The 144,179-nt window shown below is 41.4% G+C and overlaps 2 protein-coding genes across 4 annotated transcripts; one reads left to right on the top strand and one right to left on the bottom strand.

The window, feature by feature from the left end:
* Positions 1-45,612: 45,612 nt before the first annotated feature.
* Positions 45,613-109,076, bottom strand: Pdhx (pyruvate dehydrogenase complex component X). The gene is made up of 11 exons (XM_038331622.1): positions 108,869-109,076; positions 89,478-89,558; positions 75,623-75,723; positions 68,171-68,373; positions 66,179-66,277; positions 60,479-60,653; positions 58,860-59,007; positions 55,438-55,496; positions 53,356-53,514; positions 49,249-49,313; positions 45,613-46,818 (listed from the first exon to the last, which is right to left on the bottom strand). Exons 1-11 carry the CDS (start codon positions 109,026-109,028, stop codon positions 46,560-46,562), a joined length of 1,509 nt encoding a protein of 502 aa, XP_038187550.1. The 5' UTR covers positions 109,029-109,076; the 3' UTR covers positions 45,613-46,559.
* Positions 109,077-109,281: 205 nt separating this feature from the next.
* Positions 109,282-129,280, top strand: LOC119815755 (APAF1 interacting protein). 3 transcript variants are annotated; one of them, XM_038332039.1, is made up of 7 exons: positions 109,282-109,422; positions 119,310-119,410; positions 123,319-123,367; positions 124,790-124,907; positions 125,602-125,737; positions 128,408-128,575; positions 129,104-129,280. In XM_038332039.1, exons 1-7 carry the CDS (start codon positions 109,369-109,371, stop codon positions 129,201-129,203), a joined length of 726 nt encoding a protein of 241 aa, XP_038187967.1. In that variant the 5' UTR covers positions 109,282-109,368; the 3' UTR covers positions 129,204-129,280. The 3 variants fall into 3 exon arrangements, with proteins under 3 accessions (XP_038187967.1, XP_038187969.1, XP_038187970.1); XM_038332042.2 differs by lacking the exon at positions 119,310-119,410 and having other exon boundaries at positions 109,287-109,422; XM_038332041.2 differs by lacking the exons at positions 119,310-119,410; positions 123,319-123,367.
* The last annotated feature ends 14,899 nt before the right edge of the window (positions 129,281-144,179 follow it).

Raw genomic sequence — 144,179 nt, 5'->3', positions numbered from 1 at the left:
CCTCCCTCTCGTACCTGAAGAGCAGTAAGGGTTCCATGCCCTGTGGGAAATCCAATTTCCTCCCCTCTCCATCCAGGTCTAGGAAGGTGAGCATCCAAACAGGCTAGGCCCCCCCCCCCCCAAGCCAGTATGTGTAGTAGGATCAAAATCCAGTGCCATTGTCCTTGGCTTCTCAGCAGCCCTCATTGTCCTGCCATGTTCAGGGAGTCCGGTTTTATTTCCGTGTTTTTCAGTCCCAGTCCAGCTGGCATTGGTGAGGTCCTATTAGATCAGCCCCACCATCTCGGTGGGTGGGAGCACCCCTCCGCGGTCCTGACTTTCCTTGCTCATGTTCTGCCTCCTTCTGCTCCTCATTTGGACCTTGGGAGCTCAGTCCGGTGCTCCAATGTGGGGCTCTGTCTCTATCTCCATCCATCGCCAGGTGAAGGTTCTATGGTGATATGTAAGATATTCATCAGTATGGCTATAGGATCTGGCCTTTTCCAGCTCTCTCTCCTCAGCTGCCCAAGGAACTAGCTGGGGGGCATCTCCCTGGATACCTGGGAACCCCTCTAGAGTCAAGTTTCTTGACAACCCTAAAATGGCTCCCTTAATTAAGATATAGGCTTCCCTGCTCCCATATCCACCCTTCCTATATCCATTCCCCCAAGCTCTCCCCATCCTCCCCTTCATACTTTTCTCTCCCCATCTTCCCTTACCCCCATCCCACCCCACCCCCGAAGTTCCTAATTTTTGCCCGGCAATCTTGTCTACTTCCAATATCCAGGAGGATAACTATATGTTTTTCGTTGGGTTTCACCTTCTTATTATCTTCTCTAGGATCATGAATTATAGACTCGATGTCCTTTATTTATGGCTAGAAACCAATTATGAGTGAGTACGTCCCATGTTCATCTTTTTGGGTCTGGGTTACCTCACTCAGAATAGTGTTTTTCTGTTTCCATCCATTTGCATGCAAAATTCAAGATGTCATTGTTTTTATTGTGGAGTAGTACTCTAATATGTATATATTCCACAGTTTCTTCATCCATTCTTCCACTGATGAAGGGCATCTAGGTTGTTTCCAGGTTCTGGCTATTACAAATAATGCTGCTATGAACATAGTTGAACAAATGCTTTTGTAGTATGATTGGGCATCTCTTGGGTATATTCCCAAGAGTGGAATTGCTGGGTCCTGCGGTAGGTTGATCCTGAATTTCCTGAGAAAACCGCCACACTGCTTTCCAAAGTGGTTGCACAAGTTTGCATTCCCACCAGCAATGAATGAGTGTACCCCTTATACCACAACCTCTCCAGCAAAGGTTATCAATGGTGTTTTTGATTTTAGCCAATCTGACAGGTGTAAGATGGTATCTCAAAGTTGTTTTGATTGCAAGTTCCCTGGTCGCTAAGGAGGTTGAGCATGACCTTAAGTGTCTTTTGGCCATTTGAACTTCTTCTGTTGAGAATTCTCTGTTCAGTTCAGAGCCCCACTTTTTAATTGGGTTAATTAGCAATTTTTAAAGTCTAGTCTTTTGAGTTCCTTATATATTTTGGAGTTCAGACCTTGTCAGTTGCGGGGTTGGTGAAGATCTTTTCCCAGTCAGTAGGCTGCCTTTGTGTCTTAGTGACAGTGTCCTTTGCTTTACAGAAGCTGCTCAGCTTCAGGAGGTCCCATTTATTCAATGTTGTCCTTAATGTCTGGGCTGCTGGGGTTATACGTAGGAAATGCTCTCCTGTGCCCATGTGTTGTAGAGTAAGGTATGTCCTTCTTTAAGTTGGGAAAGTTTTCTATAATTTTGCTGAATAAATTTTCTGTGTTTTAAAGCTGGACTTTTTCTCCTTCTTATATCCATATTATTCTTAGGTTTGGCCTTTTCATGGTGTCCCACATTTCCTGGATATTTTGTGTTAAAATTTTGTTGAGTTTAACATTTTCTTTGATGGATAAATCTATTTCCTCTATCATATCTTCAACACCTGAAATTTTCTCTTCTGTCTCTTATTATTCTGTTGTTTATGCTTGAATCTGTAGTTCCTAATCTTTATCCAGATTTTCCATTTCCAGAGTTCCCTTGGTTTGTGTTTTCTTTATTGCCTCTATTTCAGTTTTTATGTCTTAAAACCCATTTCCTTGACTTGTTTGATTGCCTTTCTTTCTTCGTTTTCATTAAGGGATTTGTTGATCTTTCCAATTTTTTATTTGTCCTTTTTTCCATTTCTTTAAAGGGAATTTAAATTTCCTCCCAAAGGGCCTCAATCATTTCATAAAGTTATTTTTAGTGCTGTTTTCTTCTGCTTCATCTGCGTTGAGACATTCATGTCTTCTTGCTGTATGTAGGACCACTAATTTCTGGTGTTGCTGTATTGCTCTTTGTGTTGTTTAGTGTATTCTTACCTTTTTGTCTATCCATCTTTTCCTACAACCAGTATGGGTTGGAGCCTGTGCTTCAGAGGGTTCTTATTTCTTCAATTGGTATAGCTGGGGGGCTGTGGATCAGTTGAAAGCTCCTTCAGGTGCAGGCAAGGCTGAGTCTCCGGTGATCGCTCCTACAGGTATAGATGAGCCCAAGGCTCAGATGGTTGCTCTTCTTAATGCAGGTGTGGCCACTACTCTGGCGATCACTCCTCCAGGTAAAAGTAGGACTGAGGATAAGGTTTCAGGTGGTTGATTAGTTTTCTAGAGGCCTCTGTTGTCCCCACCACTATGTTGTGTCTTGCATAGCCTAGTTGCATGGTGGGGTAGGGCGGGAGGTGATGCTGGCACAACCTGGTCCCACGGCCCCCATTGCTATTTTCATAGTGAAGAGTGGGAGTGAGGTACTGTTGAAGGTACGTAAAATGCATTTATTTATCTGAATACAGATATTCACCTTGGGAACAGGGGATACTAGCTAATGAATGGTAGAATTGCTAATGTCTTTTGTTACTTATAATTAAAATTTTCAAGGGAATATGGTGAACTTCATTCTTTTTATTTTCAATTGTCATATAGTAACTGTATGTATTTATGGGGCATATGTGACATTGCAACACAAATAATGATCAGATTAGGGTAATCGGTCTCTGGTTTTCTCCTACAAGGACTAGCTATTCAGAAAGCAGAATTCTCATTGGACTCATTGAGGATTTGGAGTTATACCATTTCAGTAGGACACAGGATGACACCATAAGGCTGCAAGTGTTTGCAAAACAGTGCTTGTAACACCGGGCCATGGAATCTAAGGTAAGATGTAAATACAGGGCTGATATGCAGCAGGGAGTGTCTGGGAATCAGTGGGTCTGCCTTGTGCTACAGTGATGGAGGAGGTGAGAAGAAGGGTCAGATACCAGAGATGTGGCCCCTACATCCACATTTCAGAGGTGCTGCCTTAGGATGATGTAGTCACAATATGGCCAGATGAGTTGGGAAGTAGAGCGGCATAGGGAAATAACTGTTACTGTTAACGGATCAAGGAACTGGAAAGCTTGAGCTGAACGTGACTGGTTGTTTACTAGAAAGTGGAGTCACTGACAATGACCATGGTGTCTGGCCAACAGGGGAAAATAGAGGTTTAGGTTCTTAAAGTGTGAGTAACAGGGAGGGGACTTTAGGCAGAGAAGAGTCAGGTGAGCAAGAACTAAAGCACAAGAAGCTGCTTCTTCCACCACCTGACCCTCAAGTCCAAGGGGTGTGAACAAATAAACTGTCAATTCAGAGACCAGGGCATGGGGGCACTATACTCCAGGCACTGAGACCCTGCTAGGGAGATGAGGGATTCAGAGAGGACTCACTTCTGCCCTCATCTATACAAGGCAGAGTCGCTTACACAACACGCAATCTGAGCCTGTTTGCTCCCAGCCTCCCTCACTCCTTCTTTCCCACCCTACTCCTCTCTTCCAGGGTGAAGCGAGTATTTTCAGAAGTCTGCAGACAAAATAACCACAGAGCAGGTTCATTAAGTGGTGGCAAGCCATTCAAACGGAAGCCTAAGCTTGGACCAGTGTGGATTAAGATGAAGTCTGCCTTTATGGAAGGCACCCTATTCTGAAAATGTTTTCAGATAGAACTCTGCTTTAAAACACATTTTAAGTCTTGTCTTAAATACTACAGAGTCTAAACACCTTACATGTTTTTATCAGTAGTGGAGAAGCTGTCCAACTAACCCAAAGCTGATTACTATGGCCTTTACATCTGACCCACACCCTTACATAACACAAATGCTCTCCAGGCACTTGATTTTGGCAAGTACCCAAATCAAGATATCACCAGAATTACAAGTAGAATAAAATGAGACATTGAAGAGGAAGTGACTTTCCAGTCACCATCAATAGGGGATCGAGACTATCTATGGAGCTTGTATACTTAGCCATTGTCACATGGCCATGTGCTGCAGTATACAGCACATAAACATTTACTGTTCCCTCCTCCAGTGCAGACATTACTGGCCTATCACAGAACAATCCAACTGAGCTTAGTTACAAATCTATTACTCTGAGAGCTCCTATCAGTTGATCAGTGTGGGCAATAGAAAGGAAGTCTCTCTGCTGTTCACACCCTAGACTTTCATTTCCTCTATTTTCTCTGCTCTCCATGAATCATGTCTCTTCTCAACTAAGGAGACCAGTTCAGCTTCGATTCTGGCCCTCTACACTGGGAAGATAATCTTGGTAGGTCTATTACAAGTTCAATATAGGCTGAAACTTAGCCCCAGAACCCCCTTTTCCCTTTCCCCATCTCCTCCTCATCTATCTTTTCCCAGTATGAACCAGCTCGGTGATCTACTGCCACTAAATAGCTGAGGAAAAGTGGGAAGGCAGTGACATGAGGTCCTCGGTAGCAGTTCATGTCAGAGTCTCTAAGGCGTTAGCTATCAGTAAGATTTTCTGTGTAGATGTTGTAGCAGCAGAACTTCAGGCATGGCCTCACATTACACAGGCCTTTCTTGGAAACACACCACCAAATGATTGCTGAAGATGTCTCCTAAAATGGAAGAAAACTGATGGAGGAGAGTCATCTGTCTATGTCTTACTTTCATTGGTTAATAAAGAAACTGCCTTGGCCCTTTAATAGGACAGAAAATTAGGTAGGTGGAGTAGACAGAACAGAATTCTGGGAGAGAGAAGGCAGACGCTCAGGCAGTCGCCATAGTCAGTCACCATGCTCTCCTCTCCAAGACAGACGCAGGTTAAGATCTCTCCTGGTAAGCGACCACTTCGTGGTGCTACACAGATTACTAAATAGGGGTTAGAAGCAAGATGTGAGAATTAACCAATAAGAGGCTGAAACTAATGGGCCAAGCAGTGTTTAAAAGAATACAGTTTCCGTGTAATTATTTCAGGTGTAAAGCTAGCTGGGGTGGGCGGGAAGCAGCCCTGCTGCTCCTTCTACAGAAAAACAAAGTACACCTCCACTTCAGCCAACTGAATTTGCAAACCCAGAAGTTCTTTTAACTTTGGAAGGGAACCAGATGCAGGTCATGTAATGAAGATGATGGGTTGGGGGACTGAGAATAAGTGAGGTGTTACTATGGTATAATGTTGGAAAGTCACTTGGCCTCCTCTGACCTATGGTTGGTCTATGAAAGATACCAGTTAATTTAAGACTTATTGGTCCCCAGCAGTCCCAGCATTCTGGTCAAGGTCACTCTTATTTGAGGAACCCTGTCCACATCTGCAGTCTGGCATTCACTGGCAGTGCCACTCAGGGACTAGCAGAGGTATCTTTAGTTTCCACACATTAAATGACATCTATCATTCCTTTTCTGCCTCAGTTTCCTATTTTGCCCACTGCTATTGGGACCCAGGAGAGTTGAATCAGTGAGTCTAATATCTTTCTCTTCTCACCTTCCCTTTCCCACCCCCAGGCACTTGGCAGCAACATCTTCATGGTGTCAAAGTGCTTCATAGGACTTGTACAGCTAAGACTAAAACCAGAAGCAGGATAGGCAAACTGCCATAGTAGTCAGGACCCAAGGCACTCGCTCTGAGTCTGCAAGGTTGCTGTGAACAGTCCGAGAGACACCACTCAAATTCTCTACTGTGTCAGGCTCCTCCATATACCCACAGCAGAGACATGCATTTGCTAAATACCGAAGGTCCACAGAATACAGGACAATGTGATCTGTCCCTGGAAGTCCATTGAACTAGAGATGAACAACTGCTTGGCCTATTAGCTTTAGCTTCTTATTGGCTAACTCTTACATATTAATTTAATCCATTTCTATTAATCTGTGTATGGCCATGTGGCAGTGGCTTACTGGCTAAAGTTCCAGCATCTGTCTCCAGCAGGGCTACATGGCTTCTCTCTGACTCCACCCTTCTTTCTCTCAGCATTCAGCTTAGTTTTCTCTGGCCTATCTCTGTTCCCCTATAGCTCTTGCTATAGGCCCAAAGCAGTTCCTTTATTTATTAATAGTAATTCAAGCATACAGAGGGAAATCCCACATCATCTATGCTTACACCTATGGACTAAAGCTGCTCCCCACCTAATCAGAAATGCTTCTTTTCACAATGAACAGTGAGTCAGAGACTCATGGCTGCCCCGAATGCTGAGAATGAGCGAGAGCTGTGATGTCAGCCCTAAATGAGACATTTACCACCATCCCTCTAAGGCTCAGGGGACATGTCTAAGAACTGAAAGTATGTAAGAGTCAGAAGGCAGGGGTGAAGAGTTATGAAATGTCATCTGCTAGACCCCATACAGTCACTGGCAATGTGGATCTATAGATACAACCTGCTGAGATCCATTTAGTGTTGCTCATGTGTTGGCGTGTTTGGGGATGACCACTTGACAGCTAGACAACCTATGAGGGCTTCTCTGGAACATCCCATTGGGAGCCAGGGATCCTGCTGAACTATGTGACTGCTGAAACTTCTTTGATTGCCTTTGTGATGTCATACACAGTGCTCACTGGTGTCCCAAGGAGGATGCCACCCAGCTTTACTAAGCATTGTTCCGTGTGAGATGCCAAGATGTGTGTCCTGCTTGGTGTTGCTTGTGGTAGAAGAGACGGTCCCCCACTTCTCACTTATCAGCCTGTTTCCTTCCAAATGAGGCCTCCACTTGTGCTTCTTTGGGAGGAGGGTTCCAGATGTGCTCCACTAGAGACTGGCAGAGAGTACTACCAGCTACCGTGATGACTGACGTTGGGAGCAATATTGAGTTTCTCCTTTGCCAATGAGGAACAATACTAGGAATGGACATCCCCAGAACTGGCCTGGGTGTGCCAAGGGGGCATCAGAACTCAAGTTTGCTCACTCTGATTTTTTCCCCTCTGACCTTTGGACACTTGCTAGATTTTTACCTGCTAACTAGCTATACAGGCTTGATATAGAGAAAATTTAGCACATTGAAGAAAAAAAGGGGGGATGAAAATAAAACAAAACTGTTGCCTTTAGGGAACATTAGCAATTGTGAATGCCCTCCCACTCTCATCTAGTGAGTTATGGACAGCTCGAAAAAGTGGGGATTCCATTTGTATGAATGGTGCTGAATTCTTAAAGAATGAATTCTGTTTTTATCCATCTTCTCATTGCCACTTGGTAATTGGAAATTAAAAGTGTCACAGTAATTGCTTTAACTTAGTAGAGAGGGGAGTAATGTCTCATTAAAATGTGACGGAGCCTCGCCTGTTAAGACTTACGTTATAGAAGTTTGACCACAGTCAATGGCTCTGATAGCAAGACATATACATTCATGACCCACAACAAGAATATGATGAGATAAATGTCCTCCTTTCTTTAACATACACAATAAATGCTGGCTGAGAGGCATCAGCTGTGCTCAGTGCAAAATCAGAGAAATAAATGTCATTTATTCATTTCAAGAATCAAAACCAAGGACAATCTTCTGGGTCTTACTGTACTTGGGAATAAAGAGTCAACAAGATTAACCTTTTGAACAAAACTTGCTGGCTTCTAGAAGATTCTTTTAGAGTCATGCGTTGCCTGTGAGATTCTTTCAAAAACTAGACAAGCTGGGATTGGGGAGATGGCTCAGCAGGGAAGTGTTTGCTGTGTAAGCTTGAGGAACTGAGTCTAGATCCCTAGCACCCATGCGAAAAGTCATGTATGGCAGTGTGCACCCCAGTTGCTGGGGAGAGGAAGGCAGAGGGATCCCTGGGGCTGCTGGCTAGCCAGTTACCTGTACCAGCGAGCTCCAGGTTCAGTGAGAGACTCTATGTCTCAAGAACTAAGGTGGAGAGCAAATAGAGGAGGACACCCAAATTGTTTGGCTTCTACACTCAGTGCAAACATGTGCACACACATGCAATTCCTAATAACAACAGCAACAAAAGCAGCCAGACCAAGTTGGCAGTATCTGGTCTTATAGCATTGAGTTTGTGAGGTGCTATGACCCTGGTTCATGAACACTAACTTTTGCTGGAAAAAATAGCATCAAACATAAAACTAAAGACTCTTTCTTGAGCGTATGACTGGCTAATTGCTCTAGTCATTAAGCAGGAAGAGGCACACTGGGGAAGAATTCTTGGGGAGATTACATATAACAGAACTCAGAGCCAGTGATTTAATTATTTCTCACATTCCCTTTTCCTTTGTAGTTAATTAGACAACGCGCCCTTCTCCACCTTATCTCTCTGTTGAGGTCAATATCAGCTATTATCGCCCTCTAGTTTATTTTAAATCACCTGAATAATTCATTATAGCCAAGCAGCTTATCATCTTTTTTCTATGTCCCATTGCTCAAGAATAATTAGGCAATGAAATATTTCAAAACCCACAGAATGATGAGTGGTAAACAAAGCCACCAAATTTAACAAAGCTTAGGCCTCTTTCATAGTTGCTTAATATGTTTCTAATAAAGCTCCCCATCACCTCTGGCTCATTTACCAGATATATAGTCTTCTGTATATATTCTTGTATGTGTATTAGGTATTTCCTTGACGTAAATTACTTTTATCAGTCAGCTAATGGGGTCTTTACTGTTCAGTAGATGGCCTACTCCATAGGACAGGCATGAAAACAAGGTTTATAGAGCTGCAGTATGGCTTTAAGCAATAAGAGATTGAGTTTCAAGCTCCAATCCCTGCTTCCTAGCTGAGAAAATGCAGACAAGTATCTATGTCTAGTTTTCAGTAGGCATTATCAGAATATGTGTCTGTTGTATGAGTTAAACATTGCTCATAAAATCCTAGCCAGTCCACCAGAGCTGTGTTGGCCAAGACCAGTTCCCTTACATGGAAATTCACCAATATTATTTCCAGTGAAAAGGCAATTTATTGCTTACATTAGTATTATTTATTATAATCATCATAATCATCATTATTTTAAACTTACAGGTAACTTTCCTCCATGCCTCTGATTTTCAAAATGGATAGAATTTATAGTGTTTTGTTGTTTTTTTTGGTGGTGGTGGTGTGGTGTGTGTGTGTGTGTGTGTTCATGTGCTCAGTCATTGTGTACTCATCAATGAGGCTAGAGGTCAACCTTGACTATGTTACCGAGGAGTTGTTCACTTTATTTTTTGATACAGAGTCTCTTGTTAACTCAGATCTCTCACTCAGTATGCTAGATTGTGATCTGCCTGTCTGTCTCCTAGGGTTGCAATTAAAGCACATGCCACCATGCCCAAATTATTTATGTGGGCCTCGGGGAGCAAAGGTCAAGTTTTTATATTGCAAGGCGGACACTTACCAACTGAGCTCTCAACCCCAGAGGTGTATAGTTTTAAAAACACTCAAGTTTATGCAAAGCTAATGAGTCCATGAGATAAGGGAACTGTGAAGAAAAAGCCCTCTCGGAACACAGAACTATTGCTCATCATTAGCTCTGTATCTTCTCTTTCTTCCTAGCCTTAGGGCTCATCAATTATTCATCATTAAAGCAAAATTGCTCGTGAAAGATCTTGTTGTTTTAAATTCCATAGGTCCTCAAAAATTGTCAAACTTCAGAAATCACATGTGGTGTTTACAGATGTGTGTGTATACACACACATGCATGCACACATGCATGCAGACAGATACACACCACATGACCTCATTCATCCAGGCATTCTAAATCTCTGAGAGTGATGGGGTAGGCTGTATGAGGTGAGAGGGGGTGGCTAATGTTTTGCCAAGGCAGGTTTGTAAACCTAGGACTGAGAACCACACCTGGATAAAACTAACGCAAAGAGGGGATCTTAAGATGTAAGGATTTATATTGGGGATTAAGTGGGAAGTCTTCTGTTCAAAAGGAGTAAAGTTTGTAGGTGGCATGATGCTAGTCCAAGTCTTCTGCTAAAAATTACATCTTCCATAGGAACGACACATTCCCTGGTCCAGCCAAGCACTGTATAAATCAAAAAATATGTACACACAGCTGGGACAGATCATTAGGACCACCTAGCTGGATTCCATTGGAATGAGTCTAATGTGAAACCATGCCAACATAATTGGTAAACAATCCTCCCTAAAGAAGTTAGATGAAGAGGAGCCAACAACCCCATCAAACATCAACAACAAAACTTCCATTGGATTTAACTCAGTTTTCCCGGGGGTGCAGGGGGAATGCATAATGCAGACACTACAAGAGCCTTGTGAACAACACCATCACATATTAGAAACGGAGCTCAGAGACATTTGGGCATGAAGGCCCCTATTTTCCTTACCCAGTGCTTCCAATTTTTCTTCTCCCCCTTCTCCTCCTTTATCCCCAGGAGTTACAGCTTGGGTATGGGGCAGGCACATGTTTTACTGACTGATCTCAACAAAGCCGCATGCATCTGCAGCTAGAGACCTTCGAAAATCATGCCTCTCTATTTATTACGGTTTCCATGGCAAGAAGAAAATAAAAGGAAACGGTGTTTAACAGCGAAGATAATACAAGAAGCCACAGCTCTCGGCAGGCAACAGTGGAGCGTAAGCTAGCTTCTTTCTTCCCCTGTGTAGATAATGCTGTGTAACTCGCACCAACCAGATGTGACTCTGCAATATGTCGATGTAACTCTTGAACAAAAGACACCTTAGGTGAGGCTGAGGGGGAACCTGGACTTTCTTTTAGGACTTTGTTGTCAGTTTTCCATTCAGGGAGGCCTCAAGAATCAGACGAAGTAAGCAAAGATTTCTGGTCCACCTAATTTGATAATCAGGTTCTAGACCGGGTCACAAGCCTAGCTGGTTTTTTTTTCATCAAACAGGTACCTGGAATTTGGGGCAACCCAGAGACTACACTGTCCCTTGGGCTGGAGTCACAGGTCATACTCGGCATAGCCCTGGATAGTTAGGTTGTCTCATGCACATGCAGACAATTTCTAAGTTGGGGCTACTCCCACTCTGAGAAATCTGGGCTATCACATTTTATGACTGAGATAGCAGTGTACTTCCCCAGCCCGTATTTGTCACCTTGCAGTCTGGTGTCTTGGCTCATGTCCAATTCACAGGCCTTTACATCTCCTTGGTCAACCTCCACCACAGCTCGGCGCTAACAAAGCCCTGGAGACCTGAGTGTGGGAAGAGCAGCAAGAGCAGTGGGTTTCTAGTAATTCGCTGTTTTATTTTTTAAGGGGAGGGAATTCCCTCAACGGACTTACCTCACACTAAAATGGTCTTGACACTAGCTCGCCCTACATTCTTCACACTGGTACTTTACACACGACTTTTTAGCGGTAGATTCCTCTGGCTAAAACATCGAGGGAAAGCCCCCGACTCTCTAAGTCAACTCACGTCTCTGAATGCCTTCTTAGATGATTCATGCTTAAAGCCCACATCCTAATTCAAAGGAAAGGGGCAGACAGGTCAGTTAAAAAACACATTTATTTCCCAGGCGTTTCTGGACCCGGTCATGTAAAAGGTATCTAATTAACAAAATACTTGTAACTGCCAACCCCTGAAACCAAGAAGCAGAAGAATATTGTCTAAAGAAAAAAGAGACTCTTTTAAAAAAGAAAGTAAGTGTGTGTGTCTGTGGGGTCTGTGTGCATGTTTTGTGACTTGAATTGCTCTTCTCCGTCTACCATGTGGATTCGGGGGATTAACTCAGGTCATCCAGATATGATAGCAAGCACCCCATTATCTACTACCGAGCCACTTGACATCCAGAAGAGACCCTTGATGGGACAAACTAAAGAAGAAAAAGATACATTCTCCAGATTATCTCCCAGGAGGATGGGGATGGGCAGGTGTCACTAGCCTGGGGAACCAGCTAATCAGTAAGGTCAATAGTTATGCAGATAAAAGCACAGTTCTCGTCTGCCTAAACTTGATTCTGTGGATGGGCTTTATGCTCAGGGGTGATTTTGAATTACTTTATCCCTGTTCCGATGGTTTGTACAGTGACACTTCCCACCTCCATCAACCTTTACATAAGATTAAGGGTTTATTTAATGGATTCAAAAGGTAGTTCAGAAGGAGAGGGAAATGGGGTGACGCTGGTACTGCAGACTCGTTTGGCCGAGCGGTTACTGCCCTCTATCCACCTACTGGCAGGGAACGGTCATTACAGGGGTAAATTTCTTTTAATTAAAAAAAAAATGTCTGACCATATCACCGTTGAAAGCTTCTGCATCCTATTTAATTATACTATGGTAGAATATTGCAGGATACATATGATATTCCCATAACTTGGATATTTATAGGGCTTGCATTTTTCTCTTATTTGGGTATCCTCCCTTACATGGTTTGAAAATATAAAAATGATAAGTCCTTACAGAATGAAACCAGAAGGATTCTTAGGACAGAGGTTGAATGTTTAAGAAAGGGCACAACTGTTTTGAGTGACAACTTTAAGTCGGGTCGAGGTATTTGCAAAACAATTCAGACTGACACCAAGAAAGAGTTTGAAGTTCTCAAGGAAGGGGAATAGGGCTTTGTCTGATATGACTCTGTCAATAGCAAAATTTAGAAAAACTACAGTCTGATATTAAGGAGAGATTCATTGCTGCGGAGGAGAGAACAGCTGCTGTGGATCATAAGCTTCAGTCCCTGTCTGAAACTTATCAGAGAGAATTAAAACTGCTGAGTGTGAAAATTGGACTTTGTTCTAAAGGATATGACAGATTGGCTGACGATTTGTCAATCAAGAAGGCACAATTCATGCCATGAAAATTCTATCCAAGGATGAGATATTAACTCTACTGGACAAACTTCATATTTTGGAATCCTCCATGAAGGCCTTGGAGCATAATTCTGGACAGGAGATCCAGGCCTTACATGAAGGCATAGTAAAGCAGATTAGAAAAAGATTGAGGAAATTATAGACTGTGATAACAGAGAAAACGGTAGAAAGGCGAAATTTAACTCCGTCAATGAGTAAAACTCTCCGGGATAATTTCCATAAAGTTCTACACTGCCTTTCCATAATAACATCAGAAAAGGTGACTGGTTCCAAAAACCCTAGGGTCATCAAGAATATACATGGGAACCCATATCCGTATGAATGATCTCAAAAAATTAAACAAGCCATTATGAATTTTGGGGCTACATTCGTCCTTTGCTAGAGAGATGCTCAAAACTTGGTCTATAAGCAATAAGGCAATGACCCACAATTGGGGTACAATTAGTAGTCAGCTGTCTAGAGAGTGGTCACAATTAATTGGAAATGCATGTTCAGAACAAGAGGCTAAACTTTTAGAACATCAGGAAAGAGCAAAAGGGAACTGAGATTCTCCCTAGATCAAATTCTAGGTGAAGGGACTTTTCTCCGATCCTCTAGAACAAAGCTAATTATGATGAACACACCTTATCCATATGTACTACAGCAGCCTTAAAGGCTTGGGACAGGGTTCAAGACCCAGGACAGAGACTGGAATCATATTCAGAGTAAACAGGGTCAGAGAGAACCCTTTAGTGATTTTTTACAAAGGCTAACTAAGCTGTACAGATAGGGATAACTGACCCAGAAGCAAGACGTATAATAATTGAGTCTTTGGCTTATGAGAATGCCAATGTGGAGTGTAAAAGGATCCTGGGGGCCTTTAAAGATGAGATCAGTGCCCTTGGAACGAATGGGTCTTGCATACAATGAATGTTGAATCATTTGATTATGGCACTGAAGCATGGGTAGAAGAAGCAATTTCTAATGCAAAAAGGAGGCATCAAGTTACCAAATGTTTGTAATTGTGGCAAGATGGACATATTAAAAGGGAATTGCAGACAACGGAGTTTTCAGAAATAATAATAATAATAATAATACAATAATAATAATAATAAGAATAATAATATGCCTCTTCTAGAGAATAACAGACGTAGAAGGACTCAGCCTTCAGGTATATGTAGGAGATGTGGAAAAGGCAGACACTGGACAAATGAGTGCAGGTCAACAAGAGATAACATGGCAACCTGTTGCCACTGGAAACGCAATGGGGGGCCTCTTGCAGGCCCCCATGGCGAAATGTGTCCAGGTCATTTCCAGTTACTGCCAAGAACATGCCTCATCAAGAAAAATTAGAAAGCCCCATGCCTGCTGTTAAAAGCAAAAATGGCCTGAAATGATGAGTTACGTGTATTTTGGCAGACTTTTATAGAATGAACAAAGACCAAAGTTAAGAGTGTGTGTAATGGCATTTTTATTACTGGCCTACTGGACACAGGTGCGGATGTAAGTATCATTACTACGCCAGAATCTTGGCATCCGTATTGGCCTCTTCAGGATGTAAGTGTTCAGTTCCTGGGGAATTGGAACCCTATCTCAAGTAAGGCAGAGCACAGATGGGTTGAATGCATAGGGACAGAAGGACAAATAGGAAAATTAAGGCCATATGTAGTCAATATTGCAGTGAATTTATGGGGCCGTGACCTGTTGCGCAATGGATACCCAAATTAAACATTCCTCCTGCTGCTTCTAGAGCCTATATCACTGAGGGAAATATTAAAGATATTACAGAAGGCGGAAACCGGCTGTTCGGGCTGTACAAGACGCAAAGGCAATTGATGGCCCTTCAGAGATACGAACAGCACTGCCTCTAAAATGGTTGACTGAGAAACCAATATGGACAAAGCAATGGCCTTTAGCTGAGGAAAAGTTGCAGGCTTTAGAACAGCTGGTACAAGAGCAATTAGATGCTCGACATATAGAAGAATCTACCAGCCCTTGGAATTCTCCTGTATTTGTTGTTAAGAAAAAAATCTGGTAAGTGGAGAATGGTGACAGATCTCAGGGCTATCAATAAGGGTTATTCAACCTATGGCCTCTCTGCAATCTGGAATTCCTCTGCCCTCTTTATTACCAAAAAGGATGGCCTCTCATAGTTTATTGATTTAAAGGATTGGTTTCTTCACTATACTTTACAAGAAAAAAGACAGAGAAAAGTTTGCCTTCCAGTGCCTACTTATAAGAACTCTCAACCTACAAGGAGATACCAGGTGGACCGTCCTCCCCACAGGGCATGTTGAACTCTCCCACCCTGTGCCAATACTTTGTAAATCAACCATTGCAAATAATATGCAAGCAATTTCCCAAGCGATAATTTATCATTACATGGATGATATTCTGTATCTGATTCAAACATGGATACCTTAGAAAGACTGTTTGAAGAGTAAAAATACTTTTACCTAAATGGGGATTGCAGATTGCTCCTAAAAAAATTTTTCAGAGAGGAGATTCTGTTAATTATCTAGGTTATAAAATAGGTTTGCAAAAAATTAAGACCACAAAAAGTACAAATTAGGAGAGATCGGTTACGGACCTCAATGACTTTCAAAGGTTGTTAGGAGACATTTCCATCTTACGACCGGCTGTTGGGATAACACCTGATATGATAATTCATTTAAATAAAACCTTGGATGGTGAAAAAGACTTAAACAGTCCCAGAGAATTAACAGCTGAAGCGAAAAGGAGCTGAGAATGATTGAGGGAGAAATTACAAGAGGACACATATGGACAGAGTGAATCCAGAGCTTCAGTTGTATTCTTCGTCATAATTGCCTTTCCAAAATTTCTCCTACATGAATTTTAATGCAAGAGATGATATTATCTTAGAATGAATCTTTTTACCACATAAACCAATAAGAAAAATAAAAACTTATGTGGAAAAAAGTCTCTGATTAATTATAAAGGCAAATTGAGACTTCGTCAATTAGCAGGCATGACCCAGCAGAAATTATAGTGCCTTTCACTGCTGATGAACTAAAAAAGTGTGGGAAGATAATTGAACCATGGCAAAGAGCTTGTGCTAATTTTGGGGAGAAATCAATAACAACTATCCAAAAGCAAGAGGCTTAACTTATAAAGAGAACTTCTTGGATTCTTCCTCATAATCATCCATGATGCTCCGATAACTGGAGCACGTACATTTATACTGATGCATAGTAAATCATGGAAGGCAGGTTACAAATCAGAAGATTTAAGTTAAGGTGGAACAAAGTCCTTATGATTCTGTCCAGAAGGCAGAATTATATGCCATTTTTTATGGTGGTAAGGGATTTAAAAGAACCGCTAATATAGGTTACTGATTCACAATATGTAGGAAAGAGTAATCTTACATATTGAAACGGCTGAATTTAATACCTGATGATACAGAACTAACCTCATTGTTTATTCCAGGTACAGACATGATCAGGAACAGGCTTTGCCCTATGTATATAGACACACATCCGATCCCATACGGGGTCTGCCAGGTCCTCTAGCACAAGGAATGCAGAAATTGATGCAATTGTTGATTGGTATGTGCTGCAGGGGCCTCTGAATTTCATAAAAAACATCATGTCAATAGCAAAGGCTTGAAAGAAAGAGTTTTCTATTACATGGCAACAAGCTAAGGAAACTGTAAAGAAATGCCCTACTTGCTCTTTTTATAACCAAACACCACTGCCTGCAGGGGGCTAATCCAAAGGGCACTCAAAGAAATGAAATCTGGCAGATGGATGTGTTTCACTTTGCAGAATTTGGCAAATTAAATATGTACACCACACCATTGCACATTCACGTTATTCAGGTTTTCAATGGGCAACTGCTTTAATGCTCAGAAAAAGCTGATTCGTAATCACTCATTTATTAGAAGTTATGGCCATCATGGGTATACCTACACAAATAAAGACGGATAATGGTCCAGCTTATGTCCTCTAGGAAAATGAAAACAGTTTTTGCTTATTACAATATTAAGCATGTTACAGGTATACCATACAATCCTACAGGTCAAGCAGTCATAGAAAAGATCAATAGAACTATAAAGGATATGTTAAACAAACAGAAAAAGGGGTGGAAAATACCCCTAGAAATAGGTTACATAGTGCTTTATTAACCTTGAATTTTCTCAATGCTAATGAGAAGGGGACACGGCTGCAGAAAGACATTGGATAATGGAAAGTCTGCTGAATTAATCACCAGTTTTATTTCAAGGGATGTGCTGACCTTGCAATGGAAGCCAGGAGATGTGCGCGTTGGGGAAGGGGTTTTGCTCTTGTCCTCCACAGGAGAGGAAAAATTGTGGATACCGTCAAAATTATAAAGGTTTCAGGTTTGAAGAGGGAGAAGCCCCTTGGAAAAGAAAAATAATTCATTTCACAAGGATGATGATCATACTGATGGTAAGAAAAGCATATAGGTTGGGGGCAGGGTTCTTTTCTTATCTCCACAGGAAACCACTCATCTTCAAAGAACTAAGGAACCCTGGATATTTAATACTGATGGATGGACACTAGTTATAACCTAATATGGGTACAACACAGAACCCGAATAGGTTTAGTAAGTATAAAACTTTTTACATATATATATATTATATATAATATATATATAATACTTTACTGTGCTTTTATTTATGTGTATATAGAGCTGGTTTTGGAGGTTGGACTATGGCTCAGTCCCTCTTCAATTCCAAGCCTGTTGATAAGAGATATCCTCAGAGTTTTCTGTCTCAGGTCAGGGAGCCATGAAATGGGACAGAATAATAATAGTAATAATAATAATGATGATGATGATGATACTTGATATACTTTCTTTGCCTTTCCTCATATCTGTGTCTGTCTTTATTATACCTTCCATCGAATATATATGTCTGTATATGTCTTTGTAGATAATGTTTACCTTTCCTGTAACAAACAACAAATTTTCCTTCAGTAATCTTTGAAGTTTCCAGGATGAAGATGGGGCCCAACAACATCAATTTCACCTGGTTACTATGACGTCATGATTTTAATAGCGCTAAAATTAGACCTGTTTTTTGGTACCAACTACACAAGACAGTTTCAAATGGTGAACAATTTTGACAACACTCTGGCTGGACCTCCTCAAAACACTCAGAGGCTAGTTACAATTTCCTCAACCAAAAGTTATTCTGGGAATTTTACCATCATTTGCTTTCACGGGACCCCCTGAGAAGAACATCGCCCCATGTCAGCTAGAAGCAATCTTAGAGGACGATGCCCCCTCTCCCAACAGAGTTTGCCCTCTGGTTTAGGGACATCATTTAGTAGTTGGTATAGGGTTGAGGGGATGGGGGAGGTATTATATGGACTCAGGGGTGTTTATGAAAAAAAGGGGGGGATTATCTGGTTTGATGGGATGATTGGTATTGTGAATTATTGTTATTAGAAAATTGCATTGGTGTTGATTCTTGTATATTGAACATTGTATGTGAGTATGCTTCCTACCTCTATTGTATGAGAGTATGCTTCTACCTCTGTTTAAAACAATTGTTATATTGAGTTATTTATCATATTGCAATGTACATTTCTACCTCTGATATTATTTGTGTAATGACATTGTTTATGTTTGGGGATATTGTCCTCATTTATTGCACAGTTGTTTATTCTCTTAGTCTCCAAGTTAGATAGGTATCGAGAATTATATATCAATAGTCATATATGTTTGTCATATTTATATTTAGGATATTCAGGTTTTTTAGATACATAAAAATTATATTTAGTATAGATAGTATAATCTTCAACCTCTTTGAAGAGCTGTAGAAAATGGCCTTTAATCTAACCTAGAGTTTTGTACTTATGAGACACAATCACTCTGGCAACACTGCTCTACTCCCGAGAGAATGTTGAGCACCAAAGGCACTCCACTGAGAGCTTGTCTTCTTCTTGGCAGAACTGGCCTTTGGGCAAAGAAAAGCTCATATCAACTACTGACAAAGATACAGAATATCCATAAGTGGATAAAAAGGATTGTCTTATCTGCCAAGACAGGGTAGGACAGTTCTACAAAAAGTTCCTTGCCTTTGAAAAATGTTATGTCAGTTGTGTTAGGCCTTAGCCAAAGTTGGTTGCCTCAACATTGCAAAACGAAACTTTGGGTGACTGCCTAGGTAGTTAGTTGTCTCTGTCATTTGTTGCACATTTTGGAAGTTTCTTGTTTGTACTTCCTGGTTCCTTAAGTAATATTACTTCCCTTCTCAGATCTTTGATGGGGTTGAAGATTAGATAATTATAGTTACCCTCTACATTATTTAGACTCCTTGAAATAGAATGTTTAGTAAAACTTTTATTATATGTTTCTTCTTAATATTATTTGTTGTTTGTAATTTTATATTTATTATTTGTTCCTATTGAATATAGTTATATTTGGTTTGGTTCTGTCTTATTTAGACAAAAGGGGGAGATGAAGGGGAAGCTAGCCAAAAACCTTGTTTTGTAAGGCGTGTCCCTCTTTGTCTAAAGGCGTGTCCCCCTTTGTCTAAACGCGTGTCCCCCTTTGTCTAAAGGCATGTCCCCCCATAGGCTAATATTGACTTATAAAATCTTGCGGGCCTGTGGCCCGCCTGCTCTTTGTTTTCCTGCGTTCCTCGCTGGAACCTTGGATCTGTAAGTTCCCTTTCCTTTCTTTATTAAACTGAATTATATATATTAAAGCTTGTCTGATGAATCATAACTGCCGATCAACCACGCACCTTCAGAGACACCTATGACCACTATAGTCAGACTTTCCTTTGGGCAGCCAACCAGCTCCCAAATAAGATATAGAGTCTTGTTATTAAGGATGTGCGACCTTAGCTTAATCTTGTCCCACTAGCTCTTTTAACTTAATTTAGCCTGTTTCTATTCATCTACATCTTACCTCAGGGCTTTTTAAACTTTCTTTTATTCTGTATGTCCTGCTTTCCTGATTCCTCTGTGTCTGTCTCTGTGTGGCTCCTGTCGTCTCCCTGCCATCCCCTTTTCTTTCTCCCTGGAGTCTAAATTCCTCCTCCTACTCACTCTCTCTGCTGGTAAGTCCTGCCTGTACCTCCTCCCTTGCTATTGGTCATTCAGCTTTTTATCAGACAAATCAGGTGCCTTATGCAGGCAAGGTAAAACAGCAACGCATCTTTACATACTTAAACAAATGCAATATATCTTTGCATAGTTAAATAAATATTCCACACCACACCCACAGAAACTCTTATAAAGGGAAACATTTCACTGGGGTGGCTTAGTTTCAGAGGCTTAGTCCATTATCGTCATGGTGGGACATAGAGCTGTACTGGCAGATATGGTGCTAGAGAGGGAACTGAGAGTTCTACATCTTGATCCACAGGCAACAGGAAGTGAACTGTGACACTAGGCATCGCTTGAGCATAGGAGACCTCAAAGTCCATCCCCACAGTGACACACTTCATCCAATAAGGCTGTACCTATTACAACAAAGCCACACCTCCTAATTGTGCCATTACCTATGAGCTTATGGGGGTCAATTACATTCAAACTACCACATTCTACTCCCTGGCCCCTATAGCTTGTAAAAACATTATAATGCAAAATGTATTTAGTCCCAACTTTCAAAGTCCCCATAGACTATCACAGTCTCAACAATGTTTTAAAGCCCAAAGTTCAAAGTCTCTTCTGAGATTCATGTAATCTCTTTACTGTAATCTCCTATAAAACCAAAAACAGATCACATCACCCCAATACATAATACCACAGGATGTACATTACATTTAAAAACATAGGGGAAAGAGCATAGCAAGGAAATTCTGGACCAAAGCAAACTGAAAAGCAGCTGGACAAACTCCAAAATCTGTATCTCCATGTCTAATGTCAAAACACTCTTCAGATCTCCAACTCCTTTCAGCTTTGTTGACTGCAACATACTTCTTTCTCTTGGGCTGGTTCCACTCCCTGTTAGCAGCTTTCTTTGGCATCTCTAACATCTTCCAGGCTTCTCCTTCTCAGTTTCACACAATGGCTTCTCTGGGCCTCCATTTAGGGACAGCCCTGACACAGTCTGGCCTCAGTGGTTTTCCTTAGTTGTGGATAAATAATCCATGACCCTGTTCTTCTATCCTTGATTCTAAAGCCTAGAACCACATGAACAAAACTGCCAAGTTCTGATGCTTGCTGGGGCTGGACCATGGCCCCTTGTACTAAAACGTTTTTCACCAACTTGTGGTTTTTGATGGTTTCCTTTACTGCCTAAACTTGGCTATCCTGAAACTGGATCTGTAGACCAACTAGCCTCGAACTCAGAGATCTTTCAGTTACGTCTTCATCAGTTTCCTGTTTTTCAGTGGTTTCCTTTACTGCCTAAGCCTGGCTGTTCTGGAACTTGCTTTATAGACCAAGCTGGCCTCAAATTCAGAGATCTGCCTGCCTCTGTCTCTGAAGTTTTTCACCATACCCGGCTCTGAGTTTTTCTTGAATCCCTTTTCACGAGTTGGGAATTTTTAGCTGGGTGGGATCTTTCCCTGAGGTCACCAGTCCCTTTATTCCATTTCCTAGTCTGTTTATCTCCTTGAACACAGGACTTAGCTCCATTCCACTCCCTAGTGCTCTCTTTCTTTTCTAATTGTACATTTTGTAATTTTCCTTTCTCACTTTACTCTATTTAATTATAAGTCTTCATTAGAGTTACCACTAATAACCATTTGACAAAGATGGTACTAGGCTATTTCAAGATTTCCTCTGCCAATTTGGAACTAATTCCAAAGTCTGCATTTTAGTTTCAGGCAAAACCTCTCAGCAAGGGCAAAAGCAGCCAATTCTTCACCAAAATATTCACAAAAACAATATCTAGGCACATGCTAACATTCTTTTCCTCTGAAACCTCTTGAACCAGACCCCTACAGTTCAAATAACCCTCAGCACCACTGTCTTCCATGCTCCGACTAGGACAGCCCATTATGCCTCACAAAGTATTCAACTGCTTTCCTAATCCACAGTCCCAGAGTTCATATCCTCTAACAAAAACATGATCTAGCCTATCACAGCAATATCCCAGTCCCTGACCAACTACTATCTATTTAGAGTTTCTATTGCGGTGAAGTAGTAGCATGACTACAAGCATCGTCTTATAAAGGAAACATTTGGGGTGACTTAAAGTTTCAGAGGTTTAGTCCATTATCATCATGGTGGGGATATGGCAGATACAGGCAGACATGTGTACTAGAAAGGGAGCTGAAGGGTCTACAATCTTGATCCACAGACAACAGGAAGTGAACTGTGACACTGAGCATAGTTTGAGCATAGGAGATCTCAAAACCCACCCCCTACCACCCACACACTTACTGTAACACGGCCATACCTATTGCACACAAAGTCACATCTAATTGGGCCATTCCTATAAGATTATGGGGGACAATTACATTCAAAAGTACCACAGCAGTACAGGGTGGGCTATATTTTTGTGAAATAGCATCTCTCTCCCATTTCCTAGGCTGGATCTGAACTCATGATCCTTGTGCCTCAAGCCTCCTGAATGCTTGCATATTTGGTAATAGATTTTTGTTTTGCTTTACTTTGTTTTGTTTTAAGAAACGGATCTCTTCTCTAGCCCAGACTGGCCTAGAATTAACTACGTATTTTAGGCTGGACTAGAGCTCACTATGGAACACATGCTGGTCTTGATCTCTCAGTGATCCTCTTGTCTCAACTTCTCAAGTACTGATATTGTAGATGTGAGCATCAAGACTGCAACATTGCTATCTTAAAGTCCTTCAAGTTATACTCACTGATAAAGTAAGCAAGCAGGACTAACTTAGGAAGTAGGGAAGTTTGTCTATAGAAAGCATTTCTTCATTGCCCAACAACCATGTCCTCTGAAAATTTGCCTCAGGTGGAAGTTGCCTGTACAAGATAGTTTCCCTCCATTCTTCCAGCCAAATGACTTTTGAGAAAAGACCTCTCTTTGCTGCACTTTAGTTTTTTGTCTTTAAAATGAGCAGCTGTCAACTGAGGCCTGCATGTCCTCCTTCTAGCTGTATCTCTAGGCTTTGCACCTAATTGTAAATTTGACAATCTGAGAACTTGTGGATATCAAAGGGCTTTAAAAAATGATACTATTTAACACTTAAACAACTTTATATGCATTGATCCATTAATGTCCTCATAACTCCACAAAGTGATATTACAGGTATGACCTCTACATTTTAGACAAGGAAAAAGGCATAGAGACTGAGTAATAATCTGTTCATATACAGCTGGAGCTGGACTACGTACATCTAACCACCAAATGCACAAAATAATTAATTACTCCAGGAATAAGGTCTTGATGTTTACATAACTTAGAAGGTAAGAGAACTGTCTGAGAATCAGTTTATCAATCAGAGGACAGTATTTGCAGGAAATTACAACCAAGGCTACAGTTGCTCCCTCCCTCCCTCCCTCCCTCCCTCCCTCCCTCCCTCCCTCTCTCCTTCCCTCCCTCCCTCCCTTTCTCTGAGTGTGTGTCTCTCTCTCCCTCCCTCCCTCCTTCCCTTCCTTTCCCCCCCTCCCTCCCTCCCCCTCCCTCCCTCCTCTTAACAGATTCCCTCAAATTACACCAGGGGGCACAACCAAGAACCATGGAGAAACACAGTTCTTTGGAGAAACTGTACAGATAGGGATGGCTTGGGTTCAAAGATAACATGAGCGGCTTGGGATGTCTTTGTTTCCTACTGATCCATCTGTGCACTGAAGTGCTCTGGAGGTGGGACACACTCAAATGATACAGAATGAGGGAATATGCCAGACCAGGAAGAGAGAACGACCCAGAGGAAACTGGGGGCAAGGAGGGAAGAGTGGTCTCCCAGGTGTTTGCAAAACAGCCACTGTTCTGACCACCAGCCTGAATCTCCTAGAAGCAAATGCCTTTAGTCTGATCCTTGCTCATTGTAAAACTAGGCCCATTAAGAATTGATGGAGGAGATTATCTGTCTATGTTTCTTTCATTGGTTAATTAATAAAGAAAACTGCCTTGGCCCTTTAATAGGATAGAAAATTAGGTAGGTGGAGTAGACAGAACAGAATTGTGGGAATAAGGAAGTAGAGTTAGGGAGACGCTTCAGGCAGTCGCCATAGTGAGTCTCCATGCTTCTCCTCTCCGAGATGGACGCAGGTTAAGATCTCTCCTGGTAAGCCACACCTCGTGGTGCTACACAGATTACTAAATATGGGTTAAAGAAAGATGTGAGAATTAGCCAATAAGAGGCTAAAACTATGGGCCAGGCAGTGTTTTAAAAGAATACAGTTTCCGTGTAATTATTTTGGACAAAGCTAGCCGGGTGGCGGGACACGCCCGCCCGCTCCCTTCTACAAAGAATCTGCAAACCAAACACACTCTGCTTGGAAAGTAACTTGCTAGGAGGCCCTTCAAAAGGGTAATGATGAGAAGTTGTAATGCTGTCTGGGTTCTGAGCCCATGACAATGAGGACCACATCCTGAATGGGTTTTTTTTTCATGCCATTCTCACATTACTGTTGAGTTTTGTAAAAACCATGCTCAGTGTCATTCAGTTCTGTACCTTTGAGCTTTTTCATCATTAATCCTTTGGCATCCAGGTGGATGCTGCTGGGCACAGCACCATATAAACTCTGGTTGCTGTTGCCCTTATGCAACCTAGCACACCTATAAATCAACACCACCTTAGGAGGCAGAAACAACAAGGCAGTGCCCCTTGATTCATCTCAGGCTGCTGGTAGGCACGGACACATACTGTTGATAATGCAGAAAGGAATTCCAGATACCAATATTTCCTTTGATCCCACCAACCCATATACTATTACACTGACTTGAAATGCCATGCTTCTTGAGTTAAAAAGTACCCCATAATAAGTTGTGCATTCTTTGCTACTAAGCCATTGATTTTTCTGACTTTATTTCATAATTCAAAAGTTATGAATCATCCCTTCCTAACTTCTGAGACCTAAAAAAAACCAGGTTCTTTTTTCATATAATGTCTTCTTTCTGTGGATTTATTTGTGCTGGAGCTGGATGTATTGGCAGACCGCGTTTCTCTCTGAAGACTGCTCTCCCTTACTGTTTTGTTTGATGATAGCGTTTCCTTTTGACACTCCCTTTCTGCTTGTCCTTTTTCACAGCTCTGGCCCCAGCTGAGTTCACACCTGTGCAGAGTCCTAGCACTTAGCCTTCATAAGAAATAAGAGGCTGTTTTTTTTCCCTATCTTCTCTATCACGGGTCAGTGGGCACATTTAATGTTCTGCTTTCTTTAGGAGTGTTGTTTAAAGACAATGCCCATCCCAGTTATGGACATTAATTTTAATACCAGGTAATGTCAGAGACTTCACTTAAATCCGTAGTTCAGGAAACTACCACATTCTGGGTATTTGACTAGATGACTGGAGATGCTCAATCATGATGGGTTCTCAGGGAAGCTCGACATGGTACTTAAGAGAGTGGGGAAGGGTGGGAAAATGGTCCAGTTAGCGAGTGCTTTGCCATGTAAGTATAAGGACCCATATAAAAGCCAAGCATGGCAACACACATCTGTAATCATGGTGCCTATGGGATGGCAGAGACAAGTGGATCACTGAGTTCACTAGTCAGCCAGTCACCAAATCCATAAGTTCCAGGTTCAGTAGGACCCTGTTTAAATAAAGAAGATGGCCTACAAAATGGAGAAAAGCAACTGAGCAAAACATCTGATGTTGACCTCTGACCTCCACATCCACAAACATGCATGTTACCTGTATGTTGTATGTGCACAAGTGAACATGTATATTTTTTACATGTACACACACATACACACACACATTATGTATAAACGTAGCCAGAAGTTCCTCTAAGAAAGGCATGCATAGCAGTTAGTTACAGGTGCAGAGAGAGTCTAGTTTCACTCGAAAAATGCCAGAAAAAAACCACTCTACAGTCCAAAAGGGATTGTGATTGACTGGACCTAAAAGTTAGAAGTCCTAAGTAAGGCTGGGGCATAGAAGCAAACATGGATAGGTTAAATGTGAGTGCAGACGAGGGGCAAACATAAGAGGCAAAGCCAGATTGTGAGGATTTTACCCTTTGGCCAAAGAAATTTGAAGTTTATCTTAAAGTAGAAAGAGCTAGCCAAAGGGAAAAGCCCACAGTTCTGACATAGCATGGAGAACTGGCAACATTTGTCAGCATGCTACAAACTTCAGTCAGCTGGGAAGAGAGGGCGTCCCTCCATCACTGTCCTATGATACACATGTAGAATGTTTTTTTGAGTCGTTGATTGAGGTGGAAAGGATCCAGCTACTGGAGAACAGTACTCATCCTTAGCAGGTATTTCCCTGGATGGTATAAGAAAGCAGACTGAGCAGGACATGAGGAACAGGTCAGTGGGTATCTCTCCACCGTGGCTTCTGCTTCGGTTCCTGCCTTGAGTTCCTGTCCTGACTTCTCTTCACGCTGGACTATAAACTGTAGAGGTAAACAATTCCTTTCCTTTCCCAGTTGCTTCTCGCCATGGTGTGTATCACAGCAACAGAAAGAAAACTAGAATGCATGGTACCGTGGCTGAAAAGGATCAAATCCCTGCACTAAGTGAAGATTATGAGTCCCTATTAGCACTGTCTTACATTGCTTCTTAGCCTCAGTAACAGCATCACAGTATACTGAGATTCTGAGCAGATTGGCTGAAACTTGATGCCAATTTGCGGAGAAACTCAGGAGACAGCAGGAGCTATGCTTACCATGGCGATGTAAGCCTGTAATCCCAGCCTTAGGAGGGGCAGGCAGGAGAATCAGAAGATCACGTCAATTTTGGCTATGTAACAAGTCTTAAGCCAGACTGGGGAGCTCCATGAGACCCAAGGAAAAGCTGTATGATCTCTTGTGTTTGTTCAGACCTGTCTTCTGCAAGAGGTCAAAGGATAGTGTTCACCCTAGCAAGTTTCCCTGGGACAAGATCATCTGCACAAGGTCATGGAATGAAGGCCCCAGATGATGGAGAATGCTCCTAACTGATACTTGTATATGGGATGACGTTGTAGGACAGATCAAATATAGGATACTGGGTACTATAATGGGAAATATGGTTCAAGGATCACCATACCCATTCCACGACAGCGTCATTGCACAGAATATCACAGCATTTCTAGACTGAAGAAGCTGAAGTGAAAAGAACTAGAGTTCAACTGCCTAAGCATGAACACTGGCAAACGTCATAAAAACCAGCCTTTGCTTCCCACTTCTTCTGTATGCCCAAGAGTTGTTATTAGACATCTCTCCCTTTCAGAGCCTGCAATCACTGCGGTGAGGATGCTTTAATGGAAATTCACTACAGAAGAAAAGAAAGACAAGCAATAACCGCAGGCCACTCTCTAATCACATCCTATTGTGACTGTAACTGCGGCAGAGCTCAGGGCCCCTGAGTGCTTAAGGCTTATCATAAGCCTGGCGATCACTCAGGCAGACAGCTAGACTCCTAACAGTCCCCCATTAGTCCTACTTCGGTGTTTACTCCTATTAGTCTCCTTAGTTTTCCCTAAGAAATGTTAATTAACATTTACATAAATAAATAAGACAAATGTCAAATAAATAAAATAAAAAAATAAATGTCGAATTATTAACAGTAACAGAATTGGGGGTTCTGTGGTCCTTTCATCTGATTTCACAGCTCCGTAGGCTCCCTGCTCCCCAGCAACCTGTAATCTTTCCCTTACATATGTATTTCATAATGCACTTTTCAGTCAAGGTCAAGGCACTTCAAGTTTCAGTCAAGTTCACCAGTAACTTCACTAGCCAAGATGTTTCACAGGGACCATCAAAAGCAATTTCAGAATTACCGGCTCAGTTGCTCTGTCCAGGTACTGTTCAGCGCTCAGCCTAAGAAGCTGTTTTGTTTCCTTACTGTCTGCTATACACTCTTCTTCCCCTTTGTTTGCATGTGTGTGGAGTGGGTGTGCGCTTGCGGCCAGAGGTCAGTGCTGGCTGTCCTCCTGTGTTGCTCTTCACTATACTTTTTGAGATAGCTCCTCAATGAACTTGGAGCTCAGTTCAGCTCCAATAATTGACCAGTGAGCCCTCAAAACTCTCTGGTCTCCATTTTCCAGCTTTTGAACCAGAGGTGTGTGTACGGCTATGCCAACTTTTTTACGTAAGTGCTGGATAATGGAAAATAAGTTCCCACTTTACTAATTGAATCATTCCCCCAGACCGTGAAAACACTCTCAGGCTATCTTATACTCTGATACCCCTGTGGAGCCAAAGTTCTTGTATTATGGTCAGGAGACAGATCCGGGACGTTATGTGCTGATTGCGGGTCTTGTGGAACAGGTATAGTTCTGAAAACACTCACGAAGATTGTCTCTTTCAAGACAGGTCTAAATAGCCCTGGATGTCCTAAAACTCTCTATGTAGAACAAGACTTGTCTCAAACTAGACAGAGATTTCACCTGTCTCCCTCACAAATGCTAGAATCAAAAGCATGTTCCATCAAGCCCTGACACCATGCAAGAGATTTTATTTTTTTTTTAAGCAACATTGAAAACTATCTAATGGGTAAGTTTCTAAGTATCTTTCTCTGAATATTTCAAAATGAAAAGACTTCTCTTGGAGAAAGGAAGAAGAAAACACTATTCCTATTTCTAATCTTCTGACTTTAGGTGGCTTTGTATTAACAATTATGGACCATCATTCTTTTCATTTATTGAATAAGCACCGCACCGACACGAGAGCCAATGATCCTTGAGCATTGTTAAACAATAACACAGAATGTGGGCTGCTGATAGCAAGAACTTTCCCCATGAGTCATTAGTCTGCCTCAGACAACCAAGCTCACACGATCTCATGGTTCCAGCTAAGTTAGCCCAAAGCCCTTCCCACTCAGTTCTGTTTCATTGGTGGCCTCTGCCCCTACTTCTGGTTAGGAACTGAAATTGGAAGTTTTTAAACGTCTGTAGGATAATAGTAGCACTAACATACACAACCCCGTGCCAACTGTAATAGAAATAGGCAGCTGAGTCCCAGGGTGTGCTACAAAAAACCCTCCCATGTTAGTCCCTTTCCACTGTTGATCCCATGGTGCCTCAAAGGAGCCAGTATGTACAAACAAGACCGGAAGAAGAAAGAGCCTATCATTAGCAGGGCTCCTCTCTCAAAGACTCTCAGTGCACCATGGTGATTGGATGTGACTAGGACTTCTGTTCCTAAATGTGGTTGTCCAACATGACTCCCTGCAGAGTTAGGTTTTTGTTTTGAGATGGCAGCTCCATGTCTTACACCTCAGACTTACTCCCAGAGGTGGGGTTCTGAACTCCTTTGCTAAAGAGAACAACACAGAAGCAAATGCTGTGTTCTCTTTTCCCTAGCACCATGGGGAAGCTAGCTGTAAAGTTATTGTCAAAAGTTAAATGATATAAATTTAGGACTGAGTAAATCATATAAAAATAAATACTCAAAGTTGCATTTTAATCATTTTATATTACCTGTGTTCTTGAGCAGCTTTACATCTATTGGACCTTTGTTTGCATGCTAATACTAATTATAGCCCCAGATGTTTATAGTATGGAAAAGAGCCAATGAAGAGAGCACACCAGTGCTCTGGACTTGAGAAAATGATGAGGCAGCTAAATGCTGCAGCTTAACATTGCAAACTGTTGATTTGAGGGCATTTTCTTCACTGTCTAATTCAGAAAAGTATTCTCTTCATTGATAAGGAGAATTCCATCAGTCTTTCCTGCTTCCTATGAGGGCACTGACTGGTTGATATCTTCTACCAAGAAGCCAAACACCAGAAGATATGCCTGCCAGGAGCTGTGGTCACTCAGCAGACAGAACCTTAGTTGGGCTGAGTTCTGAAGATGAGTGTCTATGAAACCAGGGAAGCATCCTGTGAGGATGACCAATGAAAAATGTCCAATAAAGAGAACTGCTCACTCTGCTGTTTGTAAAGTCTATTGTCAGCATCCTTCTTACCCTAGAGAACTGCTTACTACACATGTGGCACCGGACCAATAAGTCCAAGAAGCGAAACGAGACTCTGGCTGCCTCTAGTCTCTAGATCCACACATCTCAATTCTCCACCAGAAAAACACAAAACATCCAAAAGGCTAAGTTTTCCTTAAGATCAGAGTAGACAACTTAATCTGCTGATCTGGCCCTCATCAGAGAGGCTGTCTGTCAAGCAGGAATGCCTTGGGGGGTTGGATCTGACCACACCCCCATATGGAAAGAATGAATAGTTATATCCTAAAGATGGCGGTATTGCTACCATAGTCTAACGAATATTCTCCCCTGGAGGGCGCTCCCCACTTGTGAGTGGGAACCATTGCCTGGAGTGAGGTCCTGGGCTGAACACAGAGAAGGAAGCTAGCTGAGCATGGCAGCACTCTCCCCACTACAGACGCAATGTGAACAGCTGCTCCCTGCTCCTGTGTGGCTGTGCCTTTCTACCATAACCTTAAAACGAAGAGCCAAACAAAGCTTCCAGTCCTCGGGAGGTGCTTTGAGACGGCAATGAGGAGAGTAGCTGCTTCGGGAAGTTGATGCCGGCTGCCGAGGACTGTCGAGTAGAGGAGTCCACAAAGGAAACGGAGGGGTTTGAAAGTCCCTGTCAAATCTTCAACTTGTTTTCTGGTTCAGGAACGTGAACTTCTCCATCTTCCAATGAAGTGAACTGCAGGTGAAATCACTGTTTACAACACATTATGTTTTTATTTAAAAAATATTTGAATTCATAGTGTATATGTGTAAGTAATGTTCACATAGTACAGGTGGCCTTTGGGTCCAGAACAGAGCATCAGATCCCACCGGGCTGAGTCACAGGTGGTTGTGGCTGCCCATGTAGGTGGTGCTAGGAACTGAATTCAGGTCTTCCAAAGTAGTTATTCATTCTTCCCTATTGAAGCATTTATTTAAATAAATCTATCATAAATGCCCACATTTATTTAAAAATCTCACTGCTTGGTGATATGGAAGTCCTTCTGTATATGTGTTGATTTTATTGATTAATAAACAAAGAAGTTGTGTAGGCCTATGATGGGTAGAATCAGAGCTAGGCAAGAAAGCTAAACTGATGCTGGGAGAAAGAAGGCAGAGTCAGTGGGACACCATGTTAGCCGACTGAAAGGAGACGGAAACCTTGCTGGAACACTGCCAGTAACCACAAACCTCATGGTAAATATAAATAATATGGAAATGAATTAATTATGATATAAGAGTTAGCCAGAAATATGCTTAACTATTGGCCAAACAGTATTGCAATTAATATAGTTTCTGTGTGAGTCTAGTCAGCCAGGAATGAATAAGCAGCCTCTGCCAACACTTGTGATTTGAAGAGATTTTTGTAAAGGTAAATAAAATACAACCAGCAGGCAAAGAAGTGTAGAAACTTTTAAAATCCTATTACTTATTTGATAACTTCAGGCAAATGCCAATAACCAACAATAACCATAAAAGAGTTTCCTGCAGAATGCAAGCAATTTTGCTTTTGAATAGCCAGTGCTACCTCTAATCAATTGCTGACCGACCATGTTACTCTTAGTCCTTCCTTCCCTATGTGACTATTAATTTGTTAATATGTTCACAGTAACAGAAAAAATTTCATGTTCAATATTTTTCATGAGCATTTATCCATTTTGTGCGTCTCATTTTTCTTCCTCCTTTCTATATAAACTCTGGGAAGAATTGCTCCAACAGAGAAGAACAAAAGTCCCCAGTCCTTAGAAAAGGAAGTAGGTGTTTGTTGAAGGTCAAGCCTGACAACTCCAGGGTCGTCCTGGGTTGGTTGGAGTCAGAGAGGCATGTCTACATAGGCCTGAAACAGTACAAAGAACTGGTATTATAGATGGCTAGAGCCATCATGTGAGTGCAGGGAACCAAGTCTGTATCCTCTGTAGGATAAAGAAAGGGCTTATCCTACTGAGATATCTCTCTAGGACCCTGACAACTAATAAACCATACCATACAGCTATCTCCCTTTTTAATATGAGAACGTTAAAGAAACATATCATCCATGAATATAGAATCCACAGAATGCCATAGGAGATGGTACTGGGAAAATTCAAACATGCTGTTTACTCCACCTTATCAAGGGAGAAGCATTGCCCTGTTCCATAAAAGTCTTGTTCACATGCCAGTCGAAACCCCCAGGATTTTCTAACAATTCTATGCTTTAGAAAGAGGAACCTGCTATGAAACTCTAGGGCCAAGCTCTGGGACTCAAATCCTGACAATGTAAGCGTTGTCATCTTGAACAAGTTATTCTTCTTTTATGATATGCTGGTAATAGGTAACGCCTATGTCCTGGTTGTGGTGGGGCAATGGATCAATAGTATATATACAAAGTTGTTCACAGCAATGGTGTGAGCTCAGTAAGTCAGTGACTAGTACTAAACTCATGCATTTAAAGTTAGTACAGAACAGAGTGAAAAGATCTGCTTCTACTTAAGAAAGCTAAGCAACTAGAAGCTCGAAAAACTATTTTGAATCTACTGTTTAGAAGACAAGAAAGTCCTGTAATCCCCCAAATATTACTTAAACAATTGACAAGCTATGAGTTTTCCTGCATTTCAGCAGTTAGAAGCCATCCAGTTCAACCATTTCTGATAAAATCGATGATGACTCACTTGGGGAACAAGAAAAGCATTACCCAAAAGACTGTGCTACTCCTCACGCCACAATACTGAGTTTCCATTTTGCCCAGTTCATAGGCTCATGAATCTGTGGCCTACATTAAACAATGACTTAGGCTAAATCTGAAAAAAAAAATGGGGTGAAAAACTGCAATGTTTAAAGGACTACAGCTTGCTCTCAGAAACAGAAACATCCGTGCAATTTAAGTTTTTTTTTCTCATTCTTCTGAAGTTATACGCAACCATGATACTTGGAAAAACATCATGATATTTAGATTAGGATTTAATAAGACAAAATATATTCCTATTACCTTTGTAAACAATGAGTTTGGTGTATGTGATGAAACACCGTGTTTCAGCATACTGAACTTAGTGATGCGTCCAATCACTTTGCAAGTTGTAACTACATAACTTGAGTCAAGTGCGTAAGCTAGGCTCCCACACTGCAAAAAGCTCATTCCAACCTGATCCCAACACAATATTTACATTAAGATATAAAGACTAAAATTAAAACTTGAGAGCCTGTGGCCCCAGTGGGCAAAGTCACATCAGCACCAAGCCTAGAGACCCAAGTTCCAACCCTGGGACCTATATGGTGGAAGGGACAGGACTGAGTCCCCAAAGCTGTCCATTTATCTCCATACAAGTGCCATGACTTGCATGTACCCATCCCCCAATGAGTATATAAATGCAAAAAAAACAAACAAACAAACAACACAAAACCTTAATTTTTATTTGCTTAGACAAATTTGCTCTGAGATGAAAACCCAATAGTTATGACTGCCTGAAAACAAAATGTCAACTGGGTGTCACTGTAACCCCAGTACCCAGAAGGCCAACCTTGGACCACTTAGTGAGTCAGTCTCAAAAAGAATAAGAAGTTAACAGATTGACCCTTGAGACCAAAACAATAGGAATAGAGATTCCTAAAAATGTATTTGCATATACAAGATACCCCCAAATGATTTAGAGAGCTGGAGAAAAGGTAGGGATGTGGACAAGGTAAAACATATTTCAATTAAACAAAGAATGAATGTTGTTTTTCCTAAATGAAATGACCTTTCTTTTAAGCCACTGATCTGGCCAAGAACATTTTCATTGTGACTGCCAAGACATAAAACATTTTATACCCTGGAACTTAAGTTATTGGAAAGGTACTAAGACAACACTCTTGGAAACAAACTGATTACTAAAACTATGAGAAACAAGAAAAAAGGAAGGGGTGTGAGGGTTATTGTAAGCAGTGATTTAAAAATCTGTCTCAGATGTCACTTCCTCTATAAAATCTTCTCAGTTTGCATGCATGCGGCTGACTATAGAACTTGTTAAATTATCTCCACTTACTGTTTTAAGCTGACTGCAGGGACGGGCTGCTGGGCCAGGCACAGAGACATTCACAGGAGCTGATGAAGAATGGCGCTCAGCATTCACATTTTACTTATCATCTGACAGATGTCAGGTTGTATTGTTTTTGAAATAATGACATTATTTTTTTGCCCCCAATAATATTATTCTCTTCCTATCGCGATAACGAAACACTCGGACCAAAACAGGTTTAAAGGGAGAAAAGTGTTCTGTTGCCCACGATCCCAGGTTATATAGTCCATTATAGCAGGAATGTCATATCTGAGGGAACTCTGAAGAGCTAGTCAGATGATGCTGTAGTCAGCACCCTACTGCTGTGAAGAGACACCATGACCATGGCAACTCTTAGAAAGAAACATTTAATTGCGTGTGGCTCGCTTACAGTTTCAGAGGTTCAGCAAATTATCATGATGGGGAGCATGGCAGCATAGAGGCAGACGTGGTGCTGGAGCTGAGAGTGCTACATCTTGACCAGAAGGTGGGCAGGAAGTTGACTGAGACACTGGATGGTATCTTGAGCATAGGAAACCTCAAAGGTCACCCCCATGCTGACACATTCCTCCAACAAGGTCATACCCATTCCACAAAGCTGCATCTCCTAATAGTGCTACTACCTATGAGAATTTGGGGGGGGGGGGCAATTACATTCAAACTATCACAAGACACCATGATCAAGGCAATCCTTAGGAAAGAAAGCATTGAACTAGGGACAGTAGCTGGAGCAGTCGGTGAAGATCTATATCCTGATCTGTAGGTAGGGCCCCCCTGTAGGCAGGGTTGGGGAGGGAAAGAGAGAGGGAGACAGAGAGGAAGAGAGAGAGAAAGAGAGAGAGAGAGAGATAGAGAGAGAGAGAGAGAGCAGGAGAGAGAGAGGAGGAGAGAGAGAGAGAGAGACTGGGGCTGGGTTGAGTTTTTGAAACCTAAAGCCTACCCCCAGTGACACACTTATTCCAACAAGGTCATACCTCCTAATCCTTCCAACTATAACGAAATGTCCCATACCTTAATGACTGAGTATTGAAATTTAAGAGCCTATGGGGGGGGCAATTCTTATTCAAACCACCACAGTCAAGAGCAAACAAGGAGCAAGGAACTAACACATGCTAGTGGTCAGCCTTCCTTTTTTATTCCATTGAGCATCCAGCTCATGAAGGATTGTATCCCATATTTAGAATAGGTCTCCCCACCTCAAGGAATCAACTATAAAAAGTCCCTCAAAGGTGTGCCTACAGGCCAACAAGATCCTGGACAATTCCTCATGAGATTCCCTCCCCAGGTGATTCTAGATGGTCTCAAGTTGATGAATGAAAATGAACCATGATAGATTTATAATCGTCTTACCATTGTATCCTTTTCTAAATTAATGACATTTTACTTTTCTGTTTCTTTTGTGTTCAGATACTATATCAGTGTCACTCACCCTCAAATTTACTCTTAAATTCTGCCTGCTTTATAATTCCAAAGTGTATTTTATGTAATTTTTCCTTTACAATAAACATGAAGCTAAACTTCTTCAGCGGAAGTCATCAGAGGATGACTGCAGGATCCAGCTGCTAATGGCTTATTAATAGAGAAAGTGATACTGGTTCTGCAGTGGTCCAAAACGGCAGCCATACCTTGGCCTGATAATCACCAACTGATGTTTTACCTAGTAATTGCACCACATGCCCCAGGCCTCCTGCCCTCAATGTGTCCTGAAGGATTACTTATTTGGTGGCTATCGGGGTCTGGGTAAGCTAAATGAACTCTGTCACCAGCTATTAACCTCTGATTGATGGAGGCCAATGGACAGTTATTCATGTGGAAGATTGGAGCAAACTGGAATTGAAACTAAGGTAACTATTTGGGTTCTAAACATAGGACCAGATTCAAAACTAAGATGTTCTTATTTAATTTATTTTTTAATTTTCTTTTTGAATACAAAACAGGATGGTACTATAGAGCCCAGGTTGCCCTTCAAGTCATGACCATCTTAATGCCAACTTCCCAGCGCTGTGTACTATTACACCTGGTCGAGCTATCTTCTTTTTACTATCATCTTGTTTCCCAGATGGTCTCTAATGCATATATATCAGTGCATCTCCATCCCTCAGTAGCTGGAAACTACATGCAAATGCTGCTACCACCTGGCTCATCTATATCATATTTTATCCCTAGAGGTACTTAGCCCTTAAAAAATTTGTCGTGGGGAATAACATTTTTAAAATTTATTCTACTCTCTTACATTATATCCTGACACTTCCCTCCTCCATTCCTCCCACTCTCCCTCCTTCCCCAGATCCATTCCTCCATTTCAAGAAAAAGTATGTCTACCATGGATATCAACCAAACATAGCATAATGGTGTAGAAGTCCTTCTGTCTATGTGTTGCTTTTATTGGTTAACGAAAATAAGAAACTGCTTTGGCCTGTGACAGGGTAGAATAAAGCTAGGCGGAGAAAACCAAACTGAATGCCTGAGAGAAAGAAGGCACAGTTGGGAGAAAGCCATTGTAGCTGCCACAGACAGATGCCAGACAGAACCTTGCTGGTAAGCCACAGCCATGTAGTGATACACAGATTAATAGAAATGGGTTAAATTAAGGTATAAGAGCTAGCCCATAAGAAGTAGAGCTAATTGGCCAACAATGATTTAATTAATACAGTTTCTGGTTGTGGTTATTTTGGGGCTGAGCAGCCAGGAACAAATAAGCAGCCTTTTACAACAGATTGGCCACTCCAACATGGTCGACTATATCCACATAAAACCTGACAAAGCTTAAAAAGGAATTCTATTCACAAAAGAATAGAGTTAAGCACGGCTTAACACTGTGGCTCCTTTATTAGAGGTTTCCTGATTCAGTGATAGCAAAAAATAAACAAGCAAACAAACAAACAAGCAAACAAACAAAATATGTGCAGTTTCAAAACAGCAGCTTCCTGGGCCATGTAGCCAGTGAGAACTCTGGCTCTTTCAGAAGGCCGAGCATTTAAATAGGGTTTGTGAGCAGCATTTAACAAACTGCTTAATGGTGTGACACAGATCTCTGTATACCTGGAACTGGGGCACTGTGCATGGCTCACAGAGGGGGGTGAACAGACCTCCATCATGATGAACTGGGAAGAGCAAAAGACAAAGTAGCCTTAATTACTGCTTAGCATTTTAAGAAGTGCTCCTGGACAGAAAAGGATTTCAGATACACAATAGGACAGATTTAGACATAAAAGACTTCTAAACAAGACACAGTGTGTTTAAAAAATGTACATAGGCCTGGGAAAGAAAAGGAGTATAGGGAAGTAATAAAAAGTAAATGTTTTTTTAAAAAATTAAACAAAGTCTTTAAAGAGACAGTACAGACAGTCATAGATTAAACGAGTAAAAACAATAAAATAAATATTAAACTTGTAGAAAAGGTAATAAGAGTAAGAAAAATAAGCCATGTAAAGATGGAAAATGCAACAGAGTCTGAATTATGTATATTATTGTGCTTTCTTTGAACTAATGAGTTCAAAGAAATGAGCTAAGTACAGAGAGGGATATTCATTGTACAGGCTGCTAAGCTAAACCAACACACACACACAAACACACACACCACACACATGTTTATATATAAGATTTCTCGACTTCAAAATATGGGTCTAAGGATATGTTGCTTTGGAAAAGAGGTTATGCTTTTATTTCCACAGAATATGAGAACCTGTGGATTAATTTCAGACTATGTGGTCTGAAGGACCAAGACCCCCCCCCCAAAATTCACTGTAAGCACTCCCAAAAAAGTTACTTCACCCAACAAAAAAGCAGGAAGCATGCCCTATGCCCAAATTCCTTAAATGATTGTTTATAGATGTTTGTTTACATTTAAAAGGGAGATATGCCTATAAAGATTTGCATGGTATAGATCTTCATTTAATGATATAAATTTAAGGTCAATTTTGTTATCTGTATATTTCTACTCTTGATTAAGGTATGTATTTGTGCAACTCATTTAAAAATGTAATGTATAATTAAGAAATATAGGTTAATAGAGTCATCTATAATAGTCTAGCCTCTAGTCATGTTAGTTAGGCTTTATATATATATATATATATATATATATATATATATCAGTTAGATAGGTATTCTTCAAATCTTTCATAGACCTTCAGAATATGGCATTTAAAATGTTTTCAGTTTAAACTTTCATGACAATGAGACATATTGTCTCCTGGCAGCACCAATCTACTTCAAGAGGATAATTGACATCGAAGAGGCTCCTTATTGAGTTTATTAGTCACTTGGGCAAGAAACTGCTCTTGCCTGGACTGCTTGATGTTATGCTGTATGAGCTGGACATGCAGGACCAACAGTGATATATCTGCTGAACTTGCTTAAAGGTGAGATGGTCCTTCAGGGTTCCTGCTACATGAAAGAGTCTGCCAAACATTCTGCAGGATACAGAATAAAGTGACTGACAAACTGCCAATATAGGTGGAACTGTCTTTGAAATTTCCTGCTTCATGGAAAAGTCCACCAGATACTATGGGCCAGTAGGCTGAAGATGGGTGACCATAACAAAGAAGAACTTTGGGTGACTGTCCAGGCAGTGAGATGTCGCTGTCAATTCTAGAGTTTTGGAATTTGCTTACAGTGCACTTCCTGTTAAACTTAGGTAATATTATATCATCCTTCTGCAGTCCTTAATGGAGTTGAAGAATAGATAGTTATAGTTTTTCCTTAGTTATGATAAAAGATAATGTAGATATAAATATTATAACTATAATTCTTGCTAGATAACTGTTTTGCTATATGCAATTTTTACTATGTTAAAGTTAAAACTTTCCTTTTTATTAAACAGAAAAGAGGAGGTGATGAGGGATTCTTCTCTGTATGCTGTGAATACCATTGGTTGATAAAGAATTTGTGTTGGAACCTGGCAGGGCAGAATAGAGGTAGGCAGGGAAAACTAAACTGAATGCTGGGAGAAAGAAGGCTGAATCACAGAGAAGCCATGTAGCCCCACCAGAGACAGATGCTGGACATAACCTTGACAGTAAGCTGCAGCTATGTGGCAATACACAGAAATGGGGTTAAATTAAGATGTAAGAGCTAGCTAATAAGAAGCTAGAGCTAATAGGCCAAGCAGTGATTTAATTAATACAATTTCTATGTGGTTATTTCAGGGCAGAAGCAGCCTTCTACAACAGCATAACAAGATGAAATAAGATGAGGCACAAACCCTCATATGAAGGCTAGATGAAGTAACCCAATAGGAGGAAAAGGATCCCAAAAGGCTGAAAAAGATCCATAGATATCCCAGCTCCCACTGTTAGGAGTCCCACAAGAACACCAAGCCACACATTAACATGCATGCAGAGGACCTAGTTCAGACCCATATAGGCTTCCTGATTGTCACTTCTTTCTCTGTGAACCCATGTTCACCTAGTGTCCTTAACCATCCTTGTTTCTATAATCCTTCCTCTCCCTCTTCTGTATGGTTCTTCAAGCTCTGCTTCATGTTTGGCTGTGGGTCTCTACATCTGTGGATTGTAACATAATTATCTTTTACTTAACAGCTAATATCCACTTATGAGTATACACCATGAGTGTGTTTCTGGGTCTGGGTTACCTCACTTTCTAGTGAGTTTGCCTTTTTTTCACAGCTGAGTAATATTTCATTGTGTAAATGTACGATTTCTTTACCCATTCCTTGTTTGAGGGACATTTAGGTTGTTTCCAGCTTCTGGCTACTGCAAATAAAACTGCTATAAACACAGCTGAGCAAGTGACCTTATGGTAGGATAGAGCATCCTTTGGGTATATGTCCAAGAGTTGAAGCCATTTAAAATTTTTAAGATTTGGTTTTTCTAAGGTTTTCATTGGGAGTTATATATAAGTCACGACACTTAATACAATATTGCATAGATGTATTTTTAACGAAAAACAAAACAAAAATATCACTCAGTGTGTCTTGTGCAATCTTACCAGGACACAGAGCAAGAACGAGAACATGAGCGAAGAGCAGTGATAAGGAAGCACACGAGAGTGACCGCTGCAGAGCTGCGGTGGAGCCGGCTCAGCAGAGCTGCGGTGGAGCCGGCCTCAGCAGAGCTGCGGTGGAGCCGGCTCAGCAGAGCTGCGGTGGAGCCGGCTCAGCAGTCAGGACTCAGGAGGTATGGTACACTTTAAGCTCGTCCCACACAGACACGGGCTCCATCTGAGGTGCAACTTGTCCGAGATCAGTTCATATAATCTCCAGTCTGCAGAGACTACGAAGGAGGCCTGCTGGAAAGGAAGGAGCAGGCTCTCCCACATAGAGCTGACAAGATGACAGAAGATAAGCAGCTGCCACACAAGCGAGTTTTCCTGCCCTCCACAGGTAAGAATTATTAAGGCACACAATAAGTTTACTGCCAAGGCTACCAATTTCAGGCCAGTCTGAGCCTAGCCTTAAAGTACTCCTGATGTAAGCAAACTTGAATGCGCACCTAGAAAAGGATGGTCCCACAAAGCTGAACTCAGTGTTTGGAAGGGTGACTGTCAAGCTCCATCTTATAGCTTCTTGGTAAACAGCATGCTCTGCCAGGTGGACAGATGAGCCATGGAGAGAAAGTTTAAGTGTGGGCCAAATGTTTGTGGTACACACCTTTAATCCCAGAACTTGGGAGGCAGAGGCAAGTGGATCTCTGTGAGTCCAAGGCCAGCCTAGTCTATAAAGTGAGTTCCAGGACAGCCTGAGCTATATAGTAAGACCCTGTAAAAAAGTCTAAGGGTAAAATACAAATAAGAACACCTTATAGTCATACAGTTTATGCTTTTTAAAGGCCATGACTAACATAACATTTGACTACAACAGTCAAGACCTACCTGTCTGTGATAGGAGCAAAGGAAGGTATCATAAAGAAAAAATTTAAAATATAATGAGATGTGAAATTCTTGACTTATTGAGCTAATATTTTCAGAAGCCTACCTTTCCCTTAAATTTATGTCCTCTATGGTATAGTTTAAATCAAGGAACTTTTGAGAACATTCACTAGGACTCCTCTGAAAATCAGAGAAATGACTTTAAAAATGTGAAAATAAACTATATGATCAAAGAAACAAACCAATAGAAGATAGTATCCTTCCAAAGTTCATCACACATGGTCTTTGTACATTTCAGCTAGGGGTGCTTAAGAGATGGCTCAGTGGTTAGGAACACTAGCTGCTCTTACAAAGGACCCAGGCCAGTTCCCAGCACTGACATGGCAGCTCCACAATTGCCTGTAACTTCAGTCCCAGGTGATTGGATAGCCTTTTCTGGCCTCCGTGGGCCCCAGACATGCACATGGCACACACAAATGCCTGCAGGCGAGTGGGTTCATTGTTCTATAACTAACTAGATAAACCACTCTATTCCAATCGTCATTCCAAAACCAATGCAGATTCCAGAAAAACAAGTAATCAGATAGAATTATTCAAAATAACTTTATTAAGACTATTCTTGTTCCCTGGGAGCAGGCCCAAGCCAGCAACCTCCTAAGGACCAAGCCCAGACCAGTTCTCCCATGAGATCAGGCTCAAGTCAATGTCATCTGCAGGAACAGGCCCAAGCTATCGATCTCTATGGCAGCAGGTTCAAGCCAGCAACCTCCACCTGAGCAGGCCCGAGCCAGGGACATCCGTGGGAGCAGGTGCAAGCAAGCGACCTCCACCTGAGCAGGCCCGAGCCAGTAATATCCACAGGACCCGGCCTGAGCCAGTGACCTCTGAGGGACAATCCTGAACCAGGGACCTCCACGGGACCTGGCCCAAGTCACTGATATCCGCAGGTGCAGGCCAGAGTCAGTGACCTCCTTGTGAGCTGGCCCAAGCAAGCAACCTCCATGGGAGCAGGCTTGAAAGATCTCTGGGATGGCAGAGTGACCTCCAGGTGCGCTGAGCGACCTCCAAGGTGACTGGGATGTGGCCCCAACTCCACCATGAGGAGCAACCATCCAGTCTTGGATCCATTGGCACCTGGAAGAGTGATCACCAAAGACATGGCCCCAACTATACCAGTCAGAGGAAAAGATGGGTGGACAAGATAAGAATACATTCAACACCACAAAGAACAACATGGTACCATCAAAAACTACAACAGCAAGACTAGAACAGTCCAATACAGATGAAGCAGAAGAAAATGACCTAAGAAAATAACTTTAGGAGAATGTTTGAGGTCCTTAAAGACGAAATAAAAATTTAGGAAACAACCTACCTCAAGACCCAGCAATAATGCTGTTGGGTATATACCCAAAGAATGCTCAATCATACCACAAGGACATATGTTCAACTATGTTCATAACAGCATTATTTGTAATAGCCAGAACCTGGAAACAACCTAAATGCCTCTTGACCAAAGAATGAATAAAGAAAATGTGGTACATTTATTTATACAATGGAGTACTACACAGCAAAAAAAAAAATAACATCTTGAAATTCGTAAGCAAATGGATGAATCTAGAAAACCTCATATTGAGTGAGGTACCCCCAGACCCTGAATGACAAATACAATATATACTCACTCATAAGTGGCTTTAAGACATAAAGCAAAGAGGCTTTAAGACATAAAGCAAAGAAAAACAGTCTACAATTCACAACCCCAGAGAACCTAGACAATAAAGAGGACCCTAAGAGAGACATACATGGATCTAATGTACATGGGAAGTAGAAAAAAGACAAGATCTCCTGAATAAATTGGGAGTGAGGGTCTCATGGGAGAGGGCAGAAGGGATGGGGGAAACAGGGAGGGGAGCAGAGAAAAATATATAGTTCAATAAAAGACAATAAAAAATTAGCTAGGCAAAAAAAAAAAGATCTTGATGAGGAAACCCACAGAAACAGCTGACCTGAACTAGAAGGAGCTCACGGACTCTGGACTGACAGCGGGGGAACCTGCATAGGACAGAACTAGGCAATCTGAATGTGGGGGACAGTTGTGTGGCTTGGGGAGTCTGTGGGGCCACTGGCAGTGGGAACAGGATTTATCCCAGTCTATGAGCTGGCTTTTTGGAGCCCATTCCCTATGGAGGGATACCTTGCTCAGCCTCGATACAGGGGGGGAATGGCTTGGACCCGCCTCAACTTGATATGCCAGACTTTGTTAACTACAAATGGGAAGTCCTACCCTTTCTGAAGAGTGTATAGTGGGTTGGGTGCGGAGAATGTGGGGGTAGCAGAAAGAAGGGGGGAGAGAGAACTGAGGTTGGTATGTAAAATGTAAAAAAAAAAACATAAATAAAACAAAAAAACTCCACACCCACAGTGAGGCACCAGAAAAAACCAACTATCCTCTCTTTCACAAGCTCACATGCATCCTGAGACATGCTACTTGCTATATTGCTCATTGGCATCACTCCTTTTCAGAAGAAAATGGTGACCCATCAGGAACTGTGTCTTGGAAGGGGAATTCCACTCTGCTTGGGGCACTGTCATGGAAAGGGCACACTTACCTTGTGTTCATAATCCACACAGGGGCCTGACATGGTAGACACGCTTCCTTCTTCCTCTTCTTTAAAAACTCCAAGGGAAAGTTGATCCAGATTCACTCAGGCTTCAGTTAGCACAAGCCCTGCAGCTCTTCCTGCTGCCCAGCATCCGCTGCTGTAACCTACTTGGCTTCATAGCCAGACCCATCTTAAAGTCATTCGGTATCGTTACTCCCTTCTTCAGAGATCTCGCGCGTTTCCCATTCATAGCACTGGCTAAAGGGGTATTTTTTTCTTATCTGTATCGAATAGTTCATTCATTTCTTTGCATTGCAGAGGGAGCCGAAGCCCAGCAGGATGCAGCCTGTCATGAGAACAGAATTTGAAAGCGAAGATCGGAAGCCAGACGATTTCTCCCCTAATGAACGATGATATATTAACTCATAGCACCACCTACCTTTCAGAAAAGGGGAGGAAACAGGGCTTATTTTCCAGATAAGCCCGTATGGTTTGCTGAAACAATGAATGGTAAAGTTAGGTTGAAAGTGGAAAAAAAAGTAGAAAGTAAAAATAAACAAACAAAAAACAAGAAAAAAGAAGACAATTGAGGCTCCACTGGTCCTTACGTAAACACTGCTAGCAGTGCTCACGAATCGCCTGGAAATGCTTCCTTCAAGGCATTCACGCCAGCCAGCAGCGTCCATACGACTTTAACGCAACACAAAATAATGAACAAACTGTGTTGTCCTTGACGACTAAGAAACTACAGTAAGGGGGAAGAGCCAGCCCATTTTGACTAGTAGAGGTGAAGACTCATTGATACTTTCTCACCTAAACATCAGCTACATTGGATATTGTTTTCCCTCAGAAATTTTTCCATGATTAGGTAGTTTCCCTTGTTTAAACTTTTTTTTTTTTTTGCCTCTCAGTACATCTGTCTGTTATAAACAGCAGTGTAGTGCGGATGATGCACATATAGCTCAGACCATGTACCCACATCCTTCAAATCAAGGTGTATCTTTGATCTCAGGCTTTGATAAAATTCGTTCTATAAATGACAAATCCAATTGTCCCAGAGAATCTAGAGACATTAATTCTGACCAAAGGGGCAAGCATCTGCACCCATTATTACCTAATTATTAAAGAGGTCAAACCATGAGAGGCACTGGGTTGGTGCTTAGCTGAAACAGTGCCTGTGTGCGAGCTCGGTGGGGATCAATGTCTCTCAAATCTCCAGGAAATGGAGGACATTGCCTACAGAAGCCAGCGCAAATAAACGGTTATTTATGGCTGTCTCATGCTCCCGTCCTCAGGTGTAAGAATTAGAGAAGGGGGCTGAAGAGAGGACCCAGAGGCTGAAAGCACTTGCCTATGCCCTGGGTTTGGATCCTCAGAACCCTTGTGAAAGCCAGACACAATAACCCTACTTGTTCTCACAGGGGTTGGGAGACAGAGACAAGAAAATTGCCAGGAGCTAGCATGTAGCTGGCCTGGTGTACACAGCAGTGAACAAGAGATCACGTATCAGACAAGGTGGAAAGCAAGAAGTCACACCCAAGGTTGTTCTCTGCCTTCTACACACTCACCAGGGAACACATGTACACACCCACACTACCAGGCACACACAGACACACGTACAATATTTAAAGAATTTCAGCCAAACTGACCTTGAAAATAATGCAAATTATAAAAGCTATGTTGAAATCAGTACTTGGTCATGATTTTAAGTTAATCTGAGAAAAGTTTCAAAGAGTACATTTTCAAATGGCTTCTTAAGATCGACTAGCTGAACTAAGTATTCTCTTAGCAAACGCTATACTGGGGCACTAATTATTTTTGAAGGTTCTTTTGTTAGGGCTATAGTTCATCATGTCACACTTCATACAACTTGTACTGTACGGTCTTTCTTCTAGTGGATTTATGTCAGCTGACACTAAGAACCTTTCTGTGACTGGTGAATTCAATTACCATTCATTACCATCCAATTTAAATATCGTTACCTTGCCAGAGCTGCCAGCACAGAGGAGCTGTTCTAACATCAATGATAATGAGGGACAATCTGGCTCAACAGATGGAATAAAAGAAGGATATCTCCCCTCTGTTCTTCCTAGGTCGTCTAGTCTCTTCTGAGACAAGGCCTCAACTCTGTAGCACTGGCGAGCCTTGTGAACTCATCGGAATCCTCCTGCCTCGGTCTCCCAAGATTACAGGTGTGAATGCTGAGCTTATCAACTACTTTTCTATTTTGCATGTCACACTAAAGTAAACTAGACTTTTTTTATTTCCTCACTTTTGATTTTACAATACAAAGGTGTTTACAAAGTTTTATCAAACAACACTTTGTATATAAAACAACACAAACTTACAATGTGCAGGGAGAAAGAACACAATTTATTTCCATTCATTCCAAGTCGGCAGAAGAGCTCACTGCTGAAGTTTAGATCAGCTACAGCTTTTCGCGGAGAAACGTCCCCCAGCCCCTCTGTGAGATGGAGTCTTACTGTGTAGCCCACCTAGCCCAGAATTCAGAGCTGTCCTCCTTTCTCAGTCTCTCAAATGCTTGAGGTGACAGGTACAAACCCAGTCGCTCCCCTAACTTTTATGAGGTAGGGTCTCTGAACAAACACTCTTCTGTTCACTTCCTCTTTCTTCATGTTTATTCTTCAGAAGAAGTTCACAGTGTCATAGAAGTGAAAAATAAGACTGGAAAGATATATATATATATGTATGTATATAGCTAAGACACCAGCTTTATATACACAAAAGTTTAATAATGTTGTCACAACCCCTGATAAAATGTAATCCTTATTTACTAATCTAGAATAAACTAACTGTACATATTAAATTGTTCAAGTATATCAAGAGCACTCACTGCTTATAAAAAAAGAGAGGTCCCAATACGGACAGACATCTCTTTGAAGCCCACTATATTTTTTTAAATTTTACAATCTCATATATTCACTATTAGTGATTCACATCAGTTCATCCCTTCTGTACAGCACCAGAGGTTAAAGATGGATCTGACTAACCAAATGCTCTTTATTATCACAGCGTATCATCACACGTTTCTACAATGAACAGACAGGGAAATGAAGACAGCTCAGGCCAGAGGCTTTTGCCTTATATAAATAAGTATTTCATCTACTTCATACTTACAACCAATTGCATATCTGGTTAACAACTACTCAGGAAACGTCTGGTCTTTGAAGACTATGCAAGTCTCATGGGATTCTCTAGGTTTGCTTTGAAACTTTCAAGAAACCTGGTTGCCAGTTCGTCATCAACCACTCGACTGTCACTTGACATTGTGACAGTTATAAGCTGGTGCTGCCGTAGCTGGGGGTTCCCCTCTTCATCCTCAGTGAGCTTCAGTACAGGTCGGAATCTCCCAACTGCCAAAATACAGGCCTGAGGAGGGTTGATCACTGCAGAAAACTCATCGATGCCGAACATCCCCAAGTTGGAAATACTAGGGAGGAGAAAAAAAACTGCTGAAGGTAGCATGGCCCAAAATACCTATGTGTACTTTATTAAAAACCTGTGGTTTGCTACTGAGTCTCATACCATGCCACTTAAAGACAAAGAATATGTCTCTCAGTAGACACATGAATACCATAATTACCCAAGAGCCAGCACTCACTGGAGGTTCTAATCACTGACACACTCAGAGGAGAGAGGGAAGGCGTGATGAGTTACAAAGGAACTTAGCTGCTAGGTTCAAGACACCCTGATGATGTCAGCACAGAAACAGGACTAGTAAGGGAATTTCTGCTGCCAGGTAAAAGGTCAGTATTATTATACTATATGTAAGTTACTAACATTGAACTATGGAATCTGAAGATAGTATCATTTAGCATAATGTCACAAGAGAGATATTGGTTAGGTAGTAGATTTAATGAAGATCTATAACCTCTATGAGAAAGAAATAAAACAAATGAAAGAAACCTAAGTATGTAGAAACACTCAATACTGTTTGAACTGCCAAACTTAATGCAGAATTCCAATCAAAACCTCAGCTAAATATGTTGTGTGCCTGTCTGAAAAATGACAAAGAAACCCTAAAATTTTTTGGAATATGAAAAGGAGTCAGAAAAGATAATCATGAGTGTAAAGAGTGCTGAGCCAGAGCCAGGCAATCAGTGGAGACATGACACTGAAGCTGGACAGGACAGCCACGCCACCTTCCCAGTGCTGGGGAGAAAGCCTTCAGGAACAACCCTGGGCTCATCTCATGTTTATGGGACAGAAGGATCCTTGGCTCCTACTTTACACCGCATGGAACTCTAATTCCAGATGGACTGTGACTGATCTGGTGAAAAAAGAACGGCAATGCCTCCCAACAACAGCCTGGAAGAGCTTCACTGGAAAGACCAAAGTTCCCGACAGACGACAAACAGCACCACCCAACTAGAGAAACATGGGCAAACAGCGAAGTTCTTAACACACAGAGCCTCTGCCCGTTAAACCATCCCCAGGAGAGGCAGAGGCAAGGACGGGATGTGAAGCCACTGGGCGTGCATCCTACAGAGCTTGTGCATCTACACGCGCTCAGTCCTACAAATTGGCTTTCAAAAGCAGACACAAGACTTTCTAATGATTTCATCTGATAAACCACCAGGCAACCAAATAATTGATGATATTCATCACTATTCATTGGAATGTTCTTGACCATAAAAAGACCCCCCAGAAATAGTAAAATTTAAAGCCTACCATCAAAATGCTGCCAAGAACACAGAGCACAAGGACTCCATGCAATGAAGTGCAAATCTGTACAAACATTTTGGAAAACTCTTTGACAGAATTTATCAAAGCTTTTAATCTAGGAATTCTACTTTTAGAGCCACACAATAAAAACATGCACCAAAGACAAAGGTAAGCATGTGCCTGGCGCCATACTTGTAAGAGCACTAATGGGGAAAGAACTTGAATACCTATGGGAGTAAGACGGACACAAATACACTAACACAGATTAGCATCCACCACAGCAGTGGACAAATGACTGCTTCACAGCAATCACAGGGAACTCTCATGGACACAACACCAAAAGGCTAGACAATAAAGATTACTGTATTTATATAAAGTATTATTTATATATCTTTCATTCACATAAAGATAAAACAGCAAATGAAGCTATGATCATTTTCACAATGGCATTACCTTTACAAGAGAGATGATAGGTGTTACAGTCCTTTTAACATTTGACTAACAGGTTTTCTGATTTTTGTCAGGCCCCCCTCCCGCCAAAAAAGGAAGAAAGAGAGATGACAATAAGAAGCATAAAAAGCAACATTTGAAATGTGCTTTGTATATTTTTGGGGTGGTGTCATATTTCTTCTTCACATTACAAAATAAACAGACTACACTCAGTGTATTTTATGTTAGTGACATTTAAAAGTAGAGTTGATAATAGAAAGCTATTATAGGTTCATTATCTAGATAATGATAATAACAAATCAAAAAAAAAAAAAAAGGAAATGGGTGAGGTTTATAAATCTACCTTGCTTGTAAAGTAACTAAAAAATAAAAGCTTGCTGGGTGGTGGTGGCGCAACCCTTTAATCCCAGCACTTGGGAGGCAGAGGTAGATGGATCTCAGTGAGTTCGAGGCTAGCCAGGATAATTACACTGAGAAACAGTCTCAAAAAAAAGTTTAAGAACTGAGAGTCATTTCATGATGCTAACAGAAAGAGCGTTTCTCCCATACCCAATAGGCCCTCTAGCTGTGGGGAAAGCCTAACTACTCTGAAGATCCTTCCCCATGTCCTGCTATTTACATTAAAGTACATGTACTGAGCCCACATTTTTAAAATGTCTTAAACACACAAAAAATGGTTGACAAGGATTGAGTAAGTCTTATTCTATTGCTTGATGCTACTGATAATTCAGAGCTTAAATCTTACCTAAAAGATCCTCCTTGGTACTCCTCAGGTAACAATTTCCCATCTCTTGCTTTCTTCGACAGAACCTGAGGAAAGAGCAGAGCACAACAACAAAATCACGTTCTAGTTAGTTGCATAACCGGAGATATTTGTACAGGGTATACTCTCATAGCTCAGGGTAAGTGTTAGATGTTTAAACACTATCTAACACTTTACAGGAAGCTTGAGAACAGACAATCTGAGAAGGTAAAGCTCAACAAGTTCTTTGAAAGTTTCCGAGTTCTCAGTTTACCACGTACCCATGTTGTGCAATGGTTCCGTGCCTTCTACACACAACACTTTATACGCTGCTTATAAAGCTTTTTCCTTGTACCCAGAAATATTAAAGTAGACATTCTTGCCAATCCGGCAGGTTTGAAAGAGTGAGAAACGGAAATGGAGAAGCCATGGACACCACAGCAGGCCTGTGAAGGGAGCACGAGAACTACAGAAACGAGGAGGAGCCAGCCAAGCAGGGGCCAGGGGGAGCTGTGCACGGCCAGCATGAGTTCCAGGCCAACTGCCCAAGATCCAGGGCCCCTCAAAAAATGGCTGCCGCCTGCAGGCAAAGAGCGCCGGTCTCCTCACTGCTTCTCACTAGCTGTCTGAAGCCCGACCCTCACAGTCTCTGGTGAAGACTGGAAACTCGGGCCTCTCTGTTCTTACCTTTCTGTCTCAGGCTCTCAAGCCTGAGCCACAAGACTTGTCTACCAGTCAGAATACCAGCGCTGGAAGGCAATTCTTTCAGTCCTTGTAGCCCGTCCAGTCACTCTCAGGTGTAGGGCATAACTGCTGACTCTTCAGGTGTGGCCATCTGCTCCTTTCTTCAACATGGAATATGGTTTTTGTTTGTAGTTTTAAGAAAATATTACTGATTTAGAGGAACAATGGCCTCACCACTACCACCAAACAGCTTAGTGGGAAGTGGAAAGCTTGGCTATTGGTAGCACAGGCTCTCCTCTAGAGCCCAGCGGATGCGGTTGAACAAGAAATCCATCACTTAACAGCACAGGGGCTTACACAAATTATTTAAGTGTTTTCCTTATCAGTTTATCCATCTCATGAAATTATTATTTTGCCTCTGGTAGGATGTCTTTAAAGAGAACCGGGGAGAATATATATGAAAGGCTTACAACAAAAGCTGACACACGGGGCTAGCATGGGGCTACACAACTTTAGTCCCAGCACTTGACAGGAAGGCAGAAGTGATGCCGAGGCCAGTGTGGTCTACAGAGGGAGCTCTAAGGTAGCCAGGGCTACAGGGAGACACAGAATGTCAGCTGTTGTTATTCCAGTCACTGCTGTCACTGTTAATCATACAAACACTTAGAATTCTATAACAAGATTGTAAAGCATTCATTTAAAAGATAGCCATTCTGGTCTATATAGTCAAAAAATGATTTTACTTCTGGAATTAAAATCATTCTAAGTTTTTTTCTGCTCAAACACAAACGCATTATACTTTGGAACAAGACACAGTACAAAAATCTTCACATACAAACGGCAACAAAATAGCTACTGAAAAGTGATATTCTTCCAAAACTGGAACTTGGTTTGCCTTTCCTGGAGGGTAAGGCATCAGAATCCACGGCGCAAGCACAGGTGGGAACGTGCATTTATTACCAGCAGAGCTGCAGCTGAGTCACCACGACTGGTCAGATTAAGCTCAGCACCTAGCTCAGTGCCTGGTTCCCATCAGATCACGAGTGGCACGGTGACCTGGGCTGCAGCAGCTGTACCTTTTGCTAGTGCTCAGAACACCTGAAAGGCACTGGAACTACTTCCTCATCTCCTACGCTAAGGTTCTTTCAAATGCAAGGAGCAGAGAATGCTAGCATAGCTGTTTTAATGATGTGGTATTACAGTAGTAAAACTTGTCAAATTGCTCAGAACCAATGAAATCTATAATAGTTAAAATGTAATGCATATAAAGATGGGAAAATCCCAGCTCTACAGATCGTAACTTCCACCTAGCATTTTAGAAATGTTATTTCAACACTTAGTCTCATTTTACCTTCACGACACTGAAGTACATGTGTCTCAATAGTGCTGAAATCCTTGATCAATAACGCTCATGAACAGTATTCCCAGACCCTACAGCTTCACTTTGTTACCCTGTGGCCAACCCACGGACTGAGAATATTAAATGAAAAACTCTAGATATGAATAGTAATTTTGAAATTACATGCTGTTCTGAATAGCGTGCTGAAACAATGGAACTATACAAAGCATGCACTGCCTCTCTGGTCCAGCGTTCTCATGCTGTATACACCTCACCCATAAGACACTAGCCCACCAGATCAAGTCTCTTGGCATCACCACAGTACTCACGTTCACCTAATTCATACTGTACTTAAAAATGTTTCCAGTGGGCAAGATTAATGGTGCTGGCATATGACACCATTATAACTGCTCTACTTTAGCACTATTGTTAACATGATTACGCGTTGCACAAGTCTGTACGTACAGGGAAAAGTACATATGGACTGTTTTGGGGCGTTTACGAGGGAGCCTTGGAATGTATCCCTTGTGGGCAAGAAGAAACAACTTATGTTCTAGCCCAAAAAAGCAGTCTATTAGCTTTGACTTTTAAACTGACCTAACTAGTACAACCTTCCAAATGAGGAAAATGGTTGCACTTCAACCCATATTGATAGATGTTGCAAACCTTTTCAAGGAAGAACGAAGAACTAAAAATGTTAGATCCACTAAACTCACCTTTAATTATGTATAATTCAAAAATTCTAAGTAAGATTTTTATAGCATCATGCTTAAAAACAGACCAACGTGCAATGTTTACTTTGGGCAATGGAACTGGGAGCTTCCCGAGAAAGTTTTACCTCTGCCTTTTAGCTACTATGTAACTTGTTCTACCAATCAGCATAAAATACATCCTTGCTCCAGGAACAATCAATCAAATGAGTATCAAAGTTTCAGCATGAACACTTCAAGACCTGTGCTGTGATACTTCTGCCAAGAAATGCCCTTGGGGACTGCTGTGGCTGTCAAAGCTGACTTGCATGCATCACTACTTTGTATTGTGCTATGCTTTAGTGACAAAAATGCCTTCACTTTGGAACTTCAAAAATTGCTTTTCAAGAGATTCAAGAAAGCATAAGTACTTTGCCTTGGTTTCAGTGGTCTTAACTTACAACTTTAACATCTACCTGAAACAGCATCACTGTGCTGGCTAGTCTATGTCAACTTGATAGACAAACTAGTTATCTGACAGAAGGGAACCTTAATAGAGAAAAATGTCTCCATAGACCTGGTTGTAAGGCATCTTCTTAATTAGTAGTTGATGGGAGAGGGCCCATTGTTGGCGGTGCCATCCCTAGGCTGGTGGTCCCAGATTCTATGAGAAAGTCAGTGGGGACCAAGACAGTAAGCAACATTTCTCCACGGATTCTACATCAGCTTCTGTTCCAGGATCTTCCCCTGTTTGAGTTCCTGTCCCAACTTCCTTCAGTGATGAACAGTACTGTGGAAGTGTAAGCCAAATAAACTCTTTCCTCCCCAATTTGCTTTTTGGTTATGGTGTTTCATTGCAGCAATAGAAACCCTAACTAAGACAATCTTTAATACTGAATTTTGGACTTTGAAAAATTGAAGTTTTGCCCAGAACATAAATAAAGCTGACTTCTAGTTTAATTTGAATATTAAATTTTCTTAAAATAGGTAATGCCTTGAGAAAAGCTGAAAACCTAAATATGTAAGAGAGACACTTGAGATCACCACTCCTCCCCACAAAAACCACAGTGTAAACCTGATCACGTCAAGAATCTCAGAGGAGGGGTGAGAGATGGCTCCATGGTCAAGAGTGGGAGCTGCTCTCGTAGAAAACTGGGACTCGTTGCCAAGCACCCACAGAGGACTGAGGTTTATTGCCAAGCACCCACATTCTCAACTGCCTACAACTCCAGCTCCGGGGCACCTGGACACCTTCCTCTGGCCTGAGGGCACACACTTGTACTCACACATGGACATACCCTCACCTAACATACATATATATATTTAAAAAAAAAGGTTCTTAGCAGGTGCTAAGATAAAAACAGCCCATCGTCTGAGAGCGGTCTTCGGGACACATACCTTTACAGAGTCAGCGATCTCCTGTATGCCCTTAGCAGCTGCATCTTTGATGATCGGTGTAATTAAACCTTTATCTGTTGCCACAGCCACTGAAATGTCAACAGAGGGCAGCTGCTTTGGGCCTTCTCCATCCCAGCTGACATTAACCCCAGGCATTTGCTGCAGGTAGAAGAACAACATGCTATGAAGGAAGCAGCTTGGGATTAGAGCAGTCAGAGAAATACAGTTTACGTTATAGTGCACGTGAATACAGCTGGACAGAGAGATACAGAAAACTTTGGTTTGGGAGAAAATGGCGTGGCTCACCACTGATTACTGCTCATCTTTGGGAAGAACAAACACTTTTCGGCAGTATGATTGAGACAATTCTGATGGTACACATGCTTTGAAACTACATGACCAATATGAACAGAAAACAGCAGTGATATTCAACTACTTTCCTTTGTCATGAAAGCTCGACTTGCAGGCACAACTCTGTAGTACATATTAACAAGCTTTCAGTCAATGAGTCCTCTATTTAAACTCAATTCCCCGAGAATCACAAACAGGAGACAGACATCACAGATGCACAGGTACAGAGTTAACAGAAAGATAACTACCTGAAGGATAAAAAGAATATACAAAATGACAAAATGCTGGAAGGTATGTAGTGATGTTGCCAAATATCACAGGGTGAAAACAGTGCTGAATACAGAAATCAAAAGCCAGCTTCTCTTCTCAGAAATTCTGTTTCTACAGAGTAAGGCCCAAGTATCCAGGCATGCTATTTATGGAAGGAAGAGCGGCCGGCCTCCGCTCTGCCTGTCTCCTGCGCTTGCGCCACTCTGCTGGGATTGACTTTCTCACTCTATGCAGATTCTCATTTTACTCCTTTACACTGTAATTAGTCCATCATTCTTAGAACCTCTCTGTATTATCCATTCACAACAATGCCACAACATTAAAATAGGAAAAACAAACCAAAGTCCTAATCCCTCAAAAGATCCCAAATTCTTCAGATAATACAAAATACAAAAAACAAGGGGTCAGAGAGATGGCTCAGGATGAGCTCACACTACGCTTCTAGAGGGTCAGTGTCCACATCAGGAGCTTGACAGTCACTTGAAGGGTTCTAAAGTCTGTTTCTGTACTCCATGGGCATAGACACACATGTGTACAAGCCCATATACAGAAACACACACACATGCATGCATGCACACACACGCACACGTGTATGCACGCACACCAGTAAAACCTTCAACATGGACGGATATTTTGAAATTACATTTAATTAATAACTACATAATGAAGGCCCATGGGGCATGGTCTAAATTGGATCCAAATTTTCATAACTTTAATCCGTTTTACAAATTGTTACAATTATTCCCACACTCAAGTTTTCTAACACAGACCCAAGAGAAGACACACACAGTAAAAACAAATGGGAGCACACAGGTCAGCAACAACACAAGGGCGTTTAGAGCATCTCAGACAATAGCAATGAACACCACAGCAGTCAGAGGCTCCAGGCTAACACGTTCGGGAATCTGCACAAGGTTGGAACTATGAAGGTAAATGAGAAAGCACCAAATCTCATTAAAATCAACTAGATTCGGTGATTTTTACTGGTGAATTCTATAAAACTCTAAAAATAAGTCTTTTTAATTACCTGAAATGAGTACAGGTAAAAAAAAAAAAAAAAAAAAAAAAAGCCAGGAATCCATTTCATAAAGTCCAGACAGGCTGGAGAGCAGCATGACAGTGTAGAGACAGAGCACCCGTGGCATGGACAAGACCCAGTGCCCAGACCAAAACAGAACTCTGTAAAGCCACAGCTGCAGAAACCACGACGGCTTTCGCTCATGCTGTCACCCACTGTCACCGCTCACACTTACTCTTCACTTAGTACGACAGGGGACAAATTAGCGTTTACTGAATAAGTGTGCTTTATTCTGCTATAATTTGGGAGTCCTTTTGATTTTCAGTGTTTTTACCAGTAAAGCAAACAAAATTAAATAACAGGATATTTTTAGCAATAAAATTATACATATTTTAAGCCAAGAGCCATTTAGAAGCCACAGTGATTTTGCTCTGGCCACTTACTTTAAGAGTAACAGCTGCAGCTCTGATGATAAAGTCATTCACTGAGACTCTGATGTCATCTGAAAGAAAAATAAGCATATTCAAGCCTCTAATTATTACACTGGTCCTTAGGATCCCAAACTTGGAGATTATGGACAGGTCTTGCACACAGCGATGAAAACAACACCAGATCTGCACTTGTTTCATAAAACAGGTTTCGCTGCTTCAGCACAATGTGGATCACACAAAGTCCTGCTCACAGCCTAAGTCGTGGGAGCCAAAGCTCACTTCCAGGGTGGAGCACAGCTCGGGTAACCTGCGCTTACGATGTCAGGACTGCATCCATTTTCAGTATTCTTCCCCATCAGGAAGTTCACCTCCAAGTTCACCTCGATTACCATTTTGTGAAGTTATTCAGAAATCATGCACGAGAACTTGACTAAAAATGCTACAACTACAATCAAATAAAAGGCCCAACTAGCACGCCACTAAAGGGTAATCTCTGCACTTATGTAGAGTTTCTTCTCATTTTCAAATGTCTTTATTCTATGCACATTTTATAATATATTGATAATATTAGAAGAGCAGTGTAGGTAAATACACTAAATAGATGACTGAATTTATAAAGGGTGCTTAAGTTTCCTTTTTTACTAAGAGTATACAGTGGAAAGAATTTAAGACAAGCACCTTTCAGCATTAAACGGGGCTTAAATGGGAACTGCTTTTTAACTCAGTGTCATAGGATACAGCAACAGCCAAAGATGAAGTGATGCAGGCACGGGTCCTGGCGCAGGGGTCCGGGGGCAAATGCTGAGGATCTCTGTGAATTTATGGTTAATCCATGTGGCTAAATTTCCTTGCAGTTTACATAATAATTAAGAATGAAGCTGGGTTTCCCCCTTTCCTTTCCCATGTTAGTGATCATAACTAAATATTTGACTTTTCCCTTGCTACTGCCAATGAATATGATGTCACCTGAGAGGGAAAAGCACACTCCTAAATTTAAGACTTTGTAGAAAAACTTCTTGGTCAAGATCTAGTGAATAACACATGGCAAAAAACATGCATCCTGTTCCTGTGGTGTCACGGAACTCCATGAGAGCAACAGCTCACTACAAAAGTGTGCGGGAGATTTGAAACAGATTGGAGAAAAGCTGCACCAACCCTTCTACTCGAAACCATGCAGGAAAGAATCTGTTACACGTCAGTCTTCTAGGTCACATCCAAAAATATGTGAACATTCTGTTCTGTTTGTTAAAAATCTCCTCTAGGAATATAAATCTAAGTGCATTCCCAGCATTTGGAGACATTAGAAAAATAACCACAGGCTAAGATTTGCTCTGTACAAATTCAAATATATGACAGTCATATTAGGAACTCATTCTGTCGACCTCACCAGGCCCCCACAGGCATAGAGTGACAACCCACATTCCTATAGCCAAAAGTTCCATAGCCCTCACCTGGAATTCTGACCTCCACACTATGGCTCTGAGAACCACCCACAACAACATCCCTTTCTTCACCTTGAACACTCGCACTTACTGGCTTCGTCTGCCCAGATCCTCCCAGCTTCCTCCTCTCTGACTACTCCTTTACTCTAAGTCCCCTCCTCTCAATGTTCGTATGACCCAGACAGGAACTTGCAATTCCATGGTTCTGATACCATTTATAGGATGATAATCTGCCCCCAGTTCCATTCTAATTTTCACGTTCAGAGCTTCTGGACTATATATCAAGCTTCACATAAGAAGCCTCCCTCTCCAAAGCTATAGGCCTCTCAGATCCAGTGTGTGCAAAGGCGACTTCATCTCAACTGTCTTCATTTTCAGCTCCTAACTATGAGAAATTTTAAGTATCAATGATAGTTACTAAACACATAGTTAAGAAACTGAATTTGGTAATGTTCACCTACATAACCCTAGCATTAGAGAGCCAAGGATAGGATAATCATGATTCTCTGTGGGCTACAAAGAGAAATTACCTGCAAATGCCAAACAAACAAACCAACAAAACCCCCAAACAAACCCCAAGGATCAGTTAAAACCCCAATGTAGACAGTTTTACTCTTAAATACTATCAACACTAAAAAGAGAATTTTATTCTACCAAACAATTCCATAAATTAAAGGAGGAAGAAACATTTTCTAACTTTTTTACAAGATTTGAAGACAGACCTTGGGAACACAAAACAAACGCAGGGAAAGAAAGCAGAGGGGTAGTTTTTCAGACAGGCATATGTATAATTATATAAAAACATAAATATGATTATACATATGCAGACCAGCTTGGAACTTGCAGTTCTCTTGTCCTGGCCTCCTGAGTGCCACTAACACCCAGCTGACGGACAGACCCTAAACAAATGCTGATAAAATCAGACAATACATGCAGAAGCTTTGTGTGAGGGATACTGGGCTGATACAACTCAAGTTCAACCAATGGAATTTGGCACCTTAACCAAAAGGGAAAGACTCTCTCAAAAGATGATCAAAAACTTTTTGACAAAAATTTGGTATCCACTCATGCTTAAAATTCTCAGAATACAGAGAATGGGAATTTCCTCAACCTGAAAAAGATCTATAAAAAACTTAATGTAAATGTTAAAGACTGAATGCTTCTCCCTACCCAAAATATAGGAACATAAAAAGAATAAGCACCTATTAATACTGAATTTGTCATGGTACCAAAAACCTTCACCAGTGCAATAAGAAAAGCAAGCAAGTGGATTGGGAAGGCTGGGATAAAATATCCATGTTAACAATCTACACCTCTCTGAAACTTTATTTAAAATGTGTTGAGAGACAATTCTATTTAATGTCAGAAAATGTGTTTTGAAAATACAATTAAAAATGCATAAAGAAGGGTAGCACCTACATGATGTCTAAAATACACAGTACTCTTAGACAAGGGTTTTGTTAAGATCTTTGTGTGTCTAACTAGTACTATCAAAAGGTATTCAAAATTAAGAAAAGCATTTAGCCTGAGCAAGTCATTCATCAGTCCTTACAAAATAAATTAATTAAAAAAATAGACCAAGTTAAGGGAGACAAAAATATTGAGCTTATTTTCACTTATGAGAACAACCACCAGTCAGTAAGCGACACCATAATACTACGGCAGGGCTCTGTGTGTGGTGGAGTGCAGGATGAATGACCTGAATGACAGGATGGTAACATCACAAAGGACACTTTGTAATGGAAGCATGGAAGAATAGGAATCCTTATTGTACAAAGTAATAATCTGTGATTAATTCAATATTACACACCCAATCTATTTCATGTAGGAAAAAACATTTTCTCCCCCACCCAGCCTAGTACAAAAGCAAGTCGGAGTAGAGAGCAATCAGGTTATGAAGGATTAAAAGCCACACAAGGTGCATTCTATAAAGGACTTGATAATCACCAGATTAGCATGCTTTCTGAATTAAGTAAATTCAGCTTTCCTAACCTCTGACCAGATCTCGTCTAACTTTCAAAACTGCTCCAAGGTCACAGTCAGCAGTCGCATAGGCATGAGGCACAGTGCTCTTTGATTCAGTTAACCTCTTGGCAATAACTCTTCGAATATTGCTGGCAGGAATTTCGGTGAACGTGCCCTGCAATAAGTAAATAAATAAACACAATCTGTTCATTAAAACATAAATGGAATGGAAGGAAACAATACAACTACCTATCTGAAATGCAGTCTTAGAGACCTATTAATTTATGACAGGGTTAATTTAAGAAAAGTACTATTAAAACTCTTTAAATAAAGGGAGAATATAAGATATCTAAGTATTTGGCTTGAGTTTACACAACTATAGATAAAAATAGCAAAAGTTAAATTCCAGTTATGAGTAAGACATCTTGTCTTATTATGTTTAAGATATCTAGAAATAAACCAACCCATCATCACCATGTACCTATGTGCCATGTGAGTACACACAAGTATATACACACATCACTATATACACATGTACAATACATATATGTGCACACATGCACAGGTACAACGAGTATGAGAATACAGAAAGAATTACCTACCTATCCATCCAGATAGCCTGTAGGCAGTTTGGGTTACAAATGCTGACTTATAAAAATGGCATATTGTAGAAAAAGTAACACACTACATAGTGGATAATTACCATGAGTGTCTTATTTCTTAGGAATTCAAAATATAAAGTATAAATGAAATAATAAAATCTTCCCATAGTTTTAATATAAATTTTCTTGTAAAGGCATGGGCGCTCAATTACATTTAATCCCTTCTTCATCCTTCTTTCCATTCTCAGATGGAATTATAGTCACCAAAGGATAATAAAAAGCCAATAATTTATTTTTCTTTTGACAAATGCTATTTTAAGGACACTTTCCATTAGCAAAGTATTCTGATCACATGGAATACGTGGTCTCTATATTCTGTGAGCATTTGAAAGACTCATCTTCCTATTTTGAATAACCTACTACAGTTACTTGAAGGAAGAGTTGACACCATCAAATTTTTGTACAGACAGTACAAATTGGTAACATTACATAAAAAATGTGGCCTGTGAACCTTAGTCCTCAGTCCTTTCCAAGTGAGCAATCTTCTCTATTAGTGGGGGCAGAGTGCATTTACTGTCCTGATTTTAAAGGAACACAGAGAAGGAAAATGGGAAAAATAAAAGAAAAAACAAAGAACTGTGACACTGCCTCTGAGGAGAAAAGTGGACCATGCTGCACGGTAAAGTCTAAACAGCTCTTTATCCCCTCAATACAAAGCAAATCTCCCTGCAAAAAGGAGCTGTGAATTAGTCTTGCATCCAAGGAAATGCCACGGCTACGGCACACATGTACTGTTTGGAAGGGCTAGAACTCATGGTAAAAAGGAACGGAGTCACAGTTCTACCCTGAAGACAGCGCCATACAAACAATTCTGTCTGTGCCATGAAATCCAGGAGAAAACCCTTCTCTGGGGTACTCTCTATATTTACAACTTTAAGCTACTGTTTAAACGCGTGGATAAAAAGTACTTACAAAGCGCACAGTACATGTTTTAATTTCCTTTCTTGTGTATCTAAATTATAAAATCTTACTGAGAGGCCTTACCGCTGCATTAGGTTGTCCAGGGATGGATACTGGCGGGATCATTGGCCGAGGGTAAGATGGCCCGGCTGTGGCCTGAGGAGGCGCAGATGCTGAGAGAGTGGATGGAGGAGCTGGGGCTGGTCTAGATGCCGTAATCTTGCCCATCTGTTTCAGCTCAACTAACTTGAGTGCATCTCTAGAAATGAGAGGAAACTGGATAACCATGAAGCAACAAGGGATCTAGACAGTCCTAGAAAACAGTGCTGAGGTATGAGAGGAAGATAAACACCAAGACAAATACTACAAAGTCTAAGCAAGCCTTTCCTTTAGATCAGAGGTTCTCAACCTACAGGTCGCGACCCCTTTGGGACTGCACAGCATATATATATTTACATTACAATTTATAACAGTAGCAAAATTACAGTTATGAAGTAGCGACAAAATCATTTTATGGTTGGGGTCACCACAACATGAGGATTGTATTAAAGGGTCAAAGTGTTAGGAAGAAGGTTGAGAACCACTGGTCTAGATAGGTCTTCTGATTCTTATTAGGTATCCAATAGACAGTCATATATTTTCAAACCTTAATTAAAAATTTAATTTATAATAACCAGAACTCATTAAGCATATCTGAGATAATTCTTTACCAAACAAAACCTCTTGCTTAACTTACTATCTTGTGGCAACATGACAAGCAGAATTCTGTAGCAGGTCTATCTATTTGATCCTAGAGTATACCCCACAAAACCCCTCAGTATTGGGTAGAGATAGTAATTTTTAGTAAGAAGTAAACTTGTCTTTTATTGGGAGACAAATTCACTAGTCAGATGAGCAAGACAGTAATTAAAATATATTTTACTTTATGTTCATGAGATAATTGTCACATGGCATTCAGGAAGTACCAAGTTCATAATACCTATGGCTTTCATTAGAATATTTCTTAAATTATTATCATTTAGAATGAAAAAAACTACTTACAGACCTGTCTTTTGTACTACTTTGTAAAACAAAGGTACATTTGTTTGCAAAGGGATATAATTAAGACTAAAAGATACATGAAGTCCTGAGTTGTTTGCTAGGCTATAGTTAGCTGGAAACTTGACAGAGCCTAGAGTCATCTGAGAAGGAAGTCTTAATTAAAGGATTGCCCAGGTTGGACTGGCTCGTGGGGATTGTCTTGACTGTTCATTGATACAGGAGGGTCCAACCCACTGTGGGTGGCACCAGTCCTTGTGCAGTTGTTTCTAGGCAGGCGTTCTTGGAATATTTTAGATCAAACTGACAGAGCAATGAAAATGCTACATCATCTTGATACTGAAAGAATGGGGGAGGAGTAGAAAGGGTCACGTGTCGCTTATGTTATATAACTCACATCAGCCAGGCGGGAGAGGTATTACTACTCCTAATTTAGACACATGTGGACTCTAAACACTTAACTCAGTGTCTGACTCACTCCTTCTCAAGCACCCACTCATTCCAGGTGTTGGAAGAAAACGTTAGACAAGACTCTTCCCACCAATCCTTAATCTACAGAGGAGTCATCCATCAGGCACACAAACAAGCCAGAGCAATGGAGATGCATCCTTACAAGGCAATGGAACAGAGTACTGAGACAGAGTACTGAGACAGAGCAATGGAGATCCTTACAAGGCAATGGAGCAGAGTACTGAGCCAAAGCAATGGAGATCCTTACAAGGCAATGGAGCAGAGTACTGAGACAGAGTACTGAGACAGAGTACTGAGACAGAGTACTGAGCCAGAGCAGTGAGTGACAAGACTGATTATTTAAAACCAGACAGCTGGGAGAGGCCTGGCCAGACTGGACGTTTCTGCAGGATGGTGTAGATAGGCAGGTTAAAGGGCTGGGAAAAGGGTGTATCTAGGCAGAAAACATGTGGCTTCTAAGAAGGTGAGGTTTCTAAGAGAAGGAAGGCCAGAACAGAAATGCAGTGAGCAAGCTGAAGAGGTAGGCAGCTGAGTACAGCCAGGGTTGAGAACACTTGGGGCTGCCCAGGTTCAGAGCCAGCTGTAAAGCCTGTGTGTTTTCTACCTTTCTAAAAGCAGTGGACTTGGTACGCAAATTAAATAAGTGGACTAGAGCTGTCTCCTAAGAGCAGAGCAGCTAAGGATTAAACCACAGTGAGCAGAATGCTGGGACTAAACAAGGACCTGGGATGCGCCTCATCAATTACTAGTAGGACCTCTGACAAGGGCCCTCTACGCACCACACACAAAGTCACAGGAGAAGCAGTACCGCTTCTTACAGCCTGGAGATGGTGACAGAGTGGCAAAGGGAATGAAGGGGACAAGTGTCCAAGGGACCTTTAAGGTTTTAACCAGTTTACTTCTACTTGGAAATCAACTTTTACCCATAATATTTATAGCCCAAACTCACACTGTGTCAAAGTCAATGAGAGTTGACACAACTCCTGGAGACTGATGCCATGAGCCAGCTAGAGAAAACGTACGCACTGATATAAAGTAAGACCCACCGACTCAGAATGATGCCTCCGAGAAAGGAAATTTCCCTTTCTAGAGCAAGGCTTATAAGTTACAGCCCAGCATTTTAGTCCCTTCCCACTTTATGTGAAGTAATTAAAACTTATCTAGCAAAGCGTATTATCCCCAAGTACCAGACAGAATTTCTTACACAAATTTCTAGCTTTCTTAGTCATCAGATGAAAACAAACACAAGGAGAAAACAAACATCTAAAAGGCTAGTAACGGATTCATCAACCTAAAACTGAGGATTAACTAGACACAGCCCTACCTCTCCACTGGTGCGTCTACTTTATCAAGGAAGAAATGATTTGGTTTTACTCCTGAAGTAATTAAGATTACTGGGTAAAACAGTACTTGGTGAGGAATAAAAGTGAAGAGGAGCCATTAATCATAAAAAAGTAGAAAATAATTCTGACCAGTGATTTGCAATAAACTTTTATTATTGATTTTGCAATTATATAGCTCATGAAGTGTAAATGTCAATTGTTGCGTAGTAACAGCTAACAATTTAGTTGCTATAATCCAGAGGTGATTTTAACGATTTCTGCCCATTAAAACAATCAGATTAAACTGGAAGCATTGCTTGGGCATTAAGAACTCTAAGACAGGAGAAAACAAATGAATTGCTTGGGAAATTAGCAAGAAGAACTTTTCCCACCCCTCAGAAGGTAGTTAACTCTGGTATGAAATCAACTAATTTTAAAGAGCATTACATAAAACTAGACAACTACCAACATGCCAAGTTTTGATGCTGTGGTTGACATGAACGAAAACATTCAGCCCAATTCTGATTTAATAGTTAGATATATCAAAGATATTAAGGCAAAGACTCTAACTGTGCTCATGAGCCTCTGGCTGTAGCCTGGCACTTGGAGCAGGCCGGCTGATGACTCCGTGCTTCCGCACAACACACATATGGAGCATTAAGTTTGCTTTAAATTGAAATTAAAAGCCAGCTTTAGTCTGTGCTCTTCCCCACAGACACAGCGGCTCAGAGGCGCTGCGCAGTGGCCAGCACCTCTGCCATACCACTAGCCCTGCGTTCTCAGCCGAGGAAGAGCGGGTGGGAGATGGCACTCATCATTGCCAGAGCGTGTGCTCTGGCATTGGGGGGGAAGCTCAGGCAAAGCCTCGAGCTTTACAACTGTAAAAAGGAGGGCTTTTCTCTAGAAGCCACTGGGGCAATGCCTCTTTCTAAACTTCACCTTAATGTCAAACAGCATACAAAAGTGAAAACCCTAAAGAGGACATCACTTTTTCTCATGAAATCTGTAAAGGTTCATACTTAGAAGACTAAAGTTGACGTCCTGGTAGAAAAGATATAAAGACTGGGGAAAGAACTGGGAAATGGGAAAGAAGACAAAGCATGGTAAGTATAGTTCTTAACACTGTTCCCTTAGAGTTTCAAGAAGATAACTGTACGAACACAATTTTAAACCAGTTCTTAAATACTTGTGCACGCATTAAGCATAGTGGCACACGCACCTGGCAGGCAGGAGAAAGGCTACTACATGTTTAAAGCCAGCCTCGTCTATGTGGTGAAACCCAAACTCGGGAAAAAAGAACAGGAAGTCCCATGTCTTTGTTCTACTGCTGCCCTTCCCAGAAGCTGCTTTCAAAGAATCACCAATCAGGAACCTTTCCTCAGACCCTATATTCCTTGACTTGTGGACCATTTCCCAACACTCTACCACAGAAATTTAGTCTTCTAAATGATGCAGCTGCTGCTGCTCTCGATGACAACCACTGCTTCATGATCCACTCAAACTAGCTCCTTCATCTTCATCCAGGGGTCGTGATCCCTGGACAGCTTCTCAGCGCTGACAAAAGCTGTGGACATCAGTTACTCTGCAAATGCTTCCTCAAACCCCTTTTTCAATCTACTTCTGGAGCCAAGATCTCTATTACCCAGACCAGGAACCCAGACGCCCACTCTAGATGTCTCTTGCTGGCTTCCAACCACGTTCATGGCAATATTCATTATCTCCTGCCTGCGTTACTTGATGAGCCTTACTTCAACTGATCCCCTTGCCTCAGAGGCCTTATCTGTTGTAATTTCTACTGTACGAACTTGCCATGATGATCCTTCTCAGGTATAGCTATAATTATTTAGCATTTCTTCAAATCCTCAGTGGTCAGTGAACTAAACAGACCATTTACCCTATCCCTCAGATAACAGACATGGAAAACCTGTCTATTATGAAGATTGTTGTCTTATTCCATTTTTGCAGAGACTGGTAGGTGACTAACGAAATTAAGACATGAACTAGTGAAACAAAGACCAGCTTCCAGGGCCAGAACCACCACTTCACATCATTTCCAAGCAGCAGTAGCTAAGCTTAGAATGAACCCACTTCTGAAAACACGAACCCACTCTCAAATAATCGGTGACTGCCAACAGCAAAGGTGCACGTAGTGCTGTGGGGACTTCACATGCGGTCGCAGGCCCATCTGATCGGCCTCTGTTGTACCTTTATTAGGCTAAGTCCCATTAGAGAAAGGCTCATCTGTATCAACAGACTCTTAATTAATAGACAATTTTAAACAAAGATATACCAATTTCTTGAATAGAAAGTTGTCTACATAAAGAGGTCAGTTCTTGATAAGCTAATTCAATACATCTCATAAATGACCACGTTCTCCCTCCCACAGAGCCCTCAGACTCTGCTTTACATCCAGGAGGATATATCAATAAAGCTACTTTGTTGGGGAAAAAGAAACAAGGGAAATCTGATATGTTTATCAGATTTTTAAAGGATACTATAAAACATTTATAATTAAAATGGTATTAACTCACAGACAGGTCAATGAAAGAGAAAAGGAAATCCCCAAAGAGAATCGACTGCAGACAGAGATACTCTGGAAAAAGTAAACTGCCTGGAGAGCTAAGAGTTCAATTATTTTAAAAGTATAGTTCCATATCTGGGAAATTTAAATGTGATTGGTGATTATTTTACACCAGTTAAGGGCTCTAATTCTCTGCACTATCACCAGTTCTAAGGATGTGGCTTAGTTACTAAATTAAACCTTTTTCTTAATAATGGTACAATTATTCAGAAAACAATCATTGCATAGAATTTAATTTAAACTAACAAAAGCAATTAAAACCACAAAAGAACAGTGCACCTCATTTAAGTTTCAACACAGAATAAGCTCTTTAAAGATCTTTTCAGAAAAAGCTAAGAGATGGGATTGATGAGTACAGACGCACACACGTACTCTTTAGTGAAGATCCCTCGAGGGCCTGTGGCTGTGCCCTGGCTGGCATCCAATGAATGCTTTTCCAGAATGTTGCGGGCAGCTGGACTTAAGCGGAACCTAAGAATAAAAACATGAAGACGAATGAAAAATGAAGCTAATTATACTTATATCTATTCAAATAGATCTAAATGTCAACAGCTTTGCTGATAACTAGGAATGTGAAATATAATACCAAAGCTAAAGTGACTCTCAAAGATGGTCACAGTCACCACATAAATTAATCTATATCAATCTATATTATTGTCAAGACAAATTGTAAAGCAGTAAGTAGTTACCAATTCTAAATCATCTTTAAATAAGGGTAAATGTTCACTAGGAGAAAGAGCATCGAATTTGACTGATTACATGTCGTATGGCTCAGCATCACGGACACCAATAGGGAACCAACCATAGTGCTCCTTCATATACTTAGCACAGTACAAGTATAAGCTAACTTTCCACTCCAAGCACTTTTGAGCATAGAATGGAGTACTTTGAGTGCAAGTACTCTGCTGTGCAGCCACCACGGCCATCTATCGCTGGATTCTCTCATCTTCCCAAATGCCAAATCTGCACCCACTCAACAGTCTCTTCATTCTTCAGGCCCCGGTAGACTGTTCCACTGTTACTGAATTGTACCTTTGATGCAAGTTTTCAAGTTCTTGGTATAAACACGAACACTCCCAGCAGAAAACTCCACTGATTTTATAGGAAAAAAGCTGAGATACACACAGTCCTATAGCAGATAAGTGTAGACTCCTATCAAGACCCTTAAGCAAAGTAACCACTGTAAATATCTACATACTCAGGCAATGGAGTAAAACAAGCTGGGTCAAAAGGTTTAAAAGGAGCAAATGGAGGGGGGCAACTGTGATGCTCCCTAGAATTTTGGAGAAATGTACTCAGGTAAAAGGATCTCAGGCTACCAAGTCTTTATAGATTTTTCAAGACATTGAAATTTAAGACTTTTTTCCTGTAAAATAAAACTGATTGATTGCAAAGCAACTTTGAAAAGCCATTGTGTGGTCAATACTGTGTAGTTCCAAGGGTCAGAGGTTTCAACAGCCCTTGGCAGATTCATAAGAGTGTCGTCTAATCATGGCTAGTCTTAGCAAGCCAGAGCCCACCCAGTGTTAGCTCTGCAATGGAGAGAAGACTGTGAAGCACAAACAGGTGACATGGCTTCTGACCCATACAAGTCAGAGAGGTGAACACACAGGGAGCCCAAGAATAGAAATCAGAACTACTCTGTGGTAAAGGGAACTAAAGTAACATTACGGATTACCCAGATCTGATCATTACACACTGTAGTCTCTGATCAAATTATCACAATATGCTTTGTAAACAGTAATATTGGAGCTGAGCTATTAGCACCTGGGTCTGGACCCCCAGTACCCACATAAAAGCCAGGTATAGAGGTGCATATCTGCAGTACTGGCTTATTGAGGCAGGGACAATGTTCACAAGTACCTGCTCTATCATGGAATGGTTGGGAAAAATTTACCCCAGTCAGAATCTCAAATACAGAACTGTTTGAACAGGAACACATGCCAAAATGACAGTTCCATCTTGTCTCAATTATACTCTGGAGACTAGAATTCACATTTTCATAATTAGAATTCTGTGAATGGGAACACAAAAATGAAGCTAGGTCTCATGAGTGTCATTCTGCAAATTTAGAACCTAATTCAGGTTCAATGAGGATACAGATGATTGTATTCTATTCTGGGCAAGCAAGGCTTTTAGAGGATCCAAACAAAACAAGTATTCACTAACGTTTACTGAATGAAGAAGGATGTAAACTGGTAATTACGTTTCATTGTCCTAAGAGAAAAAGTGGAAGGCCAGCAAATCCCAATGAAAACGCTCTGAACAGGATACTGACTTCAAACCCCCCAAACAATTGTAACCTGTTTTACATGATAATAATCATGCTTGACTGAACATATATGTTCAAATAAACACACTCACCGTGGTGTTCCTACTGTGTGCTCCTTCCTGGCAGGGCTTGACATCTGTGGTTGTGGAGAGGGCTGAGGAGGCACTGCTGGTTTTGAAACTTGAGGTGGAGCACCGACATCTTTGGGGATTTCCACTTGTTTCCAATCTTCTCCTTCTTCAACCATCAAGCCAATTAGTGAACCCAGCTTTACATTTTTAGCTCCTTCTTCAACCTGTAATTTTTTTTAATAATGGTTGGAAATGGAAAAATGTAGGATCACAGAAAGTCACTAATTCTCCACTTGCGAGAAAGACTTGGCAGCCTTCAAAACCAGAGCTTCCCTTACTTCTTTGTCGATGTCCATAAGTTCACATCCACGGAGGCTGTCCATGTCAATTACTTATCTCACTAGTTTCTACAGTGGTTTCGGAATTTTAAAGGGAGTGACCTATCCAAATTAGTCCTATCTACTAGAATATAATTTTAAGCAAAAAGTTTTCAGTAAATTTAGTCTGTGGGGAGAAAATGTCCCATTATGCAGGTAAAGTTAGCTAACAATTCTGGTTAATTTAAGGATGTTTATGGCTTTCCTTATTGCTTAAGTCTTTCCTGGAAATATTTCATGAGCTTTTCATGAATGCGTCAGTGACACAGTGGTGCCCTAACTAATGGGACAGTTTTCACACAGTATCTGCCAATGAAAAATCTAAATAAGATAGAGTTCTTTATTTAAGACAAAAATATTTTAAACATGTCAATGGTAATTTATTTATTAAAAGGTGACAATATTGAACAGTTTTGGTAGTGGCAGACAATGCTATTCCTGTAAGATTTCCTCTCTTCCCTCTCAACAACTGAAGTTTATTACAATTGGTTCATGAACAGTAGGACTGGCTATAGGTGTTCACTGATGTAACAATTACCATGAAAAGCATGACTTGTGGAATGTGTGACATTTCAAAGTAACACTAATTTTGATGTTTATTAGTAAGTACACTAGCCCTAAATTAAAATAAGCACAAATTTCTAAGGTTAGTAATTACCAGTAAAGAAGTAGGAACAAAGGTTTAATGAAGACTTTCAAATATGTATAAGACTGGAACAAAAAAAAAAAGATGAGGCATTTATAAGCTTTGGAAAATAATTTTTTTAAAAATTTAGTTGCTTAGCTGTTTGTTGTACACTAAAACATTTTACTTCTGTTGATTATTAATTTTCCTTTAGCACTTCTTATTTTTAAAGACTTATTTATAGTAGTTTATGTGTTTGAGTGTTTTGCCTGCGTGAATGTCTGTAGTTACGCATGGCTGGAAGTCACCATGTGGGTGCTGGGAACTGAACCTGGTTCCTTTGCAGAGCGCGAGCACTCCTAATCTTAGAGCCACCTCTCCAGCCATACCTTTTCTTTTTAAAAAGATGAGTAAAGATTGTACTGGGTTAGTATCTTTTCTTCTCCTGCCTGCTGATGAACTGTTAACTGAACATCAAAAGTAACTTTTAAAAAAGACAACAAAACAAGTAGTGTTATGAAGTACACTTCCTTTCAAAACTGAACCAGAGAAAATCAATGTCTACTTACAAAGAAAGCCCAAGCCCCCTGCTCAAGAAAAAAACCAAAACCAAAACACTCAAACAAAATAGCCAAGATTCAAATGCAGAATATTTTGGGGGAAAATTTTCACTTTGAAAGTATAAATAGATTTCTGACAGGTAACTTGAACAACACCCCAAATCCGAAACTGACAGCTCGCCTTCTGTTTCACTTACTACAAAGCACACAGATTACTTCACATGTTCCCTACCACAATGACACTTTGAGTCAGTAACCAACCGCATCAAATATCAAATAAAACTTACAGCGCTCACATTTTCTTACTTATAAAAAAATGACACCATGAAGCATATAATGGAAAAGGACAGACAATACCCCACCCTACAACCTGCCTGTACAACAGAAGTTAAAGAAAAGAATGGTCATAACAGTTCCACTTAATGTCATTAACATCTTCCAGGCATGTTAGTTTGGTGCAAACATTTACTTCTGTTGCAGTGAGCAAATAGTCAAAGCTGCCACAGACACAGTGACAGAAGCATAAATAAGATTCTATAAAATCGCACTTAGAAACCTACCAGGCCTTTGCTACACTCCCTTCTCCTGGCTTACTGCTCTAGCAAAGCACCCAAAGTCTGAGGACAATAAGCATCCAAGATGTTCTTACTGTCTTAACCCAAAACCTCTACTGCTCTTATGCCAACGTATTTTAATAACAGATGATGTGGTTTTACTCTATGATCTACCCACAGCTGATAATAAGATCCTGAATCTTGAGTCTGTTCAAGTCAACCGTCTTCCCTCCCATGTGTACGGTTTCCTGGGTCTCAACACAGCTCTTCACAACAGTAAACAGCTGGTAACAACCGGCTGTGAGCACAGGAATGACTGTTTCACCAGGCCTGTTGCCCATCTGTCAGTGAAATAGCAGCAGCGCCATTCCAGACTTGTTAGGAGGCTAGACAAGTTCCAGATCTACAGGACTTAGAACAGTGCCTGCCATTTCACATACACAGTAAGCGTATAGCTTCTGTATTTACCTCCAAGTTATTAATTTTTAAAACAAATGTACTCAACAAGGATCAATATTAGAGTACAAAGTAAATTTGGTAAGGATTGGAAAATCATGCCTAATAGATCAGCACATACACTCAGGAATAGAACAAGAGACAAACTGCCTCCCAATAATATTTAAATAGAGGTTGAATTGCATCCCTCAGCCTAGACTAGCTCAGTATTTCTTTTTCTTAACCAGAGATGCTCCTGTAAACTGGCACTAGGTATACTAATATGTTAAATCCAGCTTGGGTGGGCTTACTAGCAGAATCAAAGGACATGATGCTGAGACTAAGCCATAAAGTGTCTACAGCAGACTCCTGGATAAAGGGTATCTGAGAGTTCACGTCATCACAAACACTACTAAAGGCAGATGTGGTGATACACGTGTGTAATCCAGCATTGCAGAGGTGGGAGCAGGAGGATCTGGGAATCAAGAGAGATTCAGCTACACAGGGAACCCTGGGCCAATCTGAGCTACTTGGGACCCACTGTCACTTATAAAACCAAAACAACAAAAGGGAATGGCATTATCTTTTTAATTTTGGCATAACCAGCACACTAAGTAATTATTTAAGTATTTTTATCCTTTTTAAATTGAACTGATTACTGGGTGGTGGTGGGACACACCTTTAATCCCAGCACTCGGGAGGCAGAGGCCTCTTTATGAGTTCGAGGCCAGCCTGGTCTACAAGAGCTAGTTCCAGGACAGACTCCAAAGCTACAGCAAAACCCTGTCTCAAAAAACCAAAAAAGAAAAAAAAATGAACTGCCTATTGATGTTCAAATGGCAGTTAGTGAAGAGGAGTTGAGTTGAGTCATATGACTGACATATGGCTTCAGGTCTCTACACAGTTTTAAATATCTCTTATTCTTCAGTATTACTTTCTTAGTTTATGTGCACACTGAACCCTGGCTTAAAAGGAAGCAATATAAGAAGTATGAATAGAAAACACATCAATGACAGCTAAAATGGAGAAGAGACGCTAAGTCCAAGTAATAGCTGCCCGCCTTCCCAGTGCCAGCCAGGCAAGGTTCTATTGATGTATGCAAGGCACCTGACAACCCAGGGGTAAATTAGTATCCCAATAAACAGATGGGGAGCCTGAGGCCCAAGGTTACAACTTGTTCAGGATGCAACAGCTAAGATTTAAAGGAAGTGACCACCGACAGCATGCCTTAGATCAACACCATGTCCATTAGTGAAATCGTAACCGTGAGCTCAGGGCTGCCACCTGGCATCTCTAGTTGGTGCCAGTATCTATATAGTGGACATAAAACTGACTTAGTTTTAAACTCAAGAAGGACACCCTCAAAATTCATCACTTACCGATTTCAATATGAAAAAGATTAGAGCCGGGCGGTGGTGGCGCACGCCTTTAACCCCAGCACTCAGGAGGCAGAGGCAGGCGGATCTCTGTGAGTTCGAGGCCAGCCGGTCTACAAGAGCTAGTTCCAAGACAGGCTCCAAAGCCACAGAGAAACTCTGTCTCAAAAAAAAAAAAAAAAAAAAAAAAAGATTAGAACTAGAACTGAGAATAGCCACCATTTGGTAGAACTTTCTCTGAGCTTTGAGAGGGCACATTCATAATTACAAATATCATGGTCTACGGAGATTAATTCAAGGTTACACAGGTTTAAATTCTAAGCATAAACCTTCAAACTCTAATATGCACCTACGGAGGTAATTTTGGACAAAGCCGAACTGAAAACTACGGTCTTAGGAACATGGCAATGCCAGGCTTGACTTTAGAGAAACAGCTGACACTGCAGACTGTAAGCAGTGCTGAAAATAACTGTTGGGTTCTTTTAAATGTCCAGATGAGCAAGTCTTTTCTTAATTGCTTTACAATTCTTCATGGAACTTTGTTTTAAGACAGGGTTGTACAACCCACTTAGCCTCGCTTCTAACAAGCTGTAGGCAACTATGACCTTGAATGCCCGATCCTCCTGTCTTTGCTTTCCAAGTCTAGGATTACAGCCATGCACCGCACCGTCACAGCTGGTAGAGGTGCTGCTCCCTCCCCACACACACACACACACACACACACACACACACACACACACACACACACACACACACACCTACTACTATGGAAAATTGCCAATGGAATCAGTGAGATGGCTGAGACACAGTGAGACGGTGTGAGACACAGCTCAGCTTGTTGCTCTAAGCTCAATTCCCAGAATCCAAATGGCAGATGGAGAGACCCAACTTCCACAAGTTGTCCCTGACTGCCCCAAGAACATCATAGCAAGGTTCATGCATGTACACAAGTATAAACACAAAATAAATGTTTTTAATTAAAAAATAGAAAGTTTAGTTATATTTGGATTATATGCATAGATATAATATTTGCCATAAGAAGCTAAATATTATGAAAGCAAGATCAGAGAACGTCTAATAATCCCTCTTACTATGTGATTCTAAGCCCAATCTACTGAATACTAACCTGAAGCCTAAGCTGATTCTACATGTATAATAATTAAAATTTTCTGCACAACTTAGCTGATTCAGGAATTTTAAAAGTCCTTGTACTAAATGAAATAAATTGGAACTAGAACACAAAATTATTCATACCAACAGTATTTATTCTGAATTAACATATTAGGAACATTTAAGCATATTCTGGTTCTAATTAAAATCTAATAAATATTTCCTATTTCAATGGACTTTGGATACAAAAACTGTAACACTGTTTAAAAGATAGCACTGTGTGGCAAAAGAACCCAGAACTTTCCCAGGGATGAGGAGTTAATCACCAAGAGAGCACAAGTTACTCTGTGATGGTCTCAAAGCTGCAGGGAGGGAGCTACAGGATGAACTCAGCATTAGTATCTTCCGTAAGCTCAACTATTTAGCTACTTGACTCTGGAAACAAAACCTGTGGCGCACCTTCCTAGCAAATCATTTTGGTATGCTCACTAACATGAGGATTTTCCACAACAAAAGGCAAAGGCATAGCTCTTGCTTGGACAGAGAAGGGTGAACTAAAAAAGCCACCTTAGTGGCTCCTGCTCCCATTTTAAAACTGCACGCTAGCAGCAATATACTGCTTACTATTCCTATTACTGAGAAAGCATTAGGATGCACTAAAGACATTAAAGGCCTAAAATCTACATACAATCTTTCCTCTGGTGGAAAAATAGCTGCCACTAAAGCAGCCATCCATTGTATCCATTTTCTGCCTATTTTCAAGGCATTAGAACCAGAAGAACAGACACTACTGACCCACTAGAATGACTAGCGATCTGAAATGCATTCCTGAGCAGTTGAGTGGAAAATGCTATCATTATGGAAGACTTACACAGCTAAACAACTGGAGCTGCAGCCAAGCACAGGCCGCCAAAAGCACGTAAAGGGAAATGTAGTTGAGTTTGAGGCATATGGTGAATCAAATCATCCTTTTCTTTTGCAAAGTACTGTAAAACTATTAAGAAAATGAATTTTGGTATGGATTTTGCCAGTTATAAAGACAGAAAAAAAATTTTGCCCTTCACATTTCCTTCAAGTGCATTAACTCTATGTTCCTTGATGTGTTTTAACCAGGCTGCTGACAAAATACATGGCAAGGAATGGATGTTGGAAGTCCTACAGTGTTAAGAATAAAACATCAAAGGCTAGCACAACTAAACACCAACAAGATCATCCTATAGTAGGAAACACAAAGGACAGAAAGAATGTCTAAAGCAAACTAGAGTATAAAATCCTAAAGTACTGTGCATGTGTACAGAACAGACAAAAGAGGGGTATACCTATTTACCTAGAGACAAGTTGGGGTCTCAGACCCAAACACTTATCCACAAAGGATGGCCAACAGAAAGGCAGCTTGCTTGTGCAATTCAAGCTGTAGAGGGCAAAATGGATACTCACTGCCCAGTCTCAATCAACCAATATGACATAAGACTAATAGTTACCAAGAACCAAGTGAACAGTGGTAAACAGTGGTACTTATGGATAGAGCAGCACTACCGGAATTCTGTAGTATTTCTGCACTTAATCCTCCCCACTACTGCATGACTTAGATGATCTCCACATTCTAAGAGAAAGACACCAACAAAATGAATTTGCTACTCATGTAGACTGGCAGCACCTTTCGGTTACTATCAATTTGGGAATGAGTGGTGCCCGTAGTCTCTGCTGCTATACCAACACCATACCCTCTGCTCTAGGGACAACATCCAATGGGCTCTACAGTGAGCTCATAGCACAGCCCAACAGTCAGGCTTTACCCACACACAGCTTTGTGATAGAGGACTCTCATTGGTTAATAAAGAAACTGCCTTGGCTTTTTGATAGGGCAGGATTTAGATAGGTGGAGTAGACAGAACAGAATGCTGGGAAGAAGGAAGTGAGGCAGATGGCTCAGGCAGACACCATGCCTCTCCTCTCAGTGAGACAGATGCAATGGAGCCAGCTGCCAGGTCAGACATGCTGAATCTTTCCCAGTAAGCCATGATCTCATGGTGGCATACAGATTATGAGATATGGGTTAGTCAAAATGTGAGAGCCAATAAGAGGCTAAAACTAATGGGCCAGGCAGTGTTTAAATGAATACAGTTTGTGTGTTGTTATTTCGGGTGTAAAGCTAGCCGTGCGGGATCCGGGTGGGATGAAAAGCAGGCCTGCTCGCATCCTCACTATAGCTTTGAGCTGGTTAGGTTACTTGCTTTTATATAAATGGTCTAAAATTCTATCCTACAACCATTATATGCATGACAAAAAAAACTAGGGGAAAAAAGGTAATTACTAAAGTTTGGTACTAGAACATTGTAAATGTAAATTAAAAATGTATTAATACAGTAGATAACAAGACAAACAGGAGGGGCTTTATTTAAGGAGTATACATAAAGAAAGACATCCGCATCTTACCACTATTTTGGCTAAGATGCCATCGTCGTTAGAATCTAAGGTGACCACCGCCTTGTCCGTCTCAATTTCACACAAAGAGTCTCCAGCACTCACAGCTTCACCTAAAAAACAAAACAAGGGTTTTTTTTTTGTTGTTCTGCTTCTTGAAAAATTTTTAAATTATATTTTATTTATAATTTTGTGTGTGTGTGTGCATGCAAGCTACAGTTCATGTGTGGAGGTCAGAAGACAACTTTGGAAAGTTGGTACTCTCTTTCAATCATGTAACCAAACTCAGGTCATCAGGCTTGGAGGCAAGTGCCTTAACCTCCTGAGCCATATTGCCAGCTTTGTTTTGTTCTTTTAAATATGAAAATTAATACAAGCATGTGTACAATATAAATTAATAACAAAGTATTCTGTGTTATGGAAACACAAGTATTTGTACATGTGTATGGATGTCTTGTGTCTTCTAAAAGCTCTATAATAAGTAATAAGTACATTTGCTATAATAAAATGATTACAAAGATTAAAAATGAATTCATACTTATAATAAACGCATTTCTTCTCTGGGATAAAGATCCCATGTCTCTTTATTCTTATATTTGTGTTTTGAAATGAAGTTTGATGTTGTCCATGCTAAGCTTGAGTAGACAAGGATAGCCTTGGATTCCTGATCCTTCTGAATCTCAGGTGCTCGTCTGTTTGTTAAGTACAACTTGACTATTCCATTCAGAGAGACGTCTTATCATTTATAATACTTTTTGGTTAACACATTAGGGCAAATTCAGAAACCCTAATAGCACTACACAGCATGCATAAACAAACCATAAGAGCATACAGAAAATAAAACACATCAGTGAAGTCAACGAAGACCATTTCTATGCAACAGAAAAGATATGAAACTCTAAATGTGGCCAGGAGCTAACACCATAGACTGCAGGTGTCTGGGCTGAGAAGCAGGGGAAGGGATGCTGGGGGTGCTGGCAGAATGACCAATTAGGGCTTGTGACTATGAGAGACGATGGCTCTCATCAGGAGCCGAAGGATGGAAACAGGAGGACTGAAACACTTCAACAACATGAGTTGTTGCAAGCTACCCCTGAAGACAAAACATGAACCAAACCCAGGGTATGGGGAACAGGCAGGAGGAAAACAAAGCACTGTCCACTTGAAAGCAAATCACAAAACAAGGTTCTCAAACACATTAAGAAATCTAATATTATGAAAACAAAATACATAATAATTGGAACAGAAACTGAATTTTAGAAAAGCTACTGTAGGGGCTGAAGAGATGGTTCAGAGGTTAAGAGTATTGACTGCTCTTCCAGAAGTCCTGAGTTCAATTCCCAGCAACCACATGGTGGCTCGCACCCATCCATAATGAGATCTGGTGCACTCTTCTGGCCTGCAGGTATACATGCAGACAGAACACTGTATACATAACAAATAAATCTTAAAAAAAGAAAGGGAGGGAGGGAGGGAGGGAGGGAGGGAGGGAGGGAGGGAGGGAGGGAGGGAGGGAGGGAGGGAGGGAGAGAGAGGGAGGGAGGGAGGGAGGGAGGGAAGGAAGGAAGGAAGGAAGGAAGGAAGGCAAGCTACTTCAGCAAATATTTTCAGATAAATATTTTGAGGTAAAATAGCCATTACAAACACAAGAAAATTTTTAAAAAATTATAGAAATGAAACAAAATAGTGTCAAGAAGAAAAACAAAAATTGTGGAAAGAACTCAAGCCACCGAACTAAGGCACCACGGAAGACACTGCGTGGTAACGAAAGAGACGCTGACAACACTAATAAAGGCAAACAGAAGCTGAAAGAAGGGGGAAGCAGGAAAGGGCCAGTCTGAGGGGGTGATGTCCCTCAGGAGTTCCGGGGAGAGTAGGGAAGCTGCAGTGAAGACCCCACTCTCAAGATGTGGTTCCCAGTACTAGATGGCTGTCATTTCTGAACGGTTCTACTGACTAAAATGGGTACATAGAGTCTTGTGGCGTGGGGGATCGAACAAGGGAACCGTATACATAAAAATTAAATGGGCTTCAATTTTACATGTTTTACTTTGATAAAAAATTCAGCAGGAAACCAAAGAGTATTAGACTGTCTAAGCATGAATCCACACTTGATAACCAGAGAGTCTGCAACTAGGAACAATAGAAAAAACATTTAAAAAAGCTATCAGAGGAAAAAAACAGATTACCTTAATGGAATGACAGACTGGGAGCACGCTTTAGCTGCTGCAAGATCAGAGGACAACAGAGTAACATTCACACTGAAGAAAAGAATTGTCTGGAATCTTAGATGCAGCTAAACCATAAATTAAGAATGAATGGTGAAGTATTTTTAGGCATATAAAATTTAGGAAAATTTACTACTAGTGATTACTATAAAGAGCCCTTACAAGATGTAGCTCAAGAAAGCAGTCATAAAAAGGGCAGGTGGACACAAGAAACAAGTTACCACAGAAGGTGCTAACACTCACGCCCCGTTTAAACTGCAGTGCTAGGGGACTTTAAAAGTGAAAGCAAACTCCAAAAGCTAACAGGATAGTTAGGGGAAGGGTTAGGGAGAATGCGAACTGTGCTCACATTGGTCCAGCTGAAGAAAACAAACTGAATTAACTCTATGTTCAACTGGCAAAACTTAGGGATTTAAAAATACAAATAAAATCTATAACACTCAAAACTCAGGAAAAGCAGGAAACAACAAAATGATTGTCTAGTAGAAAGAAATAAAAAGAACAAAAAAGAAATGTCTAAAAAATTACAGAAACTAGCCTAGTATATAAGTAATCACAATAAGCATAAATAAAACCATTTGTTATAAGCAGATTATCAAAATGAATACAAAACAAAATCTTTAAAAATGTGGCTTATAAGAGACAGACCCAAACCAAAGCTGAATAAAAAACACAGGGACAGAAAAATACGAGATATATAAACATACCTACTCACACACAGTTCCCAGCTGTATGCAGCAGAGATATTAACTTGCCAATACAGTAAAAGAAAAACCTAAAGCATTAATAAATATGCTATGAAAACTCAAATTATGGAAACATAATTGTATACCAGAATGAACAACCAGGCCTTTTTCCCTCAGTCACAGAAGCTCTGACTACCAAGAGTATTTTAATGATGTAAATTTAGCTGTTAGATGGCATTTACTGAACACCCACCCAAAGGTCCCTACCTCATCTGTCCCAAACGGGAAGCTTCTGGTCAACAAATATTTATTGAAAACCTTGTTTGTCCACTGAGAATGCCATAGCAGCACATAAGAGTGGGTTCATTTGTTTGAACTTCAGACCTCAAGAAGCTCCCTGCACACCTACTGAAAAGTCAACTGGAGAGGACGGCAGGTAGAAGTGAGAAAGCTCTGGGAATACTCAGGAGGACATCTAACCCAGTCTCGAGAAGGGAAGAGAAGTTTCCTAGAACAAGAGGTCAGCTCCTCAAGACTGGAAAGAGTGGACAAGTGAAAAGGGCAGTGAGCCAGGCACAAAGGTACACTCCCAGGACGCTGGGAAGAGCCAGACACAAAGGTACACTCCCAGGGCGCTGGGAAGAGCCAGACACAAAGGTACACTCCCAGGGCCCTGGGAAGAGAACACACACTTCAGGCACCTGGCAAACAGAACAAGCCTCAGCTCTCCCCGCTGTCCCAGCTCTCCCTGCTCCCCAGCTCTACCCGCTCCCCAGTTCTCCCTGCTTCCCAGCCCTCCCTGCTGCCCCAGCCCTCCAGGCTGCCACCCTAGCTGTCCCTGCTGCCCCAGCCCTCTCTGATGTGGGAGTTCCCTTTGTGTGCTGTGATTACCATTAATGAATAAAGAAACTGCTTTGGACCTACGGCAAGGCAGAACTTAGGTAGGCGGGGAACACTAGACTGAATGCTGGGAGAAAGAAGGGCGAAGTTAGAGAGACACGAAGGAGCTGCCAGAGTCAGACATGCTGAAACTTTGCTGGTAAGCTACTGCCATGGGGCGATATACAGATTACTAAAAATGGGTTAAATTAATATAAGAGCTAGTCAATAAGAAACTAGAGCTAATGGGCCAAACAGTGATTTAATTAATACAGTTTCTGTGTGGTATTTTGGTTCTGGGCAGCAGGATGAATAACCAGCCTCCTCCTGCAACACCTCCCTGCTGCCCCAGCCTTCCGTGTGCATCGTTGTTGTTTAATCACAGATGCTTTGAAAGAGTCAAAAATGCTCAATATCCAGGGGGCTCCTGCTGCTGGAGCAATGGGAGAACTGACTAGGCTGGGAAACTTTTCACATATTCTTAGATGCACATAATAAACTCGGCCATAAAGAAAAAGAATGAAATAACGTTGAACCATTTTTCACTCTCACTTAAGTTCCAACAACTTTTGAGGAACCATGTACAAATTTACTCCGGCCATGTAAGTTTCTGAGTCACTTCTGGGGTTTCTGATCCTCTGCTAACTCGAAAAGAATCACGAACTGCCTCAGAAAATGCTTTCCTGCTGCTGCTACTGTCTCCTAGCTCCTGGTCACAGTTTCTTCATAACCTCCACTTAACTTCAGATCAAAATGCTTTAGAAAAAGAAAAAACCACAGTAACTTCAGGAATCATTAGTTCATCATAAGGAAAATATTAATTGTTCTTTACATTTACCTGGTTATAACATTTGATTTGCAGCAAGTTGTAACATCTGACAAGATATTCCCTTTCTTTCTCTTTAAAGCCACATCTCTCTCTTTGCATCAGACTCTGAGCTATGAGAGCCAACGGAGCACATGATCAACAGAGCAGGACACAGAAAAGTCAGTCAGCTGCTGAACCACAGAGGAGCGAAAGACCCAATTATCACATGAGCAACCGCTGTCCGTAATGATCACGAGCCTGAAACTCTAGCGATAATCACTGTGAGTGGACACAGGACATTTGAGACTGAGTCATGAGTCCCACGGATCCAGACCCAGGGCTCCAGCACTGATCAGCATTGGGCTGCTTGGCAGAGTAGTGACAAGGTGCTTCTGCCAGCCCCAGACACAGACAATCTCCACCAACTTACCTATCTTCCAACTTTCAGGAAGATTTGAATGTGTGGTTATGAAATAAAAAAACACGGACCTGGAAGTTTTTAACAAATTCACATAGACCTTTAAACATTTTGCAACATTTTCTGATAAAAATAAAGTTGCAGATATATTTCTAGCTAATAAACATTAAAAATCAAGGAGCAGCCTCCCTCTTTATTCCATAGTCTGTCACCTAAACACACCATTCACAGAGCACACACACAAGAATGGAAGACACTGAGAAAGCATTGGCTACAACAAAGTGTTCAGTTCTGCCCAGCAGTTTATGTTCTAGTGGGTCACTCTTAGCTGAGGCTCACAGGTAGGTTCTCAGTGCCACGTGGCTGGCTGCAGAAGACGGCAGCTCCTCTGTTTCCTGTACTATCTCCTCCTGGTCCATGTCTGTGTTGGAGGTGGAGTGGACCCGGAGCGAGAGTGCGGGCCCCAGGAGGGGCCAGAGCAGAGGCCCGGCCGGGAGCCGCTCCCCGGCACCGAAGCCAGCAGCATCATCCTGGTCCATTGTCCAGATGGCCAGCTGACAGAACTGAGGATGGGGTCCACAGAAACATCCCTCTCCCTTAAACATGTCTCAAAAATTGTTAACGGTGATGTTTATTTTATAAACAATCACAATCCCCTGCCTCCTACGAAACAATTTTGTTCTACCAAAAATGAAGACTATACATCTGTTTCAAAAGTAAGTGCGGAGGGCAGCCGGCTGTTACCTGTAGAGCAAGTATGAAGATGAAGGAAAACGTGCTCGTTAGTGCTAGAGTGAGTCACCAGGCTGATAAAAAAGAAGTCAAAGCAAAAAAGCCTACTTCCTTCTTTGTTATAGAACATTGAGAAAAAGCAAACTTTAAAGACAGGACAATCAGGCTGACAAGAGCTGGGCTAGGAAGGAAGTGGCTGCATCAGACACCAGGTGTCTCTGGGGTGAGAGATGCTCTAAACTGCCTGTGGAGACAGCCATATGATCCATACCTTTCTGGAGCTGAGTGCTGAAAAATGAAGACTGCTATGTAAAGTATTTCCTCGATAGAACTGTCAAGATAATGCTATACTGAACAACTCGCCTTTCAAAATTTCCCACTTTAGCAACACAAACAGAAGCCAAGGCGGCTGCTGCATTACAATCCACTCTGACTCCAGCAGCACCTACTCAGAGAACCAAGCTTCCTCAGACACGGCGTCCTTCAGAACCACCGCTTCTGAATTTTACGAAGTAATACTACAGTAGGTGCCGTACACGGAAGTGTGTGACACTCTCACAGTTGTGTCACACGAGGTAGGACGAGTGTGAGGGTGGATTCTGAAGAATCACATTGCCCTGGCTTCTGTGCAATTATTTCAGTTTGGTTTTATTCCACAGAGCTTCACCACAGAGCAGAAAACAAGTTTTTACAAAAAGTGGGAAACAAGAATCTTTAGAATACACTTGACTTTCCAACTGGGGAAAAAGAAAAAGTTTACAGGAGAAACACAGAAACATATCCCAATAGGAAGCTTTCAGTAGGGTGGGATTACAGCTCAACTCATCTTTCAAGAGACTGAAAACGTGGATACAGACTAACATTTTAAAAACACCTTCTCCAATTTTATGTTGTTTTATTCCATTTTAATAGACTGGAATTAAATATAATATAATATACAAAACTACTATTCTGACTCACTCAAAAGATGGAGTTAACTTACATGTATAGTGGCATTTCATTTGTATTTTAATAAATAAAGCTTGCCTGAAGTTCAGAGTAAAACAGCCACACTGGTCAGTCTTACAGACCAGGCAGTGGTGACACACACATTTAATCCCAGTGGCCACATTAGTTTGCCATAGAAACCAGGCAGTAGTGGTGCACAATCCCAGCCCTAGAGAGGATTATAAAATGGGAGGAGACGACTCTCAGACACAGTCTCATTCTGAGATTCCTGGTTGCAGGACTGCCATTTCGGACTGAGGTAGAGATAAAAGCCAGCGGCTGGCTGGTTTGCTTTTCTGACATTCAGGTTGAACCCCAGTGTCTGTCTCTGGATTTTTATTAATCATGCTACATATAAGCTTTTATCTTGCTTTTCTTCAACTTAGAAAATAAAATGAAAATGAGTTCTGTTAGAATTATGAAGTCAAGATTTAATTCAGTTAACTCCCTCCCAGAGTGGCCAGCACAGTGCACAGACGTGACTCTCAGGGCAGGACTCACCTTGCTGCACCCTCTAGCTTCTAACATACATGTACTCAGAGCAGCATGGTCAGGCGTGGTTGCAATTACAAAGCCTCAGACTTTTAGGAACCTTAAAGTCTCTGAAGATGACACTCGGCTGACAGGGCACCAGACTGTTATCTAGTCTTCCCTTGAAATTTCAGCCTTCTTATGTGGCCTAAGTTCTAAAGTAACTGCTTTAAGTCATAGTGACTATTGTCAATAAAGACCTCACTACCAAACAAAACCAGTGAATACAAACTACCTGTCAGAACATAAATTTGTTTGCAACACAAAATGAATTAACCAAGCTATTATAGATGTATTGCACTTAGCATATTAGATCATAGTGCAACAATCTTTAAATGATTCCTGAATTACCAGGAAACAAGGATTAAGAATGATCTCTATTACTTCCAATATATTACTAAACAACACCCCCTTCCACACATGCAAGCTGCTTAATAAAGAATTTTAAGAGCAAACTGCAGGGAAATGTGGTCCAGAAGATTAAAGTATATCATTGTCTGTCATATGTGAAAGGAGTGCATTGTTGGAGAAGCTAAGCAGAGACCAAACCGCACTCATCCTGCCTCCGGATCACAGCGCCCAGTTCCACTGGGAGGACCTCATCAGGCTGCCCGTGAGCTGCAACACTCACAGCTACCGGTCTAGAAATTCTCAAAGTGTGAAGGAACTTAATCTTTCTGAATCACTATTTAGGGGTGCCAACATCCTGCAGCAATGAACATGGAAACAGACAAAGCCCTAAGTCACAAGGGGAAGAAAGCTCAAACAGACGCCCATGGATCACATTACTTATAAATGTGGAACTTTCTCAGGCACTGATAATTAAAGATGCAGCAGCCATGCAGAGCCAGCCCTGCAAGGGCTTCAGTGAAGCTCTGGCTTTGGCTTACACAACTCACGGAGTTCTAGAAAGCACGGTCAAATGTTTCTTTGAACATTTTCTGTCTTCCACCTTCTCCTTTAGCCCTCCTGGATGTGCCTCATTTTAGCTTCTCTTTCTGATCTCCCTCGGCTTTAACTCTTTGTGTGGTTCACAAGTCTTCTGTTCAGTTATGATTATCACACTCTCACCCAATCTTCAATGACATTTTCTAATTCTATGGGCAATACTTTTCATGACAAGAACTTCCAATTAATGTTCTCTCTGCCTGATATTTTTGCATAGCATTTTTAATTCCTTCTCTTATAAATTTAATAAATTCAAATTCACACATTTTGAGTTTAGTAATTCCAAGTGTGGGCAGATCCTGGAGGTAGGTGTCGTCCTGCTGCTGGCTATGCCTACTGAGGTTTGCTCCTAGACGACTGCTTCTGAGCACATCATTAAGTTTGGGGTCGCGTTCTCAGCAAATGGGGCTTGACCTTGCAATCCACATGGATTAAAAGCTGTGCACCACCAGGATGGATTGGCCAGATAATTTAGTTATTAAAAGCTGAGGACCTTTGGCCTCGGCCAATGAGTTCTCACTCAAAAAATCCCAAGTATTGTAAATTTGAACCCAAAGACTTCATAAGGTTAGCTCATGAGAGCAAACTTTCAAGGGAATGGGAATTCTTAGTATACACGAATTGCCAAAAACAACAATAACTGTGCTGTCACACAGCACTGAACTCTGCCCATATGCTAATGACTCACTTCAGTCACCAACCCACACCTTGTGCTAGAACATCAATTCCTGTAACACGCTGAACATCTTGCCTTCAATGTCTAACAAGAATCTCAAAACCGACCACATTCAAGTCTGAACTAACCCATTTCCTTCTTCCTACCTCTTGACCTGCTCAAATATCTCTTCTCAGCAGCTCCAGACCACAACTCAGGCCCAGTATGGCACATGGCTCCACTTTCTGTTTCCTGCTCTGGGTGGACTCTTGGGTGTTTTCCTTAGGTCCAATTAGTCTATAGGGACAAGCTTGTCTGTAATGCCTTCCAGGATCTCTGTTACATTCCAGGCTTTTGGTTCTACCCAAGGGTTCACAATTAACTGTGCACAATGGCTACCCAAATTGCTCAGAACCAGGGAAGAAAAGATACTAACACACAAACACATTCCCCATAAATGAAAAGAGCTAAGCAACAGTACCAGCCAAGTGTAATATCCAAGACCCAGCAACTATAATATGACATACTCCTTACCTCCATTCCAGCCTGATCTGCTGTGAGGCCCAGTCTGTCATGCATATTCTTGCCTTTCCTAGTATCCAGATTATTATTTTTTTTTTAAAGAAATGTAGTTCTGTCCTAAGTCACCAAGTTCATTTGGCAAGCTCACTTCCAGTGTGAAGCCATGGTGGCCACTGCTGCTTCCAAAGGTGCAGCATTCTGACTGTGTGGATCTCAGTTCCCCAGCACACTTCTACTTTCACTTTAACAACCCTCACATTAGTTATGGGAGTTCTCTGGGCCTTTTCCTTTGGGAAACCTTGTGAGGACTTTGAAGAATGAAAATGTATAAAATGGCAGCTTCTTTAAACAAAGTAATTCTTTGGAGAAAAACAAAAAAATCCCTGCCACCATGGAACCATATGGCATGAATACCCTGCCTACTCCCATATTAGTTAACATCAAGCTGCTAGAAATGTAGATAAGTAAGATGCTTGATAAATAAGACATATTTGATAATCAAGATTTATAAATTTCTAAGGTCTACTCAGGTTCACAGTAATATTTGTCTAGCCTCATCTTTGCTCACTTTTAAGCTTTAGCTATTTGGATAAACTAAGCCACCACCACCCCCCAAAAAGCAATATTCTATAATGGAGTGTCTGGACCCCAGAGAAAAGTCTTTTTCCCAAAGTCAGGCATTAGACAAGAATCCCTATTCCCTCAGGGTCTTGAATGGGTGATGGAGGAGAGTTATCTGTCTATGTTTCTTTCATTGGTTAATTAATAAAGAAAACTGCCTTGGCCCTTTAAGAACAGAAAATTAGGTAGGTGGAGTAGACAGAACAGAATTGTGGGAACAAGGAAGTAGAGTTGGAGAGACGCTTCAGGCAGTCACGATAGTGAGTCTCCATGCTGCTCCTCTCCGAGATGGACGCAGGTTAAGATCTCTCCTGGTAAGCCACACCTCGTGGTGCTACCCAGATTACTAAATATGGGTTAAAGGAAGATGTGAGAATTAGCCAATAAGAGGCTGAAACTATGGGCCAGGCAGTATTTAAAAGAATACAGTTTCCGTGTAATTATTTTGGGTAAAGCTAGCCGGCGGCAGGTGGCTGGACACAGCCCTGCCGTTTCACACTACAAATGGGTTCCTGCTTATTAAAAGGGGAGTCATTCTTATCTCTGGCAGGAGGAATTTGTGACCCTCCCATTAATATACAACTGGTACCCATTATCTTGTCAAGGTCAATTCAGCTTCCTCAATCCAGTTCACGTACTCCCTTCCTCCCATTTAATTCTTTGTGCAATTATAGCGCATAAAAGGTGCAATGGGCAGCCATCTGATCTTCCCTCCTATTGTGTTAGGAGCCTCCATCCCCTTGCAGACTCCACACCTCCTCTTTGGAACCTGAATCCTGCTGGACGCCAGCATATTTCTCTTCCTGGTCTTCACACTTATCATCAATGGCAGCAGTGACGTTAAGAACGCTAGACCTCCGGGAGTCCGAACATAACTACAAGAGTAGGAATCTCTGTCCACGCCCTCAACGCTGAATACACTATATTCACTGAATACTAGACTGGACATCTACATCACATGGGGACAACCTCAAAGGTCTTGCCAGAGCGAGCTATTTGCTCTTCCCTCCTCTGTCCTCTTTTAACACCTGCCTGACCAGCCCTCAAGACAAATACTAGAGAATGAACCTGGCAGCCTACAATTTCTTTGTATACTTAGTGAGTCTGAATACAGACTAAAGATCTGTCCTCTTTCCTTCAAATGCTGGAGCATGAATAAAGAGAAAGAAGGATAGCTAGACAGTGTGTAGTAAGACACTGGCCAGTATCTGGAAGGGTTACTCTTGGAACCAATGGAACCATGACAGAAAGATGGAAAAGGAAAGCAGGGCCCAGAACACAAAGAGTCTTCCCCAGACTCCTTTACATCCATGGTACCTCCCCACTTGTCTGTCATAAGAGCCACAGCACACTCATCTCCTTGGTCTAGAAATTCTGTCTTTCATTTCTAAGCACCATGCTAGACACTTGAGGTCTGGTAAAATGGCTGCTACACACCTTTAAAGACAGTTTTGTATCAAGCATACTTAAAAATTAGTACCACCAACAATCAAACTCACTTGATGTTTTCATTAACCAATAAAAGTAACACATAGACAAAAGGACTTCCCACACCCTCTTAAGTTCGTGCCCCACTTCCTGAGCATGTTTCCTGCTCTGGCAGCAGCCATGCTCCCCGGAGCTTCTTCACTGCAGTGGCACTGGCCCTTAACAGACTGCAGTGTTATGCCTTATGGCAGTGCTCATGACTTCTAGATTGGTCCTTGTTTCTACACATTTCCAGGAAAGGCCTTGAAAATTACTGTCACAGGGTCTTTCTCTAACCTCTGCTCTTGTTCATTGGTTTTATCTGTGACCCCCACCAAAGTCAGGGTTCCCAGATCCATGACCTCAAACTACTCCTTTGATTTATTCTGTAAAAAAACATATGAGTCTGCCATTCATACCACCAATCCAACCATCACAGTTTAAGCACTCACCCTCAGGATTGTTTCTGGAGCTCCTTTAGCTAGTCTATTAGGTATTTATAGGCAACGCCACTGATATTTAAAACAGCATTCCCTGCAACCAAATATATGATCAGATTTATCTGTTTCAATTTGACTCAATATTAGGGCTTTTTTTACATTTTAATTTTGTTTTAAGATCATGCAAAATATGTAATTTTCCAAAGTCAAGGAGAAAAGCAAAGCTATACTCAGAGACATCTACCTTCAGGCCTTTCCGTCACCCCCCCCCCAACACACACACACACCCGCCCCGTACTCTCCATCACAACCACTTGCTGCTTTTAAGCTTTTCGCCTATCCTTTCCAAGGCACTGATTCCACGGCCTCTCATGGCTAGGCAGTGCTCTACCACTGACTCTACCCAGTCTTGGCGGCTGAAGTCTGGGCACTACCATTCCTCTTTTGATGAACCACACTACCCTCGTCTCTACCCTGCTATTTTTCACTGGCCATCACTCCACAACATGAAAAGGAGAGACTATTGACTTCTCTGTACAGTTACAGACACTGTAAAAGTTAGCCAACGGCTCTGACCACCCTTTGGGCTCCATTTTCTGCTATTGTAAACAGACAGGGTTGTAATAAACAGCCTTACGTGTGGTGTGTTTTGTCTTATTCTTACCAGTGTAACACTGAGATAAGTCCCTGGAAATAGGGTTGCAGGGCTAAAGAGTAAATATAAATGTAATCTTTCTAGACATTGTAGATTCTTGGCGCTTAGACTATTTTGCCCTCTGGGTGTTTGAGAGCACCCACTTCCACCATTCCGTCCACAGATCAAATGTCAAACGCCTACATTTCTGTATATAACAGAGAAACATGATTATTTCCATAGCACTTACTTGTTTACTTTATCAGTAAACATATTTTGACCCACATTTAAGAGCAATTTAGAACCTTTCTTCTGGACCCACCTGTTTATATATTGAATTTTTTTTAGTATTTATACTTCATGATACAACCACAAATATTCTTTTTTTCAATTTGTCACTAGATTCTTTTTATTTGGTTTATCATGTTTTCTGTTATACAAGCGTATTATCATCATTAATATCATCATTATTATGAGCATTTTGTCTGTACACATGCCTGTGTACCACATGCGTTCCTGGTGCCCATGGAGGCCAGAAAGAAGAGTTGTATTCCCTTGAACTGGAGTTACAGATAGTTGTGAGCTACCATGTGAGTGCTGGAACTCAAACCTGAGTTCTTCCCCAGGAAGAACAGCCAGTGCTTTTAACTGCTAAGCACTTTCTCAAGCTCTACAAATTTTTTTTCAGCAAATTTAATACTTTTTCCCATTTTTGTCTATAGATTCTGAGAGGCAGGGAATTTACAACACTATCAGCTGTAGAGGAATCTATCAAGTGTTTTCCTAGTATCTGCAACAAATATTTATATAGTATCTGACTTATTTGTGATTTAGTCTTGACAGAACACAATGAATCTAAAATTGTGTGGTTTTTCAAACTCAAAAGATCTGTGAGTATTTACTGCCCCATTTTCTGTCCAGTTCCACCAGTCTGTGTTTTGAAGCACCAATCACAGTTTTGATTTCAGAGTCTTAGGGCCCAGTAACTATACTCCTACACTGCTGCAGGTGTTTCTTTAAGAGTTTTTCTTATTTACTTATTTACTTGCTATTGAGAGCACCTCCCAGCTGAAACGCTGGGAGGAGGGGAGCCTGAAGCATCACCATCATGTGAAGTGAAAAGGGACAGTCAAGCCAGAAAACTCCATACACCGACATGGGAAGCTTTTATTATGTCAATTTACACCAACCAGCAAAGCAACACATTTCCTTTATATCATGAATTACATCAAATACATGGTGCAATGGGGACAAAATGATCCAATAAGCAAGCTGGAAGACACTGGAAGACATCAGGAACACATTGCTCACCTTCCTTTTTTAGCCACTTCACAATGTTCCCTTGTTCCATTGTAGGAGACAGCGATGGCATTAGGATCTTAATAGGATCCGCTGAAATGAAAACAGAAGGTATTAACCAAAATATACACCTCTCTCTCTCTCTCTCTCTCTCTCTCTCTCTCTCTCTCTCACACACACACACACACACACACACACACACACACACACTGTGCCTCACAGTCTATTGAGAAGTGACTATGGAAAAAACAAAATCATAGGTTTTTTAACCAATATTTAAATATTTAGAATACTTCCAGCTCCTTTTTCATGACCAAAAGGCATAAAACAAAACCAAAACAAGGTTTTAATGTCCTACAAAATAATAATCGAGATCAGACATTAAGAACCTGGTTGCTTTAATTTCTTCTAATCCTACGCTATTCAATCTGCAACTGATGTTGTGAGTAAGAACGAGCAGGATCATCAGCTTTGTCAAGGGTGATTGGGCAGGAACATCTAAGGGGTTCAGCAGACCTCAGATTCCAATAGGTGATCTAAAAATGCACGCATGACCCATGAAATCTCCTAGTGAAGCATAGCTAAGGAACTACTTTCTCCTCAGACATCTAAAGGAGACACTACATAATCACCCAGCACACTTCCCAAGAGTCTTCACTGTTTAGGACCTCACTGAAAAACCTCGTGACTTTTATAAATTATATGAAAGTTATTCCAGTAAAATACCAGAGTAACAAATGTCATTCCCAGAGACTCCCATAGAATGTCTTCTTCCCAGTGAACTCAAGGACTGCAGCACAGTCCATACATTCCAAATGTAAACAGGACTGAATATGGTTTCCTTTTTTCTTAATGTTAGAGGGTTATAAGCAAAGGGTTTTAGCACAAATGTTTAAGGGGATCAGAAATTTCCTTTTGGAAACCTAATTGATTTTACTATAATTTCAAATGGAGAATGCCTGTGGCTTCATGGTAAAGGCATTTTCAGTCCTCTCTGGAAGATCAGGGAAAACATAAGGAGCCATGTCCTCATTTCTTTGAAGAATTATCTGGTTATAGGAAATGTGTGTTTTCCTCTTGGGTCTTCCATGGGCTGGGTAGTATCAGTCTTCTTTCAAAGGCAGATCCACAGGTACATTTCTTTCTGTTCCAGTCACTGAGGCTCTGTGGGCTTGAGGCAGCAATTCACACACAACCTCCCGCCCATAACCAAAAGCCCAAAGTCTAAACACAGGGCTGTACTGAGAAGTCCAACCACAGATCGGCTCAGATATTAAGCCTTTCCCAATTCCGGCCAAGCCAGTGCTTACACTCTACCTATCCATCTGGTCTCCATTCACCTGACTTTTAACTGGTATCTGCAGCACAAATTCTAGTTGGTCATAATAAATGAAACCCAGAATCAGATATTAGGGGGTGAAAGCTGAAGGGTCAGAGAAGCAGTGCAGCCAGCCACTACCAGTGCTCAGACTGAAGGAGCGATTCTGTCCTCAGACTGCATGGGCAATCCTCAGACTGCATTTGAGTTCCTGTCTCTTCCAACTTTATATTCCCCTCTCTGCCCAGCAATACTGATCCCATCTCCACCTCCCCAGTGCTGGGATCACCTTTGGGTGAACTTTGTTTCTCTTTTACACAATTTCCTGTGTAGCCCAGGGTGGCCTTGAACTAACAGAGATAGCCTGCCTCTGACTCCTGAGTCCTGGGATTAAAGGTGTGTGCCACCACTCCCTGGCCTCCAGTGGCTTAGCTTTATTTGTTAAAACACAAACAAAATATCACTAAGGTATCAGTGTTAAAGAGCTAGAAAAGTGGAATGACCATCATAGTAGCCCAACGATGTCTACACAGCACTCCCTATCAACATTCCCCTTCCCTATTTCCTTTCTTTCTTTCTTTTTTTTTTTTTTTTGTTGTTGTTCTTTGAGACAGGGTTTCTCCATGTAAAAAATAACCCTGGCTATCCTGGAACTCGCTCTGTAGACCAGGTTAGCCTCAAACTCAGAGATCTATCTGACTGCCTGTACCTCCTAAGTGCTGGGAATAAAGGCATGGGCCACCACTTCCCTGGTAATATTCCCATTTTCAAGAGAAGACTGCAGCTCATGGTAAGAGAGTTTAGTTTTCCTGCCTAACTCAAGGCTGGCCCCTACTATACTATGGCACTTTGTGTCTCTGTGTCCCTTAATGCCCCTTAAATGCAATTTATCATTTAACCACTGGTTATGGGTAGTCTAGTCACCAAGAAATCAACCATAGCAAACCAGACATATCGACTCCACGCAAGCACTCTTCATAAGTCTAACAAAACACTTAGTATACCTTTACCTTGGGCATAAAGACCTGCAGTATGAAGAAAGCATTTTTACACCTGGTAAGGAGTGTTTCAAATGCAGCGGAGAGCAGCTAATCTCAAGTGTACTAGGACGGATGTAAATAGGGCTGGAGAGCTAGCTCAGTGGTTAAAAGCACTTGCTGCTCTTCCAGAGAACCCGGGTTTAAATCCCAGAAGCCACATGACAGTTTATAACCGTCTGTAACTCTTTCTAGTTCCAGAGTATTTGATGACCTCTTCTGGCCTCGTGGCTTCAGGCATACATGTGCGTACACAGACATACATGCAGTTAGAATGCCCATACACACAAAATAAAGTAAAAACTTAATTAAAAAAATATGAGGGGGAAATAGATTCAATGGGTCTCCTAACTCCAAATTAATTATTAAAGAATTCTTATTTGGAAAGAGTTTAGAGAACACATACCATTCAACTCCTGTCCGCTCTGGCTTTCCTTCACTATCCCAATTGAACACTAGTTGAGATGCAAATTATAGCTACAAAACAGCTCTAAAAGTCTTTTCCTTAGTAAAACAAACCTTTGTTCACTAAAAGCACCACATTAGGATTCTAGATAGGTAGAAATAATACAAAGGTCTATGTACCACCTCAATACTGTTATCTTCAGAGACCATCAAAGTTTTAGGTCAACTGAAGTAGGCGTCTTCTTAGAGAAAACACACACATGCACACACATGCATGGGTGTGAATGCTGACCTACAGAACATTAGTAATGCAAATCTAATTTCAAACTGTAATGACTGCACACTCATAGCTACGAAAATTTCAGCAAGAGTTCAAAATCTAATACACGGAACACATTTTGAAGTTAATGAGTTTTTAATCTCTGATTATGGTGGGTACTGATTACCTTTTTCACAGCTTGCTAAACAAACACCTGCCCAAAGAACGTTTATCAAGCTCAACTTTCAACATTTATTTTTTAAATTCAGGGACAAATGTGCTTGGAAAATAAGAAAGCAAAATCACCCTTACTTCTAAATAGCACCATGGTGGTAAGAAGTGAGTGTCTCTCTGAAAAGCTCAGCTTCAAAAGAAAAAAAAAAAAGTCCCAATATATTGTTCTTATTAAAAGTTCAAGCCTGGCAAATGGGGCAGGATGTCATGATCATGAATATATTTATCTCCCCTCTAGAATTCCACTTCAGAGAGGTGAAATAAAAAGACACAGCGCTCCCACAAGCGGATCCCAATTTATGACAAATATTAAATCAGTTCTCTCAAAACAGACTCTCCAGTATTTCCACACTTGGCTCAGATGCCATGACATGACGACTCTCTTTAGTAATTCCTACGGCAGTGGCTCACCTTAGAGACCTTCACGTTCCCACTGCTCCTCCCATTAAAGACTACATTATGAAATGTCTGCATTTATTAAGCATTATTTCCCAAAGTACAACATCAAGAGCTCCAAAATTTTTATTTTAAAATTAAAATACAAATCGCAGGCACTCTTCACACAGTCGCTGCCTATGGAGAGCTGGGGCTGCGCCTTTGAGTAAGGACAATAAAAACGCGGCTGCTGCAGATCACTAGCCGCACTCTCCATGAAGGCGACAAAAGCAAGAAGCAGATTCTGGATGTCGCCATTAGTCAGCGCTGTCTACGGACTGACTGCAGGCTTACTACGGATGTGCCACACGCTTTGATTCTAACTGAGCAGTCTGCAGACTCTCCTGTTAAGATGCCATTTCAAACCATGCACATTAATTTATTAACAAGAACACATGTTTCATCCTAATAGATCCTCCTTGGATTAGAATATTACATACTTCTTTCCCAAACATTTTTTTTTCTGCGGGAGAAAGTTAAATATGCAATAATAAAGCAGGCTTTAGGGATCAGGCCCACACATAACCACTACCTGCCCTTTGTGGCTGCTATCAACACTATGAAAATAGCACATGCTTCTTCGGCTCCCTGGAGTGGAATTAACCTGCACCTAGGCCATGTCATTTTCATGAGGGAGCACTGAGGGCCTCCTCCTTCATTCCAGTAAACAGTTCTTCACTGCTCCCGCCAGACTGAGAAGGCTGTGAAACGCGCACCAACCGTCTCTTACGAATATCAACTTGCCTAAGGACCAGTGCGGACAGAGCAAATGCGAGGACAAAGCAGGTCAGGAGTTTGCTCAACTGGTTATACCAGTTTGTTTAAAACAATGCTTAAACGTATTTAATATTTTGCTAGAACTTAACTTTTTGTAGCAGTGCAATGCTTGCCCCTTTTTATAAACCAGTTAGAGTATTTCTAACTGGTTGGCAAGCGAGTCAATATTAAGATGATTCCAATGCTGCATGTTTCCAGAATTTCACTTTAAAATACTAACTTTTAAGAGAAAACGTCTTACAAACCATTAAACCTATTTTACTATCTCTCTGCCTCAGAAGAATAGCACAATAAATGACAACGGCTTGGGATGCTGCTGACCGATGTACAATACGAACTGTATGAACAAATCACCACCAAATTGAATTAATTTCTTCAGTTCTTCAAATCTGTTCTGTCAATTTTCCTTCAGCAACATTCTGAGTTTAATTTTAAATGTGGCATAATAATCTGATTCTAACTTATTTTTCCTAATGTATTATTTTTATCCTGGCAACAAAACTTGTATTTCAGCAAAATCAATTATACTGAAGATTTAAATTCATGATATATACAGGAATTCTAAAACATCACTAGATTAACAGAGAAATTAATCTAACAAACTCTTAAAAATGCAGAGCAAACTGCTTTGTGGAGTTACAATGAAGCAGATCTAAGCTCCACTAAATAATGAAAGTAATTAAGGCCATTGGGCAGTTTACAGGCGGTAGAGTCAAGTGGCACACTCCAGCCCACTCACTGAACTGTTACCTAGGCACACAAAAACCATGAAATGAATAGACAAAGACAAAAGCAAACAGCCCAGTGCTTTCTTAGCTCAGACCTGGCAGGAATGCACTGATAAAATGCATCAACACTGCAGTACAAATAAAGCAATGCTGCCATCTGCAGGCTGAACGGAACACAGCAGAATGAAGGGCAGGTGATTTAAACCCAGAACAGGGAAGAGAACAGTAAGACTGTCGCAGGGAGAAAAAAATAGGCTGTAGCAGTGAATAAAGGCGACTTCTGTGTCACTTTAAAACAAATGACTGCTTGCCAGCTTCCTCTGTGCCGCACTATTTTGCTATGGTGCTGGTAGGACAGAATGAGACATCTACAGCCTGTGACAGAAACAAACGTACAGCAGCATGTACGAAACAGCTGCTCCAGGCCTCGCCGGGCATGCTCGCGACGCTCCAAAGACAACGGTAATAGCTGATACCCAGCTGCTACCTACTGTTTGCACATAGCAAAGACGAAAACAACGTACTCAAAATGACAACAGCTATTCAGTTCTAGTCATGTTAGCTACTACAGCGACTTTTAATTGTTCCTTTAAAAAGAAGTTTTGGAATACATTTATGGAATTTCACTCCCTCCCCCAAAACTTACCTACTACTGAGGGAAAACGTTCTCGTTTTTGTCATTTGAAAACAGAAGCCAATAAGAAAATGGAGAACAATGGCATACAACTTTGAAAGTAGAAAAGTAAACCGCTGCCTAAAAATCAACTAAAAAGACCCAACAAAGCTACATCCTTTATCAGGGAGGAGTCTGTGAACAGGGAGGAGATGGATTCCCAGGTGTCTCAGTCCAGAACTAGGTACTATCCCATTCCTATTTAACAGCACATCAGAGAGTCCTTTCTCTGGAGGAAATTAAGAAGGGGCCTTTGGAATTTAGGTTCAAACCTACCTGGTCTGTGTTAGGAGAGCGACAAATACAAACACACACACACACACACACACACACACACACACACATACACACACACACACAATTATTAAGGGGTGCTTTGGGAAAAAACAAACTCACACAGAGCTGGGACCAAGGGAATTGGGGACCGACCACATGATGCTTCACACTGCCTGGCCAGGTCTTCACAACCCAAGAGAGCAGTGACCACTGTCTCTCTCACTTTAAGATCTCTCCCCTTTTAAGAGATCACATACTCAGACAAGAAGCCATGCCCTAAGGCTGGTACCCCAAAGCTACTGGCGGAATGAATTAGCACAACACTTCCCCTTTGTCTAAAGAAGAAGGTTCTAAATCTAATACAAAACTATATACAATGGGGCTGGAGAGATGGCTCAGAGGTTAAGAGCATTGCCTGCTCTTCCAAAGGTCCTGAGTTCAATTCCCAGCAACCACATGGTGGCTCACAATCATCTGTAGTGGGGTCTGGTGCCCTCTTCTGGCCTGCAGGCAGACACACAGACAGAATATTGTATACATAATAAATAAATAAATAAAATATTAAAAAAACTATATACAATAAGAATAATTATCAAGTATTGTACAGGAGAAAGTGTAATAACATACACAAAAATAGAACTATAACCAGCAAAAACAACATCAAACAAAAAACACATAATAAATGTCCAGATTATAGGTAACAGGCAAATAACAGATATTATTCCAATAGCTGTCCTATCCTGAAGAGTCTAAGTCTTGGACCTAATATGCCCTTGCTAAGATATGAGAGAATAGTAGTCATGACTATATAGTCTTCAACCCAATCAAAGACCTGAGAAGAAAAATATTACGTGAGTAAGCAAAAGATGCAAGCAAGTGACTTCCAAAAGATGCAAGAAATGACAGAAACAGTTGGCTACCTGAATAGTCACCCAAAGTATCTCTGAAACGTTGGGGCAACCAACTTTGGCTACAGGTCTAGAATATCTGACAGGCCAATTTCAGAAGCAGGAAAACTCAAAAGACTGTCCTGCTGTGTCTTGGCAATGTTTAGTAGTTGCTTATTCTTGCATCCTGATTTTCCAGATTGTACAGCAGTCGAGGCAAGGACAGTTCTTTGCCCAATTTTGCCAGTTTTGCCAAGAAGAAAGCAAGCTCCATATGGAGTGTCTTTGGTGCCTATCATTGTCTTGGGAGTAGATCAGTGCTGCCAGAAGCAGTTGTGTCTCATGTCAACAGAATTATAAATTATTAAAACATTTAAACACCATATTGTGTAGGTCTTTGAAGTGGTTGAAGATTACCTATCTATGCGTAGTACATTGAGTCTAATTATCACACAGGAATAAAAAATTAAAGTCAATCAAAACGTTAGCTGGTGTACTTTTATGGAGTCAAAAATGTTTTGCAAGACAGCAATTCCTGCAGGAAATGTAAAACAAAGCTTTTAAAATATGGGCTGGATCATCGTCCTCTGGGGCACACTCTATGAAATAAACTGAGAATATAAAATAACTACACTGAGTAGTGAAAAGTGAGGACTCTACTGGCTAGAAATCATCCACAATGTCTAAATGCAAAGAAGATTGTCTAATGCCAGAAACAAAGTTTAGAGTCAAACCTGAGGCTTTTAAAGAAGTTGACTGGAGAAGTGCGAGACCAGGGGCAGAGATCTACTCCAGGGTGATCAGCCTCTATTGGTGTTTGACCATATGCATTATTGCACTAATAAACACAATACTAATATAGTGTGTATTACTGTACTAAGTGACATGTTTTCTTATTTAACAAGTATACACATATTGATAAATATTTAATTTTTAAAGGCACAAGAATAAAGTAGGACTAAACTACCTGTGTCTAATTGCAGTTCCTTCACCTGAAAGTTATTTATTATTTGTACCTAACCTTCCTCTTCTGTAAACTCACAATACAGATTTTTACAAAGAAGTGAGGTAATGCATATAAAGTCTTTACAATGGGCCTGGAGAAGACTAAGTCTCAACTACGTATTATTGAGAGGCAGCATATTTTTGATAGACACTTAGAAGATGAATTCCAAAGGTATCCAGATAGTTGGATAAGTATACTGAAATATCTCACAGTATTCCAGAATATCACTATTTTTTCCTAGAATAATGAGAGATGGAGTCACAGGTGCCTTTTTTGCCTTCCCAGCCTAAACTCTTCCCATCATCCAGCCATATTCTGACAGTTCAAGTACATTAACTTCTGTATCTGCTCTATTTCATCTTGATGCTAACTGCATCTCTCATTAAAATCATCAGCAAATGTACCTTCAATGCTATCACACTACTAGCTACCATAACTAAAAGTCAAATGGTAATGACAGCTACATGACAATGTCAATGTATCAAAACAGGACCTCAATAGTTAATATGAAAATTTTTATGTTACATGTGATTTCTCATGACATAACAAACTTAAAATAAATCTTTGCTAGGCAAACAAAGCATGGCAAGGGGAAGAGAAAAGATACAGCAGATAAAGGAACCCTTATGCAAAGAAAACACGGCAGTTGTGGCTAGTTTAGCTAAAACACAGATGGCAGAGAAATGAATGCCAAGTGAGTCTTCAAGTTGCAGCAGTATGATGGGGTGGCTGTAGAGACTTCCACAGAATGGCTTCTTAAATTTTTCCCATTCACAATCCCTTGCATCTGAGAAATTTTTATGCAGCCCCCAGCTATATTTTATAGATTTATAAAATAGGTATTTTAGCATTAGACATGGTGATGCATGCCTGTGTCCCAGAAATTCAAGATTATCCTTTACTAATGGGTGCACTAACAATTGAGGATCAGCTGGAGAAACAAGAGACTATGTCTCCAAAAAATATATAATTAACCAGTTAATGATAATGAGTCAAAAAGAAGGGCTGAGGAGATGGCACGGTTAGCAGAGCACTAAAACATGAGGACCTGAGTTCAGATTTCCAGAACCTACATAAAGAGTCAGCTGCCAGCCAGAATGCCCACATCTGTAGCCAGAAATCAGTGAAATAGAATCAAAGAAACCAATACAAAGAATCAATAAATCTAAGAGCTGATTCTTTGAGAAGATAAACAAGGTTGACAGACCCTTGGCCCAACTTAACCAAATGAAAGAAAGCAAAGACTTAATTTAACAGAATCATAAATGAACAGGGAGGGAAACATTACAATAGACACCAAAAAATATTACAAAGAACTACTTTAAAAACCTGCATCTCAATAAGCTGGAAAATCTAAACAAAACAAAACAAAGAATAAATTTCTAGATTCAACCAAACAACCAAAATTATACCAAGAAGTCAGCAACCTAAACAAACCCAAAACAAATGAGGATATTGAAAGAGTAATAAATGAACTTAAAGACAAAAATCATATGATTACCTCAATAGAAAACAGAAAAAGCCTTTGACAAATCCAACGTGCTTTCATGATAAAATTCTTAGAGAATTTAGGACTAGAGGGAATATATTTTGACATAATAAAAACTATGTATGAGAAACTCACCGCTAACATCATCCTAAATAGAGAAAAGGTTTGAAGCAATTCTACTTAAGTCAGGAATAAGACAAGGATATCATTTTCCCACTCCTTTTCAATATTATGCCTGAAGTACTAGCTGGAGCAATAAGACAAGAGAAATAAATTAAGGGATAGAAACAGGGAAAGAAGTCAATCTATCCCTATCTGCAGATGACATGATACAATACATTAGAGATCCCAAAACTTCTAGCAGAAAACTACTAGAAATGATAAACTCAGCAATGTGGCAGGATACAGAATCAGCCTGCACAAGTCAATAGCTTTTCTACACACCAACAAACGTGTTCTGGTAGGTCTTGACTCTTCTGTCCATTCCCTCTATTTTGCTAGAAACCATTAGATTACATTCCTGAAGCTCGCCCCACAAGGTCCATTCCCTTATTTGGTCAATCCCTCCTCCTGACTACAAAGGTCCAGCTATCAAAGTACTGAAGTTCATATTTATAAACACACGTACACACATATGCAGGTAACAATTAATGAAAAAAGAAACTGAATTAGAAAGAGGGGGTGTATGGGAGGATATGAAGGAAAAAGGGAAAGGAGAAAATGACATAATTATGTCAAAAATAAAAGGAATAATAATTAAAATATAAGTCTAGTGCTGCTACAAAATATTACTTTAACAATGTAAGGGTGTGTTACATTTGTTCTGCTGCATTTGTTTAATTATGAAAAGGTGTGTTGTTGTTTCACCTTGCCTGCCTAAGGCACCTGATTGGTCTAATAAAGAGCTGAACAGCCAATAGCCAGACACTGAAAGGATAGGTGGAGCTTGTGGGCAGAGAGAATAAGTAGGAGTAATCTAGGAACAGGAGAGAAGAGATAAGGGGAGGGGAGGGGAGAGAGAAAAGAGGGGAGGGGAAGGCAGTGAAGAAGAGAAAAAAGAGAAGAGGGGAGAGGAGAGGGGAGAAGAGGGGAAGGGAAGGGAGTGGAGAGAAGAAGGGGAGGAGCAAGATGGGGGAGAGGAGAGGAGAGGAGAGGAGAGGAGAGGAGAGGAGAGGAGAGGAGAGGAGAGGAGAGGAGAGGAGAGGAGAGGAGAGGAGAGGAGAGGAGAGGAGAGGAGAGGAGAGGGAGACATCCAGGGCCAGCCAGGCAGTAGACAAAGTTGAATATACAGAAAGAAAGGTAAAAAGCCCTGAGACAAAATGTAGATGAAGAGAAACAGAATAATTTAAGTTGTAAGAGCTAGCAAGTAGCATAAGAACAGACAGGAGGACCAATGGAACCGAACAGAAGACCTGGATATTAATCCACACACCTTCGAACACCTGATTTTTGACAAAGAAGCAAAAAATATCAAATGGAAAAAGCATATTTAACAAGTGGTGCTGGCATAACTGGATATCAACATATAGAGAATGAAAATAAACCCATATCTATCACCATACACAAAACTCAAGGCCAAATGGATCAAAGACCTCAACATAAAGCCAGCCACACTGAACTTTACTGAAGAGAAAGTGGGAAGGAAGTACACTTGAACGCATTGCCACGGAAGACCACTTCCTAAATATAACCCCAGCAGCACAGACACTGAGAGAAACAATAAATGAGACCTCCTGAAACTGAAAAGCTTCTGTAAAGCAAAGGACATGATCAACAAGACAAAAAGCCTACAGAATGGGAGAAGATTTTCACCAACCCCACAACCTCAGACAAGAGGTCCAAAATATACAAAGAACTCAAGAAATTGGTCATCAAAAGAACAAATAATCCAATAAAAAAATGGAGAACAGACCTAAACAGAGAACTCTCAACAGAGGAATCTAAAATGGCTGAAAGACACTTAAGGAAATGTTCAACATCCTTAGTCATCAGAGAAATGCAAATCAAAACAACTCTGAGATTCCATCTTACACCTGTAAGAATGACCAAAATCAAAAATGCTGATGACAATTTATGCTGGAGAGGTTGTGGGGGAAAAGGGAACACTTCTGCATTGCTGGTGGGAATGCAAGCTGGTACACCCCCTTTGGATGTCAATGTGGTGATTTCTCAGAAAATTAGGAAACAACCTTTCTCAAGACCCAGAAATACCACTTCAGGGTATATATTCAAAGGATGCTCAATCATGCCACAAGGACATATGCTCAACTATGTTCATAGCAGCATTGTTTGTCATAGCCAGAACCTGGAAACAACCTAAATGCCCCCTGACCAAAGAATGGATAAGGAAAATGTGGTACATTTACACAATGGAGTATTACACAACAGAAAAAAATGACATCTTTAATTTTGCAGGAAAAATGGATGGAGCTAGAAAACATTTTGAGTGAGGTAACCCAGGCACAGGAAGACAATTATCACATGTACTCACTCATAGGTGGCTTTTAAACATAAAGCAAAGAAAACCAGCCTAGAAACCAGAATCCCAGAGTACTTAGACAACAGTGTAGACACTAAGAGAGACTTACATAGATCTAATCTACATGGGAAGTAGAAAAAGACAGGATCTCCTGAGTAAATTGGGAGCATGGGGACCTTAGGGGGAGGGTTGAAGGGGGGAGGGGAGAGGCAGGGAGGGGAGCAGAGAAAAATGTAGAGATCAATAAAAATCAATTAAAAACAAAGAGCTAGCAAGAAATTAGAGCTAAGTTAAGACTAAGCATTCATAAGAAGTCTCCATGTCTTGCTGGCTGGTGCCCCTGCTCCCAAAAGCCTGGTACAAGGAGCCATGGCATGCCCACTTGTGACCCCAGCAATAAAGCTATGGGAGACAGAAGCAGATCCCTGAAAGGTCACTCTCGTCAAGCCTATTCAAAGTTCCAGGCCAATAAGATAAGACCCCACCTCAGACATAAAAGGAGAAAGATCCTGAGGAATGATCCTGAGGTATTTTAAAGTTAAAGACAGAAGCAAAGTTTTATAGAAGATGGATATGCTTGCCTACTTTTACATAAAGAATAAATCTTGGCTGAATATTTAACAGGCATCATCAGTTCAAGGCCAGCCTGAGCTGCAGAATAAAATCCTGTCTATCTTATTGTTTGACAGATACATTCCACAAAAGCTACATTGACTTCTCAAGTATAGACATCATCTTTAGATTGTTCCACTCTTTAACATGAGGTCTTTTATACATACATCATACAGTAGTTACTAGTTCAAATACTAAAGTGATAGGAGAAAAGAATAAGAGCTGAGGGGAAGAAGTCAGTGACGTAGGCTGCCTGTCATTTGTCTCTGTCCACACTACACGGAGTGGGTTACATAGACTGGCTTCCTTGCACTCGGCCTCCAGCTAAATTCAGCAGATGGGCAGTATGATGTAGGTGTGTCTTCTATCTATCTGATGATTTCATTGGTTAATTAATAAAGAAACTGCATGGCCTCATAGGTTAGAACATAGGTGGGTGGAGTAGACAGAACAGGAAGAAGGAAGTGAGGTAGATGCCTCAAGCAGTCGTCATGACTCTCCTCTCCGAGATGGATGCAGGCTGATGCATTTTATACCATGAAAGATCTGATTAACAGTGCCCCCATACAGCAGGAAGCAGTTTGGAGAGAAATAACTATGTCCATATTCCCAGATATTGGTGTTTTTTTTTTTTTTTTTTTTTGGTTTTTCGAGACAGGGTTTCTCTGCAGCTTTTTTTTTTTTTAGAGCCTGTCCTGGAACTAGCTCTTGTAGACCAGGCTGGCCTCGAACTCACAGAGATCCGCCTGCCTCTGCCTCCCGAGTGCTGGGATTAAAGGCGTGCGCCACCACCGCCCGGCTCCAGATATTGTTTATAAATGTTCTTTTACATTTAAAGGGGGAAATGCTATAGATATGAATAATTTACATTGGTCTAAATTTTACTCTATTGATATAAATTTAAGGTCAATTTTGTAATATATATATATGTATTTCTGATACTGATTAAGGTATTGTGATTGTGTAGTTCATTTTAAAAATGTAATGTATAATTAAGAAATATGGGTTGTTAATAGATAATCATTGATAATAGTAAAGCTTATAGTCATGTTAGTTAGATTTTCTAGATATATAGAGATATATTTCAGTTAGATAGGCATTCTTCATATGTTTCAAAGACTAAAGAATATGGCATTTAATGTTTTAATAACTTAGATTTTTCATGACAATGAGACACATCTGCTCCTGGCAGCATCAGCTACTTCAAGAGGAAGATGGGCATCGAAGAGGCTGCTTATGGAGTTTGATAGCCATTTGGGCAAGAAACTGCTCTTGCCTGGACTGTTGCAGAAACTGGACACAAAGAACCCACAGAGAGAGGACTGCTGAACTTGCCTAAAGGTGAGATGGTCTTTTGGGGTTCCTTATTCATGAAAGAGTCTGCGAGACATTCTACAGGACACAGCAGATACTGACTGAACTGCCTTTGGAATTTCCTGCTTCATGGAAATGTCTCTGGATACTATGGGCCTGTAGGCTGAAGACAGATGCCCCAACGGTACAGAGGAACTTTGGGTGACTGTCCAGGCAGCAAGATGTCTGTGATTTCTAGAGTTTTGTAAGTTGCTTACTTCTCATTTACTTAGGTAATATTATATCCTTCTGGAGTCTTTGATGGAGTTGAAGAATAGATAGATAGTTATAGTTGTTTTCCTTTGTTATGATAAAAGATAAAATAGATATAAATATTGTAACTGTAATTCTTACTTGACAACTGCTTTGTTATATGTAATTTTGCTATGTTAAAGTTAAAGCCTTTTTTGTTGTTTAAACAGAAAAGGGGGAAATGATGTAGGTGTGTCTTCTATCTATCTAATGATTTCATTGGTTAATTAATAAAGAAACTGCATGGCCTCATAGGTTAGAACATAGGTGGGTGGAGTAGACAGAACAGGAAGAAGGAAGTGAGGTAGTCAAGATGTGAGTAAGAGGCTGAAGCTAATGGGCCAGGCACCACCCCTCAGTACAGGGAGCTAAACCCTCCATCCTCCTGCCTCCATCACCTGCTTGCTGTTTCACATACTTTCAGGAGGCAGTCAATGCATATTTCAAAGAAGGCTGCTAGAAGGGGTTGCATAGTTTTACTGAGCAGAAGCTATGTCCTCATAGTGAATATTCCAACGGCTCCACAAGATTTCTGTGCTGGGCTGCTTGGTATTAAATCAGAAAGTAAAATTTTACCTGGATCCCAGTTTATTCTACAGGATTGCAACATGGACAAGGGAAGTCATCATTCCACTTACCTTAGCAAAAGAAACGGGCATATGCATCAGAGCCACGGGGTCTACACATTTTGCTGTTAAAAGCAAGTAAGGCTTAAAGGAACACTAAGAAGACAAATTAGAAACAGACAATAGCAAGAAATAAACATGTTCAAACTATGCTGCATAATTCTACTACTGTTTTTTTTTTTTTTTTGTTTTGTTTTGTTTTTTCGAGACAGGGTTTCTCTGCAGCTTTTTTTAGAGCCTGTCCTGGAACTAGCTCTTGTAGACCAGGCTGGCCTCGAACTCACAGAGATCTGCCTGCCTCTGCCTCCCGAGTGCTGGGATTAAAGGCGTGCGCCACCACCGCCCGGCTTCTACTACTGTTTATATAGTCTAGAACTGCATTTATCCAAAATTATGTTAAATGACAGCCCCATCAGGACTATCAGTAAACTACTATTTCACAGTGCAGTTATTAAGGTATGTCTCACTCCCGATACAGAGAAAACACACAGTGCTCACTTGGGATAGACACGCAGTGGATAAAATGTCAGCATGCTAGAGCTACTCTGCTGTCTATGACCCAGCAGTCACTTGATAGGCAGCTTGGGCTGGGCAGATGATTTGAAACTGATTGTTGCAGAACATATACCACGGATCTGTGAACACCAGAGGAGTTGTTCATGCTAACGACTGGGAAGACTGCACAGTGTAAGGGAAGCTCTCAAGAAATAATACATTGCTTGTGAACCCACTTCCTAAACTTTGCTATCCAAAATGTATATTTTGTGTTAACTTTTTGAGAATTTTGTATTTTAAACAGATTCATTCACCCCTTATTCCTCCCTCTTAACTCCTTAATCCATCCCTCACCATCTACCCCCTCCTAACATCAGATACATTACAAAAAAAAAAAAAAAGAAAGAAAAGAAAACCCATGGAGCACAATTTGTGCTGCCCATATAGACATGGGTGTGGGGCCATCCACTGGATTGAGGTCAACCCACAAGGACTAAATCCTAAAAGGACTCTCCTCACTACCAGTCATCAACTGTCAAAAGGTCCTAAGTGGACCCACCACCCCCTCCTGGAATGCTGACTGGCTTGACCTTGTATGGGTCCTAAGCAGAGAACCATAGCTGCTAGGGTTTCAGGAATGCCCAAAAGACACTGCTTTACCCCAGTCCTTCCTGATCTCCGGCCCTTACAACCTTTGCCCACACCTCCATCAAGGTTCCTTTTATGTTTTAGTGAAAAATTAGCTCAGAGTTGGAGAATGATCCATGAATTAGTTTACCTAATACAAAACAAGGAAATTTGGTAGCATGCTAGCTTGGGTTTGGTATAGTATGCTAGCTTGGGTTTGGTATAGCACGCCAGCTTGGGTTTGAGTTTGACTTCCTGTTAAGACAGTGACGCCATCCATCATGGGGCCACTACTCTTCTGGCATCACCTAATTCTAAGCCTCCCCAGCGACTCTACCTCAAAATATCATTATCAAGTGGATTTGGGTGTTTAGTTTCCAACACATCACTGCAACATGAAAAGAACAAGAAGAGGTGATGCTAAACACAAGCAACATGGCCCTTGATGCTTGGGGTAGTGTTAAATACCTTAGAATCCCAGTCTCTGGCTGAAGAAATGGCTCTCTCTGCCCCCAGGGCCCACATGATAGAAGGAGAGAACAGAGTCCGACAAGCTGTCCCCTGACCTCACACATGTGCTGTGGCACTCCTATTCCTACCCAAGGAAATGAATTTTATAAAAACCTAACCCAAATCCTATCTATTCTAAAAAAGTGGTAACAGAGAAACTCCAACTCCATATCTGTGTCATCTATAACCAGTACGTGTGGCTTCTGGGGTTTGTGCTGTGTCTTCAGCCTGGGAGGACTGCCACTTCTTCCTCTGGGTACTCCTTGCTTCATCAGCATTAACTTACTGCCTAGAGCCCACTGTATACACCACTGAAATCCTGTCTTCATTGTTGATCTCTCCCAAGTAGCCTATAAATACTGTAAAAATAAGGATATCAAACACATTCAGGACTGCATGCAAAAACTTAATACGAATTCCAAGAATGTGTTCTGCTGAGCAGAACACACTTTCTAAGTAGGCTGCCATGTTAACACTACCTGACAGGTATTTGTTCCTTTACGCAATCACGCAAGTGACAAGTAACACTACCTTCTCAAAAAACATTTCATCTGAAAGAATGAAAGAAGGATCTATTAAACATAAACACAGAGAGCATTGTTTGGTTTACTTACAATAAAGCTACATGGCTTCATTTTTCTAAGCTTTTGTAGTTTTATCCAAATAAAGAGACAATGCCAAAGTTTTGGATCATTGGGAGAAGTTAGCAAAAAATTCTAAGAAGTACTAAGCACACAGCATGTCCCATAGCTCACAAAGGCAGCCAACAGATACCTTTTAGTGTGTGTGGGAGGGAACAAGAGTACTTACAAATTTACAGATTTTAAAATCCTATGTAAGTGTGTTAAAGAGAAATAGGTTCAATAAATGTACCTAATTCATAGTCTTCGATTGTCCAAAAAGCAGCTTAGTTTTAGTAAAATACAATTTCTAGCCAACTCATGGAGAAACTCCTTCTACCTAAAGATGAAAACACAGCCCCAAAGTCCATGTTTCCTAAAAGAGTCCACGTGTATTCAAGGAACTTAACAAAAGCCTGTAGGTAAGAAGACAAATTTGGGCTCCACATGTAGCAGCATAGCATTCCTACCAGAGTTCTCTATCCAAAACCTACAAATATGTTACATATATAACAAGAAAGAATTAAGATGAATGTGCAATTAAGGTGATTATCAACTGATTTTGAGACAGGGAGAACATCTACTCCCCAGGTGGGCACAACACAGCAACAAGATGTCTTCATTTCCCTGATGCAAGGAAGGCAGGAGGAAATGACAAGAGACATACAAATGTGATCAATGCTAGACTAGCTATTACTGAGCTGGAGGGTGGGTAGACAGCAGCTAGGAGCCCACGAATCTAGGAAGCCCTTCAAAGTTGGAAAAAAAAAAAAAAAAACTAAGGAAACCTCCAAAGAAGATAGGCCAAGCTAGACACCTTGAATTTAACCTGATGACATCCAATTTATGCTTCTCCCCCAAGAATTATAAGACAATGAATTTGTGCTTTGATAGTGGCAGCAACAATAAACTATTCATTCAGTGCCCTCTTCCTTACAGAATGGTTAGTGACAAGTTGTTCAATGTGTACGTCTGAGGTAGAGGGTGAGGAACAGGCAAAACTCAAGATTTATCTGACAGAAACTGCCTATGTAAATTTCCAAAGGCAGAAGAAGCAATTGACTGTGAGGAAATCTTGGAAGTTATCCATTCTTGTGTGTAAGCACATACTCTTTCTTTTTATGGACGGTTTAGGGCATTCAGACTTTCAAAAAGATCCCAGAGCAAGGGTAGGACCCTTCACAGGCATATCCTTCGCCCCAACCCTGCACAACTCTAAGCTTTTAACATTCCATGATGTTTTGAGGCAGCAAATCTCAAAAGTGTGGTTCATCAAAACTCAGACAGAATGGAAGGAGCAGATCCCTAACAACACCTGAGTCAGTGTTCCAGTTACCTGTAGGAAGGTTCAATTCTAACAAATGAATAAGGACGGGGCTGAGAAACTATGACACCTTATATTGTTAAAGACTACTATTGAGGGACCATTTATTAAACATACCAAAAATGACTTAGATAAATTGTCTCCATTACACACTCTTTAGGAGCCCCCAAAGCACCCATTTTACTGTATAAGCTGTGTTTTGGTTTGGTTTGGTTTCTGGGCCTCCGACAGCTTAGAAAGTATGGGCAATGCCTATTGCACCAGGGGGTGTTAAGAATGATGACTTTAATGTCTAATGGTTTCTAAAATTGTCTTCTCTGCCCCCATCCTAAACCCCAACCCACATTCACACAGGTAAGAAAGGCCTGCCATTTTATACACTGCATGTTAAATAATGGAAGGACAGTGGGTATATCTCTGAGTCCATACTTAGGGGCAATTTTGTGTAAGAAGTTGTATGAATCTCATGCTACATGTTTTACTTGAAACATTCTGGTCATGCTGTGATTTCGTATTCATAAATTAAGTCTTGTGTGTTGCAAAGGAGCCATTAAGTGGAGTAAGACTTAAGGTTTCCCAATAAGAACAGGCCCTTAGAATGAAACAGGGATGGTCATAGTGTATGGGCAGCTTTATTACGTTAGAGATGAATGATACAACTAAAGGAAACTGACATATAGTTGGAAAGGGTCTAAAATAGGGGGATTTAAAACAGACACCCACCTCCCAACATCGAAACAACCCAAATTCCAAACCAAGGTCATAGAGAAGCCATATAACCCAGGGATCGAGTCAAGTTCTCCCAAGTCTGAAGACGGTCCTTTGTCGCAAGCCACAGGCTAAGTCAGAAGACCCGTTCCTGGAAGAGGCTGAAAGAGAACCGGGAGTCTCGGCACCTACACTCAGAAAAGCGGGTCCCCAAACAAGAACGCCCCGATCCAGGCCCATTGCTCAGCTAAAGAACGAGCGATAGCCACTCACCCTGCAGCAGCTGAGTGCCATGAAACCACCTCCAGCTCGCTCCGCGGCCGACAGGCCACGCAGCAGCACCCTGAGCCAGGCCCAGGCTTCGACGGCTGCCGAAGCCCAGGAGGTAGCGTAGCAGTGGCAGGTTATAGCGAAGCCTCCAGGAGGCCGCCATCTTCCCGGCCTTCTCCGGGTCTGCTCGCAGCGCGGACTGATAGACGGCCTCAAGTCCCGCCCAGGCCCCGCCTTACAGGGGATAGCCCCGCCCACAACGCACGCCCCGCACCTTCAGACTCGAGGACCAGCCCTCCTAGCACCGCCTCCAACTTTCCTGGGCACGCCCACCAGTCGGTCTGCGCCGGCGTAAGCTCTCCCAATGGGCGAGGCGCTCTCAGATCCCGCCCCTCGCTTTTGCTCCGCCCCCAGGCTGCCCGTTCCGCCTCCTAACAGCGTTCTTACGGTGCGCTTAGGCCTGGAAAGAGCGCGCAGCGGATAACCGAGCCGAGGTCGCAACCATGTCTGGCTGTCACGCTCAGGGAGACTGTTGCTCGCGGCCGTGCAGCGTGCAGGTAAGGACAGCGGTCTACGGTACGCGAGGTGGGGCTTGGGCCGGAGCAGATGCCTGATCCCTAGCTCAGTCCGCGCCAGTCCGAGGTCGCTTCTATCTCCTAGTGAGGCTGCTCAACCTGGTGCTGACCTGGCGCCTGGAAGACAGAACCCTTTTGAGTAGCCTGCCTTATTTGTGAGGTGGGAGGTAGTGGAAATGATTCTTCTTTAAAGAAACCCTCGGGGTGCATGCGTTTTTCTTTCAGTTAAACACGCCACAGTCTTATGGAATACCTTCTACGTGCTAAGAAAATGGTGAACAAGTGAACTAGAAAAACAAAGTTTCAAAACAAAGTTTCGATACCATGTGATAAATCTTGCAGAAGACTCAAGGGAAATCCACGAAATTATCCCCTTTTATTAGCCTTGTTTAGGGTCAAAGGTCTCAAAAATAAAACCCAGGAAAGTTTTAGTGCAAAAACATTTGTCAACCATTATTGTTCTTGAATAAATGGCTTTCCGTAAATTCATAAAGCTTTGAAGTTAGGTAAGATTGAGAGGGGAGATTTTGCACATAGGACACATGTCATTGGTATCATCCCTAGGCAGGTGTGTGAGGAAAATGAAAGCAGTATATCAGAATCATTGCTAAGATGTTGTGAGAGCAGAAGTGTTTATGGCCCAGATTTTGAGGAAATCCGAATGAAAACTCTTAAGGCCACCTTGACTGGACAGCCTATCGCATGTCTAGCTTTTTCATGCTGTGTGGAGGTATGGACTCATTGTTAAATTCTGATTTGGGGGGGGGGGATAGGAAGTCACATTTTGTGTGGATTTGTCTTGATTTTAGAAATATTGGCTTGGGTTCTAAGTACTGTAGAGATCAAATTAACACACGGTAAATCTGATTGGTTCGTGCCCTAGTTAGGGATACTATCGCTGTGGTGAAACACCATGACCAAAGCATCTTGGGGAGGAAAGGGTTTATTTGGTATACACTTCATATCATCCACTGTTCGTCATTAGCGATGGTCAGGACAGGAACTCTTAACAGGGCAGGAACCTGGAGGCAGAAGTTGATGCAGAGGCCACAGAGGGGTGCTGCTTATTGGCTTGCTCCTCATGACTTGCTCAGCCTGCTTTCTTATGGAACCCAGGACAGTCAGTTGAAGGATGGCACCATCCACAATGCGCTGAGCCCTCTCCCATCAAACGCTAAGAAAATGCCCAATGACTTGCCTACAACCTGATCTTATGGAGACATTTTCTCAATAGAGGGGGCCTCCTCTCAGATGACTATAACTTGTGTCAAGCTGACATCAAACTAGCCAGCTCAGACACCTAACTACTTTTTCTCTTGGTTAATTTATGTATATTTTAAGACTTGTCCATGTGTTAGCTGCTTGGAAGTCTTCACCAACAGGGCATCAAACAAGCCAGCAAAGTCCACAAGATACAAGTTTGAACCATTGATACAAGGCTTTTCTTAATGTAAGAAATGTGATCATCCAGTGTTTATTGAGCAAAACGCTGCAGTAGTTAGAGCTTACCAAGAACATGCTTCTTATGCTTACTTAGAAAGCCAAGCTTGGGGAGAAAACCCAGGAAGGCATCACTTTTATTTGTTTTATTTTGCCTTTCCTATCATGGTGCCGTGTATAGTGACTGTAAGGTTCTGACCCAGATCCTTTTGTGTCAATCAGGAAGGTTATTGACAAGACACAGCACAGTGGGGTTAGGACAGAGGTCAGTCCCAAGAGACACAGCAGGGTTCTCCCTCTTACAGGGTTCTGAAAAAGAGAAGGCCCATGGAGCTAATGAGTAGCGGGATTTGCAGTCAGTTTGCTCGGATTTCCTGGACTGAGGAAAGGGAAAACACTGGGCCCTTTATGACTTCAGAATCACAGCAGAGTGCTTGTCATCTCACTATGGCTGTGAGAATGGCGCTCGCTCTAGGGTGCGTGCTAGTAAGAATGATGCTCGTTCTAGGGTGGAGGTGGAGGCAGCCGCAGGTGGGCATGACTTAGATCTAGCAGTGATCCTGGTTGTTCTGCACTAACGCTACAACCAAAGGCCATCTAATCCCTGCCTCGTGATTTCCCTGATCTCGGCATCCTGCCCACCTTCACCTCCCTGCACTTAGCCTACCTCCTGACCATATCCATCCCGGCCCATCCCTGTCTGTTCATCACACAGTTTTCTTTCTCATACCTATTGCTGCCCCTGTGTACCCACGTATCCTTTACACTATATGGCAATTAGTGTCTTTTCTTGAATCTCTCTTCACCAAGCTGCTGAGAACCCACAGGAGCTAAGGAGAGGTCAGCCCAATGGATCAGTGAATCTGTGTGCTGTCCCTCCGGGGAGCTGCCTCTCATGCTACTTTAGGTGGTTATTCGAAAACCTTACCATCTCCCTTCATCTCATGCCCCAAGCATGTTGCCCCTGAAAGTGCAATGACAGGAAAAGCTTTACATGTAAACTTTTCGACTTCAGTTTCTCCTTTATTCCAACTACAGCGTAATTTAAAGTAAAGGAGTGGGGTCTGTATCCATATTGCCCGGATTCAAATCTTGGCTCTGCCATTAGTATCTGGTAGTCTTCGACAAGCTCATCTTTTAGTATAATGGGGTTGGTATAAGGATACAGTAGGCCATACAGCTTTAACCGTCACAGAAGAAGCACCCAGCAAATGCTGGCAATTCCTCTTGTTGATAGCATCTTCATTCTTTCACTGGCTGAAGGCAATTACCTCCTTGTTCTTCCAATCTCATTTCCCTTCCCCCACACAAGAGAGCCTGTCTATTAGGTCATAGCTCTCTACGCCTTAAGTCTCTTCTTGTCCTCCAGCTCTGCCTCTTAGCAAATGCTATCATTTGGATGCTGGGTGTCCCCAAAGGTCTGCATGGTAAAGGCTTATCCCCTAGGTTTGCACCATTTGGAGGTAGAAGCACCTGTACAAGGTGGGGACTAGCGAAAGATCCTTATGTCGTTGAGCATGTGACCCCAAAGGGCATGGTACACCCTATGTACCTTCTTCTCTTTTCCCTCCTGGCCATCGGGTGAACCATTTGTGCCACCATGTACCTTTTGCCCTGTACTCCACCAAAGGCCGAAAAGTGATAGACCCAGCTAACCATGGATGGAGCCTATAAAACTGAGCCAAAATAAGCCTTTCCTCATGGTAGTAGCTCAGGCATTTTGTTACAGTGTCTGAAAAACGAGTTCTAACACATATAATAAGGGATTGTTTGTGTTGACTTTCCATCTGTTTCCTATCTAGGACTCCCCGCCATACCAACATTGCTGAAAGAGTATGTAGATTTTATACCTGCAAATTTCGTTTATTTCTAAATAAAGTGAGTGATCCTCACTTTGGTCTGGCTTCCAACTCCAATTCTTCAAAGTGCTTGTTACTGCGGGGACCTGTGAGATGGCTCAGTGGGGGAAAGTGCCTGCTGCCGAGCCTGACAACCTGAATTCTGTCCCCAGGACACACGTGGTAAGACAGTAAGAACCAACTCCTGCAAGTTATTCTCTGACCACACAGGTGTCATGCCCACATACATACATACATACACACACAAATAACTAAATAAATAACATTTTTAAAAAACTGTTACTTAAGGTAATTAAGGCTGACTTAATTTACTGACACCCTTGGCCTCATGCAACCCCCAGCCAGAACCCTGCTGTGCCCCCTCAAGGAGCTAAATGTTGTTAGGGAATATGCTACAACTATGCTCATTAATCTCACTTCATCCTGGTTATTTTACCCTCCAAAGGGTCCTCAGCACTGCCAGCAGCACTGCCCAGCAGTCCCCAGTCTCTAGTGTCCCCCTCCCCACAATGGCTACTTTGTACCTTTATGTACATTGACTGTATAATACTTGTGGGCTCACCACACTGCCCTTCAGTATCTTTTCTCCACTATGGTAGTCAGGTGTGTGAACGCTGGATATGAGGGCTGGGAGATGGCTCAGTGGGCTCAGTAGACACTGAAGCATGCCAGCCTGATTTGCATCCTTGGCAAACATGTAGAAGCTGCACACGGTTGCACGCTCCTGTAATGCCAGCCCTGGAATGGATGAAGGTGAGAGGACCTGCTCCCAGGACCTGCTGGCCGGCTAGGCTAGCTGAAACAGTAGGTTCAGAGAGAACTTGTCTCAAAAAGAGTTGGGGAGATGACTCAGTGGTTAGCAGCATTGGCTGCTTTTCCAGAGGTCCATTCCCAGCACTTAAATGGTGGCTCACAACCATCTGTAACTCTAGTTCCAGAGAATTCTTATGCCCTCTTCTGGCCTTTGTGGGCACCAGACATACAAGTAGTGCACAGACATATATGCAGGCAAAACACACACACACACACACACACATATTTTCAAAGTTTTGAAGAGGCAGATATTCCCGACTCCCCACCTTCATCCACAAGACATAATTTGTAACCAGCTCCATCTTCTGAGTTCTCCCCTATCCACCTGTGTAACATTCTTACCACCCGTGAGCTCAAGACCCCTTCCTAATTCCTTTCCTCCCTATCTCTAGCTTCTACTCCCGTTGTGCTCCACCCATTTTGCATTATACATTATCATCTCATAACTGAGAAGTTTACAGATGAAGCTCCTCAGAGTGGGCCTTACGTATATTTCTTTCTCTGCCTATCATGTGTGTAGCACTCAGGCGTTGTTGACTGAAGGAGTGAAGTATATGATACATGACAGGAAACAAGTACGAAGAGCAAATGCTGTCGCACAGAATTGGAACCGGGGTGGCTGCATCTTGCTTGAGAAAAAGCTAAGCAGTGTTTGAGAGAACTGCAACAACTGGAGATCCAGCATGAGCAGCGGCAGTATAAAGAAAACTGTATTCTTGCCGGGGAGAAAGACATAGCTTAGTTACCTATTGCTATACTCAAACCATCCCAAAATTTAGCGGCTGGAAACAGCACTGATTGTATCCCACAGATGCTCAGGGTTAGGAATCTAGGAGCAACCCGGCTGTGTTCTGGATCAGGACCTCATGAGGGAGCATTCAGCTGTTGTCCGAGCAATAGTCATATCAAGGATGGACCGCACAAAGAAGATCTGCTCCCCGAAGTGCCTTCTGCAGGCTGTGGTGGCCTTCTGCATGGGCTGGCCCCGCAAAGAACCAGTGATCCCAGAGAGAGAGAGATTCCCAGGATCCAACACTGACCTCACATCTTACAGCCTCATCTGCGAATTAGCACAGTAGCCACTTCTGTCACGGTCTGTTAGCACATGGGCCAACCCTGGCACCGTGAGGGCAGACCGTCAGTGTAACTGCCAGGATACAGTGATCCCTAAGAGCCACCTTGTAATTGATTCAGTAAGGAATTTGACTAGAACTGAGGGATTTACAGAAAACATGGCTGAAATACTTGAAAAGTAAATTAGAACATAAAAGGACGTAACAGATCAAGGAAATGGTATTTGAGCACCTGTTGATTTGAGGGTCCAAACTCATTATAAAAGGACTGTGTTAGTTCAGTACTCAAGGTAGAATGGAGGATGAACTGGAGGAGAAGAAAAGCAGACAAGGAGATCAAATAGAGAAAGTGTAACTTCTACTCAAAAGGTCAGTCCTGGGAAGAATTTATTGGCATTACAAAGTGAGAGCAACGGAAATAGCAATTTCTGCAAATTCATTGCATTCACGTTAAAAGATTACCCTTTACTCTGACGTTATTCTCCTTACTATCTTTATGTTTAAAATCCACTCTTTTCTGAAGACAATAATAGTGGAGAGTTAAAATATAATTAGTGTCATTACTTGGCAACCACATGTCATTCCTTAAAATTAATAAAACTACCCATGGGCCTGTGAACTGAGTCAGTGGGTAAAGCAATTGCTGCATAAGCCATTGACCTGAGTTCATTCTCCAGAGCCCACATAGAGGTAGAAGAGAGCTGACTGCATGAAGTGCTGCTTTGACCACGGCATGTGCACCCCCACCCCCAACTAAAAAAGAAAACTGTTGTTTTGTTGAGGTCCAGTCTCGATAGGTTAGTAGGTTCCAGGATAGGGGCATGTGGATTAGAAATATCAGGCAGACAAAACAGATATAAATGAAATAGACAGAGACACAGAATACAGTTGAGAGGGCAACCCAGTGAATACTGAATTCACCCACGTCTATTTTCCATATGCTTTTATACCCCAAAAGGTAGGTGTGTGATGTACACACACCAAAAAGCGGGGAAGGAAGGCAAAAGACTGCTTTACCATGATATGAAGAACAAACAGCAATTTCCTCTTCAATACCTGAAGCATCGAGCAACAATACCTTGAGCACCCCTTAGGCCAGGCATCCTGTAGGCAGTCACTCCCTGGGACACACCTCCTGTCATGTCCTTAAAGGAGCAGGAATTGGCCTGAACTCTCTGACCTTTGGTCAAGGTGGACCAGATCCACCTCAGTGGGCCATCTTAATACCCAAAACACCTAGGTCAAGATATCTTGTTAGTAGCCATACGTCAATAACCTTGAGCAGGGACAGGCCAGAACTCTCTGACCTTTAGTCACGGTAGAACTGACCCCCTTCTGTGGGCCCCCTCAGTGTTGAAATTCAGGAGTCTGGGGAAACCACTGAGCCCTGCAAGGAAACCAAGCCCAAGCTCTAGTCCCTGGACCACAGTGGGGGTACTGCTTATGCTAATAAACATATGCTTTACCGTTGAGCATCCCCCCTCACCTGACAGTTTGTGTTTGTGTCAGAGTCTCCCAGGAAACCCTGGGTCCAGGTGAATGCTGGTTTTCAAATGAAAGGTGTGAGAAGAGGTAATAAATGGAGCCCTGTTGGGCATAAGTAGGTATGTCTGGACAGGCCAGGGTGGGAGGCCTTCAGAGTGGAACAACAGCACTTTACACTTTAATGTCTGTGATATAGCCTGTGTCTGCCACACCAGAGCTGCGCTTCTGCTAACAGTCCATTGTGGAGAGTCTTTAGCTTCGTGTCATACAGTTAAGCTCACTGAAAGTCAGCTCCAACGACAGCTGACAGGTACTGCTGGCCTCCAGGGGAGCAGGGGACAGCAGCTAAGCCTTCCCTTCTTGCCAGTTTGAAGACAGCTTTTCCATTTTCACCCTCTCGGGCTGCACAGCTCAAGTGGCTGCATCTTCCACAGATGTGTCTTTGCTAGGTCTCCACGGCTTCCCCGGAATTGTATCTACTGATCTGAATGACTGAGGGAGATGCAGCGACCCTGCTGCCCTGTCAGTGTTAGGCTGTAGCAGGATGCTGGCTAATTGCTCTAATACTTCAGTGCTGGGGAAAGACAAAAGGAAAGGGGGATCTATAATAATAGACCATTTTCTGTAATGTTTGCAATTTGTTGCGCAAATTTGGTCTTAATGATTGGAACACTGCAGGAGTCTTCCCATTAGCTGTATTTAATATGTAATTAAAATATCATTTATGTTCCCCAAGAAAAGGAAATAGCAAATTATATGGGGCATAGAAATTTTTGGCTAGTTTCCTTAAGAAAAGTTAAGAATTCCATTTTATTATTAACTTTAAGTAATTAATTTGTGTTCAAGAACTTTAACTCTTTAAAATGGAAGGAAGCGAGTGTTGTGCCGCACAGTTTGTACCGAGTGATTTTATTGTAGAGATTTTAAATTGTATGTTTAAACATTTGTGTATGTGTGTAGCTCCATGTGATATGTACACAGGAGTGCAGGTTCCCAAGGACTCCAGCAGAGGGTGCTGGGTCCTCTGGAACTGGGGTAACAAGTGGTTGTGAGCCTCTCCTGACATGGGCGCTAGGAACTAAACTCCCACCCTCTGCAAGGGGATATAGACCTTAACCTCTAAACCATCTGTCCAGCTCCAATTTTTGTTAAAGTGTGTGTGTGTGGGGGGGGGGGGGGGGTAGGTAGGTAGATGTACATGCAGTTGCTGAAGAAGGCCAGAGACTTCAGTACCCCCAGCAGCTGGAGTTAAAAGGAGTGTGAGCCATTTGATGTGAGTGCTGGAACTGGACTCTGGTCCTCTGCGAGAGCAATACATGCTCTTAACTGCTGAGCCATCTCTTCAGCTTTGTGCTGTGTGTTTTATCTTCATTTATCTCATTTTATTCCTCAATGTGTTCTCATTTAATGGTTGAATAAAAGAGAGGCTCGGTGTCTTAGTTAAGGTTTCTATTTCTATTGCTAGGACAAAACACTGGGGAGGAAAGGATTTATTTCACCTTACAACTTGGAGTCCATCATCCAGAGAAGTCAGGGCAGGAGCTGAAGCAGAGACTGTGGAGGAGTTCTGCTTCCTGGTTTGGTCCTCATAGTTTATGCAGCCCAGAACCACCAGCGCAGGGGCAGCACCGCCCACAGCCCACAGGAAGCTGGGCCCACATCAGTTATCAGTAAGAAAATACGCCACATTGTTGCCCACAGACCAGTCTGGTTGGGACATTTTCTCAATTGAGGTTCCCTCTTCCTAGATGACTCTAGCCTGTGTCAAGTTGACATAAAAACTAGCCAGCACACTCAACATCATGTAAACAAAGAATTAGATACAATGTAGTTTTTAAGTCCTGCTTCCTCTTAAGTCTGTATTGGTTTGAGCTTTACAAAATGTCTAACTTTCTCCCATGCTTTCAGTTTTGTATTGTGAAGGCTCCTTCATCAGCAATCACTCAGAAAACTTGTCTAAAACTATGTGCCTAGAGGGAGAGGGAGTGAGAATCAAGAACATTTGGGAAAGCACAATTTCAGCTGAGCATCCAGTCTGTTGAAATCATGATTTTCTTCTGACCTCAAGAATGATTTTGCGCCTTTACGCAGGGCCCAGGGTAGCAGTCCAGTTATTTGCTCTGCATAGCAAGGGCTTCTTGTTTGCCTTTCCTTGAAAATGCAGCCCACTGAGTCCTGGGTTTATATGGGGCTTTTCTGTGTGATGCAAGTTTGGACTTTATCTCGAATTTCTAATGCTTGTCGGGCCCTCAGAATGGAGGCTCGGGGTCCCCAGAGGTTTTTTTCAGGTGCCTTGAAGAGAAAAATCCTGGCCTTGGGGTTCCCTGCTCCCAAAATGCCCCACTCTCATTTCTTTTAGGACCCCTGTGAAATCTTCCCACTTCAGCAATGTATTTTGAAATATTTGTAAAAGTGACTTAATCAGCAGTTCTTACTTATTTTCACGGTATTGCTATATGTCATACTGCCAAAATGGAGTTCATTGTATTTCTCTTTGTTTTTGTTTTCATTAATTTAAACTATTAAGACAAAACAGGGGGAGACAAATGACATGGTTTTCTTAGCAGGTAATTATTGGAGCGACACGTATAAATGAGGCTCACTGTTCACCTCAGCCTTTATTCATGTGCCCCTTTAAACAAAATGCCTTCCCAGGAAAGAATCATGGCTGCTTTTCAGTAGGATTTGCTTATTGCTATTTGCTTGGTTTTAATTTTCATAGTGAGTGTTTATTGTAATTGTAATAAGAGAAGATATTGAAATCACTTTGGAAAACTGAACATTTTTAAGATAAAAATGGAACTGAACCAGCATAGATTGTGTTGGACAAATAACAACCATAATATCTTGTGTATGATGTTCTAGTGGGGTGTGTTTTGTGTGAATAACATCCCTGTGTGGCACTAGGTCCCACTGGCTTTCTGTTGATAGTGTGTCATAGACCCCTGGCACTTCCCTGCCTTGTTCTCACAGCCTGTTCCATAAAGTTAGACTTAGGCCCCTATACTGACCAGTCCCAGACTGTCAAATAACTAAGTCAATCCATTTTCTGAATGCTAGAGACAGAGCATGTTTGTTTCCTTAACTATCTCTTAAGTAGATTTCCTTGAGTGTCCTTAGGTTGGTTTTGTGTTAGAAATGACAGCTAGAATACACAATTTAAAAAGTCTGTTTAAAAAGTCATTATCTTCTGTTTAAGGACAAGGAACACCCCAGATTCCTGATCCCAGAACTTTGCAAACAGTTTTACCATCTGGGCTGGGTCACCGGCACCGGAGGAGGAATTAGCTTGAAGCATGGGTGAGTTTCTGGTTGATTTCAGCTCTGGAGTTCTCCAGTTCAGCACGCTAGGGGTGGTGTGTCCAAACCCAGCGGATAGCCAGTTTAATGTGATACTGAAGCTGTTTACTTTCTAAATGATCGGTGGGTGTTTGCATGACCCAACGGAACCAGGAGCAGGAGCAACAAGCACTTTAAACACCGAAGGCTTTGGATCCCAGGTGTTAATTGGGATAATTTGATTCTCTCTTTGGAACAGTGAAGGTAGGTAACAGTCCAGCAAGTATGTTCATGTATCTCTACAGGATCCTCTCTAGACAGCCGTAGATTTATTTAAAAAGTTCAGAGACATATTTTGAAGTCACTTAAATACAGATTATTACTCGTTGAAAATTCAAAAATCCATGTTTACTGAGTTCAGAAACAGGCCATGTACTATTGTAAGCAGAGATATTATTATTAATGGGCATAGCATCTGCTGGTATCTACTTCTTTGAGGCACTGGATTTAAATCAGAAAGAAAGAATCATTTTCTATTGCTTATTGGATTCAGAGAATGTCTTGTCTTTGAACAGATGAGGAATAAGCACTGGCAATGACTCTCAAGGTGACACCTCCTTCTCCCGAGACTTTCTGAAGTAGGATTAGTGTTTTCCTCCTGAAATGTTGTATGAACATTGCCATCTGGAGGCTGAATGTTAACCTGAGTGAGGGCGCCTTATTTCTCTATTCCAGTCCACCTTTTCTCTTTAGCAAAATTGGGTTATTAAAACATTTGTATGGTGAGTATATGTATACACGATATATATGTATGTACATGTACATATGTATGTACATATATGTGTGTATACATATATGAATATATCCATTTCAAAGAGTCTGCATTTCATACTAGTAAATGGATTATAAAGTAAAATCAGGACATTTTAAACAGAAGGAATTTTACTCCATCTCACAAGACGATGATTTTATAATTTCATCTGCTTCAAATTACAGTGTAATTCATGAAACAATTCAATAGTGGGGGAGTAGCAAAAGGTACCTTAATTGCAGCTTATATAGTGAATACAAGGATCAGAGTATAGACACGGCATGTTCCCTGGCAGGCCCACATGGCCATCTGTGCCACTCACGTCCAATCAGTCACCCAGCTGCTGGTGTGTCACTTCAGCTCTGAGCAGGCGCTCAGATTGCTTTGCCTCAATTTTCAAGTTGTCTTGTTCACAATATACTCGGAACTATTAATAATTTGTTCTTGTTTCATTTTTCTATTTAAAAGTCAAGTGCCTGTAATTTAATTTTCCTGATGTATAATTTATAATAAATCATTTTCTAAATGTATCTAGTTAAGTACTGTTTATTTTCTTTCTTTCTTTCTTTTTTTTTTTTTTTTTTTTTGTTTTTCGAGACAGGGTTTCCCTGTAGTTTCTAGAGCCTGTCCTGGAACTAGCTCTTGTAGACCAGGCTGGCCTCGAACTCAGAGATCCGCCTGCCTCTGCCTCCCGAGTGCTGGGATTAAAGGCGTGCGCCACCACCGCCCGGCTAGTACTGTTTATTTTCATGTCCAGAGAATGGTCTTTTACATAATAGGGCTCCTACCAAACTGAGCTAAAAAGGTCATTTCTGGATATAGATGTTAGAACGAGTAGAATGAAAACTCAAAATTTTGAGAATTTTTTAAAGCAAGGAATTAACTGTAAAGGACTTCTCTTTCTGAAAGAACTTTACTGTGCCACACACTGACTGTGTGTGGCCAACATAAACCATTTATTGGCACATCTCTTAATATTTAATGACTTTTATAGCACTACAATTTATAGGAAAGTTGCATCATGTTTAGTTTTCCCTTAGTTTTAGTGGGCTAGGAGCTCCCCCTAGAGGCCACAAGTGGGAAGAAGCAAAGTTTTAAGGCTAACGGTTTGGCTTCCCGTTTATGCTTTACAGACTAAAATGGGTGTTTTTAGTAAAATGTTGAATATCACCCTAATATTTAAATGACTTTATGAGCCACCATTACTCATCTTCATGTTTCTGGTAATAGTTTTGTCTTCCATGTCTGACTTTTGGTGCAAATAAATTTGAAAAGACATATAAATATAGTAGATAATGTCCTAACATCATACAGACAGTAAGTCTTTGGGAATGCAGAAATACTAACAGATTTCAAGGTTTGGCTGATACCACTCCAGCTTACATGACTGGTGCATGGTACCAGGATTATACATGCATATATACACATACGCACGCGCACACATATATATGACAGCGAGGACACGCATAGGGATTGAAAGTAAGGACACATATGGGAGTCATCAAAGCAATTCCACAACACTCAGCAGCCATTACCCTTGGCTTGGTCATTATGTTTAGACTTACCATTTCCTGTTTACATCAGTATGTGCCAGCTGCAGTAAGCTTGTTGCATGCTGCTAGGATCACATTTGATAAACTCCTATTATAGATGAGCTGTTGAGACCTTGTATTTCAGTGACCTTTAATGACCAGAGCCTAAGTACAAATAGACACACCTGGACACAGATGTAGAGTGAACTCTTGTTTTTCTGCCCTCTTATTTACCACAGAGTGAAAGAGCAGGGAGTATAGAGAAATAAACTCCAGAATTCATTCCCTGGAACTTCCAGGTTCTTTTGATAGAATCAAGCAAACATTGTCCTTCAAGCTTCTGTGTGTTATATAAAACAGAAGCTGTCACTTTGTATGTTTCCTGTATTTCTCTTTCTGTGTTGGAATTACTATGTTAAAAACTTACTTAGCTTAGCCGGGCGGTGGTGGCGCACGCCTTTAATCCCAGTCCCAAGCCTGTGTGTTTTGTAGTAACCACTTTGGCAGCTTCAAATAAGCCATCCTCGCTGTCACTTTGAAGCCTTTGACATTTGTCCATTGTGCGGTTCTGCCTCCGTGGCAAAAGCTGTTCTCTTGGTTTCCATTTTTGTGGCAGCTCGTTAATGTGCTCTGGCAACCGAAACTTATAAGTGGACCGTTCTTTTGTTCTTTAAGTGGAGAGAACGGGAAAGATTTGGGAATTATGTTGCAAGTCAAATTTGACAGCACCTTAGAGGACCTTGTGGAAAAATGGTACAGCAGGTGTAGATCTCTCTCTCTCTCTCTCTCTCTCTCTCTCTCTCTCTCTCTCTCTCTCTCTCTCTCTCTCTCTCTCTCTCTCTCTCTCTCTCTTTCTGTGTGTGTGTGTGTGTGTGTGTGTGCGCTGTTTATTTTGTTTCAGATGTTTGCTGGTCTTGAGTTCATGGTCTTCCCTGCTCAGTCTCCTAAGTGCTGTGATTATAGGCATATGCAACCACACTCAATATCCTAATCTCATTTCTAACTTTTTGTGATTGCTTAATTGCCAAATAATTTCCAAGATTTGCATGCTTGTCTTAGAGGAAATTCCTCAGTTACCTAGTGCTAATGCTGTAGTTAGCAAACTGTCCAGCAGAGGGCTCTGTGTTTCATGACTTCATGAAATGAATTTGAATCTCATTCTTTACAATGCAAAAATGTTTTCAATCAGACGTATATTTTACCTGATTTTAGGTTAACTATATTTTACATAGTATACTTAAATTCTATTCATTCATGCCATGAGTGGTAAATAATTAACATATTCAAATTTACATTTTCTCTAGATAGTGGTCTAGCTACTACTAAAATTTTGTCCCATGAAAAGAAATACATATATGTGAAAGAGGAAGACAAAAGCAACTATCACGAGTTTTCTTAGGCCACTAGTGTTTCAGAGTAGCCTAGAACTCATCCTGTGCACCCTAACTCCTTCACTCAACCAAGCAGCTGCTCGGGGCTTGATGTGTAGAGGACATTAAATGGTTATACTGCAGGGATGCACTTTATTTGTTTAAAACCAGAACTTCAGCTAAACAAAAACCAATTTCTATATTTTGTGTTGCCAGCAATGAAATCTACATTGCTCCCTCAGGCGTGCAAAAGGAACGCATTCAGGTACGCTAAAGGGTCCTTTGTAAGCCCTTAGTCCCCTCTCCTTAACTGCCATTCCACCAAGTGGAATCGCTTCTAAAGGTTATGTTAGTTTTGAAGGGCGGTTCTGTTGTGAAGATTTAAGTAACTAATCAACAAACATTTGCTAAGTAACTATTCAGTATTTGCTGAGTAATTATGAAATGTTTCTTTAAGGCGGCAAGTATCTTCCACGTCTGCAGCGTGTGTTGTAAACTCTCCTGGGGCTGGAGAGACGGCTCACAGATTAAGAGCACTCACTGCTTTTGCAGAGGACCTGGGTTTGCATCTCAGTTCTCACCCTCACAGTGGCTCACAACTGCCTCTAACTCCAGTTGTAGGGGATCTAAAGCCCCTCTTCTGACCTCAGAGGGTACCGGGTATGCACATGGTATACATACATACATGCAGGAAAACAAAAATAAATGAATTTTAAAAATCTCCTTCAGAGAGCTGTAGCAGGCAGCAGTGGGTAGCGCAGCCTCGGCACATCTTTATCAGACTGGTGAGCCGCTCCTACTGATAGGCTCAGCTCACACAAACTGATTCTTATTCCAATTCAAAATGGGGAAGTTCTGTTTCAAAAATTTGAAAAGTGGCATATATTCTATATCAATATTCTATATCAATGCTAGAATATTTCCCCAAATCTAACCAAATACATAAAACATTGATTATATATTTACAAGAAAAAAGAAAAGTAGCTCTCTTAGTGAAAGCTTATATTGTAGCCTGTAGTAAGCCTGGTATTCGGAAGATGCAAATCGGAAATATGCAGGAATCACTGAGAAACAGCTAGGTCAATCAACACTCTCCCGAAAACTTGAAGAGGAGCATCATTACTAAGTTTCTTGGGCATGTTATATGGTTTCCCGAAAATGTAGTTGTGAAATGGCAGGCCTAAGTCTGAACTGACAACAACATCATTATATACATAATTGCTTCTACATCCAATCTTATCCTTCAAGTTCTAAAAGAAAGTGATTTTTTAACTCTCAAGAAAGTTTTTGATAGTATAAAACTATTAATTGTATTAGTTTGTGTGTATCAGTATCTTGCCTACGTGTGTATCTGTGCACCATGTGCATGCAGTTCTCTTGAAGGCCAGAAGAGGGCATCAGGTCTCTCAGGACTGGAGTTAGATGGTTGAGAGCAGCCGTGTGAGTCCTGGGTACCAAACCCAGGTCCTCTGGAAGAATTGTCAGTGCTCTTAACCTCCGAGCCGTCACTCCAGTCCCAGTATAAAACTTGGACATTTTTTTTTCTTGGTACTAAAATTTTGGGGATGCCGTAAATGTTTGGTTTGAATGTTAAACTTGTTTACATATGCATATACTGTATAAATATACCCAGTAGAGACATTTTGTTATTTTTTACCTTCTTTTCTTTTTATCTCTCTATAAATAGCCAGAAGATATGTTTGTTTGTGACATCAATGAACAGGACATAAGTGGGCCTCCAGCTTCTAAGATGCTCAGAAAAAGCCAGTGTACTCCTCTCTTCATGAACGCCTATACCATGAGAGGTACGCAGGTTCCAAGCAGAGCTGGCCTCGCTAGCACAGCCGTCGTGACTTCAGTTAACAGCTCTCGGGGATCTAACATGCAAGCATTTTGTTTCCCCTCGTTGCATTCTCATCGGCCTCTGATGAAAGTCCGTTGTTACTCCACTTTCCTCTTAGTTAGCTCCTGTCAGCTTGACACAAGCTAGAGTCACCTGGGAAGAGGACCTTCAACTCAGGAGGTGCCTCCGTCAGACTGGCCTGTAGGCAGGTCTGGAGGTGAATTTTCTTGGTTAATGGCTGACGTGGGAGGGCACAGCCCACTGGATAGTCCACTCCTGGGTAGGTGCTCCTAGAATGTATAAGGAAGTGGGCTAAGCAAGCCATGAGAGCCAGTCAAGAGCATCCCTCCATGGCCTCTGCTTCAGTTCCAACCTCCAGGTTCCTGCCTTGAGTTCCTGCCCTTACTTCCCTCTGTGGGAAACTGTGATGCAGGACATGTAAGCCACATAAACGCTTTCTTTTCCCAGGCTGGCTTTAGCCAGCATTCTGTCACAGCAACAGAAGCTAACTAGGACCCCATCTTACCCACCCTCTAACAGAGAAAGTCAGGTTCATAAGGAAACACATACATACATAAAGTGCATAGATATAGGTGTTGATTTTCTCTTAAAGACGTAAGTTCTCCTCACTGACCTGCTGCCTCTTCATCCTGCAGGAGCAGGCGCAGTGATCCATACCCACTCTAAGGCTGCTGTCTTGGCCACCCTCCTGTTTCCAGGACAGGAGTTTAAAATTACACATCAAGAGATGATCAAAGGAATAAAGAAATGTACCTCAGGAGGGTATTACAGGTATAATTTTATTATTAAGTTATTTGGCATGCATTTTTTTCCTCCTCTTTATGCATCTAATGAGATGCAGTGGGCTCTGTGTTCAGTAATACCTCACATAACAATGAACCTTCAAAGGCATTCTCAGGGGCACAGACTGCTCCTCCCCTCCCCAGACATGCTGAGTTATTAGCAACATGAATAATGAAATGTTTGCTCCATTAAACGAACAGAAGTCTTGCCTGGACTTTCTGTCAAGATGGGCGAGGACAGCCCCTGTTTTCAGCGCTGAGAAAGCAAGAGCTCCTCACCTCCACTTTGTCTTCGGGAAGCTGGAACTGAGACTACCATTAGAGTTTATATTGATATAATACATTTCTAGAATATGCTCCTGTTATAAAAACTTCTGTTCATTTTAATTAGAGAAATGACTGTATTTCAGAATTTGCGATGTGGTGACAGAAAAGTGCACAGCAGTGACCTCTAACTAAATTTAAATAAATCCACCAGCCTGCAAAAATGTCGCCATTATTTATGAATCTAGACTTGAATGGCTTGAAGACACAGGTTCCCAGTGTCCAGGTGCAAGCTGAGCCTTGCTTCCTAGTCCGCGGGGCCTGGTTCCCCTCCCTTCAGAGGACTGTGCTCTTGGTACTGAAGGCACCACAGCGCTGTCTTCCTGTGACCGCAGTAAGGGAACAGCTTGGATGTGTTTAAACCTCTGCTGAAAACTCAGCTCATTTGATTTCCTTGTTTAGTGTGTGCCTAACGCCTTCCTCGGCACTGCGAAAATTATGTCGAAAAGGTGTAATTTAAAGCAGTGGAGTATGTGCTGGGCACTCTCAAGGCCCTGGGTTCAGGCCTCAGCAGCAGAGCTAAGCTAAACAAAGTCAGCATCAAACTTCCCCTCCTTACCAGGTGAGCTGAACATGCCTTACTGTGGCTGCCATCAAGTAGCATGCCTCTGCTGGAGTGCAGAGGATGCCGACAGTCAGTCAGAGTACTTCCGTGCCTCTGTTTCGTATTTACCTTGTGAGATCAGTATCCTGTTGATGAAATAAGAGATTGCTTTGAATTTGTTTTCTAGTCTCACTGTGCTTTGAAATTATTTTGCGCCTGGACATATCTCTGACTGTATGACGAATGCTATAGGAAAATATAAGTCTGACGCTCTTCAGGCTAGTTTCAGAGAAGATGTGAGACCAGCAATTCACTCCTTCCACACTACAGTATTGTATAATTACTTCTGTCTCAATTACAGTCGGATTGTGGGCAAGTCTATACTACTACGATAATGGCTGCCCATATTATGAATCACCCGACAGCTGCTTAGTCTATGCCTGCCTGCAGGTGGTCACTTCAGATGACACTTGGCATTTCTCTGTTAATTTTCTCACTGCTTTTGTGAAAGGCTGTGTGAGAAAAGCCTTGTATAAAGGAACGCTTGTCTGAGGAGTCATTGATTACAAGCAACCTCAAGAATGGACCTAGTTTCACTTGTAGCGAAATTGCTTGATTGAACATTATTATATTCTGACTTTATCTAATGAATTTACTGAGAAAAAAGTGAAAACAAAAGTTCTTTTTATTATTATTATTATTATTATTATTATTATTATTATTATTATTATATAATTTTACAAATTTTCACCTCCTCCCCTTCTCCCATTTCCCTTCCCTCCATCCTCCCTCCCCCTCCCTCTCCAGTCCAAGGAGCAGTCAGGGTTCCCTGCCCTGTGGGAAGTCCAAGTTCCTCCCACCTCCATCCAGGTCTAAGAAGGTGAGGATCCAAACAGACTCGGTTCCCACAAAGCCAGTACATGCAGTAGAATCAAAACCCAGTGCCATTGTCCTTGGCTTCTCAGTCAGCCCTCCTTGTCAGCCATGTTCAGAGAGTCCGGTTTGATCACATGCTCCGTCAGTCCCAGTCCAGTTGGCCTTGGTGAGCTCCCACTAGATCAGTCCCATTGTCTCAGTGAGTGGACGTACCCCTCACTGTCCTGACTTCCTTGCTCATGTTCTCCCTTTTTCTGCTCCTCATTTGGACCTTGGGCGCTCAGTCCAGTGCTCCAATGTGGGTCTCTGTCTCTATCTCCATCCAACGCCAGATGAAGGTTCTATGGTGATATGTAAGATAATCATCAATGTGGCTATAGTAAAGGGCCAGTTCAGGCCCCGAGAACAAAAGTTCTAATGCCTCAGGTTCGAGATTATTCAGAAAGAATTAACATAACCTTGGTAATTGTTGCTATATGGTTCTTTTCTATCCTGGTGCCACAGACCACACCTACATTGATTGGTTTGCCTGTCAAAACATTTTGGTATTCTGCCAAGTTGAAATAACAATGATTTTTATATTGGGAAATAATCCTACTATGTAATATATAGTTTGAGATGTATCATTTCCTATCTTATGTTTAAAATGTTCTGATTATCTTCAAAAAAATGCTTGTATGGTCTTGATTTCTTTGTTAGGTTCTGGTATACTATACAAATTTCTGCCATTTAAATTCAGGGCTGCCTGCCATTTGGTATCTTTTAGTATAAGATATACAGAATAACTTGCAACATCTTGTTTTGAAGTTGGAGATGTTGGAGTGCTATATAGATATCAGCTGGTCACTAGCAGCAGAAATTACAAATAGAATATTGATATTTTAGTGGGAGTGGATGTCTTGTTCTGTCTTACAGGTATGATGACATATTAGTGGTACCCATTATTGAGAACACGCCTGAAGAGAAAGACCTCAAAGAACGGATGGCTCTTGCGATGAACGAATACCCAGACTCCTGTGCAGTGCTCGTCAGGCGTCACGGGGTGTACGTGTGGGGAGAGACGTGGGAGAAAGCAAAAACCATGTAAGACCGAATTAGAGATTTGGTGCAAATCACACTCAGAATGTGAAAATGAACTAACACATTTTAGGATTTAAAATTAAATACAAGTTTTCCATGTGTTTGTTAGTTGACTGGTTTCAACTTAAATAATCTGTCAGTGTTATTTGGAGAGACCTGATTTCTTACTCTGTTAAATCTTCAGGAAGTATTAATTAGGTCAGCTCTGATTTAGGAAGGCTCGGTGAAGTTTGCTACAGAGGAAAAGAGTCACAGATCTTAAATAATATAAATTTTATTTAAGAAATATAGTGCATAATAAAAACATAACTTCATGTGAGTAGTATATTTCCCAGGAAGTAAATGATATAGTGGCAACTCAGTGTGATTCCTTTGCAGGTCTGAAATTTGTTGGGGTCAAAGTAGTAAACTTTTGGTATGAACTCAGTAGCAAACATAGCCACGTAGCAAAGCTAATGTTGGGAGACATGGTAGTGAGGACCGGAGAGCTTTATCCTGACACACGTTCAGTCCCCTTGCCTTCTCTTCTAGGTGTGAGTGTTATGACTACCTGTTTGACATTGCTGTCTCTATGAAGAAGATGGGAATGGATCCAACACAGTTCCCAGTTGGAGAAAATGGAATTGTGTGAGCCAAGTAGATGTCTAGGCTTCAAAGATAAAACAAACTTAATTACGCCTTAAATAAAACTTGACTGCTTTTAAATGAGTTGTAGTTTCTTGATGTCACTAATTTGTCACTGAATACAAGTCAGACTTAATCTCCTCCACATTAAATATTTTCTTATATTCTTACAGCTTTAGGTGACAGAGAGGTGAAATAAAAACTTTTCACTTGGTATTTGCTTATTTTAAAGCATGTAAATTTGCATGTAAAGGCAAAATATTTCCTTTAAGTTAGTTCCTTTCGTATGCATTCTTGGGATTTTTTTCATCTTTAAAATACTGGTAATAGTAGAATTCGTTAAATATTTTCCACTTAATTGTGAAACAAACACTTTCTTATTTTAATTTGATACATAAAATTTATATCAACTATTAAAATTAGTGTATCCTTTATACCTAATGTAAAGATAATTCTATAGATTTCCCTTATAAACTGTAGTACTTCCATATAAAGGCTAAGTGCATATAATCTAAAAGTCCAGAGTCCAAAATGTTGCATGCAGACATGATGTCACAGACGGAATCCACACGTCACTTCATATGGCAGGTCATAGTGAAGTTAAAGATGCATTTAAAGCATTGTCTAAGTTATATGTGAAACAAATGAAGTCTGTGTTTATCCTTGGTTTCCATCCCCAAGATAGCTCATTATATATATAATTTATTCTATATATACAAATATATACGTAGATATCTGCAAATCCAAACATTGCTAGTCCCAAGCATAAAATGAGAGACCACCAACCTATGACTTAAAATAGGGCACTTACTGTTTATTGCTATCAGTTGTAAGATTCAAATTAAATGACACCCAGTGCAGGGGTTCTAGTGGACTAAGTAACTACTCTGCTGCTGAGGTACACACCGGCCCTGCTTCTACTGAAAGGAAAAAAAATGGTCACCACCATAACCCTACTTCTTGAGCTTATTTACCCCAGGTCATTCCCTTTATCCATTCATTCACCCTACGCAGACATCTAGACTCGGTCCCATTCTTCCTTTATATCCTTACTTTAAAAAATAAAAAAGGAGTGCATGGGCTAGTATTTTTACTACTTCAAGAGAACCATCCTAACCCTTTCACCTCAATCAAATTCACCTGGGAATGACCTTAGCCGTGGTTAAGCCACTTACATGACACCCGCACCTAAGCAGCAGGCCTGGTGGGGACAAATTATCAACCATGTTGAAGGATGTCAACTCTGAATTGTGACCACATATCTCAGGAGCACTGGATCCTAACAAACAGGCAACTTGCAAGTCGCTCACTCATTTGTCAGCTCCCCCAACATTACTGCCTCTAACTTCACTCCAGAAGAGAGGAAATAGATTAATCTATGAAAGAAATACCTGATGATTCCACTTCACAAGCCAGTCAGCCTCTGACTGTAGCCATTTTTACCACTTCCTTCAACTGAGTGGTCCAAGTCTCTTCTTCCCACTATGCCTTGGACCCCTCATTGTCATCCTCTGACCTTCTCATGGCCTTTGCTTTGCCAGGATTCTTAAAACGTGTGCTGTGGAATAATGCTCTTGTACACTGTAAACATTTGTTACTCATGTTGGTTTAATAAAGCACAGGAAAGGCAGAGACGCGTAGAGGAAGCAACATGAGAATGTCTTACTGAGAAAAGATACCAAGGCTTGTGGCTGAAACTAAGAGCTAGTTAATAATAAGCCTGAGCTAATAGGGTAAACAGTTTATAATATAAGCTTCTGTATATTTCTTTGTCACTGAATGGCTGCAGGACTGTGTGGGACAGAAACTTCCATCTACACACATGCACCACATAGAGGCATGTGCTTGCTATCTTGCCTTCAGCCCTCATCCAGCTCTAGCACCTACCTTTTTTTCTGTTCTCTCAGTTGGACCAGTCAGCTCCACTACCCTGTTGAAACAGGTCTTACCAAGAATAGCCAGATCTTCCTGTATGCTCCCTCTCTGAATGCTGTTTTCCCTTCCATGCTGTAAATGAAACCAGTTTTTCCCTGAAGACACTTTCCCTTATAGCTGAAGTGATGCTTCCTTCTGCTTCCTCTCATCATTGGGCCTGGGGGTAGGATGAATGAATTCCTTGAACGTCAAATCTCTGTTTCTTTTCCATGTTCCAACAAACTTTTATAGTTGTTTTCTTTTTTACTCTTTACTCTTTGGTGTAGATGGAAGCTTCTGTCCCACCTGCTCCTGCAGCCATTCAGTCCCAAATAAACACACAGAGGCTTTTATTAATTTTGAGCTGTTTGGCCTATTAGCTCAGGATTATCATTAACTAGCTCTTACAAATTAAATTAACCCATAATTCTTATCTATGTTTAGCCATGTGGCTTGGTACCTTTTCTCAGTGAGGCATTCTCATCTTGCTTCCTCTGCAGCTGGGTGATAACTGTGCCTCTGCCTTTCCTCTTCCCAGAATCCTACTCTGGTTGCTCTGCCTATGCTTCCTGCCTGGCTACTAATCAGTGTTTTATTAAACTAATACAAATGATAAATCTATAGTGTACAAAAGCATTATCCCACAACACTTTGGCTCTTTTGGGGGGGGCCTGCCACACCGCTCCCAAATAAAGACACAGAGTCTTTTTCTTTCTTATGAATGCCCAACCTTAGCTTGGCTTGTTTCTAGCCAGCTTTACTTAAAACTTAAATTATCCCATCTATCTTTTGCCTCTGGGCTTTTTCCTTTTCCTAATTCTGTGTGTCTTATTTCACTCTTACTCTGGCTTTGTGGTTGGGTGGCTGGATTCTAGCGTCCTGCTCTCCTTGTTCTCTTGCTTCTTTTCTCCTCCCAGATCTTCCTGTTTATTCTCTCTGCTAGCCAGCTCTGCCTATCCTTTCTTTTGCCTTGCTATTGGCCAACCAGCTCTTTATTATACCAATTATGTATTTTAGACATGTAAAATAACAGTTTCACAGAGTTAAACAAATTCAACATAAACAAATACAACACATCTTTGCATCATTATACCAGTGGTCCACAGGACAAACAAATGTAACACATTTTAAAATAATATTCCACAACAAATTTTCACAATAGTTCCAGTCATTCTTTGTGGGTGCATCTTAAGGCAGAAGAAACACTGCTGTGCTACCTTCAAGTGGGTCTTGGGTGCTGTCAGGGGATTTGATTATTCTTATCCATTCATCACCCACTTCAAAGCAGCTGTTTCTTCTCAAAGTTCAAACATTTCCCTGCATACTCTGACCTTGACTGCTAGTTCACTGAAAAGAATAGACACCAACAAGAGAGAGCATCCATGGACTTTCCACCCTTGCATGCTCCACACAGAACGAGTAAGCTGGCCCTGCTGCCCACAGAGACCAGATTTCCCAAAGTTGTGTTCAAGGTCATCACTGGGTGATTTGCCTGCATCATCAGTTTTGCTCTCTCTACTAATTTTTTATCTTCAGAACATGAGATAGCGTTATGGCTTATGAATATATCATACCCTCCTGTGCTTGGGATACTGCCCTGTTCCTCTACTTTTTGCTTTAGAATTTCTCAAAAAAAAGTTGTGCTATCATGAGTCAGTCCCTCTTCTCTCCCAGGCTTGAGTTTGGCTGGGCTTTTGTCTATACCACTCAACTGGAAGTACCATTACAACCTCCCATGGTGGTTATAAAGCTAAATTCAGTGCTAGGTTTCCCATCAGTCTTAGCCTTCTCAGCCCTTCAGGTTGCTAGGCTCCTCACAGTGTCAGTCCCTCTTCAACACTGTAATCTCAACTGGTCCCCTGCATCATCCCTTGGACCACTTTTCTCAAAACTCACTGATCTCATTTATTTTCATGGATTTAAACACCAGTTGCACCCATCATTTGAATATTTAGCTGATGGAGGAGAGTTATCTGTCTATGTTACTTTCATTGGTTAATTAATAAAGAAAACTGCCTTGGCCCTTTAAGAGACAGAAAATTAGGTAGGTGGAGTAGACAGAACCGAATTCTGGGAAAGAGAGGGGAGACGCTTCAGGCAGTCACCATGATTCTCCTCTCTGAGATGGACGCAGGTTAAGATCTCTCCTGGTAAGCCACACCTCGTGGTGCTACACGGATTACTAAATATGGGTTAAAGGAAGATGTGAGAATTAACCAATAAAAGGCTACAGATAATGGGCCAGGCAGTGTTTAAATGAATGCAGTTTCCGTGTAATTATTTCGGGTGTAAAGCTAGCCAGCGGCCGGCTGGCGGGACGCAGCCCTTACATTTAGCCATCTAATTTTCTTGTCTCCAAAGTCTTCCTGGCTTCTGATGTTGCCACACTAATGTCACTACCCATCCTGATGTACTCAAAGCAACCCAAATTCCCTGAAGTTTCCCTCAGTTCCTTCCAGTTGCGCAAGCTGGCACCAGTGGCGGAATTACCAGTTGCACACAATGTCTAGCTGATCAGCATATCTTGCCAGCTTCAAATCTTTCACTGCTTCACCATTGCCACCTGGCTCAGCACCCACTGTTTTTTGTTTGTTTGTTTTTGCTCAATGTACCAGAAATGTGCCTTAACAGATTTCCCTACTTCAGCCTCTGTTCATCCCAAAAGTCTAACAATAATCAACACTAGCTCCCATCATCCTGCTGTCCTCCTGTCATGGAGGTCAGCTAGGGTCGCTGCTACAAACCCTGTCTTTGGCTTCCAAACATAGTTATTAGGGAACTTATGAATCAGCAAAACGTTTTATATGTTTTCACAAAAAGGCGTGTTGGCCCCATGAACCTAACAGTTCCCCAAACTAGCTACTTCAAGAACTGTTTATTAGAGGTGTATTGGGTTTTCATTTATTATTCAACCACATGACTGATTTTAACCTGTTTAATGTAACTAGTGGTGTTTTACATCTATTTTTACATATACTTTTTATGTGTATCTTTCATATTTATTCATAATCATCCTATTTCATATTTTTTACAATAAAAGATCCAGATCAAAGCCTTAATGACCATCTGTAAACTCATCTGTCTAATGTAACTGACCTAAAAATACCTTCAAAAGTGCAAAGCAGGCAAGACAATGGCAATAGACACCTTCAGTACTTAATGTTCTGGCCCAAGACTAGGTGGAAATGACATTGCCGTGAACCTGGTAAACCTACATCACCTTCCCCAAGAATCAAATTTGAAAGCAGATGCCAATAAATATTGAATAGATGACTCTTGGCCCTCCAGCAATACTAAAGAAGGAAGAATCAAATGAAATGTCAACCTCACCTGCTCCCATTTTTACTGTGAGAGAATTGAGCTTAGGAAAAAATGCATGTCATGTTAACTTTTATGTAGACAAAATGAAATATTGTCACTATAGATGAAAGCATAATTGCTCATTGTGGTTAATGGAATAGACTGGGAAAAGTCTTTAATCCTTGGTTGGGACAGAATAAGGAGGGAGATTACAAATAAATCAATAAAATATTATAAGTCAAAGGAAGAAATTTAGAGGAAGAGGGTTATAAAATCTTATTGACCCAATAAAGCTTATCTGATATCTTTGTTAGATGCCTTTAATTTTATGAGTCTTTCCATTAGCTACTATGAATCACTTAATACAATAATAACTATAATAACAATTGCATACAATTGTACAGTTTAGCAAGCACTTTGGTTTCTCGGGTCATCTTTTTTAATAATCATGTGGTCCAGAGTCTGAACCAACAACCAGGGAGCCGGCATGAGACTGACCTAGGCCCTCTGCGTAGGTATGACAGTTGTGTAGCTTGGTTTATATTTTGGGACTCCTGGCATGAGAACAGGGGCTGTCCCTGGTGCTTTGGATGGTTCCTGGGAACCTATTCCTCATGCTGGATTGCCTTGCCCAGTCTTAATACAAGGGGTGGTGCTTGGTCTTAAGGCAACTTATATGCCATGCTTTGTTGAAGTCCATGAGAGAGGCCTGCCCCTTTCTGAGTGATTACTATGGAAAAGGGGTGGGGGTGGTTGGAAGGGAGTGGGAAGAAAGGAAGGAGGGGAGGCTGTTGTCGGGATGTAAAATAATACATTAATTTAAGAAGTCCAGCTTAAAAAAAAGAATCATGTGGTTTAGGTGGTATTACTAGCCTCCAAGCAAACAAAAACTTCTGTGACTTGGAGCTGTGTCACATCTGTTTTCATACCCAGAGTCCATCCACTGTTAACTATTTAAAAATATTTTGCTTTTGCGTAAACACTCATGTTACAAAGGATGAGAAGGTTTAATTTGCTTGAAACTTGTAAGTCATAGGCCTGGACATTTGTTTTAAGTTTCTAAATTGCCTGATATTAACTCATTCTGAGTATGCACATCTCAACAAATGCAAAGACGTTTATATTAGAATAATTCTATTCAAGACAGCATACATGTAGAGTCATCTTCAGTCTGAACCCCCTCTTCTCATTACCTGTGTAAAGTTCAGGCATACTCTCTGTGACATTTTAGTAAAAGTGTAGATGATATTCATAAAGATGATTAAGGTGAGAATGTTAAAACTCTAGGATGCTATCAAATAAGCAACTATTTCCCTATCTTCCTCTACAGTTTGTGTTTGTTTGCTTTTTGAGACAGGATATCACTATGGTGACCAGGATGGCCTCATACTCATGGAGATCTGCCTGCCTCAGCCTCCAGGGTGCTTGGATTAAAGGTATGTGCCACAACACCTGGCTTTCCCTCTACAGTTCTTACACATGTGCATACACATATACTCCACAACACACATACACCCCCAAACCTCTATTTCTAAATCTTGACTCTTCTTTATGCTTTTCTTTGTGTGTTGATTCAGTTATCTTTGGCCATAGCTAAACTTTCTATCTCTGAAAGGGAAGAAGAAGCATGGTAGCTCTGAGTCAGAAACCTAATATTTGAAACAATCTCCATGGCCAGAGAAAGGTATGTGATAATCTGCAGGCCTGGGTCACATGCTTAAACCTGAAGCCAGAAGTTAGGCAGGACACTCATGAGAAAGGGACTGGAGTAGAGGGAAACTGGCCAGTCACTGACAATGGGTTATATCACTTCCCAAGTCCTGGAGAAGTGCTGAGTAGTATGGAAAACTGAGTGGGCAAAGACCCTAGGAAATGCCAGTCAAAAACAGAAGAAAGTGAAGGGATTCTGCTCAAGGTCATTGTAAAAGTATTAAAATAGATTACATTTACTGAGAAATGAAATAAAAGTTCATACAGAACAATAAAAGAATTTTAAAAGATGTATGTGTCTAAAGGGTTTAAAAAAGGAAAAAGGTAATATGGCAACGAATACAATTTCCTTTATTAAATAGAAATAGGAGGAAGAAATTGGGAACACAGAAAAGCAGTAGGAACTTGAATCTGCGGGCGTGATAACAGTAAGAAGACTATGAGTGGTGATGATGTGGGATTTCCCTCTGTATGCTGTGAATATGATTGGTTAATAAAGAAAGCTGGCTTGAGCCTGCAGGCAGGACAGAGCAGAGGTAGGTGGGGAAGATGGAGCTGAATTATGGGAGAAAGAAGGGCAGAGTCAAAGCGAAGCCATGTAGCCCTGCCAAAGACAAATGCCAAAACTTTAGCTCATAAGCCACAGCCATGTGGCCATACACAGATTACTGGAGATGGGTTCAATTAAGATGTAAGAGTTAGCCAATAAGAAGCTAGAATTAATGGGCCAAGCAGTGATTTAATTAATACAGTTTCTGTGTGATTATTTTAAGGCTGAGCTTCCAGGAACCAACAAGGAGCCTCCTTCCAACATGATGAGAGATGTATTATAGGTTTGTTTTAAGGTAAATAATCTTTTTTTTTTCATATGAAAACTATTGGCAGTACTTTGCTTCTTAAGAAGCATGCTTGAAGTGAGTGGCATTGAATTTTTAAAGGCTAACAGCAGCAGCTAATGCATTTATTTCAAGTCACATGTTTTGTGTGATGAGCCATATGCTAAGGGGCATTCTCATCAAAACAGCTGAAGCAAAGCAACATGCTTCCGATTGCCAGTACAAGGCAGCAAATCATGCCATCCCTGGCATGGGAGTGCAAGCAACAACTCAAAGTAGGAGTTTAATTTTGGTTTCTGGGAAAAGGAGGCAAAGTAGAAAGCCAAAATAGGCCATGGAATTTAGGAAGAGGGAAGGATGTCTTTGGAATATTTCTTGGACACATGTTGATTGCTGGTATATGGCACTGATTAATGTTTATTGAAAGGAACTAATGGTTCTACTGAATGATAAGATCTCTAGTGGGTACTGCTGTAGAATCAACTTCAGTAATTGCTAGAAAAGACGGGATTTAAAGAACATTATTTTTAAAATGTGTGAGTATGTGTGAGTATATGTGGGAGCCAGAGGACAGTCCCCTGTGCTTATTCAAGTGCCTTATTTTGAGACAGGGCCTGGAGCTTACTGGATAGGCTAGGCTGATGGGCTAACATGCTCCAGGGATCTGCCTATCTCCATGTGCCCACTCCTGGGATTCTAAGCACACCACAAAATGTAGGTCCTGGGGCTTGAACTCAGGTCCTCCATTTGTATGGCAAACACTTTACTGCCTGAGTCATGGCCTCCACTCTGGAAATAGTTTGGACTATATCGTGCCGGTACTTGAATTCAGAATCCCTTTGCACTTGCCTTCACTGCCGCTTAAGGCAGCAGTGGCGTTCAAGTTCACTTCTTTGCCAGACTTATTTTGAGATGGCTTCCTTCATAAGAGGACTTCACTTCTCAGGGTTACCAACACTCTCATAACTACTGTGACAATAGTAGCTAATGCCTAATTAACTATTATGAAGCATTAACTAATGCGGTGCTTGTTCAAATGACAAACCGTATGTCATGTGATTGCATGACATAAAAGCCTTCCTCACCTTCCCGTCATAGAGAATGGCTTTGTGTATGCATCCATACAGAACTGTAAACAGGACGATGCTGCTAAGCTGGAGCAGCATGGACCTTAAGCTACTCACAGACACTTTCATTTGACCCATTGCTTTGAAGAAATCGGGATTCGATTTCTTGCAGTTAACAAAAAGAAGTTAGGAAGACTTTTCAGGGAAAAATCTGTATGAATTCTTTCTTTATAGAAAGGCGAAACGCTGATTACATGGCTTCAGAACCCTTCATTTACTGCCTGGGGTACACAGAAGACACCTGCCCCTGAATGAAGACTCCAAGAAGGCCACACACAGATGTAGCCACATTTTAGAATCTGATGCAAGTGGAGCCTTTTAGAAGCAAAATCTCTCCTCCACCTACATCTTAAAGGAGGAAACACCTCCTTGAGGAATGATAAGGACGGCATTGATTGACGGCAGTGAAAACTGTATATAGGAGCCATGTCTTTACTAGTTCTCAGGTTACAGAGTGGGGTCTATAAAGTTTAGTGTCTTCCCTACCCTGTCTATCCCATTTGCATCATAATTTTAGATGAGTTTTTATTTTACATGAGTATTTCTGGAATATATATGACATTAGAGTATTTGTATCACTTTAATATGTACATGCATTAATCCCCCCAAAAGAATTGGGAGCCATCTAAATATTTTACATAGCAACATGGGGAAGCAGAAACACAGATATTAAAGTTGAGGGACACAACTAAGAAAGACATAAAATCAGTGGTTGAAAGCTATGTTGGTAAATAAACCTATCTCGACCTTATTTGAAATAAAGTGGCAAAGCTCATTAAAAATTGGCTTACTAAATCCAACTAAATTTCCTGTTCAATTCGTACAGCTGAGACTAAAATGTAAGGTGACAAATTCAGCAAAATTAAATAATGTTACCTATCTAATTAACAGGACTGCAAGGAGTTCTGGGTAGAACTCTACACAACCTTGTGAAGAAGTGTCCAGACACAAGGTGCGATAGACCAGCAGCCCTAGAAGGACAACAAGATAAAAAGAAGAAAGTCAATCACAGTACTTGCCACAAGGCTTCCCTGTTCAAGGCATGAAGAAGGTCATCCAAAAATAAGGTAGAAAGCCCTGTGGAGACAGGTGTCCAACTCACAGGACAAGCCCACCGCTTCACAACATGAAATCCACCTACTGGTCCTGATGAAGCAGTGAATTCTCCGATGGTTGGGTGGGCAGTATGTCAGAGGGCTGTGATTCTTCTGTCTTGAGAGGGAATCTAAAGTCCAAAGCTCAGCTAACTGCAGGGCCGAGAACAGGAAACTGACACAAGGCAGCCAGTCTGGATTCACCCTCACAAAACCTGGCCCTGGGAGTCAGTTCTGGAGAATGGGAGGGCTGGCCTCTAATAAGACAAAGAATGCAAGCAACAGGAGGCTTGGGCTGGGATAAATTATGTGGGGAAAGGTAGACCCGCCATGGAATCTCCCTGAGAATGAAGTCATCAGCAGGTGGCCCATTCATCCTTTGGAGCCAATTGTCCGCAAGGAGTTTATTGTTGCAGAGCCTGGAGACACTGAGACAGTGGACTGCTTGAAGCCCACACGTCTCCAGCAGGGTGATTAATACTTGCTTGGTCTGAACTGGGAAGACTTCAGAGAGCAGGAGAACCTGCCCAGCTCACACTGAGAAGCAAAATGCGCCTAGCAGAGCCTGTGGGTTTGCAAAAAGGGAAGCCATTGAAGTGAAGACATAGACTTCAGAAACCTTCCCCACTCGGGCTCAGCAGCATCCGCACAACACACACAACAGCTAGACGCCTCAAATTCAGCTCACACTATTGTCACCAGCACATCTGGGCAGTCTCCAACTTTCAAGAGCTAGAGAAATACACACACACACACACACGCACGCACGCACACGGGCACACACACTCACACACACGTACCTCTTCCATTTCCCCTATACATTTAGTAGCATTTTTCTTTACTGTACTTCATTTATTTAATACCGCTTATTCATTTCTTCCTCATTGGTCAATCCCCCCACCCTTCGCCTTTTGAGTGTCCCCTCTTTTTATTTTTTGTCCTTGTTCATGCTTCTGGTAATATTTTTATTTTATTTTTGGAAAAGCTTTATTTTTAGAAATTTTCTTTATTTAGTCTAAACTTGAGGTGCTTTGTCAGTTTGAAGGATTGTGATTTTTGTGGGTGGTTGGCTTTTAGTCTTTTAAGTGAATATACAATCTATGGTTACCTTGTGGCAGCTTCATGTGTGTGTTGTTTGACGTTGTTCTTCCTTGTTTCCCCCCTCCTTCTCTCTGTGCCCTCCATCAACCTTCCTCCTGCTGATTGTCACACCCCCCACCTCAAGTGATCCTGGCCATTTGCTTCTATGTCACATGAATTCTATCCCCCTTCCAACCTCCTTATTAGCTTCCCTCCCCTCCTCGCTTAAGTCTAGATTAATTATATGAGTGGGAAATATGTGCCATTTGGTCTGATCTGGAATAATTCACTAAATGATTTCTAGGTTAACACATTTTCTGCAAATGTTATTATTTCATTTTTCTAAATTGAGTATATTTCACATATAGGGACCTTGATCTGGTCCGCAGATTGAATGTCTTAAGAGTCAATTGTCTTTAGGTAGGACCCAGAGTAAGAAAGAGTTATGTAATAGTTCCCTGACATTAAACATGAATGATTGTAATACCTGAGATCTTGTAATGGGAAAAGATATGATGTATAGCTTAAAACTAATCCAGGAGGGGTGGAGTGGGGGTATGGGTGGAAGGGAGGGGAGGGAAGGGGGGAGGAGATGGAAATCTTGAATAAAAAAATGAGAAAAAAAAAGAAACTAAAAAAAAAAGATATTTGAGTTAGAGAGATGGCTCAGAAATTAAGAGCACTGGCTTCTCTGCCAGAGGATCTGGGTTCAACTTCCAGCACCCACATGTGACTCTCAACCATCTGTAACTCCAGTTCCATGGGATATGATGCCCTTCTTCTGGCCTCCCCAGGCATCAGGCACATAAGTGGTACATAGATGTGCAAGCAAAACACCATACACATAATTTTTCTTAATTAAAATTTTAATTTTATGAAAAAAAAACTAATCCCAGTGGCAGTCACTGTGCAGGTCCCCAGGCTTCTGGTCAAGACCATACTGTCTACAGGGGAGAATTGCTTGTCTTTTGAAAACTCTAGTGTACTGCTGGACCCTGGCAGAAAGAAGCTGCCTAGGAGACACCAAAAAAGCTTTAGTGGACAGATGTTTGGTCAAGCATCAGTCTAGATGTTATTCTAAAAGTATAAGTCTGATCAATATTTAAATCAGAAGACTTCGAGTAAAGCAAATTCCCCTCCATGACACAGGACAATGAATGAGACTTAAAGAAAAAGACAAAAATCCCTTGAGGAGGAAGGACTACTGCTTCCACATTGCCTTGGAACCACAGACTGAAGTATCAGTTTCCTGGTCTCCACCCTTTCCTGATGCCTGTGGATGTGCCAGACACTGCAGTGGTGTGGACCAATTCACTAAAACTCCCTCTCTCCCACTCCCTACCTTCTTCCACCTTCATCTCTCTTCTGTCCCCTCCTTCTACTCTTCCCTCCCTCTCTCTCTCTCCTCTCTCCTCTCTCTCTCTCTCTCTCTCTCTCTCTCTCTCTCTCTCTCTCTCTCTCTCTCTCTCTGTGTGTGTGTGTGTATAAAGTGGTGCTCCTTAACTTGTGATAAGATTGTTCCTGATAAATCTCTCATAAACAAGCAAAAAATATTTCAGTTTGAAAATGCATTCAATACCCCTAACTTGCTGGACAACATCTTTTAGCCTAGTCTAACTTAAATGTGTTGAAAATACTTTCATTGTCCTATAGCTGGGCAAAATCAACTAACAGAATGTTTTGAATAAAGTACTGAATAGCTCATACAGCTTAGCAAATGCAGCATACCATAGAATTGAGTACTGGTTGTTTATCCTCATAACTGTACAGGTTTCTGGGAACCGTGGTTCGGGGCCACTGCCTTGTATCACATGAAGGCATCAGACAACTTACCGATAGTCTAGGAAAAGATCAAAATTTGAAGTATGGTTGCTACTAAATGTGTATCCACTTTCACACCAACATAAAGTTAAACAGTCATTAAGTAGAACCATCATAAGAACCACCTGCATACATGAAGATACTTTTCTATCTATTGTTATCTCTCTGCTGTATCCTAATAGACCAAGTGCCCGTGCACCTGACATACTCATTGCTAAGAGCTGAGTTTTATCAGATCCACCATGTGGTGGTTCATTTAAGTACCCACCCGGAAGTGGATGCATGATGTCGGTCATGAGCTAGTCCAGAGGTCACAAGTAAGCTGAAAAAGCAGATAGCCTAGGGTTCCACATTGTTTGTCACCGTTGTACCAACACCCTTCTCTTAGCTCCTTACAGCCACTTGGGGGAATTCTTAGAACTGGCTGATGGAGGAAAAGCAAACCTGGGCCTCATGTATGGGAGGGGCAATTTGGTGTAAGCATGCAAACCAAAAGTGGGCTGTACTGTGTTCTCCCTTGAGAAAACCAACACCAAACCAGCCTGCCATGGAAGCATAGAGAGCAGATAAACCCAAGGACACAGTGTTGAAGGCCTTGGAACTGTGGTCATACCCACCACAGGGCACATACGAGAGAGCAGCTATGAAGCAATTAGGTGGACAGGATGAATCAGCCAGGAGATGCCATCCAATCTCTAAACCTCTCTCTCTGATAATCCTTCCTTTGATTAATTATTTCAAGCCACACAAATCCTCAATGGACCGCACCCCTAGGAACTAAGGACAGCTTCCAACTTCGACATTCACGGCTAGGTTTTATGGGAATATAAAGAATTTGCAGGGACAGCAAGAGGAGGCTATCAAGAGACAGATCTGGAAGCCCTGATATGATCAAGAGTGCATGGCTACAAGCTCATTACTCTCCCATGTCTAGACTTGACATATGCAAGACACATTTGTCCAAGTGAATGTGGTGATATAGTCACCTCAAATGAGAAGCACAACCAGACGTGCCTCTTATCCTCCTTTAATGTCTTAGCAAGAGGGTCACACAACTTGCTTCTTTGGGACCTCCCTCCCCATCAAAAGATCTCAGATCTGTATCATTGGAACAATCAAACTTCTCTTCTCCAGGAACGAAGTCCACACTCCAATTTGCTAATCCAGTACACAAGGGGGGCTCAACTAATGTTGCAGCCCAGAAAACTGCTGAAAACTTAATATTCTACTAAACTCTTGGTACAACTTCACAACAATGGTGGGATGCTAAGTCATAACTATCTAATAGCTTCTGGAAGGATGAGTCTGGATGCTGGGACAGGAGTAAGAATTCTCAGCACATCAGGGATTCACTTGCCTACTTTACGTACTTGTTTACTCGATAACATTTACCGAACATGTGCCAGGCGCTCCTCGAAATACTAGGGTTTTGGCAGAAAGAAGAGAGATTGGGTGTCTGTTGTTCTAGAATTTGGAATCTGGTGGAATGATGAAAGAGAGGCCATGAATGGGGGTGATTTTTCCAAAGATATAGAACAGTGGTTCTCAGCCTTCCTAATGCCGTGGCCCTTTAATACAGTTCCTCATATTGTAGTGACCCCAACCATAAAAATATTTTCATTGTTATTCATATCTATAAGTTTGCTACTATTGTAACTTGTACTATAAATATTTGTGTTTTCCTATGGTCTCAGGAGACACAATGAAAAGGTCGCTCGATCCCCTCAAAGAGAACACAACCCACAGTTTGATAACCACTGATATAGAGAAACCCTAAGTTGGTGTGTGTAGTGGGGAGCATAAGAGAGAGAAAAAAGAAATCAATTATGAAAACGGAGAAAGAGTACTTACGGGAAACCAGAGAGTATAGTGTTTGGTTTAAGATGTGAGACTCTCTGGGGCCGGAGAGTTGGCTCAGCACCTAAGAGCACTTTCTGCCCCTCAGAAGACCAGAGCTCCACCTCCAGCACCCACATCTAGGAGCTCACAATCATCTCAGCTCCAAAGGATCTGACTCTCCCTTTTGGGTCCCACTGGCACTTACCTGCTCAGCTTAGGCATCCACATACACAGATTCACATGGAAACAATAAATGAAACAA

This window comes from Arvicola amphibius, chromosome 5, assembly GCF_903992535.2.
Source record: "Arvicola amphibius chromosome 5, mArvAmp1.2, whole genome shotgun sequence".
Lineage (NCBI taxonomy): Eukaryota > Metazoa > Chordata > Mammalia > Rodentia > Cricetidae > Arvicola > Arvicola amphibius.
The sequence above is the reverse complement of the archived record's forward strand: the minus strand, read 5'-3'. Positions and strand labels throughout refer to the sequence as shown.

Bases quoted from the DNA above. Each gene is read 5' to 3' on its own strand.
- Pdhx (XM_038331622.1), bottom strand. From the start codon at position 109,028: ATGGCGGCCTCCTGGAGGCTTCGCTATAACCTGCCACTGCTACGCTAC. The intron at 68,374-75,622 runs GTAAGATGCGGA...AAAAAATTACAG, and splicing joins GCATCTTAGCCAAAATAGTG to GTTGAAGAAGGAGCTAAAAA. The intron at 49,314-53,355 runs GTATGTGTCCCG...CTCTTTCCTCAG, and splicing joins AGATCGCTGACTCTGTAAAG to GTTCTGTCGAAGAAAGCAAG.
- LOC119815755 (XM_038332039.1), top strand. From the start codon at position 109,369: ATGTCTGGCTGTCACGCTCAGGGAGACTGTTGCTCGCGGCCGTGCAGC. The intron at 109,423-119,309 runs GTAAGGACAGCG...CTTCTGTTTAAG, and splicing joins CGCGGCCGTGCAGCGTGCAG to GACAAGGAACACCCCAGATT. The intron at 125,738-128,407 runs GTATAATTTTAT...TCTGTCTTACAG, and splicing joins ACCTCAGGAGGGTATTACAG to GTATGATGACATATTAGTGG.